Here is a 144,179-nt window from a genome sequence, read left to right on the forward strand (position 1 = left end):
ATTATTTACACTGCTCTATGTGTATGTATGGAGAGGAAAAACTAATCATGGTGTGTGCGTGGAACATTTCTTATCTTCTCTGCTGCCCTCCCCCAACAAGGCAAATATTTGGCCATCTGCTGCAGCTCTCTCTGTTGCTTCTGGTGTTCCAACCAATGTGTTTTCCAGGGTCAAAGGCAGGTGGTCTAACAAATATAATTTGGTGCAGGGAGATGGCCCAGATGAGTAATAGCTGGTGGTGCTTTCCAGCTGAACTAGTGAGATCAAGAGGAAAGAAATCCAGATGGGGTCTCATTATCTTTAGCACTATCCACCGCAGCAGCTCAGGCTTTGAGTTGCATATTTATATCCTAAGCCTCTTCCGTTGTCACTGAGAAGTGCATAGCAATTTTAACAAATAACTTACACAGGCTGTTGTACTGAATTAAAAGCTAAATTGTTTTTTTTTTAATCCATTTAAAATAAAACATCTCGCTTTTGTTTGTTTGTTTTTTTGACAAAAAAATTATTTTTTATCATCTCGCTTATGTTAATACTAAGCCACATAAAAGATTTTTTTTATGATTGTAAACCGCCCAGAGTTACCTTGTGATAAGAGGGATGGTCATTCAATTTTATAAATAAATAAATTTGTAGAATACACTGAAAGTAAACAGAAAACAGAATAACAAGAGTTGGAAGGGACCTTGGAGGTCTTCTAGTCCAACCCCCTGCTTAGGCAGGAAAGAGTTATTTACATGGAACTACAATTGTTTAAATGGTCATTATGAATGTACACATTTATATAACTACACAAGAACCTTGTTTGGAACCTTCTAGATTACAGAATTGAGGGGAGCTATGCAAGAAGGATCGTAAAATGGTGCAAAACTCAGTAACTGTCTTGTTGGCAATGGAAGTTTTGGGCTCAATTGTGGTCATAAGTTAAGGAGTACCTGTATGTTTAAGGAACAATATGTAATTAATTCCTATAACTCAGCTGGGTGGCAGGGCTAAACCAACCCTAGTTGATCTTAAGAAAACTAAACAATATATAAACTAGGAAAAATTTAGTAGGACTGGTAGGAAATCCTAGGCCAGTGATGGCGAACCTTTTCAGCACCGAGTGCCCAAGCCGGAATGCACGTGCATGAGCGTGCATGTGCGCGTGTGCTGGAGCACTACAAACCCGAAGAGCAGCTGACTGGCGCACACATGCCTGTTTTTTGGGCATTTTTTGGCCGTTTTCCAGACCATTTTCAGGCCGTTTTTCAGGTCCAAAAATGGCTGGAAAACAGCCCAGAAAACAGCCCAACGTTCCCAAAATGGGCGAAGAATAGCTTGAAAACAGCTGGAAAAGCAGCCTGTTTTTTGGCCATTTTTTTGGGCTGTTTTCAGGCTGTTTTCCAGTGCTCCAGTGTCTGTGAAGACCAACTGGCTTCGCACCAGAAACCAGAAGAGTAGCTGGCGACAGCGCAAATGCCCACAGAGAGGGCTCTGCGCAGGGGTGAAATGCTTCCGGTTCGGACCAGATCGACCGATCCGGTAGCAATGGAGGCGGGTGGTTCAGAGAACCGGTAGCAAAAATCCCTGCCCCTCCCCATGCCCAGCTGAGCCGCGCGATCATCAGAGGCTTTTTTTCTTTTAAATGCCTCTGACGATCCCAGCTGAGTTGCCTGATCAGCAGAGGGTTTTTAAAAAACCCTCTGACGATCAGGCAACTCAGCTGGGATTGTCAGAACCTTTTCAAAGCATTCTTTTACAACCTCTTCACCGAAGAGGTTGTAGAAAAAATGGGTTTAAAAGTAAAAAAGAAAAGTTGGCCATGCCCACCCAGTCACATTACCCCCCACCAAGCCACACCCACAGAACTGGTAGTAACAAATTTTAGATTTCACCACTGGCTCTGCGTGCTACCTCTGGCATGCGTGCCATAGGTTCGACATCATAGTCCTAGGCTATATAGGTTAGACTTAGAAATAAAATATATTTTAGAGTGGCAAGATAATTTTTATACTCTTGCAAAGAAAACTAATGAACATATCCACAAACTCCACATAGATTGAGCTTGACTTGTGGTGTATGGTACTTTGATCTTAAATATAGGTGACTACGAATCAGAAGTTTGATGGTGGGTTCCAGGTTTCTGTGTTTTTTAATGTTTTAATGTGTTTAGTTTCATAATTTTAATATATTTCATGGCTATTTTAACTTTTGATTGGGGGCTGCCTGGAGTTGGTAATAAAATAGGCAGTTATAGAAATGTTTAGAAAAATAAAAATAGTCCAAAATACATTAATTCAAAAGAAAGACTTCCTCATCTTAGTGAATCCAAAGGACAATATAGGTAATCTTTGACTTGCAACCATTTGCTTAGTGACTGTTTGAAGTTACAACGGTACTCAAAAAATTGACTTATGACCATTTTTCACGCTTAAGACCATGGCAGCATCCCCATGGTCACATCATCAAAATTTGGATGCTTGACAACTGGCTCATATTTATGATGGTTGCAGGGTCCCAGGATCATGTTCTGCCATCTGACAAGCAAGTCAATAAGGAAGCCATATTCACTTTCCAACTGTGTTGCTAACTTAAAAACTGCAGAGATTCATTTAACAACTGGGGCAAGAAAGGTCATAAAATGGGGCAAAACACACTTAACTCTTGCTTAGCAACAGACATTTTGGGATCAATTGTGGTCATTAGTCAACAACTAGCTGTAAAAGGTTATCAGAAGAATCCTATACTCTCAATCTATGAAATGACCAGATGAACAAAAACTAGTTCTCAATCCCAGCCAGAACTGCATAGTAAAGGACTAAATCCGTGCTTTCCAAATCTGGGTAAATTACCTAAAACTGGGTAAAAGTGGATAATGCAACATGAATCCATTACCCAATTACAAAAGGAACATTTAAATTGACTTCAAGTGTGAATTGGGTGAAAAGAATTTTCTGATAAGCAGCTTTGAGTAATAAAGTTTGGAAGTCTGTACTAAATAAAAGTATTTGTTGAATTGTTTTGGATATCACTACCTGGGTGATTAAGATGATGAAGTAGAAGTACGGGAAGATTCATAATACAAATGTGTATTCACTAGTAGCAAAATGGGATATAAAAATAGAATATGACGATATAGTTTACTATTTGTTAATTCCTCCTATGAATTAACTTTTTATCTGAACTTCAGATTCTTTCCTGAGAGCAGTCAAAGAAACTATAGTTGTGTTTCTTAACATGGTATCTTCCAGCTGCTGACTCAGAATTCTGACAGTTAAAATCCTATCATTTTGTGTAGTTATAATCACCTTGCAAAATGCTACAATACATGTTCCTGATTTTTTTTTCATTCCACCAATGATTACCATAAATGTTATATAACTGGATTGGGCTTGGAAAGGCATTGGCAGCCAACCTAATTTCAATGGGAAATGAAATGTTATTTGTTGCACATGCCACAGTATTCCAGATCAACTGCATGTAGTTCTTTGAGGGCTGCATATAAAGTGCCTATGGCAGTAATCTCTCCATGAGATTACAGTACTAGCAGATTCTATCAATGAAGGTACGTCTCTTATAAAATAGATCCACACAAGTTAAAGACTTGGCTTAACAACCACTTGTTCAGCAACCTTTCAAATTTACAAAGGTGCTGAACAAGTGGTACTTATGACCGGTTCTTCTACTTGCAGCTGTCCCAGATCCCCATTTTCTCGCATGAACAAGATTTGGGTACTTGGTGACCTGCTTGCACTTAAGACATTGTAGCATCCAACATTCATGTGATCACCGTTTGCAACCTTCACCGCTGGCTTTGGACAATCAGTGGGGAAGCCAGCAAGAGATCACAAATGGCACCGATGTGACATTGTGCTTAATGAAGTTGCAGTTCCCTTAACGATGGCAACGGAACTGCTGTTGCTAAGCAACTGCTGTATGATTGCATGGCTTAGTGATGGAAATTCCAGTTCCAATTACCCTCTTTAAGCAAGGGCTATTAGTTTGAAAGGTTGTACATCAGTTTAGAAACATTTTCGTCTATCAGCACAGCTCCTAGGGGCATATTCTGTGTCTGGCTAAGACACAAGTAGAAACATTAAGAAAACGTATTTAGGATGTCCTCCCGATTAAAGCTGACATTCAAGCCACCTAATCCAGAACACTACCATCACAACCAGTGATTAAATCTCAATGAAAATACTAGCAAAACCCCAATTGCAGGATTCAATTAATTGGCCTATCAAGAAACATGCGGGAAGGCTCCTGATTTTGCTTCCTTTTCTGATGTCAGATATTATTAAGATTGATGATATTAAATTGGGCAGGCTAAAAATGCCTTCCCCTTGTTCTTCAGAAAGAAAGATAACCCCAGGGTTTTGTGGTATCTTAAAGACTAAACATTTACCACAACAAAATTGTTTTTCCAGTCTAGTGCAGACATAAATACATAGTTTCTTGGCTCGGAAAGGCTCTGTTCTTACAGAGCGTTCAGGCAGGTGGGACCCCATCTCTCCTTCGTCCGGAGTTCACACACACCCCTTCCCCCCCCCTTTACACACATACACAATGCCCGGGTCTTAGCGAGGCCGGGAAAGTTGCTGGTTCTTGACGGTGCCTTACGAAGCCGAGCAGGAAGGCGAACAAAACCTCCCTCCCGGCCCCAACTCTGCCGCCGGGGCTGCAATCTGGTCCCTGGGCAGGCCAGGCACGTTCCCCCCCCCCCCGCGGCATCGCGCGTGCGCGCGCACTCTTCGACAGGTTCCAGACTGAAAAGCGCGTCGGCGTCGCTTGCTGCGAGGTGGTGGGGGTCGAAGGCATTGGGTGGGGGGGGGAGGCTCGGGTGCTCATTGCCTCAAGCCCCCCGCGAGCAGCGCTTTGGGGAGGCGCGGCGCTGGCCGCCTCCCCGCCGGCACCTCAAGGCGCGAGATGCAGCTGCTGGAAAGCAAGCACGCGGGGGAGAGGCTCCGTCTCCTCCATCTCCTAGGAGGGACGCTTTTGGTTTAGCGAGGCTCGGCGCCATAGCACCCAGTCCAGGGGCAGCGAAAGCTCGGCAGCCAGAGATGGATTCGGCGGGTGAGTGACGGGGGCGGGGGAGGGACCATCGCTTGCTGCTCTGAGGAGAGAGGCGAGAGGAGGAAGTGCTGATCTCCCAGCGTAGCAACATCTCCCTCCCCGACGGCAGAATGCGCTTCGCTTCTCTGTTTCGATGCTCCTTGGCGTGTTGTTTCGCATTTCCTTCTGCCTCCAATGAACTTTCCGTGCCAGACTTGCCGTTGGGACCGCCACAAACGGGATCAACGGGAAAGGTGGTCTATCTTTTCGCCAGCAATTGTTGGAATTGTTGGAACCGCTCTGGGATGGAAAATGCCAATGTGATTGGTTTCCTTTTAAAACTGCGACGATACAAAGTTGACTGGAGGTGGAAAAGGAAACCTCTAATCCAGTTTTCTCATTCTAAGCCTTGAAACCGATCTGGCGTGGCTGTTAATAAATTCAGTTGTGATTCCTGCTTATTCCTGTTCTGCCTTGAAGGAAACACCTTGCATACAAATGCTGAAGTTTCCAAGAAAAGGAATATATTCAGAATCTCGTTGCCTCCCAATGCTGAATTCTTGATATGATTAAGGCTTAAATACAGTGGTGGGATTCAGCCAGTTCGCACCTATTCGGGAGAACCAGTTGTTAACTTTCTAAGCAGTTCGGAGAACCAGTTGTTGGAAGAAATCTTTTTTTTTTCACTTTACAGGGCTAATCCTGTAAGGAAGGCAGAAAGGAAACATTCTGGTGGTGTTTCTAGCCTAATCTTGATTGCCCTGCTTACAGAAACTGCCTCCCTGGTTAACCCTTATTACATTGTAACAGCTAAGACAAGCGCCCACTGACCTGACGTTGATTTGGCCATGCCCACATGGTCACATGACCACCGAGCCACGCCTACCCACCTGGTCATTAGGGCAGAGAACTGGCTGTTAAATTATTTGAATCCCACCACTGCTTAAATGCCTACCCTGAGTTTAGTAGAGGTCAGAGTGTAAAGTATTTTGCCAAAGAAGAATGTTAGTGGAACTCTGTTCTGACTTTTATAGTTAAGAACTGATTTTCTTAATCTGAGCAAAAATATCCTAGCCTGTATTTCTGCTTCTAACAGTCGCCTACTGTATATAAGGTTAGGGACTCTCGTGGTTATGTTTTGTACCATTTGGTTCTGTATTGATTCTTCAAGCTTGGAGGTTCCATTAAGAGGAGTTTTCAATTAGCTTGTTAATTCCCTTTTCAAAATTGAATTTAGTGTCCAGCACAGCCTGTTGTATATTCATATGTAGGCTGCACTGTATGATTGACAGTTTCCTATTCTCTGCCCAAAATCTGCTGTCCATTCCTCAGTGACTTCAGCATTTACCACAGTAAGGTGCGGATTTCAAACTTAAATTGTCCAAGTAGTCCAGAATTGTTCATTAAACTGAGAGCTGCAACTTCTCATAAATTGATACAACTATCTCTGGAACCAATGAAGCTGTTAGGTCTGCATTCAAGACTCTGGTAGTGCAGTATCACTGAAACTCCAATCTTAATATGGTAGTTGTAGGAAGATGACCTTATTGAGAATACGCAGGAACTAGGCAAAAGTGTTAGGGTTAGGCTGAAATGTTTTAAGATCCAGAGCAAAGAAATAACATTTGGAAAAGGCTTAGGCAGATACAGTATCTCCCTGATTCACAGGGATATAAGATTGGAAAGAAGTATAGCACAGACTCTTTTACTTTTACTTTACTTTATTTTGGATTTATATACCGTCCTACTCCCGAAGGACTCAGGGCGGTGAACAGCCAAAAGATAAAACACACATAATACATAATAATACTCTAATTAAAAAATCTTAAAGAGAATGGATGAAGAGCCACTGCCAAGGGAATGGTCAGATAAGAGACAGCATAGCCCACAGATGGATAGAGCATGAAGTTCAGAAGACACCACCTGTCTTGGGCTGTAAGGGAGGCCTGTATTTCAGATTTTATATAATATAAGTTTACAATAAAGTGGAGTTAGTTCATCAGGTCCTGATTCTTACCTGGTTTATCTGGTGAGGCCAATTACAATCTTGCAAATCTGAGCAGATCATAGAGAGTTAAATATTGCTGATAGCTTAATAGATTCATTAAGTGGTGGATTTGGCTAACTGGAGCAGTTATTCAATTATTGGGCATTGGGAATGTATACCAAATATATTCGTATATACTAATTTCCATCTTTGAAACTAGAACCAGGTTCTAAAGATCATATCAGACAATGAACTTAAACTTTACCTTTAAAGGCTACTTTTAGTTCTCTAAGAAAGATATTCAAGTTCATATTGAACTTACAGTTTTACAGTTTCCATGTATGTAAGAGACTAAATTGTCCTCATGGGACCCAAATAACTATCCATATAAAAATAGATGATGAAGCTATCCATGTTCTTTGTTTTGTGCAGAAAGAAGCATGTGATATTGCTAAGAATAGGACATTTTACCTCAGTGTTGCTTTTTTGGCAGTTTTTCCATTTAAATCAAAATCGTGGAAAATTCTTTAATATGCTTAACACATGCTGAACCAGAATTTAATTTTTAGATGTGCACTCTGAATGGACTGTTTAGTCACTGATAAAATGGATGGGCTCAAGATGTTGGTCTTATCTCCTTGATGTCCAACGTGTCTTTGTTGAATGTTAAGGTCCCAAGGAGGATTCTGTTGATATTCTGTTGAATGTTAGCAGAACTCTCTGTGTGATCTGGAGGACTCTGCTTGATCTCAGTGGAGAGTTGTAATTATATGCAGGTGAACATGAGTCAAGAAGTAGGAAGGCATTCTCAGAGATATGGCTGATATAAACATGTGCACAACATCTGTCTTATGCTCATTTAAATATCTTGTTTGGTTTCGGCATCCAACCAGATTTTCTGTAACTTTGAAATGATCATGTCACACACATAAACAATATGAAGGACAAGAGAGTTACTATATGCAGCATACCTACAACATTGGATGCATTTCTTTCCAAGCTGTTCCTATAAAGAAACTTCTAGGATGCGAGAGGAAGAGAGTGACTTTGTACTTGGGAGCTCTAACTTCAAAATGCTGTCAGTAGTTTTATTGAAGTTCTCCAGTTAACATTATTTGGAAAAGGAAAGTTGAAGCCGTGAATTCCAATATTTTATTCTAGTTGGCAATGCTTTCTGCCTTAAAGATCAGGTAAGGGCTCCCTCAAGTTCAACATAGATTCTTACACATCACTTATAATTTTATTGGTAGTAGTAGTTTGCCATTGTTTTCTTCCAGAATTTCCTACCTACAGCTCTGAGATTTTTGTAGTCTTCCATCTGAGTATATCTTAGCTCCAAATTTGCCTAGCTTTTTTGAAATCATTCAGGGTATTTCTGCTGTGACCAGGAAATTCCAAAATTATAGACTAGACTGGGAGATAGATATGGATACACGTACACATACACACACTCATACACATACACACTCAGTAGAAATTTTACCTTCACCTCCTAGACAGTATGTGAAAATGGCTTTGTTGACACTTTTGTGACTGGAAGATGTTAGATGGTTACCTGGAAAGTTCCCTTGCCTGTTCCACTGTGCATTCCTCATTTGTCACCTATCTCATCCTCCTGCACTGTCAGCAACTTCAATGCTAGTGTAAACAAGCAAAACCAATAAAAGCAAAACACACAAGGTGAAACCATTTGTACTCCCAGTGTATGTAGTAATACATCTGGAAAAAAATCATACTTAAGCTACTTCTATGCTATATACAGGAAAGTATAATGTTTTAAAGTCATTTAATTAGTCTGTATCTACTTTCAAGGTTTATATGGAGAACAGATCACATTTTAGGTCATATTTATGCAGAAATATTGATAATTCAGACGGGTTCACAAGCTTTTAAGCACCACTGTATTATCTTCAAAACAACGGCTAACAAAAAATAAAGAAAAAAATTACACAGAGAAATGGGAGGATATGTATAGTAGGTGTATTATCTGCAGCAGAAACTTAATGTATTGATTTTGCTTGTTAGTTTTTATTTGAGATATACTGGAAAATCACAATCCTGGATTTTGGTAGTATGAAATTGAGAGGCTCTAAGCTGGATACTCAGAGTTCTTGGGTTGTTCAACCTTTTTATAATATTGCATTCATTCATTCGTTCGTTCATTCATTCATTTCCCCTCTTGTATCCAATGACTTTGGATCTCTTACAGCATTAAAACTTTAAAGTATTAAAAACATTAAAGTCAACAATCTGAACACAGTGGATAAAATAATTAACAAATACAAACCATTAACACCAGATGGGAAAGGAGGGAGCCAGACACATGATGGGGGGTGGGGAGGTGGAATTAAATTTTAGTTAGTCAGCCACCTCCAATATGAAGCTCCCCCATTAGGTCTCCAAGCCATCTGACAGAGCGAGGTCTTCAGGGTGTTATGAAACCCTCAGAGATGAGATGTTCTAGAGAGCATGAGCCCTTTTGCCTCATATCTTGTGTTTTTTGGACAATAAATTATTAGTAATATTTTCAGAGGAATAGTGGTCCGTATTGAAGGCTGCCACTTTGATGATCTTCCTATGAAAGCAGTAGTTGTGCACTTTGTGTTATATCAGAAACTGAGGAACTATCTATCATTCTGAGAAACAATTATAAGCCCATTATATGATCCACAATCTCTTGTTTTTGTTTTTTTTTCTGGATGGTTTGATACATCTTTGTATCCGACAACTTACTTTTCCTCACCAAAATATAAAAAAGTTTTTTTTTGAAACTGATGAAACTATGGTTCTGAAAGACCATAAACACGTACCTTACATTTTAAACCACAGTTGTATAACATTCCCTGCATACTTATGCTGACTCCAGATATATATTTGTGGTTTATATGTACAGTTAGTTGGAATAACTATTATTACTTCCCATGTACCATTTCTAAATAAAATACTAAATATGCTTGGAAATTCATCCTTGTGATATATTATTAAAAGACTGAATATAAATTTGCATTTACCTATCTGGTTCTTTTGGTGCAATTGAGTAAATGTTAAAATACTCTTGACATATGATCCATTCCTGATAGTTTGACTACAGATCGCAAATTGTACTTCTTTTCCATTTGATAGGCTTTCAGAAAAAGAGACAATAAACCCATTTGGGCAAAATAATTCCAGCAAGTTGTCTTAGCTGCAGAATAGGAGGATGGAAAGGAACCTCAGCTGTTTTTAATGTCCTATTAAGCCAGTCTAGATATTTTCCCCATGCTGCATCATTGAGCTACACTAAATATTGGGGTGTATTAATGAGGATTAAGAATCTTTAGTACTTTCTGTATCCTCAACACCTTCCTTATGTGGAAGCTGCTGGCACTCGGCTGCTGTAACATCTCTTTGGGAGTTTTCTGAAGTGGTTTTTGACCTCAGAAAGAACCTCTCATAGAGTTTCAGAGAGAAGCGCCAAGAATGATCTGATGTTGAATCCCTTCTTTAGTCAACTGCAGTCACAGAGGAGAAAGGAGATCAATCTGGTCCTAAGGCATGAAACTGTAACACAATTTTGTAAATCATTGATAAGTAATGATACTTGTATAGAAGTGAAATTTGGTGGGTCAAGCTCCTAAATTGATTTGAGTCGGGTTTCAAACTATTTTTATAATTGCTGAAGGACAGAACGGGCAGGTAATTTTTGCTTGTGTAGCTAATGGCACTAATTCCATGGGGGGATACAACATGCAGAAACTGGTTTCTTCAAATGCTTTATCATGATAAATTGGAAACTGCATGTACAGTTTACAGGTTGATGTACATCCTTTAATATGATCTGCATTCTTACCTGACATTTAGTCCATCCATCTTGTTTTACTGATGAGATCACATCTCAACAACATCTACCTCTTTTGAACACTAATGTTTTAGAGTTCACATGACTAAATTGGAATTGTTTTAAGGTTCCACAGTAAAAAATGTAGGCAAGTTGGAAGATACTTAAAGTCTCTTGGGTTTTTAAATACAAACATAAGAACTGTATGTTTGAGTGTTGCATGCAAGACTATATTATGTCTCAAGTAAGTAGACATATCTACAGTATAATGTACTATACCCAAATTGCAATACAATGAATAGTACTGCAAAATAAAAATAGAATTAACAATCTTATAAAAGTTTGTAACATGTTTTCCATAATTTTACATTAACTAAACTCAATAAACCTATTTTTATTTATTGAACTTGTGTTTTGATTACTTTCCACAGAAAAACTATATTAATGTTTCATTTGAAAGAATTATATTTTTTTACCTTATTAAACTCAAAGTATTTTCCATTATGAAAGTACTTAAACATTTTTAAGAAAATGTCACACAGAAGGGAAATAAATTTGAAATCCTCCTTTCTACACTTCTATTTCATAAATAAATATGAAATGAACATTGCTCATTTTTAGGATAATAGTTGAAGATGTGCTTAAAAGTACAGTATTGGATATTATTTTAGTTGATTTTTTTAAAAAACATTAATTCCCCAATGTTTTTAATCGCTACTTCTGCACCATTATCATTCATATTCTGAACAGTTCTTTCTTGTCTCACAGAAACTGTACATATATGTATTTATAACTATATATGTATACATATTTACAAGGGTTGAATGAAAAGTAATGTCTTTGCCTCTGTAATTTTAGTTTAAATACGGATGTTTTAGTACATGAAACAAAATCATCCTTGAATTGAGGCCTTTTGTTACATTTACTTACTTTTTTTACATGGTTACTCCCATTCATTGCACATTTCAGTCAACAATGGACAATGTTTAAATCCATCACAAAAGAACCCACCCTTTGTCTCTTGTGACAGGTCAAGACAGTCCTTTCCTCTTCATATGAATCAAACAGATGCCCACAGAGGTAATCCTTCAGTTTTGGGAAAAGGTGAAAATTGCCTAGTACCAAATCAAGACTATAGGCAAATGGATTAAAACCATGAGATCCAACTTTGAAATTGCCTCCTGGAGAGCTTGTGAAATATAAGGCCTAGCATGATGTTTCAATAACATTTCCTTCTCGTGCTTCTGAACACTGTGTTGCAGTATAATGTGCAGAACTTATCTTGGTACCAAGTTCAAGGAATGCTATGTAGATAACACCTCTTCAATTCCTGATGTTTTCATTTCTGCTGTCAACATGCCAGGAACCCATCTTCTAATATGAAATAACATCAATAATGTTAGCCCATATTCCTGTGAAATGCCAAGCCTTGCAGCAATTTTCCTTTAAGTGATCCCTCAACTATTCTTAATCAGTTCATCACATTTTCTCGTGTGCAACTTGTTGGTTGCTGTCACATACAGTTCATTCTTCATCACACAAATCAGCTCTCCCAGTTCATCACTTTAACATATTTTGGCCTAGCAATGAACAGGAGTCATGTCAAAAAAATCATCCCCACAAACAAAACTCATTTGGGGTGAATTTCAATTGAAACTACTTATTTGGTAGCTAAATTCCAATTATGGCATGTTGCTTAAAATTTAGTGATGAGTGACATAAAACATATTGATCCAAATGGTTCTAATAGCTGAAAGCAGTTAAGAAGCAATATCTGACAGTGATTAGGAAAGGAAGTATTTGAATCAGTGTCCCTTTAAAAGTACCAACCGTGGTTTGAGCAAGATGACTATTCCTTCATCTCCCAGAGCAATAACCTCACTTGGGACTGCTATCTTGCAATCTTCTCACAAGGAACAACTGTCTGGAGCACTTATGGGCAATTTCAACTCCTCTCCTTGTCCAGAGATGAGAGCTGGTCTACTTGCTATCTTTTCATTCTGCCATGATTGTCAGCTCTGCTTTCAGCCGAACTATCTTCAGTTCACGATTTCTTCCCTGGAAGTCCCAATGAATGTGTTATTTTCTAAAGCAGAGATTGGCAACATGCTGTCCCAGGACCAGACATAGTCCCCAACTCCTTCCCTATGGCCCATTGAGCACTTTTTATTTACAATTCTGAAATATTTTATGGCATAATTTCTAATCATTTTAAGTTAGGAATGAACAGAAACTGTAATGTAAGCTCTATAAGGGATTTAATATAATGTAAAAACAAAACCCACCAACCCCTCTCCCCAACGCCCCCCCCCCCAAATTTCAGCCTCATTCTCTTTTCATCCTTGCCTACCCAGTACAAATTACATGTTTTCCACATGTCAGCTAGCATTGAAAGAGAGTTAATAAATAAATTATTACAGAATCTTTACATAACTCTAGTGAACCACTATTAATAATAAAGAGTATTTTGTGATTCTGTGGAATACAGCATATTTGGGAACAAAAGATAACCAGGAATTGGTTTATTGTAAAAATTAGACTAGAGGATATGAAAACAACAGAACTTATAATATGATTTGTGTATTTGGGGGTGCTGTTTAATATTTTGTAGTATAACACTACAATCTCTGCATATTTACTTAGAAGAAAGTCCGGTCAATTTTTATGCGATTTTCTGCTAGGTTTGGAGAGCATAGTTTTTCCTGTCTCTTGCTATGGATTTGTATATATAGATGAAGAGGTAGATGGAAAAAAAAACATTTTGTCCAACTTGCATTTAGTTAGATGTATGAAAACATTTTTTATGGCATAATCTTCAAGATACCAGAAAGCTAGAACTAAAGATATCCAGGATAAAATGGATTGGAGCAAACTAATTATATAGAGTTTAGGGCATTGGGTATGTAATGTAAAAAATGAGAAACTTTCAGACTGCATGTTTAAAAGACTTCATTGCACAGTATTGAATACTGCTTTGATAGCTGTCTCTTATACCAATTACTATTCAGTGGCAGAAAAGTATATCTGTCTGACTTAATAAATCCCTTGTAATGTTGGTATCTCAGAGGGTTTCTTAAATAGGGCAGAGCTAAATCATCCCTGTTTTACAGTGACCCCTTGAACATGATGCAATTGAGGTTTCATGACCTCCTTTGAATCTCATTTGGTAAATTGGTGGTGTCTGATGCAGGAAAAACAGTTACACTTGTGTAATGTTTGGTTAATTGTTTATTTATCTTTCACATATTTGCTGAAAAAAGTCAGCAATGCTACCAGATGCCAAAGCAAAGAGGAAGGTCCTAGAAATGAAGGCACTTAACTACACTTGATGGTATTTATGTATAGAGAGGGGCTTGACATTGTGTCCTTTCTCCTTGAAGATTTGTATATTTTTATTTTTCTGGGATTTTTTGTTCAGTTATGAAACATATTTATCAGTTGTCAGAGGATGCTAGCATTTTTTCATCAAATTTTAGAAAAATCTAACCTTACAGACCGTTATTAGAAATGCACATGTGTTTCTTAAGGCATCCAGAGGAAAAATGGAATCTGCAGATTGACTTGTGCCAGATTTTTCCCCTATAAAAAAATACCTGATGGACTAAATTAAGTTCTGCATGGAACACTGCAAACAAGCATTTTATTAGGAAATTTTATTTTATTTTTATTGAATTATTGGTTGGTTCTTCTGAGGAAGGCCTTTTTTTCTTTTTACTTCTGCAATTGTGTGGACTGCAGTTTTCTTCACAACTTTTTTCAGAAGTGGCTTACCTTTACCTCATTCAGGCTGAGAGAGAGAGAGTGGTTAAATAGAATGAATGAACTGAATGAAATAAATGATTTGTTCAGATAACTGAATAATCCTGTCCTATTCTCCAATTTGACCTTTACTCTGCCATGTACTACAATCTAAAAGACTGGAATTATGTTAGCACAATTCAGATTACAGATTACAGAAGTATTTGTATTTGAAGACTATGGCGCTGCTTTGAAAATCAGGCCCTTGCTATTTGTGCTTAGCCATGTTCACAGTTGAGAATACTGGATTTTTACATGTGGTGGCCATATACCATGAAAAATGAATAATAAAATTCATCATATATAAGCAGCATTAACAGTACACAGATGTCTCGTACCCTAATCCGCTTATTTGGGGTTTCACAAATCAGTCACAGAACCTAACTAATATTTATTTATTTATTTGTTTATTTGATTTTATGCCTCTGATTCCAAATGACTCTGGGTGGCTCACCATACATTAGAAATGGTAAAAAAACAATATAATAGGAAACAACAAAACCAAACTAAAAAAAAAAAAATACATACAAAGCCAGTAAGGCTTTGATGATGATAATGCAGTTTGATTATGATGGACCAAGCCACCTGTTTCATCTGTTATCCAGAATAAGTGAGTAGGAAGGACTCGCCTTTATGCAATGTAACTAGCTAAATTATTTAAATTATAAGGGAATCATGCTGAAGAAGTGGCCTAATTCTTCTTAATAAACATGTGGCACACTGTTTTGATGATGATTTGTACTGGGATGGGGTTTCTTCAATACAGTGATATCTGGTTCTACATTATCCCCTAGGCCCATGATGGTGAACCTATGGCACACGTGCAGGAAGTGGAATGCAGAGCCATCTCTCCGGGCATGCAAGCCGTTGCCTGTTGCTCTTCTGGGTTCCGGCGCACCGGCCAGCTGGTCTTCATGTGCATGGAAGCACCAGAAACCAGAAGAGCAGCTGCCCGCTGCACATGCGTGCACCGAGAAGATGTACATGCATACGCATTGCCAGCTGGTCTTCATGTGTGCATGTGCGCCAGAAACCAGAAGACCAGGTGGCCAGGGTGCATGTGCATGCCAGAAACTGGAAGATCATCTTCCCAGTGCGCACATGTGCAGCGGGCGGCTGCTCTTCCAGTTTCTGGCGCTCCTATGCACGTGAAGACCAGTTGGTCGGCGCGCTGGAACCCAGAAGAGCAATTTTAACTCCAGAGGAGTTATGCATCCAGGAGGCTCCTTAAATTGGCCCTGGGATTTCAGAGGGAATGCGCAGATCGCTGATGACAACATCTGGGGCAGTGGGCAGGGCATCCAGCTGGTTTTACTACCAGTTCTTGCGAACCGGTCTGAACCAGGGGCAACCCACCACTGAAAGACACGCACACAAAAGCCAATAGGAGTCCTTGCCTAATTCCTAGGTCCCCAGTTAACAAACAGATTGGTGAGTGGATCAAGCGGAAGATGAAACCTGAGAAAATCATGTTTGGGAAGAGGTAATAAGATGCTTAAAAAGAGTAAGGCAAGAATTTTAAGGAACAAAAGGGAATATATGAATTTGAGGGCTAGTGTACTGAGGCAAGTTATCCATCGATTTTGTAAACCTTGCGTTATAGCTCAGTAAGTATTATGAATCCAGTCAATTATGTAACACTCTATCATTAAGCTAACGAAGATTGTACACAGTCATATGTACCAGGGGTGGGTTCTACTTACCTTTAATACTGGTTCGCAGTGGGACTGCGCATGCGCTCTTCTGCGCATGTGCAGAAGCGTTTTGGTGACGTTAGGGTCGGTGGGTGGAGCCTCCCGCTGGTTTTACTACCAGTTCTATAAAACCGGTGCAAACCGGGGGCAACTCACCACTGATATATATTATTATATTTTTTTTCAAGAGATCACAGTTTTGTTCTTAGATTTCTTCTTTTACAGGTTAACCACCATTTACAAGGACTAACAAAAGTTTAGAGGCCAGTCTAAAAATAGCCTTTACAGTTTAAGACGGGTGAAATGCTCCCATTTCGGACTGGATCGCCCAATCCAGTAGCGATGGCGGCGGGTGATTCGGAGAACCAGTAGCAAAAATCCCTGCCCCCCCCCATGCCCAGCTGAGCCGCGCGATCATCAGAGGCTTTTTTTAACTTTTAAAAGCATTTTTTCTACAACCTCTTCGGCCAAAGAAATTGTTAAAAAAATGCTTTTAAAAGAAAAAAAAAAGCCTCTGATGATCCCAGCTGAGCTGAGGCTTTTTTTTAACTTTTAAAAGCAATGCTTTTAAAAGTAAAAAAAAAAAAGATTGCGTGCCACAGCTGATCACCCCTCCTCGCTCTCTGTCCTACTTACCGCATGCCTCTATTTGGCGTGCACTGCTCACACACACCTCGCATTTGGTCATGGTGCGCACCGTGCATGCGCCGCCAGCGAACCGGTCGTAAACCGGTTCAGATTTCATCACTGGTTTAAGAGGTATCTGAAATTAAATCATTCTCAGATTAAATATTCCGTAGTGCTAGTTGCTATTACAATTTAACAGAATCTTGTAGCCTCTTAAAAAAGTAACAAATTTCTTCTATCATAAATCTATAGAAGTCTAGCATTTCCTCTTAAACATAAAGATACCATTCATACTGAAGATGTTTTTCTTCCATGTTGACATGTAAAGCTTGATATTTCCAGTGTGGTTTATATTTTAGTAATCATTTTCAGGAAAGCGATTTGCACTCCCATTTCTTTCACTGATAGATGAGGGAAAATGTTAAATGAGTTCTGTTTCTTCTTGGTCCTTTTACACTTGATGTCAAAACAACTTTCCTGGTGTATTACTGTTTCCTGGAATATTGCTATGATTCATTCAATCCTCCCTTCCTCCCAGCCATGCAAAATCTAGCTCAGCCTGGTCTGATGGTGCCAGACAGGGAGGAGAGGTCACACTTAAATAGATAAGCAGAGAACAGAGAGAGATAAATCCTATTTTGAACTATTGGGATAAACAGCAGTTTCCATGAAGTGTCTGCTGAGAAGCTGTTAAAAGTATTGAGATATTGTTGAAGGATGCACAATATGGTAGCATAAATCCTTTTTAAAAAATCTTTCTATTACAGTAATTCAACACCAGTTGCTAAAGCAGATTAGCTAGAATATAAATTGTACTTGTTGAAGAAGTATTTCTGATTTTAGGTAAGTATATCCAATTTTTAGCCAGCTAGGAAAAAGGCATACTTTATAAAAGGAATACATAGTTGAATCTTGGCAGGCTTTCTTAAACAGTAAAGCCGTACATGGCTTTGGACTGTGCTTTCTGTTAACCTGCCAATTGATTAGCATCTTTTTAAGAGGCCCATTTGGGGGAATCCTGTATGACATGGGAGGGCATGTAGCAATTGTGGAAAAAGACTGTTGTTTCTCAGGTAAGATACATAGAGTATCTTTATTATAAATCAGATATCAGTGTGAATCCATCTGGTGCAGGATGTCTAAAGGTTATAGATCGGATTGCTGCCTACCACATTGGTCCAGTGCAGATTAATGGACATATATTTTTAAATTTCCCACTCTAGGGCTGAATAACTGACCCCAAGTCACCCAGCCACCTCTGTGCCAAAAGAAGGAATAGAACATGTGTCTCCCTTCTCTGTCCAGCATCTTAACCAGAACATTAAACTAGCTGTGCAAATGAACTAATTTTTCAGTATTAAATATTCAGACTCACCTCTTCAAAGGGCTTTACAAATTGCATTATGGGAAAATTATTGCACTTATGTTCATTTTATTAAATTTAGTTTTTTGTCCTACCCATTTCTTTGTTCTGACCCTGCCCACTTTTGGAATGTTTCCTCTGGCCCATTGCTAAAATGCCAAATTGAAACTTTGATTCAAGAAGATTGGCAATTTGTTCATTTCCAGGTTTTGATTGTTTGAAGGAATCTTAAATGTAGTCTCTGGGAATATTGTTTTGCTATTTTTTTTTAAAAAAAATGTTACTATATTATTCTCTTAATATTGGTAGAATATCAATTAATAAGGAGTTTATAAAAGCAAAAAAGACATTTCTCCTCATATCATCAGTAGATCCATAGTGAAATATAGCTTTTTCTAAACCTGGAATGCAGACTGTAGAAGAAAACTGGAAAGATGCTGATGGCTATCAGTCTAGTCTGTGGAAGGAAGCAATCCGGTCTGGTTTGGAGATTAGCTCATCTGCCTTCCTCAAGCCACATTTATCAGTTGCAGCAACAAATAAAAATTAAAATTAAAATTGAACATAATTGATAACTGTGAAAAAATCACAGTTTATATATATATATATATATATATGTATAATATATATATATATATATATATATATATATATATATATATGTATATGTATAATATATATAAATCAAATAAAAGAAAAAAAAGAAAAGTAAAGCGTATTGTTCATTAATAAGAGCAAAACACGGGCATGCCATGGCAAGACATAGGATAAGCAGAAGTGAAAGAGAAACTACATCAGAATTGGGAAAAAGAAGCATCACTGCCCTTTTGTGATTTGGATCAGAATTTTTGTAGCCTTTTTCTATTCAAGAGAACTCTTTTTCTGTTTGGAAAGGTGATTATGCAGTTTGCTTTTGGGACCAAAACTTAAATGATGGCTACATAAATTGGGCCTGAATATTTCCCAGGTAGCAGTTTGGGATCAATTTACAGTTGTATGTAAAAGTTTAGGCACTCCTAATCCACTCTTATGTTTCAATGAAAATCTAAGTAAATAGAAGAAGCTTCTGCATGGCATAAACACAAACACAAGATCATTTTACAGATTTGAATCTGTACTTGTTGTTTACAGTTGTTCAGAATAAAACTACCATGAATATGGCAGATGTGAAAGTTGAATTCTCTTTCATTCAATACTTTGTAATAGCTTTTTTGGCAGAAATATAGCTTCCGAAAGTTTTTTGCAGCCAGCTAACAGCAAAATATTAAATATTATATTAAATTAAATAAAGAAACAATTATTTTTCCTACTTAAATGGTGTCAATTGAAAAAAAAGTTCAATTTCTTTTTCATATATTTTTTTCCCATTTACTCTTTAATTATAAATTTGTTCTGGATCTCAGTTTAGATGGTCAAGAGGGCTTTAACTCTATATGTGTACTTTTCAAACAGGAAATGATAATGATTTAACTGTCGAGTCAAGTTACACCCTTAATGTTCCACTTGGGGGAAAAAATGGTATTAGCTTCAAATTAAAATAAACTTTAATCTACATTGGAGGGGACGAACATTAGTTTGTTATTCCTAAGAGCTAAGTTAATAAGAGAAAGTAGTTTTGCTAATGAATAACAATGTTGAGTCTGATGTTCAGAGTCATAGAAATAAAAATCAGCTTTGGCTCCTAAGAGTCTGTGGATGGAGAACTGCAATTCTAACATGTATTTTCTTAGTCTGGGCTGCAGATACCATGTTTCCTCTTGTGACAGCTGATCTTGGACTGGTAAGAATATGGTAGAAAAAGAATGGGAGCAAAGTGATTCCGGCCAAGGGAATAAGCATGTTCCTGTTTCATTGTTATTTCTGTCATTTATTTTATTTACTAATGTTGCTATTAATCAGTTTCATTTTGAAACCGTAGAAACTCCTGCATTTGCTGTTTGCTGCAGTCTTTCGGGAAGTTCAGGTGGTTGTGAGATTTGTTTTGGCTCTTGCAATGGTTAGATCAGTATGTGAGATGAAAACCCTCTATATCATTTTTGATAATTAATAATCTTTTGCCAGCTGGTACTCTGCAGGAAATTCCTAATTGTTAATTTTGTTAGGGTTTTTTCCCCCTTCCTCACATTGACTATTTGGCTTAGGGCAAGCAAACATTGCCTTAAAACACTGTAACAACCAAGAAATCCTGTAACAAAGGACATCGCTGCACATAAACAAATAAGCAATAAAAAAATAAACATACTGAACAAAAGCCAGTTTCGCTTTAAAAGATGCCACAGAGATTTCATTTTATATTAATCATTTTTTTAAAAAAATCTAGATGATTATACATTTCTTATGTCAGTGGCAGAAAAGGTGCATTGACAAATGTCTAAATGTTTATACTGCTGTTATGTGTATTAATCTTTAGCATTATTTCTGAACTTTCTCATACAACAATAGCTTCTGTTTAGTCTTTCTTTGTTCTATGTTCAATAGAAGATGGTGACCTCAGAGACAGAATGTGCTCATTCTGAAAAAATAATCTTATCTGTAGTCAACAATTGAGAAATATCTTATTGTATTGGTTGTATTGTGCCAAATTGTTCACTAAATGGCCTTTTGTACTTTGAACATTAAAATCAAGAGCTTTCAAACTGCTTACTTGCTGTGTTAACTCTTGCACACAAGATAATACAATCTCAGACAAAGGTTTATTGAAACACACTATTGAAATAAGTCCATGGGATGCGGTGGCTCAGTGGCTAAAATGCTGAGCTTGTCGATCGAAAGGTCGGCAGTTCAGCGGTTCAAATCCCTAGTGCCGCATAACGGGGTGAGCTCCCGTTACTTGTCCCAGCTTCTGCCAACCTAGCAGTTCGAAAGCATGTTAAAAATGCAAGTAGAACCACCTTTGGTGGGAAGGTGATAGCGTTCCGTGCGCCTTTGGCATTTAGTCATGCCGTCTACATGACCACGGAGACGTCTTCGGACAGCGCTGGCTCTTCGGTTCTGAAACTGAGATGAGCACCGCCCCCTAGAGTTGGGAACGACTAGCATATATGTGCAAGGGGAAACTTTACTTTTATTGAAATAAGCAAATTTCATTGAAGATCAAACTAGGAAAAAAAAAAGATCAGAAGAAGAGAAGTCCTCTCTGGTGGCAGACCAAGAGAGATGAGATAATTCCACTTACTTAGTCTTCATATGAAGATATGATTATTAGCAGAAATACAGATGCTAATATTACCAGAGTGGAAACCTCCAATATATGAAAGCATAATGGTAGTTTTGATTTACCATTAAAGGCTTTAATGTAAAAAGCCCCAACAATCTAAGTCAAACTCAGAAACTATAAACTCTCATTTCCAAGGTTATCCAAGGTTGCAGTTGTAACTTTTAGGCTGAGCTGGCACAAGGATGTGACCAATAGAGAATAAAGAGAATTGTAAACTTACAAATAGGTCAGTTTGGTCAAGTAATATCTCCATATTTTTCGTGCATTTACACTAGTTCTGCAGTTAGAATGACTGTTTTTAGAATGGACTATGTTTAAGATGCATTACTTTTCATATTATCAATCTTTTTTCCCATTTTTTAATGGAGACCAGAAGATTTTCTAGGTCAGTGGTTCTCAACTTTATTTCACCACAGACCCTTTTAAAATACCTTTTGTGGCCATGGCCATGGACCCCCGAGACTTAACTCAAGATTTAAATCATAACATTTCTTCAAGCCTTCGTGCCCCCCCTCCCCCAATGACATGTTGAGGCCATGAAAGGGCGTTCTCTGAAACCGGTTCAAGAATGAAGGCCATGTGTGACCAGAGCTGTCTTGAGTAAGCTGCAGGGGCCTGCCAACAGAAAGGAAATGTGAGTGGCATGTGACAGAATCTGAGGATCACACATATGATTGGATTATATTTTAAAAAAATAAATGGATATGCAAAGACTTGTTTCTCTTTTGTTGGTGGAGAGGTGTGACATGCCAGCAAAGTTAGTCATTTTCCAAATTATTGACATGCTGAATCCAAAATTTTCACCACATTTTCTGAATTATTGGCACACTGAGTCCAAAAGGTTCACCATTACTGAACATGGCTTAGGCCCGGGGTACTTGCAGGACCATCTCCAGCCGCTCTCCCATCGTCCTGTGCGCTCTCACAGAGTCGGCCTCCTCAGGGTGCCGTCGGCCAAACAATGTCGGCTGACGGCCCCCAGGAGGAGAGCGTTCTCTGTGGGAGCCCCGACCCTCTGGAATGGATTGCCCACTGAGCTCAGGACAGCCCCCGACCTTCTTTCCTTCCATCGCGAGCTGAAGACGTGGCTCTTCCGTCAACTCAACTTATCTGTTTGGAGGTACACTGTCATAATTTTAAACTGTTTTAATAGGGTTGCTGATTTTAATTTTATTTCATTGTGATTTGTATTGTGTATTGGAATTTGTCATTTTGTAAGCCACCTTGAGTCCCTAGGGAGAAAGGCGGCACATAAATCGCAATAATAAATAAATAAATAAATAAACTAGGGTATCAGAAACAGCATATTTTAGCTCAGACTATTCTGAATCTGAACTGGCTATGAGTGACTGTCTAAAGGGCTTCTGACTCAGGATGAGCTCAAGATGTCAAACACACAAAGATATGCACATACACAGAGATTGTTAATGCCTCATTGCTGTTGTACAAAAAATTGTAAGATTTTCATTGTGTGGGATTATATAGTTAATACACAGAGTTTAATTCCACAAGTCAGATACAAGAAAATCCACATTTCTAGTTCATTGCAATGGCCTGAATTCTCATTAATCATGCATGGAAGAAATTAGTTGATTTCCTTAATATCTTATATTGAAGTCAAGAATGATGTCTTGCTTGCATAAAGAATTAAACTGCATGTAACTGGATAATCTCCACTGTATGCAAAAAAAAAAAACAAAAAAAACCCACAACCTAATAAAATGTACAATTCATATCAGGGTAATTTAAATTCTGCATCAATAAAAAATTAATTTCATAAACCCATATAAATTATTCACATTAAGAACATCCACATACATTCTCTAATTTATTCTAATCTTTCATTCATTTCTTTTGTTTTCTTAATGCTAGTAAGGGTCAAGAAGTTTCGCAAGGAAATTAAACTCAAAGGCCTAAAGGCATTATTTATAGGCTTCATTCTGCTGTGTTGCCCATCAAATATTTTGTTGGGAGTCAAAGATGGCATACTGTACAAATATAATAAATACAACTATTATTTAGCAGAAATAATATATTATCATACGGCAGCAAGGCTGCCAACTCATAAATGAGGCAAAGCTTCCAAATACAGTCAATGGTAATCCATCTCCTATTATTCAGCATAACAATGAGTTTTAGCAATGGCTGGCTACATCAATCTCTTGCTCCGTTCTGTTTAAATTAGTATTTCAAGCATCTGAAAGAAAGCCAGTTTGGTCTAATGGTTAAGGCACCAGTCTAGAGACCAGGAGACTGTGAGTTCTAGTTCCACCTTAACTATAAAAAACAGCTGGGTGATCTTGGGCCAGTCACTTTCTCTTAGTCCAACTCACCTGACAGGATTGTTTTGGTAGGGAAAATAAAGAGGAAAAAGAAATATTAGATATGCTTGCCACCTTGCGTTTAGAAAGAAATAGTAAAGTTGGGATATAAATAAAATAATAAATAAATCTGCAGCGTGTAAGAATTCATCACTAGGTCTGGGTGAATTACAGTAGTGTTGCTATCATTCCTGGAAATGAAAATTTGAATACTATGTAGGACTCCTGAGAAGTTTTTGTTGTATGCTTTTTACATTTTGTGACATGTTTTTATTGTAAGCCATCCAGTGATCACTTAAGTGAGATGGGCAGTGAAGAAGAAATGTGAAGAATGAAATGAAAATGAAAGAATTTTGATGGGAGAGTACTGGCAAACAGAAAAGAAGCTTAGGAGAATTTTTGTATAGCTTTTTACTTATAAAAAGCTGTGATTTTTTGGTGAGCATACATTGAACATGGATTGCAATTTCTATATTCTTCACTTAAAATAAATAGAGAAAAATAAATCTTTAACTGCAACCAAGCTTGGGAGAAGCCCCAGTAATTACTTTTTTTTCCTTTGCAGAACATTTTCCCATTTGACAATAATTAACAGTGTGTTGGTGGTGATTTTAAGTTTTAACAGGTTTTCAGATCATACTTGACCGACATCAAATAATTGTTAGGTTCCTGTGGATTTGGAAGAATCAGAATTATGTACGCATTCAGGACTAAAACCATGCTATAAGCATACTTTTTGCAAATGCAATTCTGCATAAATCCACCAGATGTCATTTGATGATTAAGTCTTCGTCATAAATTTCCATGGATAGTAATAGTTCTTCTCCCCATACATTTTCCATATTATCTTTTTATTCTAAACATCTGCACTATTCAAAGTGCAGATGTTTTACATTTTGATTTTTTTCTCTTCATGACAGTAATTTAAAGAGGAGAATCTGTTACATGTTTATTGCTATTTAATAAAAATGCTCAGTGGTCAAAGCTGAACAATGTCAAACTTTCTTTGTTATAATTGGTAGGATATGATTTGCATTTGGGAGAGTACAAAAAATTGCTAACATCATGTACCAAAGCAGATGTAGAAGACAAAGTTGTTTGCTCCTCTCTTCCTAAGTCATTCTTCCTTAGGACTCTGGTGAAAGATGCTGATTTGAAGTATGTTAAAATTGGTGAGATATAAACATTATTTTGAGATATGATGTATGTTGGTGGAGATAATGATTATAAGGCTGTATTAATATTATTATAAGCTATTTCCAGTTCTATTTGTAATATTCTATTTGATACAGCGAATAATTCTATGGATGGATGGTAATATTATTTTAGCTGATTTTGTCTTTCTCCTGTTTCCTCTAAACCTGCTCCAGTGGTACTGGGAGAGCCATATATGGGTTTGGAATGCAGGAAAAAGATTAATCTTAGAGAATAGATTTTGCTAGGACAAAGATCTTTTTTTTAAAAAAAACAACAACAGAAAGACAGGGCAATAGATTTCTCATGTTATTAAAATTCACATTTGTATTTGGACTGCTGAGGGAAAAGAGAACAATCCATAAAAGTACTAAGATTTCATTAATAATTAAAATGTAATGGAAGTTAGTTATTTTATACATTTGCTAATTTATTTCATGCATTTCTCAGACATGATTTTTTTAGAATAGAAAATTTAAATGATGGTCTTGGTGTATCTGTAGTATTAAAATGTGCCTTGAATTCCAGGACTTGTCACAGGGTTAGATCATCCAATTTTTAAAAGAATTTTTAGGGGGGGAAATTAGGAAAAAATGTAATTTTTAAAAAGATAGCTAGTCATTAATCTCTTGTTTGGATTGATCAAGCCTGGAGCTAGCAAACTGGAGAAGTTTGTTATGCAGAATAGTTTTTTATTCTCTATTAATATCAATTTCTATTAAGCCCAGAAATTGCTGGGCTTAATCATTTTGACTTTGTCTTTTCTTTTCTGAAGAAAGGATGAAAAAGTGGAAGTACTGAGTTTCTGTGAATTCAAACTAATTGCCATTTTGGCAAAACTATTGCATCACTGGAAACTGTGGGTCTAGGAATTACTTTCAAATATATTTGAATCTATTGTTTAAAAATACCCCTAAGCACAATTGGTACTGCTGTACTGTCATACAGATGGCATTCTTGTATTGCCCTATCCCGGGTGTCAGTAATGTGCGGCTCTGGAGCCGCATGCGGCTCTTTGGTCCCCCTGCTGTGGCTCCCTGCCGGCTGGCTGTCCCCACCCCTCATCCTCCCAGTCACTCCTCATGTGGCCTGAGAAGGTAAGGGCGACGGCAGGGATGGAGACTTGCTCCATATTCCAGAGTGGGAAGGAAGCACCCCTGTACTTGCCTCTCATTTCACGGGTCCTTCTTCCGGTGCTCCTTGGTGCTGCATGCACCTCGGTCCCTCTGGGAACCGCATGACTTTCTCTCCGCCCTGAGACACTGTGAAGTGCACTAAATTTAAATGTGCTGCGCAAGGTATTGTAAGAGCAGTGAGCAGGCCATGGAGGTGGTGAGAGAAAGTTGCTGGTCTAGAGCACTGGCCTGGCCCCACTGCTTTCACCACCTCCATGGCCTGTTCGCTGCTCTTGCAGCACCTTGCACAGCACACTTAAATCTAGCATGCTTCACAATGAGGGAGACGGTGTCCCCTCCTCCTCCTGGAGCCCATTACGATGCGGAGCATCAGCCGCAGCCAGGCCAGGCCAGTGTCTCTGGGTGGAGAGAAAGTCGGGCAGCTCCCCGAGCAACCAAGGTGGCACAGCACCAAGAAGGACTGGAAGAAACACCCGCAAGATGAGAGGCAAGTACAAGAGCGCTTCCCTCCCACTCTGGAATATGGAGCGAGTCTCCATCCCCACTGTTGCTGTTACCTTCTCAGGCCATGCGAGGTGTGACTGGGAGGACGAGGGGTGGGGACAGCCAGCTGGCAGGGAGCCACAGCAGGGGGACGAAAGAGCTTCATTTATCTGGGGACCTGAAATGACTCTTGATTTAAATCATATGGTAAAAAGCACTCAAAGAAAAAGAAAAGCAAAAAAACCCCCATCCCTCGCCTGTTTTTGGAAATGGTTCAAGAGGGAACACACGAGAGGGGGAAAGGGAGAGGGGGGGAAGAGAGGGGGAAGAAAGAGAGGGAGGGAAAGAGAGATAAAGATGAAAGAGAAAAGGAGAAAAAAAGAGAAATGAGAAAATGATGGAGGGAGAGAATGAGAGAGAGGAAAAAGAGAAATGTGAGAGAGAGAAGGAAGAGAGAGGGGAGGACACAGAAATGAGAGAGCTGGAAAGAGAGAATGAGAGGGAAACAAGGGAAACGAGAGAGAAGGGGAGAGAAAGAAAGAAAAGAAAGAGAGGAAGGGAGGGAGGAACCGAGGAGAGGAAAAAGAGAAAAATGAGAGAGGGAGAAAGAAAGAGAGAGACCCATTTCCCACAGAAAACACCTGGAGCCACAAAACCCGGGTAGGTGTGGCTGGGGGGAGTGTCGTGACTGGGTGGGAGTGATGTTGAGTTGGCCATGCCCACCCAGGTTTTGTGACTCCCAGTATTTTCTTTTCTGTGGGGTCCAAATGGCTCTAAGTATTTAAGATTTAAGACCCCTGCCCTGTTCAGAGGTGGGCTGCTGCTGGTTAGGACCGGTTCGGACAAACTGGTAGTTCCAACCAGAGGCTGGGCCCACCCACCTGCCTTGGTGCTATCCCGTCCTATATAATCACCATGTGTTTGATGCCGTGCATGCTCACCTTTTCGGTTCTGGGTGAACCGGTTGTTACATTATGTGACGCTCACCTCTGGCCCTGTTATAGTACTCCTATTTCTATTGCATGTTTTTTATTTTCTTTTTGTTATTATTTTCAACAATATATATCAATATATTGTTGAAAATATTTTCAGAAATATATCCTGGAAGAAACAGTGGCAAACTATTACAGTACTATTTTCAAGAAAACTGCCAAGGTGTGTCCATGACATCACCCAGAGTCAAGCTTCTTTAGCTATGGTATAGTATAGCCTTTATTGTCATTGTATATCATGTATACAGCGAAATTGGTTTTAGCCTCACTGGTGCAATCCATGACAAAAAATACGAACAACATAAATAGTATAAAGAATAATAATCCCTATGCAAGTAATTAGGAGGAAAAAAGAAAAAGAAAGAAAAAGAAAAACTAGTCATACGTTTCCGCGTGTGCATGGAGTGATTGTGGTTGTGTTTAAGAGTCTGACAGCCCATTGATAGAAACTATTTTTAAACCTATTTGTTCAGCTGGCTGTGCTTCAATGTCTTCTGCCCAATGGTAGAAGTGCAAAGAGACACTGACCAGGGTGTGAATCATCTCCAAATATCTTTTTTAGTCTGCTAAAGCAGCGAGACCTGACGATGTCATCCAGTGGTGTTAGAGGGCAACCAATGGTTTCTTGTGCCGAATTGATCACTCTCTGTAGTGCCTTCCTATCTGCAGTAGTTAAACCAGTGCACCCTACTGTAATGCAGTATGTGAGGACACTTTCTACAGTGGACCGACAGAAAGAGGTCATCAGCCGTTGTTCCACCTGATTTTTTTCGCAGGACTCTAAGGAAATGAAGTCTATATAAAGCTATGTTTTACATACTATTTTATATGTTGCAATTCCAATCTTTTTAGTGTCAGCTGCCACTTCAACATATAAGGAGGAGCATTTGCAGGGTGTGGTCAGAAAAGGCACCACATACACAAACTCCAAATAGAGTTTCTGGAGTACAGGTAGTCCTCAACTTACAACAGTTTGTTTAGTGACCATTTGAAATTACAAAGGCACTGAAAAAAAGGGACATGACTGTTTTTCACACGACCGTTGCAGCATCCCCATGGTCATGTGATCAAAATTTGGATGCTTGGGAACTGACTCATATTTATGATGGTTGCAGTGTCCCAGTGTTGTGTGATCGTCTTTTACAATCTTCTGACAAGCAAAGTCAATGAGAAAACTGGGTTTACTCAATGACCGTGTTACTAATTTAACAACAGCTGTGATTCACTTAACAAATGTGGCAAAAAGTTGTAAAATGGGGCAAAACTCACTTAACAAATTTCTCACTTAGCAACATAAATTTTGGGCTCAATTGTGGTCATAAATTGAGGACTACCTGTATTATCGTGGCTACCATTTTGACTTTTTAATCATACAATGCAGGCAGTCCAGTATTTACTGGGCAGTGAAGCTAGTTATGTGCTGAAAGACATTTTACAGATGCTGTTTATTCACAACTTATTTCCACTAATTTACTGCTAATACTGTAATATTATTTTCCATTAAACTAAAGTACCATAGTTCTTTCAAGTAATTTTATGGTTTACATATTGTAGCAAATAAATATTTAAGCTGTTGCAATGCCAAATTATAGGCACATAAAAACATGATACCCCTAGCAGTGTACTGTATTCACCAGAGATACATTGCTAAGCATAGTATTTATAACTAAATATTTATTAACTGGGGAATGAAATGTAAAATGTAGAATTATTTCTTGCTGTGGAATTTCTACCATAATTTATTTATATGCAGCACTATGCATATTTAGTTGGACACTAGGCCTTGTCAAGAAAAAATACATTCTTCTTAACTTTTTTTTTTTTTTTAGGGAATGGTAGTATGAATGCCATTATATACATAGTTCAAAGTCTTCTTTCTTTTCCTGAGGATTGTTTGAGTTGTATTGTAATATTTGTGACTGGAATGTAAATAGTAGGTAAAAGGAGACAGCTTGGGGTGGGCAAACAGCTCTGTACTCGTGCAAAACCAATCTTTGAATTTGGTTTGTACTAACACCATATGTTGTCAGAAGTCAGGAGTTTTTAACAATGTTAGTCTAATACTGCATCAGCTGGAGCCTCCTGATAAATTAGATTATTTGCTAATGTGGCAAAAAACTGAAGAAACTGGATATAAAGGTTGAACTGTATTATACGGCAATAAAGAGAGTGAGTTTCCAATTGTTCCTGCAGGCTGTGGTGCTGGTTGTGGTGATGGGGTAACAAAAATGTTTAAATCATTCCAGTTGGAAAAGGAATCTGATAATTAGAAGTTGCAGTTGTTATTTGAGAAATTTGAAAATTACTGTGCATCAAAAAACATAAAATGGTGTTTTTTTTAACAAAGAAAGAAAAGGGGAAAGCATCGATACCTGTATAATAGAGTTCAATAATAGATTGCCATTGCTAAGTGATGTGGTGATAAAGAGTGATGTCAGATCGCAGCATTCCTGGCAATCCCCACTGCTGTCATAACCCCAAGATACATGGGTCATTTAAGCAAGAAGAGGTGAGAGTCCCAGGTAAGGAGTATGGGAGTGCTGTGGAAGAAGCTGGGGGAGGGCCTGTTTAGGCCATGTGAGAATCAGGGGAGTGTTAGCACAGGCTGTGCATGAAGGTCACAATGGCAATCACATGACCTCAGCTCCCTGCAACATCGTAATTGTGAACTGAACACCGAAGCATCTGGACTGCAGTCACATAATCGCAGAAGTGCTGCGATAGCTGGAACTTTGAGGACTTTTTTTCAGCACCACCATAACTTTCAAGAATGGAATGCAACAAATGGATGAACAAATGGATGTAAGCCAAGAACTTCCTGTGGTGATATCTCAATTACAGAGACTCTTGGAGAAAACAAATTATCTCAATTCCCGCTAGTCAGAATCCAGACTCAAACATAGAACAGTGGCTGCTTTAGGTCAGTGTTTCTCAAACTTTTCTTCACTACAGACCCCTTTTAAATATCTTTTGTGGCCGTGGACTCCTAAGACTTAATATTTAAATCATAACATTTCTTCAAGCCTTTGTGGACCTCCTGTGATGACATTGTGGCACCCCTGTTTTACATTTTTGAGGGAGAACAGCAGTCCGCTAGTCTAATTAGACAAGAATGATGCAGGATCCTTTTTCATTTTTAAATTTCTTGTCACTTTCAGTATCATGCATGATACTCTATTGCATTTCAATATGAATTGGGATCTATCTATCTATCTATCTATCTATCTATCTATCTATCTATCTATCTATCTATCTATCTATCTATCATCTCCCACCTTTTAACAAATAATTCAAGGCAGCAAAGGTGTCCAACATACCTTTCTTCTCCTATTGTCCCTACAACAACAACAATCATCACCCTGTGAGATCAGTTGGCTGACAGAGAGTAACTGGCCCAAGATCACCCATCTAGCTTCCATGGCTAAGGTAGAACTTGAACCCACAGTTTCTTGCTTCCTAGCTTAGTGTTTAACCACTAGACCACAGGTGTCAAACTTGCGGCATCACTTTGCTGTCGTGTGACATTTCTCAATGTTTTTCCTCTTCACAGAGTTGGGGTGGGCGTGGCCTGTGTGTGATGCAATCAGCTCGCAAGCCGCCAGTTTGACAACCCTGTACTAGACCAAAGTGGCTCTCTTTCTGCGCCAACTCAGAAAGCTCAAACTGCCCAAGGAGCTGTTGATACAGTTCTACAGAGGAATTATTGAGTCTGTCACCTGCACCTCTATAACTGTCTGGTTTGGTTCTACAACCCAACAAGACAGACACAGACTTCAGAGGATAGTTAGAACTGCAGAAAAAACAATTGCTACCAACCTGCCTTCCATTGAGGACCTGTATACTGCACAAGTCAAAAAGAGGGCTGTGAAAATATTTACAGACCCCTCACATCCTGGACACAAATTATTTCAACTTCTACCCTCAAAACGAAGCTATAGTGCTCTGCACACCAGAACAAGACACAAGGACAGTTTTTCCCCGAATGCCATCACTCTGCTAAACAACTAATTCCCACAACACTGTCAAATTAACTACTAAGACTGTATTACTATTCTTCTTCTCATCCTTACTAGTACCTATCTCCATGTTGCTTGTATCTTTACAACTTATATTGTTTTTATTGTTTCCTAGTATGATTTGATTGCTTATTATTATCCTATGAGTATCACTAAGTGTTGTATCTTATGATTCTTGACGAATATATTTTATTTTTTTCTTTATGTACACTGAGAGCATATGCACCAAAGACAAATTCCTTGTGTGTCCAATCATACTTGGCCAATAAAGAAGAAAGAAAGAAAGAAAGAAAGAAAGAAAGAAAGAAAGAAAGAAAGAAAGAAAGAAAGAAAGAAAGAAAGAAAGAAAGAAAGAAAGAAAGAAAGAAAGAAGTAATGATGCTGATTTTCAGGAGTTCTGCTTCTACCTGAATCAATGTATGTAGTCATTGGCAGGGGCAGGGTTATGTTTGAGGCCATGGATACTATTCTGTGAGGCATCAAAAAGCTCGGTGCTCTCACCCACAGTATTTAACATCTATACAAACCGGCTAGGAAGTAATGTTCTATTATAGGATGAGATGTTATCAGTCTTCTGATGGCACTAAGATCAATCAAGGATCTCCTTCCGTCGGGACTTGAAGACTTGGCTTTTCAAACAAATAGGCTGAGACTGATTCCGGGCTTTATTATTTACTACTAATTAATTATTTGGATTAAATTATGATTTTATTGTACTTGTTTCTTAACTTGTGTTCAGTGCCCTGAGTCCTTCGGGAGAATGGCGGCATATAAATACATGTAAAAATAAATAAATAAATAAATTTGGGGATGCTATCAAAGGTATTCTGGAGGCTGTTAGGAGCTTGGATGGATCAATAAACTCTCAGATTAAATCTTTCAAAAAATGAGTTGTATATCACTAAACAGCCAAGAACATTGGCCCTTTTGGTTACTTTGGATGGAGCTGCATTCTAAATTATGGGAGGTTATTATCCCACTATATTTTGTTTGATCCAAACACCATATTAAGAGGGAGTAAAAGCTTAGATATTTGGGACATAATGTGAGTTATTAGAAAATATTCAAATACTTGCAGAATGAAGCTTTTGAAAAAGAGGCTGACAGAAGACTAGGTGGTTAAATATTATCATTAATATAAGCCTTAACTTACATGAATTCGAAGACCAGAAGAAAAAAAGATTGATCAATCCTCAGAGAGCCAGATATAGGAGCAGCTGCATACTGGAATTGCTTGTGCTACATCCTCAGTGCTTCCAGCTCAGCTGCACCTCCCCCGAGACGTGCATGGAGATTATTTAAGATAAAAATGGAATTGGGGGAAGGATTATGATCATGCCACATTACATTTAATGGCTCATGCTTTGCACATTTTTTTTAAAGGATTTGGAAAAATTTTGTTGTAAAAAAAAAGAAAAGTGCTGGGAAGCTGACTGAGGAGAAAATCAGGCAGTCTAGTTGAACATATAGGTTACTATCTTTGGGTAACTCTCTTATCCAGGTTTAGCCTAAAACGTGAATGAATTTGTGGAAATATGCAGTTAGTGTTCTTGTAAAAAAAATTCTTTTTAATGCCCCCTGTTTACTACTGTAAGAGCAAAAGTTATTTAACTAGTGGAATAAATGGAAAAGGTCATGATTCTTTCAAGGAAAAAGATGCACAGAATTAAAATTAATTTGTTCTAAATTTTCCATTGAATTGAGACAGTTTAATTAACTTGGACTAGATCTCTTGGTTTGGGATACATTGGGTATATTTAATTCTCTTTTTCAGGTCATACTATCAATTTAAAGCATGACGTAGGAGTAAGAAGCATAGTGGTGATGATTATGTGCCATCAATTCATTTTTGACTCCTAGGGACCACACGGACAGATTTTCTTCAAGATGATCTATCCCTAACCTGTTCTTTCATGTCTCCTAATGGTACACTCATCGCTTCTGTAACTAAGTCTTTCTTCCTTTCCTTTCCCTTTCCCTTTCCCTTTCCCTTTCCCTTTCCCTTTTTCTTCTTTCCCTGCATTAGAACCTTCTCTAGAGAGCGGGGTCTTCACATGTGTCCAATGTAAGATAATTAGAGCCTGGTCATTTGAATGAGAACTTTGGCTTATGCATTGTAGTATAACTTTCTGGAATATAGGTAAATGTATAGGAACAGATAGTCTTCGACTTATGAGCACAATTGAGCCCAAAATTTCTGTGGATAAGTGAAACATTTGTTAGGTGAATTTTGCCCCGTTTTACAACCTTTCTTGTCACAGTTGTTAAGTGAATCTGGCTTCCCCATTGACTTTGCTTGCAGAAGGTCGCAAAAGGTGATCACATGACCTGCATAAACTATGATAGTTTATGCAACTGGTATAAATATGAGTCAGCTACAAATTTTGATCAGGTGACCATAGGGATGCTGCAATGGTCGTAAGTGTGAAAAATGGTCATATGTCACTTTTTTCGATGGCATTATAACTTTGAATGATCACTAAATGACTGTTGTAAGTCAAGAACTACATATATATATATATATATATATATATATATATATATATATATATATATAAAAGAAAATGTTATGTTTTCCCTGACTTCATGTTACTTTTAATATTAGTTAAATATTCATTAGGTTTCTGAACTGATGCAATCATTTAACTTTCTGTGGTATACATGAATAAATTACACATCTAAGCATAAAATATCCATGATATAATTGCAATGAAATAAAAAATTAAAACCAGTAATCTAATCAGAGCAATCTAAACACTCCTGTGGTGGTCTCTCAGTTAATTAAAAAAAAGATCTACAAAAGAGTGTTTCACCTTGCTTCTGGAATATCAATATTAGAACTAATTTGGCTTCCTGGAGATTGGTTAAGAGGGGGATTTTTAGGCTCAAACAGCAAAGCACAGCCCAGAATTATCTCCTTGAAAAGCAATACAGAGGTTTTCCTTGTAATGTTTTAAAGATATAAAAGGTTTATTTTCTCTTTACGTTGTGCTGACTAAATATGTAAGTAGCATTTCACTAAAGCAGGGGTCTGCAACCTTAAACATTCAAAGAGCCATTTGGACCCGTTTCCCACAGAAAAGAAAACACCGGGAGCCACAAAACCCTTCCGTGCCTGACTATTTTTTGAGCGGCCACAAAACTAGCATATGTAGTTGAATTAAACATTCTGTTTTCTTCTGAAATTTTTCTTTTCTTGGATTTATCCATGGTTGGCCTACTGGGGGTTGAAAAGCTCAATAAATCGCATGCTGGTGGGTGTCGTACATTGGCGGTTGTGACACATATTTTGAGTGACAGGGAGCCGCAGCAGAGGGGTGAAAGAGCCACATGTGGCTCCAGAGCCGCAGGTTGCTGACCCCTGGCATACAAACTGATCTTCCTCCCTTCTTGCTTCTGACTTTTAATGTAGGAAGTTGATGTATGGCCTAATGGCTGTACCTTTCAGAGATTACCTGTCTCCCTGCTTGCAATAATAACACTTCTGCCGCTATATCAGTGTGCCAGTCTTAAGCTATGGTTAAGATTATACTTATTACACATTTCTGAGTTCTCAAACCCTATTACTCAAGGTTTTCCTTGAAACCTGCCTACAAACAGAACTTCAAACTTACTCATGAGTCTTCATTTTCATCTATCATCTTCTTCTTTCTTCTCTGGGGAATCTGTGTTGGTTAAATTGATCCCATGTTGCAGTGTCTTTTTTCCGTGCATAGCAACTTCTATACTGACCCATCTTCAGTGACCTGGAGTCATCCAAGAACCTCCATTTTTCCAGCAGTATGAAACAGGTTTTTGTTTTGTTTTTTTGCTTTTGCTTACTAACCATTTTTTCCCTCCTCTTTCTCTGAGTCCAGCAACAATTACTACTGTCTTGTTGCCTTCTTAGCCTACTTTTTCTCCCCCCTGTAAGAAATTCTGATGGTTGCAAAAAAACACTTCCAGCTCTTTCCTGTCTTCAATTTATCAGCTGCAAGTATGGTCTGTATGTCTCGGGGATCATGTAGCAGGAGGGCAGATGGTGTTTATTCTCTTACAAGTCTATTCTATAATATTGGGGGCATTGTGATAAAATATCGCCTCCTGACCATACTCCCCATAATTTCATGATAATGAGTGGCTATAAGTAAAGTTTCCCAATATGTTCTTGTTGGGAAATCGATTCTAATTGAACCAGGTGAGCTACTTGGTACGTTAGCATTAAATGATGTCATTTTTCCAAAATATTGCTAAGTCAAGAGAAAGCTAATTAAGATAAACTTCACCTCCAGATACAGAAAAAATTGACCTTAAAAAACCCTTGGGAAGCACTTTTTCTGCATGTAATACAAGTAGCTTCTTAATGGTATATACCTGCATTTTTCAGAATTGGAGTAATTAATCACTGATTCCTGCAAACAACCAAAAAAGGATATCATCCTCTCTGTTGAATTTATATTGTAAGGTTTTTAATTTATGATCCACAGCAGGGGTGGTATTTGCTTACTTTTACTACCGGTTCGCAAATGTGAGCGTGCTTGCATGCTACTCTCTTGCGCACCTTCTCCACACATGTGTAGAGCCTTCTGTGCATGCACAGAGGGTCAAAAACAGGACTTGATGACGTCCGGGTGGGTGGGCAGAGCTTCCCACCGCCAGCGCTACCGGATTGCACGATCCGGATAGAGTCATCTGAATTTCACTACTGATCCACAGCTTCTTTGGGGTCTGTGGATAATTTTCAGGGGTTCATGACTCTTCCAAGTCATGATACTTCCAAGCAAATTTCTTTATTGCTCCTCACCTATAGACAGAATCTTCCAAAGAAAAGCAGGTTAACACCCCCATAAAGCATATACTCTGAGAACTATTAGAGAGGAGCTGTTTTAATCCTCTTTTTGTCACACAAACTATCTGAACTGAGTTGTCGTTTTGCTCCTCTGGAATGCCCTCCCGTCCTTCTGGGAATCCAGACTACATTCTATCGCAATTACTGTATTACATTTTTATAATATTTTATAATTGAATTTGAGCATACTTATAATTTATAATACATTCTACATGTGCTTATTTTAGGCATTAAAAGACATTTTTCCAAGAAGAGATCTCTAGACTCTCAAATGGATCCATGACACAGAAATGTTATGAATCCCTGATGTACTGATAAACAACCTACACAAGCATGAGGCTCTGCTGGGTCAAAATGGGACAACTTGCTACAGCCAACTCGCCGCAGTCAACTCAACACAGCCAACTCACCACGGGACAACTTGTCACAGCCAACTTGCCATGAGACACCTTGCTGTGGAACAATTTAACAATTCTATTTAATTATTTAAAATAAATAAAAAATATTTTAATTTTTGCCATTCACATTTCATTCTTCCCCTCCTTTTGCATCCTTTCTTTAATGATTCTATTCCATCATTCCTTTGATATTAGTGTAACTCTTGTCCTGCAGTGAGTTGGCTGTGGCAAGTTGGCTGTGGTGAGTTGGCCATGGCAAAGTGGCCATGGTGAATTGTCATAGACCCCTTGTCAGATTAGAAAGCCATATTAATCCCAGAAGCTTCCACACTGCCACCTTCTTGCGCTTGGAAAAATAGGAGTGGGGGATCTAATAGAGGGTTTGTAGTTAGACATAATAGCATTCTTCCCTTCGGTCAAGGTCATGGTGCTCCTGCATCTGGAGGAGGAGTGGTTGCAGTGATGGCTAAGGTTGGGACGGATGATGATTGGGCCATGTGATGGACTGATGGGTGCAGGCAGCTGGATTTGGGATTTTGATTTACTGAGGGAAAACCCAGAACTATCAGATTCGGGTTTTCCCAGAGATGCCAGTATACCTACTCTAATAAACGGGAACTTTGAGAAAATGCCTGTTTTGGAGTTTTTAATTGGAGTTGGGTTGTTCTGGAACACTGACACCCTTGCTGGAATGCCATATTCCTTCCAACTAGCAAACCTTTTTACTTTGTAGAACTTATTCCAAATACAGTGTTTCTTGGGTATCTAGATTTATCCTGGAACTCCATAGAAAAATAAAACAGGGAAATAGAAGTTATATGATTTACAGATAGTGCCCAATTTACAATCACAATTGGGAGCAGAACTTCTGTTGCCAAGCTAGGCAGTTGTTTTATTATCTTTTTATCACTGTTGTTAATCTACGCTCTCTAAATCTAGTGCTTTTAAGTGACAGAGATAGTTTTAAAGACAAGTTATGGTTATTCTTCACAGTTTTTAATACTGCCAAAACATTGTTAACACTGTAACTGTGATACACCGTGACTCTGAAAATTTGCAGGAAGAAAAAGTTAGAGAGTTTTGTAAATGCAGAATGAAAATCCGTAGACCAATAGAAATGGATCAAATATGCTTAAATTGTAGTTTAACATGTCAATCTTGGTTGGGTTTCAGAATAGTTCCTTATAAAGGTATAGTAGGTACTTACAATGCTTTATAATTCCTGAGCTCCAGTCCTCGCTTTCCTTGATTATGTTTGAATTCACAATTTTCCTTGATTATGTTTGAATATAATATTTAATATAAAACAAGTCAGAAACATTCAAATCACTTTCATAATAATCTGGGCATTTTGGGGTTGGGGACAGAAGTGGAAAGTGTCATCATGAGATAATTCTGCTATGCTGCTTCTGGAAGCTACTTGCACTGCTCAAGATTGCAAAATTCTACAAGATTAACACATTAAAATTCAAAGTATATTCTGTAAGCAACAACAGTTCTTTACTGAACAGTGCCACCTGCAACTCTAAAAAGCTGTAGCTGATTCTTAGTGTTATAATGACAGTTTTAAGGAACAATGATACTGTCACTATTATCCTTTTACTGAAATAATCAATAATCAGTTCAGTCCTGTAGGGCGATACTGATATAACCAGCTTGTCTATGGTATGTCAAAGAATATGAGAAAAACTTCCCCTCAGGGGAATGTTTAGGACCCTACGTCTGAGATATATTTCCACCACACAGTTGACTTTTAGCTCTGCCTGGCAGACTTCTGCTTTTCTATTTAATAAAAATCCTAAATGGATCAATGTTTTGTATCATGTTCATCATAACTTAATTACCTTCAGTGAAGATTATGAGAATTAAGTGTTGTATGGTGCTGGATAAGCTTTAGAGTAATATCAAATACTTTGTTTATTGGCAAGTATTTTAATGAAAGGACACACACATATTGTTGTTAGCAATGATTTTTTTTCTAAAATTGCTATAACACAAATGTTTTATTCTAGCTTTCTCCCACCTCCCTTTCCAGTACTAAAAGTGCAGTTTCTTTCATTCTTGTGAATAGATTTAAAATGATATATATTTAATCCAAACCATCCAAAGTCTTAAATTGTATGTATTTCCCCTCTCTTAACACTCCTAAATTTAATCCATGACTCCCTCCTCCCCCATAATGTGATTCAGAGAGACAGAGGGAAGGTTTGAATACAAAGTTTCAATGGGACATGAATGGTTTCAGCTGGCTTTTAATGAAACCAGAAGGAGGTCCAGTTTGGGCTCAAAATGTTGACTATACGGAGCAAAACTCCTGTGCAATGAATGAGTTGCTGTGTATTCCTAAAGTGATGTTTTTAGTTTCTTCCACCCTCCCTGCTAACTGAGCAGTATTTATTGATCTTCATTTAGAAAAAAAAAAAAGATGTTGCATCTGCAATGCCTATAAAAACAACCACCCATAGCATTAAGTACTAGAACATGTTCTTCCTTACGCCTCAGTTTAAGTTTTTAATTATTTTTACCAAATCCTGCAGTTTGTTTTCTCCAGTGCTCTTATTTCCAGTTGTAAAAATCAGCATAAAGACACTCATCCCTTTGTCAATGCAAATAAAGCCATTTCGGGTGTCCTAGTTTTTGAGAAGTTGGGGAAACTGCCTTAAGCATTTTCCTCCTATTCTTCTGTGGTAAATCTAGGTGCGTTTTAAAATATGACTTTAGTACAATTTCAGAGTAAAAGAACAGAAATCTTGAACCAGTGGCCGCCTCAGCCTGGTAGTAATAGTAAATTTTCTTCTTCTTCCACAGCTTCCATTCAGCCTCCCTTCAAGGCTTCTCCCTATTTAGAAGCAGCATTTGTCATCAGAGAAGCCCCCCTCCCCTTTCCACATTTATTTCCATGGTAACCGTTTTAAGGCATTCTGCAGACTGAAAACTACTTTTGCTTTTTTCATCATGCAGGCTGCCATTGTGAAGAGTTCACTGTATATCTACAGCTTCTGAGTTAATATAAAAGAATATGCAAGCAGTATGCATGGACAATTTGTTTTTAAGACGAGTTACTTATAAAGGAACTGCGGGGCAGCCTACATGCAACCCACTGTTATGTTGTTTACTAAAGGAACCACAATCTAAATTGATTAATTAATTGATTAACTTTGGGATAGATTTGATCAGAATGGATGTTGCATCCAGTCAGCTGGGCAATTTCCTGAATTTAGTTCAAGGAAAATCTGGCCAGATGGCTGGTTGTGTTTAAGCTGATAAATTGCTGGTAAGTGCTCATGCTGTGATGTATTGCAAATCTCTCTCTCTTTTTTTAATTGTACATTTGTTTATGTCTATCTAAGAATCATTTGAAAACTATGGTGTCTTAATGTCAGATTCTTTCGTGTTTAGAAATTTCTTTTTAATGTTAACAAAGGTGCAATCTGCTGTATTTGCTCTTTCAGATCTTGTGTGCACAAAATAACCTTTGAGTGCTATATGTTTCTTGCTGCTTTTCTTTAATGGCATGTTTCACTTTATTGTTCTGTTTTTTAAAAAATGTCACATAGATATTGATACTTTTCTTCAAAATTATAATTGGTTTAAGCTTATATTTTCAGAAGATGCAAAAATGGTAGACTGACATTTTTATTAGCTGTGTATTACTAATACAGACATACATACACATTACTGCTTATTGACGTTCATTGATTACATTTTTTTTCAAAATCCAAGTAGATGTGTTAATAACTGAAAAAAAATAATTTACCTTTATTTGAATGTAAAAGCTGATATTGATTCTGTCCCTGGGATTTTATATCCTTTTCATTTTTTTGTTTGTTTATAAAACTGGAAGAATGTGTGGTTAGCTTGAATTATGGCAATATAAATCTACTGCTTTTCTAAAATTCAGAAGCAAATCATAATTGGTGAATCACCATGACAACATATTTTGTATTTCACCATATATTTTTTTTACAATTCCATGAAACCCTTGATGTTCTCGCATTCATTTTATAATGAAAAATAATAGAAGTGAATCATTTCATTATGGTCTCACTATCATTGATTCTTAAAGTACTACCGGTATATGTTGTTTCGTATACAATCTATCTTCTCAATTCTCTTTTGATAAGTGAATAGCACATTCGTTGGCAAATGTGAAAATAGTATGTATATGTGTGATTTATACAAAGGGCAGTTCTAAATTTTTGTGATTTTAAGAATCAAGGTGTTTTCATTAGATATGTAAATAAACATACATAATGTGCAATAACTTTATGAACCAGGGTTCCTGCCGATTTAAGTGGTGTTGATGAAATGCTGAGGTGGCTGGATTTCCTGTTTTCTGCATCCCAGTGCCCTGAGGATATCTTATACCTCTCTGGAATTGATGAAAATCATAGTAATTATAAAATAAAATGCTGCTGCTTCTCCTTGGAGCATTATCTCGCCTCTGCCTCATCATCTTCTGTTTAGCATGGATCTAGGGAATGGAATGAGACAATATTTTAAAATGTGCCTGTACATTCAGTTTTGCTTTTATGTAAAGTATTCAGTAACATGCACTTGTTCCTCTAGAAATCTTATGTGGCACTTATTCAAGTATGTTTAAAAAAAAAGATAGGGCTTGTGAAAATAACAAAGGTGCTAGGGATAAAGATGTTGCAACAGCTGCACTAATGACAATATATTAAAAAGCATCAGGCCTACTGGTATTATACCAGAGTTGATACAGTGGCTTGGAAGACTGTTTAAATTAGGATGATCAGAAATATTTTCAGAGGTGAAGTTTTTGTAACTGAATATTGTATGCATTTGTGTCATTTGTATTAGTATCACAATAAAAATTAGGATCCAGAAATTGTATCAGCTTGAAAAGAATTCTAAGATCTACAGTTCCAGGGACTGAAATTTGGGGAAGGCTTCAGTAAGAGCTGAAAATTTAATTTTTCTTTGAGTTTTTAGGCAGGAACTTGTGTTACTTTTGTTATTAGAAAGCAGAGGTGACCAACTATAGCTTATATATATCATGCAAATCTTAAGAAATTTCTAATACAACCTTCCATAAGTGCTTATATTTCCTTTCTAGGTCATAGTTAATAGGTAGAACAGTAGTATACCTCCAGCAGGGACATCCAGGGTTTGTTTCTCCACTTAACCAGAGACTTCACAGGTGGTTTAGGTAAGACTCCATTGAAGGTATTTCACAGGATTGGGTGGATTATAATTTGGTGAGATGATCATGCCTTAATTTATCAAAATAAATGGATAAATAAATCCCTGTATACTCTTTTTCACAAGATTGTCCCACTCTTGAGTCCATAAAACATGGATATACTGGGAAAAAAGTGCACAAGGTTAGCATTACTAGGTAAGACAAAGGTAAACTCAAGAGTTGTAGTCAGGATCACAAAGAGATTTTTAGCCTATCTTCTACAGATTTTCCCTGAATTTATACCACTGCTTCTTAGTTCCCTTGAGCAATTGGGGAAACTAAAGCATAGATCAGGATCGCTGAAGAAGAGAAGATACACCTGCTCACTGTACGGGGATTGCTGAATGGTTACATTGGTCTCCCCATCTCCAGCAATCTTGTATATTTCTGTACCATATGTTAACAAGCACATTATGTCATGACCCTCTAAGCAGCTTCACCCTCTTTTAAATGAACTGAAAGTGATTGAAAGAGGTGATTGTCATGGTCCAGCTTAAAAAGAGAAAATAATTCAATACCATTATAAAGGTTGTGAATTACAGGTCATATTTGGAACTGGTCAGAGTCCTAGGCATAGTATATTAGCTAGAGACACCAAATCTAATTCAGACACTGCCTTCCATGCAAAAATTCTATCTTGACAAATTCTCAGAAACTTGGATCCTGTTCATGTCTGATTATGCAGACAGCAGCCATCAACAATTTTACATGGCAATACAGCATGCCAGCAAGGAGTAACATCTATATCTAGGCTGGGCCACAAAAATTTGCCAAGAAGAGCAGTAGTCTGGCAGTGGCCTTGCCTGACCCACTGTGTCTTTCAGCTATGGTGTTTCTAGCCAGTGTCTGCAGTTGCCTCTTCATCCTCACACCCCATTGTGTTGAACAAGACAACAGGACTACAGGACTCACCATCTCCAGCTCTTGTGGAAGGATGCTGATTTAGAGACACCAAATCAGCAGTTGAGATAAGCCATAGCAAAGGAAGACAGGTTGGAAGGCGGAGCTGCATGAGAAGAACGGGATCTGGCTGCCCTGCCCTGAAGGTTTCCCTGCCAGGTAAGGAGTGGGAAAAACAGCGAGTGAGCAAGCAAAATTCCGTGCTTGGTGAAGAGGGAAAGAAGGATTCTACTAGCAAAGAGAATAGAGGAAAGAAATGAGAAAATGACTAAAAAAGTTGTTTCTGCTCGACAAGGAGAAAGAACAAAAAGAAAGGTAGGATCTGAGCAGTTTTTATTGAGATGACCTTCCTAGATTATATTATCCTAAATATGGTCTTGAAAAAAATATATCAGTTCGGTAATCTAATCTTGGAGTTCTAGTTCTTTAAAGAGCTGCTGTCTGAATGGCTACAGTGAAATGACCTATTTTGCAAATAACTGTGTTTCAGGTATTTTTTTCACTTAGCAAGTTTAAATTTAACAGCATACTCTTCATTTTTGAATGACTAGAGATTTTTGCAAAAGGTTTCCTCTTGTACCTTTCAGGCAAACAATTTAGTGTTCAGGCAGCACTCGCAGCAATGTTGATCTACATTAAATGGTTGGCTGAATTTCTTCTGCTACTCTGAGAATTATTTTTCACATTGGTATAATTCCAATGATTGTGGCCCTGTACTTTGGGATTGAAGAACCAATTTGTTCTGTTGATTTTATTAAATTAATCCACTGATTGCTTTGTAGATTGCCTGGACATTTTTGAGGATAGCTACGTCTATATATTTTAGGGATGTGGTGGCTCAGTGGCTAAGATGCTGAGCTTGTTGATCGAAAGGTCAGCAGTTCAATGGTTCGAATCCCTAGTGCCACATAATGGGGGTGAGCTCCCGTTACTTGTCCCAACTTCTGCTAACCTAGCAGTTCGAAAGCACGTAAAAAATGCAAGTAGAAAAATAGGGGCCACCTTTGGTGGGAAGGTAACAGTGTTCCGTGCGCCTTTGGTGTTTAGTCATGCCAGCCACATGACCACGGAGACATCTTCGGACAGCACTGGCTCTTTGGCTTTGAAACGGAGATGAGCACCGCCCCCTAGAGTCAGGAACGACTAGCACATATGTGTGAGGGGAGTTTATGTCTATATTTGGATACTTGATCTTGCATAATTTATGGAGTACTTCTTCTCAGTACTTTAATGTTTATTCAGAGTTGTTTTAATGACAGTGTCTATTAAATGGTTGCTCAAATAGTTAAAAAAAACACTATTTTTTAAAAAAGTAAAAACAGTTACCCTGGTTAAATTAGGACATGGATGGCTAACTAGCAATATAAATGTCATTGTTGGCTAGGATAGGTGTTTTTTTATGGACTGGAAAGCCATTGATGGCCTGACTGCATCTTACTTCTTTATTCCTTTTATGTAACCATTGTTCAGTAAATGAGGGGAAAAACAATTTCAAGGCTGAAGAATTAAATATACAATGGTGTACGTTCAAGGTATTCTTTAGAGTTTATTGTGCTATATACTTGCTAAGGGGTTGGACCATGGGTACGGTATTGCTAGGGTGGAAGAAGCTGACATATGCATTATTAAGTAAAAGTTAAAGATACCCAGGGGTTTTAGTACTATAAATTATTATTTGTTGTTTTAATCATTCAGTCATTGTCCAACTGTTGGCAACTTTATAGGCAAGTGCTTCCATGCTACCCTGTCAAGCACAGCTTCTTTCAGTTCTTGGATGTTCATCTTTGTATCAGTTTTGATATTATCAAGCTAGCATGTTCTTTGCTTGCCCCTTCTTCTTGTTCCATTAACCAGTCTAGCATCATTGACTTCTCTAATGAATTTACACACATGACATGGCCAAAGTAAATCAGATATTTTCTTGTGATTTTTGGCTTCTAGTGATATGTTTGGTTTGATACAATTCTGCACCTCTCTCTTGGTTACTTAGGATGTCCGTGGTATATGCAATAATTTACACCAGAACCACAATTCAGAAGGATCAGTTTTTCAATCAACTCTTCTTAGTGTACAACTTTCACATCCATACATTATCATAGGGAAGACTATTGATACTGCTTTTTGTATTTATATCAATGTCTCTGCTTTTCCAGATCTTATTCATGTTAACCATTGCAGTGCGGCCTAAGTCTCTCCTACATTTAATTTTGGGATTAGAACTGCCATCATGAACAATTTTTGATCCAAGGAAGATCAATTCTCAGACTAATTCAATTTCTTCCTTGTTGATTATAAACATCTCATGTTGATATGCAGCTTGTTATTATCTTTGTTTTCCTGATGTTAAGCCTCAATCCTACTTTTTCACCTTCGTCCTTAATTTTCCAGAACATTTTTCCAGGTCTTCCTAATTTCCACTCGCTTACTTCAGCATACAGATTGGACAAAAATGGTGATAAAATACATCCTTAACTCCCTTACCGATCCTCTGTTACCATAGAGTGTTCTCACTGTTGCCTCCTGATCGGTGTATAGTGATCTGATAAGTCTAATCAGGTTTATGATCTTGGGATAGATACCAAGATCAGGCAAAGCTGACCATAGTTTATTGTTTTCTACCATGTCAAAAACTTTTCTGTAATTGATAAAACTCATATGTAGATCCTTTTGATATTCACTTGCCTTTTCCATAATCCATCTATTATTGGCAATGTGATCTCAAGTTCCATGCCTCCTTCTAAAGCCAGCTTATACATCAGGTAACTCTTGACTTATGACGTTATACTATTATTTATTCATGCATTCATTGGATTTGGAAGGCTGCTTAACTCCAGAATGATTCTGGGAAGCTTACACAATTATAAAGGAAGAGAAAAACAGTCTGAATCAAACAATATCTAAAATTCTTATAAAAACTGTCATGGGCTCCCTAAGGGCCCAAACCAGAGGTGGGTTTCAGCAGGTTCTGACCAGTTCTGGAGAACTGGTAATGGAAATTTTGAGTAGTTCGGAGAACCGGTAGTAAAAATTCTGACTGGCCCCGCCCCCATCTATTCTCTGCCTCCGAAGTCCCAGCTGATCAGGAGGAATGGGGATTTTGCAGTAACCTTCCCCTGGATTGGGGAGGGAATGGAGATTTTACAGTATCCTTCCCCTGGAGTGGGTTGTGAATAGAGATTTTACAGTATCCTTCCCCTGCCACGCCCACCAAGCCACACCCACCAAGCCATGCCATGCCTACCAAGCCACGCCCACAGAACCGGTAGTAAAAAAGTTTGAAACCCACCACTGGCCCAAACCCAAGCTGGGAGCAAAGCTATGTTTTTAAAGACTTGTAGAAGCCTTGCAGGATGGGACCCATGTGCGTTTCTGGGTGGGAGGCTGTTGTAGAGGAGAGTTGCCACAATGGAGGAAACCTATTTCATCAGGTTTATAAAACTCAAATGACATTTACTATAAGGGACCTATCAGGTGTTTGGATTGTGGTTACATTTCCTTGTATTCCAGTAGTATAAAACTTACTATGTAAGCAGGTGCACTTTTGTGCCAACGAGCATGCATTTTAGATAGAAAGGAGTGGAAATGTGGAACCATATTAATTCTGAGCCAGATTTAGAACTTTATTCTGAGAAGAGTCAAGAGCGAGCCAACAAGGAAAATTATGGGATTTGTTTTATGAACGGGTTGTAGAGACTGTGATTCTAAACTGCAAAACTCACATTTGAAGTGGATTTACTTTTGAAATTATTGCTGAACAGTTCAATTGTTTAAACTTTTGTGAAAAAGTAACATCTTGGATATTTTACAGCCAAAAACCATTTTCTTGAAATGAGTGTGGTTTTCAAGAAGGACTTATTTGTGCCTATTCATTCGTGTCTTTTGGGGCTCAGTTTATTTAGGACTGTATGCAATTCTGCTTCTTGCTCTCCCCTTCCCTTCCCCTCAAAAATTGTCTAGAGTCCCTTTGCTTGCCTTTATCTAGTTTCTCCAGCACAATTCCTTTTCCTTTTTGTGTTTCCAGAATATGCATATCAGTCTTTGACAGGCACTTTTTGAAAAGGCTTTGCAAAAAGAGACAGCTATTTTGCTTCTGGCATATTAATTTCCGTAACATCAAGTACAAGGTAATTGCAAATGTTAGAATTTTATGAGGAATTTCATAACAAATAGCACTTGGTGGCTTCTGAGATGCTTTTAAAATTGAACTTCACTGCATTATATAGCATTGAAACGTCTTCCAATGTAAAAATTATCTTGAAAATCTGCCGTTATTAATTCAGTGCTTATTTGAAGCAAATAATAATCTCTGTAGTTATGTTATGCTGAGAGAATGTATGGTGTTTGCTCACTGTTTTATGGCATCAAGTTAACTGTTTGATAATTTTTATTCATTTTATTGTAAGTTTTCTGAAAGGCAGCATACATGTTTAGTAATGGACATTAGATAGCATGAATTTGGCATGGACCTGAGTTATTTGAGGGACCATCTTTCTCCAATCACATCCATATCAGAGGTGGGTTTCAGCAGGTTCTGACCAGTTCTGGAGAACCGGTAGCGGAAATTTTGAGTAGTTTGGAGAACTGGTAGTAAAAATTCTGACTGTCCCTGCCCCCATCTATTCTCTGCCTCCCAAGTCCCAGCTGATCGGGAGGAAATGGGGATTTTGCAGTAACTTTCCCCTGGATTGGGGAGGGAATGGAGATTTTACAGTATCCTTCCCCTGCCACGCCAACCAAGCCACGCCCACCAAGTCATGCCATGTCCACCAAGCCACACCCACAGAACCGGTAGTAAAAAAAATTTGAAACCCACCACTGATCCATACCATCATTTCTGACTTGCTCTGGGCCCTGCTGGCTAGGAGTGTTGCCTGGTGGAACCAGTGGTGGGCTCTGCATGGTCGCAAGGGTTTGAGCGAACCCTTAGCTCTGATTGCTGGCTGGGCCCTCCTACCTGCCCCTGTTCTATGCTAACCATTTATAACCATTTATTTACTTTCTGGCTTGTTGGCTGGCCCAGCTGCGTTCCGGGCTGCCCCTGCTGTTCTCACTGGAGCTGCCTGAGCTGATTAGTAGCCTGTTTGAAGCTCCGTTTTTCTCCCAAAGGGGCGCGTGCATTCACAACCAGCAAACCCTTTGTTAACGAAAGTGCAGCCCACCTCTGGGTGGAGCCCATAAAGAGAGCCTTTTCTGCTTTGGCAGTGGCAATTTGGAACATCATCGCTTGGGAGATCAGATTGGCCCTCACCCAGCTGCCTTTTTGAAAGGCCCTGAAATCATTATGTTGCCAATGGGCATGGGGAACCAGGAATGTGGTAGAGCCTGTACAATGACTGTACAGGTAATATTCAGCCTATAACTGGGGGAGGGTGTGCAGATGGAGAATATTTACTCAGCAATTTGCAACCTTTTTCTGCTGCTTTTCCCATTGACTTTAACATCAGCACAAAAATGTTTTTTAAAGTAATGGATAGAAACTTCTGATATAGACACAACCCCTTTTCTTTTTGGCAGGAAAGATTTGCTTATGACTTGCCATTTGAGTTTGTAGCCATCTTTTATTTATTGTAGTATGTGTATGGGGTCATGGGTGTAACTTTCCATTTGCCTACTTATCTACCTACCTACCTACAGTACCTACCTACCTATCTACCTACCTACCTCTTGCTTACATCTTCTAGTTTGTGATGTTTGTTAATGGTTTACAGAGAGCCAGTGTCATGTAAAGGATGTCCCTTTGCTACGCAGTTTTAGCTTGCTGAGTAATTTGTGCACTTTAACAGAATTCTTGTAGCTCTTGAAGCAGATCATCTCATTTTCAGTCTTGCATGGAACCCTGAAAAATAGCAGGCTGCTTTAGTGAACAGAGGTGCTTTGCTCATGTGACACCTGAAGTACTTCTGAATCATTTTCAAAGCATGCATTGTCCTAAGACTTAGAGTAGGCTTATTAAATGCAGTACTTGACTAATTACATGGGACCATATTTATAGTCCAAAACATATCCCCCAAAAACCCTCCCCACAAATTTTATACTTGCTGAAAGCCATTAAGGAATTTCTTTTACACGAAAGAATGAATTTAAAGCTGTCTTCTGGGTGGATTTACTTGCCTTCTTTCTTGTTCCCTAATCTTGTTCCCCATATTAGTGATTGTGGCAAGGAATTTTGCATGTCAGGATTAAGGCAACAGTCTTATACAGCTTCGCTTCACTTGTCCTTAAATACTTGCCATAACCAATTTCATCAAAACAGTGTTGCTTTAACTTGGGGCTGTAAAGATAAGAGCAACCTCATAGTCAAAGCAATACTGCTACAATAGATTGTGCTGCTGGTTGGTTGGTCTGCAGAGGACACGAAAGCGAAGTCTCAAGGAAAGAGTATAGAAATTATCCCTGGCTTCAACACAGTGAGGAGGAATTGTGGGACGTAAACTGCAACACATCTCAGAGACACCAGGCTCTGACCCAGATTCATTTGATAGAAACAAGTATGTATCGCTGTAGCAAATCCTTTGTGTAAAATGGTTTATTTTAAAGGAAATAAATCTGTTATCTGTTGTGAGATTCCTAAGGCTAATACTTATTTGAAACATGTTATTTGATTATAACAAAACAACGTGAATCCTAGCTTAACTAGTATGCCAGTGGCTAAAATCTGCAAATGTTTTCTTCTATTTATTGCCTGAACGTGGCCATTTGTATGAAGCTAGTCTTTCTGTTGCAGTGAATGTTTATTGAATTTTGTAGCAAGGTCTCGTGCTGTTCGGTCTTGTGCTCCTCCTCCTACATTTCACGGCTTGGTGCCTCCCCTTTAACAATCTCCTTCAGCACAGAATCATCTGGATACAGGCAGGTGTCTGTTAAGAAGGCGTCGCGTCTGTCAGATTGTGTAAAGTCTAATTTATGAATAGCATACTTAATACTGTGATGATTTTTAACTGATTTTTAATACCACATTAGGGTTTTTGTTATATTATAACAAAAATACTAGAACGAACCAATTGCTTTACAAGTGCTACTGATTTATGATTATGTGAGTATCTGTTACTATGGTGACTTTAGGAGCTTCTTAATTTATTTCAAGATATTTGTTTTGAAGTTTGGGTATCTTCTATGTGAATATATACAGACCAAGAATAGGGCAGATAGTTGTGCCTCTGAATTACATGGTATTCTAGCTGGCTGATACTATACTGTACTGTACTTTATTCATCAAGTTCAGTTGTAAATTTCTTGGTATTCTTTTTAAATTGATTCTGAATGAAAGTTGTGTATCTTTGTGTATATAGTCTTTTTTTTTCCTAGTAAAAGCTGCATTACAGGTAGATCTCCCTTAATGACTACCATGTTTAGCAACCACTCGAAGTTATGACAGCATTGAAAAAGTGACTTTACAACCAGTCCTCCCACTTACGACTTTCAAAGCATCTCCACAATCACTGATCAAGCTTTGGGTGCTTCACAACCAGCAGGAGTTTAAAACCATCACAACATCCCACAGTCACATGATTGCCATTTGCACACTTCACAGTCTGCTTCTGAACATCAGACTCAGTGGTGAAGCTGGCGGTAAAATTGCAAGTCACAGTCATGTGATGTTAACTACTATGTTGCTTAGTGATAGAGTTGCTGATCCCAATTGTCATTAAGTGAGAACTACCTGTATTTAAAGAAGCATAATCAACCTAGATCATTTTTCTCAAGGGGATATATGTTCTGCTAATCTTTTCCTTTTGTTACTGAAGGCTACAAAAGTACAATTTTTTGCAAACTTACAATGGGATACTATCCACTAAATAAATCTAAATCTAAAATAATTTATTTATGCATTGTTTAAATTTAGAAGACTGCTGAACACATAGCAACTCTGGGAGGCACACAAATGAAAAACAAAACTCAAATATATTAATAACTAAAATACATAAATTAAAAATTGCTATGATAAGGTGGGGAGGGGGGGGACAAATAAACCACAAGTGTACTAAACATCTCATGCCATGGCAGTTACACTCTGTCTAGCCCAGAGCCTGGGGAAAAGGCAAATGTTCAGGGCTGTTCAAACTTCTGGGGTGATTTAGTATTTTTAATTTCAGTTGCTTTCCAAATATTGTGATGAATATGCTGTGTTTTACTGTATTGACATTAAAGATTTTGATAAATTTTACTTTGGTTTCATAATCACATCATTCTTGAGGTTTTAATTCAGCAGTGCATTCAGCAGTGAATTCTGACTGAACTCCTTCAGCAGGTAAAAATGCAATCACATTGTGTTGTTCAAAGTGTACGGATGAATATTCACTGCAGGCTTCCAGTTCATTAATAGTAGCAACATCAACAATAACAACCTTTTCTTTCTGCCAACTGAAGTGAAATAACAAATGTTAGAGAACACACCAGAACTTCTGAAGAACATCAGTCTTGCCCTTATAATGCTGGAGGCATTACTTTTCTTTCAACCTTCTTAAGCCAGAACGATTAATGATGATGCTTACAAGATTGGAAAATGAGAGCCAGTGCTATTAATATACTCATATAAGGAAATTATTATGGAGAATCTACAAAGGTGGATATTTATGAACTCTGTATCTAAATGGATAACATGGGAGCAAGGAAAATACTGTTTAGATCCTGAAGACTGTTATAAAAATACATACTGATAGACAATCTTCTCTTAGTTATCATAAGATATGGAGTAATAGTGTGCCCAGAGCATGATTCTGCTTTAAGAGCAAGTTTGTCTCTTCAGATTTTTAATCTTTTGAACACCTGTCTAATCAGTTTCATGTACAAAAAATGCATCTACATACTACTTTTCCAAGCTCAGAATTCCACTATGACATTAAGTATGTAGCCTACAACATAAACAACATCCAAAAATACTTTGAAATCAGCTCCATAGCTAATTGAACGTTTAGAAAACTCTTGTGTATCTCTTTAGATGTCTCCATTTTTTTTCTTCTAGTAAGAACTATTGGCAATGACACCTTCAGTGTACCTTTTTTACGGATTTCTCATCCTTCATGGACATTTTTCACATTCAGGTGACCTACTTTCTATTTGAACATGCAGTCCACTTTTCTGAAATTAGTATACAGCTCTTACTAATTACTAATTAGTAATATTAGTAATTAGGAACTAATTACTAATATTATGATTTATATTATTAATATAAATATCCTGCATATTATAAACAGAATGATAACATGGTTGCTTTCTCCCAAGATTCAGGATTTGGGATTTCAGACCCTCTTGTTCCTTCACCCATCTTCTAACCAATGGTGTCAGCAAAAGAGGGCAGGAGGGCACCTCGGGAGGTGACACGAGGCTGGTTCCAGGGGATTATAAATGCTTCATTGGGTGTGGGTGTCTTTCCTGCCGCCTTGAAAGAGGCGGTGGTGAGGCCTCTCCTCAAGAAGCCTTCCCTGGACCCGGCAATGTTGGTAAATTATCGTCCGCTCTCCAACCTTCGTTTTGTGGCGAAGGTTGTTGAGAGTATGGTCGCGCAACAGCTCCCCCAGCACCTGGATGAAACGACGTATCTGGATCCGTTCCAGTCGGGCTTCAGGCCTGGGTACAGCATGGAAACGGCATTGGTCGCGTTGGTTGATGATCTCTGGAGGGCTCGGGACAGGGGGTGCACCTCTGTCCTGGTCCTGTTAGATCTCTCAGCGGCTTTTGATACCATCGACCATGGTATCATGCTGCACCTGTTAGAAGAATTAGGGGTGGGAGGCGCTGTGTTGCGGTGGTTCTCCTCCTTTCTCTCTGACCGGTCGCAGTCTGTGTTGACAGGTCGACCCCGAGGCCCCTCATATGTGGGATGCCGCAGGGGTCGGTCCTCTCGCCTCTCCTGTTCAACATTTATGTGAAGCCGCTGGGCAAGATCATCCGTGGTTTCGGGGTGGAGTACCATCAGTACGCTGACGACACCCAGCTGTACATCTCCAACCCGGATCACCCCAACGATGCCCTTGAAGTGATGTCCCGGTGCCTGGAGGCCATACGGATCTGGATGGGGAGGAACAGGCTCAGCTCAACCCATCCAAGACCGAGTGGCTGTGGTTTCTGACATCCCGATATAGTCAGTTGACGCCATCACTGACTATTGGGGGCGAATCATTGGCCCCCACGGAGAGGGCTCGCAACTTGGGCGTCCTCCTGGATTCACAGCTGTCTTTAGAAGAGCACCTGACGGCCGTGACCAGGAGGATTTTTTATCAGGTTCGCCTGATTCGCCAGTTGCGTCCCTTTCTGGATCGGGACTCGTTACGCACGGTCACTCATGCCCTCGTCACCTCCCGCCTGGACTATTGTAATGCTCTCTACATGGAGCTCTCCTTAAGGAGCACCCGGAGGCTCCAACTGGCGCAGAGTGCGGCCGCGCAGGTGGTAATGGGAGCGTCATGGCGCTCCCATGTGACACCTCTCCGTGAGCTGCACTGGCTCCCGGTGGTCTTCCAGGTGCGCTTCAAGGTTTTGGTTACCACCTTTAAAGCGCTCCATGGCTTAGGACCTGGTTATCTACGGGACCGCCTACTACCACCAATAGCCTCCCACCGGCCAGTACGCTCTCATAGAGAGGGACTCCTCCGGGTGCCGTCAGCCAAATAGTGTCGGCTGGCGGCCCCTAGGGGGAGAGCCTTCTCTATGGGGGCACCTACCGTCTGGAATGAGCTCCCCCCAGAGATACGAAGGATCCCGGATCTCGCTGTGAAGACCTTTTTATTCCATCAAGCGGGCTTGGCCTAATCTCCTCCCTCTTTTAATATGTAAATTTTAATCTTTTTTAAATTATTGGGGTGTTTTAATCTGTCTGGGCCAAAATGATTTAATTTGATTTTATCTGGTTTTTAAATTTTGTGTATTTATGTATTTTATTGCTTGGCTGTTCACCACCCTGAGTCCTTCGGGAGTAGGGCGGTATACAAATCAAATAAACTAAACTAAATAAACTAAACATTTTATAATATGTTCAAATGGTAATAACATTCCTTAAAATATGATAATATATTTTTCCAAAGATAGTGAAATTAAAGAAATGATGCCACTATTAAATATAATTTAATTGATGTATATAAAAATATTTCTGGTTTACTCTAAATTTTCCTAATGGTACACTACAACAACAATTCTTGGCCTATTTCTTTATCCTGCCAATTTAGAAAGCTATGTTGATTTTTGTAAAAAAAAAAAAAAAAAAAAAAAACCTGCTTGAGCATGTCTTATGAGTTTTTAAATAGCTTTTATTTTTCTTTAAAACTAAAATAACATCATTTTCTTTATAAAGAAAATATGGCTAAGTGGTAGCACTTAGTAGACTTTGTATGCCAATCAGGGTTAGACCTGGTTAGTATTTGGATAGGAGAGTACTAGAAAATACAAGGTCTGTAGGATGGATTGGAAAGTTGAGAAAACAACCTGGAAAAAAGACCATGGCAAATCCCAAAATGCTTTTTTTTTCAAGAAGCAACTGGACTTCCTTGTTTTTCTTTGAAGACATTTTGCTTCTCATCTAAGAAGTTTCTTCATCTGGATGACTGAGAATCTCCATAGACATTGACCATGGCAAATATTTTCTAACTATTGCTAAGAAAACCTCACTGGCATGCTCATAAAATTCATAGGAGTTAAGCTCAACTCAACTTGAATATTGCAGAGAAGGAAACTCACAATTCTAGCATTCAAATAATCTCTGATGCTCAATGTGACTTGGGCAGAATAGAGTTCAGGTAAGATGACCAATGCTCTTTCCTATTCCTTGGAGTTCTAGTCTAGAAGACCCAGAGGGGAAGGGGGATTATCTCTGAAATCCAAGCAAAGGAACTTTTCAGGAGGTTTTGTCAGGAGAGGCTCTTTCAACCTCTGTGATTCTAATATTCCAGTCTAATATTGGACCTGATTTTATATATCTGTGTACATTTACAGTTTTAATGGGCTAATTTTAACCTAAGGTATTATAAAACATTTATTCATAATAATAGCTAATTTGGTATAAAATGACAAACTTCATTACACAGTATTTGAAAGCAAAGAACTAAGTTATTGCCAACATCTCCCGTTGTCTATAGTTAGTCCTATACAATACACAACTTTACAATACATTTAGTTTCAAATAGTGATGTGATTGATGACTCTGGGTTATCAAAGGAGATCTAGAGTCATTACTTGGCTGGAAAACTACCTATCCTTATCATATGTGCTAGAAGACTCTGAACCAGAGGTGGTATTCCGCAGGTTCTAACCAGTTCTGGAGAACTGGTAGCAGAAATGTTGAGTAGTTCGGAGAACCGGTAAATATCACTTCTGACTGGCCCCACCCCCATCTATTCTCTGCCTCCCGAGTCCCAGCTGATCGGGAGGAAATGGGGATTTTGCAGTAATCTTCCCCTGGAGTGCGGAGGGAATAAAGATTATACAGTATCCTTCCCTTGGAGTGGGATGGGAATGGAGATTTTACAGTATCCTTCCCCTGTCACACCCACCAAGCCATGCCCACAGAACTGGTAGTAAAATTTTTTGAATCCCACCACTGCTCTGAACCATTTAAAAAGTGATCCTAATTATTTTCACAGTCAACAGGAACAACAAATTAGACAAAATGTTTGAAAATGGTATTATAGAAGAAGTACAGTAAAGTACATATTGGTATCCCAAACGCTAATTATACCAAAAGAACTTATTGATAAAATCAGTTTGAATATGAATATGAAGGCAATACAAAAGGCTGTGGTATGGGATCAATGTCCTGTACTATGCTATGTGAGATGCAAGGATTTTTGCCAACTTAGATGGGCATCTAAGAATTGGCAACAGAATCACAACTGATTAATCTTTATAACATGCCAGGGTTGTTATGGGTTCTGAAAATTTTCATTTGGACTCCAATTTTTCTAAGGCTTATCAAAAGCTGTGATTTTTTTTTTTTTTTTTTGCAGTTTTCTGATGTTATCTGGAATACGGATGGTGTCATTCTCAATGCAGAAATTGTTAAAAGGCTCTGTGATTTTGAGTTTTGTTGTACTATGGCACATTGTCTCAGTTTAAGGAATTAAACATGATTCAAAGAAAATAAAAGATATTTTAGAAGCACAAAGTCCTGAAAAATCTAGATTTTCTGCATTCTCTTCTAATTACTCAAGACTATCTTATGAAATGTATTCCTAGCTATGTAGATATTTCAGAATAACTACAATTGCTGACTAACAAGCAGACCCTTGGCATTTTTCTGAAGCAGCTGAATCTGCATTTTTATAACCTAAATATGCTTTAACTAAGGAACTTAATCTCTCCCTTATTATAATGTGCATGTGCCAATTTTTGTGGTGAGTGATGCTTCATGCCTATCCTGCGGGACATGGTGCCATCTTGCTACAGTCTTTGGAAGAAAGAGCACAGAAGCCTGTTGAATATTGTATGTCAGCCATTCACTTTCTTCTCTGGAGCAGAATTCTGCCTAGCAAGATTCTTTGCTCATAAAACTTTGACATGCTGTCCAATCCAATAAATGACCAGAAATAATTGTTCCCCGTGGCTGCTTAATCATGCAGCTGCCAAATTTTCTGTCCATGATGATTAGGATGAATGAATTGTTTTACCTGAACACAAAGTATGGCCGTTGTTAGAATTAACACATAAGAAGTTTAAAGAAATAGTGTGAATCAAAGAGATTCTGCTTGCTAAGTTTTACTTACCTAATATGGATACAGATGTAGAATATTTTCTCAATAATTTATATGCTGCTTATATGCAAACTCAGAGTTTCTATGACGGTTAGTTACAATGTTCTGTCTCACTCATTCGGCCAACTTGTTGGCCCTCTGAGGGACTCTGGATAATGAAGCACTAGAAGAAAATCCTAGAGCCACATTGGAAAAAGACAAAGAATGAACCTGACTGAGCACAAATGAAAGCTCATTTTAGGGATTATATTGTGGTGATAAGAGTGGCAAAATGTAATTATTTTTCCACTCTTTATCACATCCATAGATAATCATCCAGCAACCCTGCTAATATGATTTAGATCTTATTGGAAATGGACAAGCTACAGGGCTGCTGTAACAAATATTCTGGCTATCTGGTGGATAAAGTGGCTTGGATCATCTCAGAATTGGGCTGTGATAGGCAAGTCCCATCAAGGTGACTGAGGCAACATCTTATGAGTTTAGCTAGGATGAGAGTTAACCTGCTACTCCTAAGGAAATTGCCTTTGTGACTGTGAGCTTAATCACCCATCTATTAAATCAGTGGTTTTTCTGGCTGATGCTGCCTAGGAACATGTAGTAATGGTAACCTCCTTAAGGAAGTGGTGATTCTCCTTGCCTTGAAAGTGGCAGTGCTGCACACTTCAAGAAGTTGAACCCAACAGTCTAGATAATTTTTGACTGGTACTTTAAACTTCCCCTTTTTAGGAGTGTTATCGAGAAAGTCTTGAGCTGCACTTAACAGAGACCCAGAGGAAACTTTATTTAGATCCTTTTCAGTTTGGTTTCAGAATAGGTCACAATGTTGAGACTATAGTTAATGTGTTTGTTAATAATCTCTAGTGAAATTGTGACTGGGATGATGCAAGTGTCCTAGTTTTTAGTTGCTCAATAGCTTCTGATACCACTGATCATTGCATCAAGTGGCTCCACTATTCTCTGCTTTGCATTTATTTTTCTTTCAGTTTTTCACTATTATCTCACTGCTTTTTTTTGCTTTTTTTGCTTTTTGTTCTATGCTGGTCATTTACTTAAATAAAGGATTTCATCAATGTATCCTACCAAACTGTCTATGAAGATTAGAATATAGAAGTACTTTTGGGGGTGGTTCTCTGCTTTTCTGTGTGTATGGCTCTAGGAATATTGATGGGAGATCCAGCCAGAAGCATTTGTCATCTGGGATAACTGAAGGCTCTTGTCTTTCTATTTAACATCTAAATGAGACTGCTAGGTGATATAATTCATCAATCTGGGATCCAGTATCATCACGATGGTGATGATACCCAGACTTGCCAAGTGATGGAGTCAAGGCCTTGACCTAGTGTCTGGTTAGTAAAGACTGAATAGGGAGAGATAGAGTCAGAGTCAACCATATGAAGACCACATTTCTGTTGCTATTTTGGTTACTTTGAAGAATTTTCACTTTGAGTCTTGGGATAGCACTTCCCCATTCAGTACTGCATGATCTGAAGGTGTTCTTAAATTTGTAAGTCCTGCTCAAAAGAGCAAGTAATAACTGTAGCTATAAAATCCTTTGCATAGGTCCATCTTGTGCACCAGAAATACCCATTCCTGAACTGGGATGCTTTCCTGATATCAGTTATGACTTGAGTTATGACTACATGTAAACAATTACAATACTGTCTATATGCAGCTACCACTGAAGACATTTGGAAGTTGGAGCTGGTTCACAATACAGTGCCATGAGAAGTAATGGGCATGCCATGTTATGCCCATGCAACATGTCTGCTTTGTGAGCTACACTGCTTGCCAGTTAGTTTCCTGGTGCAATTCAAGGTGCTGATTACCACCTATAAAACCATTCATGGCATAAGGCCTGCTACCTGACGGACTGGCATTGTTTGCATAATCAGAGAAGACCAGAATCTCATGGTCTCATTGATTAAACAATGGCACCTGATGGGGCCCAGAAAATGTGCTTTCTCTGTTGTTGCATCTGCCCTCTGGAATAGCTTCCTGCCAGAGATCCATATGGTTCCCATACTGACCTCATTTAAAAGGTCATTAAAACATGGCCTTGGATTAGAGTGTGTAGTGAGCCTCTTATAGGATAATGTATATTAAGCTGGACATTTATTCTCTTCTGGATGTGCATCTCCTTTGTTATATGGTTTCTGTACAGTTTTACAGTTTTCTGGACAGTGTAGTATTCTAAACTGCTCTGAGTCAAAATTGGAGTCAGCTCAGAATTATAATCTGAGTTTGGCAGTCTTATATATTTTAGGTAGACAGGCAGATAGACTGACTCACAGACAGACATTGTAGGATTTTTTTGATCAATTTGGAATTCTTACTAAATGGTTGCTGATCTTACTTCCCAGTTTGTTGGTCACCTTAAATTTTTTTCCTGATTCTGTGACTTTAAATTGCACCATTAATTCTGGCTGTTTTAGTCTGGACTGCCTGTTTGTGCATATTTAATTGTTTTCTGGATTTTAAATGTCAACCAGTATCTCATGTAGTGGGCAACTACAACAAATGTCATGAATTAAATATATCATTTTATTTATTTATTAAGTTTTTATGGTGCCCATCTCCCTACAAGTTGACTCTGAGTGACATAAAAACATATAATCTGTAGTTACTCCGTAGAGTAACAGGAAGATAGAGGATTTTCATTGTTATTTAAAAATAAAAACCGGGTTGCATCCTGTGAAAGAAGGATTTGGAAAAAAAATTACCTGAAACAGGGCTGTCAAACTCGTGTCATTACAGCGGCATCACGTGACAGATCGGGAGTTTTTTCCCCTTTGCTAAACGGGGCGTGGGCATGACGCATCTGGCCCATGGGCCACAAGTTTGACAACCTGATCTAAATAATATTGTTCTACTCCAAACAGAATTCCTGTTCTGTCCCCGTCCCCACACACACACAAACAGCCAGCCAGGGGTTAAAGAAGTACTCAGCACACACAAGGTTCGTGATCAGGAACTTGGCAACAATACGATAACCGTCTGCCAAGTGCTTTACTACAAGAAGAGCCTTGGTAGTACAGTGGTTTAATGCACCCTGTTATTAACACAGCTGCCTGCAATTTCTGCAGGTTCGAATCTTACCAGGCTCAAGGTCGACTCAGCCTTCCATCCTTTCTAAGGTAGGTTAAATGAGGACCCAGTTTGTGGGGGCAATAAGCTGACTTTGTATAAATATACAAAAGTATGAAGGCTATTGCTTAACGCATTGTAAGTCACCCTGAGTCTCCGGAGAAGGGCAGCATATAAATCAAATTTAAAAAAAAAAGAAAAAAAGAAGAGGGAGTGTTCCTCCACCAGATAACACCAACGAATACACACAGTTTTCAAAACAGTCCAGCTCAAACATGAAACCTTCAGCAGATTTGGCGTTATACAAAGTGACTAGCCAGAAGTTAGCTTTGTCCATCACAGAGTCTAAATGGCCACCACACTCTCTTATATAGCCTGTGGGGTGTGGTCCAGTGACTCAGCTTAATCCCTGGCACGCCTCCTCATCTGCTGCAAACGTTTATCTCGCCTTCGTTGGCGTGGATCCAGGAACGACTTATCACCCTCATCGCTGTCATCGGAGACACCTGGCTCCTGGTCAATCTCCTCTCCCTCGGCAGACACCTGAGGCATTGCCAGAGAGGAGGGGCCTGGAGAGGGAGGCCTGGCCGGCTCCTCTCCTTCATGTTCGGAGCCTTCTTCCTCCGATAAGATAGGCTCGGAGGACGGAGCCACAACAATTCCAAAGGAAACACTTGCCAGGTTGCTTGGGTCTTTGGTTATCTGAGCTAAGCTGTCTGGTGTCTGTTTTGAACTGAAGGTGGGTGATAGCATCAGAAACACCACAATCAAATGAAAGATTATATTAATATCATAAGAGTTAAGTGATACAGTTTAAAAATTGGGAATAGTTTATATTGCTAACAATCTGACTAGCAATAAAATTCAGCCAACATATAAAAGTATCCATTATGTTGTTATTTGTGTGTAGGGGAATATTTCTGATTCTTCTGTTGGTTAGCTAACCCAAAGATGGTACTGTTTTAATTAGAAATTTCAAGGATCTTGGAATGTTCCAACTCAACTGGAATTCAGTAAGGGGGCTGCCCTTTTAAATTGTTACAGTGTGACTGAAAGTTTAGAGGGAAAAATTCTTAATAGTAAAATTAATTTGAAAGTAGAACCTGTTACACCACATTTCAAACAAGGGCTAGACAGCCAAGTCTCAAGAATGCCTTACCTTGGTTGCCTGGCAGAGTTGAGATTTAGTGGTTTTAAAGGTTTTTTTTTTTCTAAATCTGTGATCCTGTTAGTAATCCAAACCAATATTGTGGGGTATTTCTGATTTAAATTACCATAATTTAATAAGTAACTATTGTATAGTTTCTGGTTGAAGTATATTGCTGTTTTAACTGACATTTGAATTGCTTTTTTATGTTGTGTTGCTGTCAACTCTGTCTTTTATTATTAAGATTGCAAACCTAGGGCAGAGATTTTCCTTATTTCTGTACTAAAACTTGTATGCTTTAAATACGATATCTTTGTAAATAAGTAACAAGTAGCAATGTGTATGCAGAGAGTGTACAAAAATAGGTATAAGAGGAGGTTAATTTTTTAAAATATAATGTTGCTTGCTTTTAGTTTTCACTTAAGATGTAGGTGGTGACTCTTGAAAAGGAAGTGGTTTAATATAAATAACTGGAACTTCAGTGAATTCTGCCTTACACTTTTTAAAGCAACATTTAAGCTGCTCATGAATAGACAAATTCAGTTTAATGTAACAAAACCTCTTCTCTGTGTTATTAAAAAGCGTCATAAGAAAGCCTCAAGGTGACCTATGATTAGTGGTGGAAAACAGGATCTTTGCATCTCTCTAATGGCAACTATGAAAAGTGTACGCTTGTGATTTGGAATGTAAAAGACATAAATAATAGTGTACATTAACTAACATACAAGATGAAATGAAGAACAATAGCTATGTTGTCTGTAAAGCTAAGAGAGAGGGAAAGTATAATAGACCTGAATGAAGGTGGATTGATCTTATATACTTAAGTTTACACAAAAACTGATCTTGAAAATCAATAAAATATAACCCTGCCCTGACCTGACATCCATATTAAGTGCCTAACTCAGTACTTAAAGTATCATTAACTAACAGCTGTGTGAAAAAGCATTGTTGTGATTGCCTTCTAAAATACCATTAAGGAAGGTATTTCTGAAAGTAAATTCTTTCTCCAGGTTGGAACTTGAGCTGAAAAGCAATGTGCCCATCTTTCCTTCTCAGATCCTATGTGCGGTACCTACTCTCAATATCATCATTCATGATGAAAACATCATATATGTTAGTTTTGCCTGAAGTAGGCAATCTTTGAACAATCAGGTCTTTGAATTGTATTCAGAAACCTATTCACTGCCTACAAACCAGTGTTAAATGATAGTGGAGCTTCTTACCTGCCATAGAATGGCTCTGCATTGTACAAAAAAAATGTAGCTTCCATGCAATCTTTGAAGGAATCTTATATAGAGATAGAGGAAGATGGAAAAGAAGGTACAGGTGTAAGTATGAATGGAAGAGCTGAATTATACATGAGAAAGTATGAATTGGTGTCACATGAATTGGCGTCATCTGTTGTCTGGTGATAGCAATTCATAAGTTAGTGAAAGTTACATATTACCTTTCAGTGAATGGTGAAATATTGAGCTTCCTAATAGAGTGAAAAAAAATTACGTTAAAGGGTGACTCAGAAGTATGTGGCGCTACAGTGATCGGAAACATGAAGAAAGATGCTAGGGGTGGAATGATGAAGTGGCAAAGTTTGTGACTTGAGGGAAAAAAGGAGGAGAATGATAGAAATACATTGTGAATAGAATACATAGAATAGCAAATGTAAAGGAATTTTATCATTCTGGGAATGAAAACAAAGTTTCTAAAATGCTACAGAATATGAAGAAATGGACATTTGTATGTTATCAAATAAATGATTACTATCTTACATTACTAAAGAGCCATAGTGGCGCAATGGTTAGAATGCAGTATTGCAGGCAACCTCTGCCCACAGCCGGAGTTCGATCCTGACCGGCTCAAGATTGACTCAGCCTTCCATCCTTTGAGGACCCAAATTGTTGGGGGCAATATGTTGACTCTGTAAATCACCCAGAGAGTGCTGTAAAGCACTATGGGATGGTGTCTAAATGCTATTGATATCTTCCCCATGAAACTAAGACTCGAAAAGAGAAGTAATGGCAATAATAAGACTCCTTTCACGGTAGTCAATGATAAATGAGACCCCCTTTGAAGAAATGGTAAAAGCAAACAAGTAAATGAGGGTTCATATACCCAGTTTCCAAGATTCTGTAACCTAACCCATGCAATAAAGCAAACAGTAGGACTGTCCAATACATGCCATGCAGCAGAAGTCAATTACTCCTTAAAAAAATAGCACATTTTCCGAATGACATGCAACTGCTATCATGAAGCCCTGGGAAAGGAATATTTGGCTTAAGAAATTACAGCAGTACATGACCATGCATGTATGGAAAAAAACATTCAGTTTTTTTCAGTTTTTCCATTCAAAACTGAAATGTTGGACAGCTTTAATCTATAGCCCTATCAATTATTATTTTAGTATCACTCTTAATATTGGCTCAACTGTTGAATCAAAATATCAAAATAAAATGAAGAAAAAATTAAACCATAGTTCTTTATTTTATTCCAGGTTGTCCTTCTGCTTTTCAAATCAATGGTCACATTAAGTCAAGAACAGTGCTGAAAACACGTGGTGAGTTGCAACACAGTGAAAGAAAATCCCAGTTGGCTGAGAAATATCTGTTAAGACCCCAAGGTTTGTATCTCTGTCCTTCTTTATGAATGTGGTTTTTATGTCATGTTTTAAAATATATACACAGTTACAGTCATCTATCAGGTGGTTTTATGTAGTTGCATGAACAAGATAATATAGATGTATCAAATGATTGCAACTAAAGTTCATTATGATATTATAATTATGTAGGGACATTAGGTTTTGTTGGGGTTTTTGGCTTCTTTTAGGAAGTTAATTATGATTACTTTACTGTTAATTTAACTATGTAGGAGAAATTAATTCTGATTCATTAAAATCTGTAACTTCTAGGCATTTGCAAATGTATGTGAGCAATACGTTTTCTGAATCTCAGGTAATCAGTAAATAAAATAGAATAAATGATGTTAGACATGGAAATCCTGTCCTTGTATAAATTTACTTATTTAATTAATTTATGTTAGTGTCCAGATAAAAATGACTCTGTGCAGCCTGAAGAAGAGAAAAATCAACTACCACAAAACAAAACAAATAATAACCAAGGATTGGCATTTCTTTCTATAAAACTTCGAAAAAGAATATCTTACAGTGAGAATCACTTAACCTCTGGCCCAACCTGAGTGAAAACAGTTATGTCTTCAGTACATTATAGAAGGCCAAAAGGATCTGGGGTGTTTGGATTAGCCATTGCTTTGATAGATCTGATGTGGCAAGTAGAAGATATGCAAATAACACAGCTCTAGCACCATGAAGGACTTCACAGATAACATCCAGCACCTTGAATTTCACTTGGAAACCTATTAGCAACAAATACAGCTTGCAAAGTAGTGGTGTACCCTATTTCTAAAACAAGCCAAAAACTACCCATGCTGCTGTATTCTGGACCAGTGGTAACTTCTGAGGGGACTTCAAGGGCAGACCCACATAAATCTTATTACAATAATCCAAACAGGAGATGAATATATTTATTTTGTCTGGAAGCTGGATGAAACACAAAATTTTATGTATAGAGAAATACAAACAATCTGTTGTAAGTAAATAACACCTTTGAACTCTAGGGAATGTGAACTGGGGAACTCTTGGTGCTTGCTGAGAATAGAAGTTTACTGTATTTGTAACAGTGCTGGAAAATATTGTTTCAGGAAGTGATTGAAGGACTAATTAACCTAAGGAGGTAACCCAACTTACAGTAAAACCTCTATTTAATGGACCTTGACTTCAATTGTGGAAGACAAAATATGCTTATACAAGTAGTGCTCAGTTAACAACCACTTGTTCAGGGATTGTTCAAAGTTATAACAGTGCTGAATGAGTGATACTTACAACTTGAAGTATCGAACAATACCAGTACTCCTGTGGTAATTTGAAGGTTGCAAGCCACTCTGGTAAGCAATTTGCACTCTCAGCACTTTTTTCTCCACCAGCTACAGGGCTCACTGTGGTCATTTGCATACCCTCTGCCACCCAGCAGCAACCATCTCCTGGTCCGTCGCATTTCCATTGTGCCCTAAGGGCCACCCATACAGCCTCATGCACTCTTCCTCTCCCAATAGCAGCCATCCCTCTCCATTGTACTTGTGCCAGCCACTTGTGCATCATCCTCCACCCAGCACCAGCTACTTACCTGAGCACCAGCCTGTTTAAGAGCTGCCAGGAACTTGCAAACTCCTACCAACCCCATTGACTTTGTTTATTGGAAGCTGGCAGGAAGATGTGAGAAGGTTCTCACTTAACAACCTTCAATTGTTGCTTAATAATAACAGCGGGAAGTGCTGGGATTGCCATTGTTAAGCAATCTGATCATGTGATATTGTACTTTATAACTACAACATTTAGAAAGTCTTCCAGAAAAGTAGAATCTATTCCCCAAACAACATGGCTTCCCAAATTAAGTTAAAATTAGCAAAATCTCATGAGATTTTGAATTATTTCCTGGGACAGGGAAGTCAGCCATTGGGCGAGAAGCTTCTTTAAATCTGTGCGTCTCTATTTTGGTGCAAAAATGCCCTGCAAACCATATTTAGATCAAACATTTTCAGAATTGTTTCAGTAAATGGCTAAATCAAATAAAATTTAGCAAGAAAAACAGGCTGCTAATCCTTTAGCAATATGCATTTAGGTAAGGAGACAGAGCAAGACTCCTCACAGATTATATTTGTCACTGTTTCTCTAAATACTTACTGTACTTTCATTCTTAGTTACTTTTGCCTTATGAAATTATGACTCTCTATGAATAACTCTGTGTTCTGAGCAGTGATAGGACACAAAAATTCATAACAATGTGTCAACAGTGCATTTTAATGATATCATTTGAGTTCCAATGAAATCTCTGTATCTGACCTAATGATCAGTCCAGCTCAGCTCAGCCTTGGGACCCATCAGCCCATCAATTTGATTTTCAGTCCAAGCAACTTCTCTCATTAGTGAGGGGCTGAGAACTTGTTTAGTTTCTCCACACTGCTGGGAATTCAAACTGTTGATCCTAGTACAGTTTGGTTCTCATGTTTAGGCATCAACTCTAATTATCCAGTACATGCTTCTTGCTTTTAGCCTTATTGAATTCTTAATAACCTGTTGCATTTCAAACTCTGACCTCAGAGAGATTCTGACAGTAATTTCTATTGACAGAGATTGCCATTTTCAACCATATGTATTGTGAAGACCTTAGTACTATGGGTGATGATTAATGAGAAGTATTTCTCATTCTAATATTCTAAATTTGCTTTCTCACTAGCTTTTGTTGTTATTTTGAATTTTTCTAAAAAATCCAATTGTCATTTGTTCTTGTCCCTCCTTTTGTGTAAATGTCTTCTTTAAATTCAAACCAAGTCTGCTGTTTTCCAAATTTAAATTCTGAATCCCTGTTCAGTTCACTTATGTTGCCCTTGTGAAGTGAAATATACTTTGACCAGATTACATAAAAGCAGGACATTATGTTTTTTAATGTCTCATTTGCACACCATACAGCATTCTAAAATTTTGAATGCTTAGCATTTTTCCCCCATTAAGCAGGTCAAACCTGAATGAAACACAGGTATTGCAGAGACAAATAATTGCCATTAAGTCTCCTAAGTCACTTTTTCTGTTTCTAGTTGAAGGCTTGGTTAAAGTTGCTTTCAGCTGTAAGAAACAATGAAAACACATGACCTCGTTGCTAGGGGTTACTGCTTGGAGGCTTTTAAAAAGCACTACTTACTTGCAGGCAGGGTGAGAATTTCACATGGATTGCTGTGTTTTGAAAAAAAGACCAACACAGTGGGACTGAAGTGCATATGTGCTTCATTGTTCTCTTCTCCCCGTCACAGACAAGCAGCAGTACATGGCAAGTGCTTTTGTCACAGTAATGTGTTCAAGACTGCAACAAAAGAGGAAGGATATTTAGCATATTGTACTATAAAGAGTTGGGGGGAAGGGAAAACGAGAAATGATGGGCTGTTTTTAATTTGCCTTTTGAGGTTCCAGAAGAATGAGCATGGGAGGATAAAAAAAAAAAATCTTTGAAATATTCCATGGCTTTAATGTAATCATATTCAAAATGTTGGGTCACCACTTCTTCAAATGTTCAGCCCTGCATTAACGAGTATGCTAGAAGTTTTGCTAATGGCAATGTCTTTGCACACTGTATATCCTGTTTAGCAACCAGGAAGTGGTCACACTTGTTCTGTCAGAGTTGGAAGATACTAGCTTAACGTGAACTCGTACCACTTCACTTAAAACCAATGTGCTTATACTTGAAAACAACCTAATGTTACATGGCTTCAACTGTTAAAAACGAACAATGTTTCCAGGAGCACTCGACTTTTGTTCTATATTAGCTTTAAAGATGAAAAAGACTTTACTTTTGATTTTGAATTTTTAGTACCTCCAAAACCTGTTCATCTTCAGCCTGCTGGACAGGAGAAGATTCCTCCAGCACCATCTAGGCCTTTACCAGCAGATCCAAAGTCTTCAAGAACTCAAGTGCCTGAAGGAGAAGCCACACATGCCTCAGCAGATATAAGCAGGCTTATTGAAAAATTTGAAGAGATAAGGTAAGAGTGTTTGGTTAATTTTCCTGTCAGAATCTCTTCATTTAAAAAATTTTGTTAAAAAAAAAAAGCTACAATGAAAGTGGAATAGATGAGGCATACAGTCCTTAAATACAGAAAATGGTAGTGATTTGATTATAATAATGACGGTTATTATAATATTTACTAAACTGGGTCATTTTAAATCACCTGGTGGGGTGATTTAAACCTATCTCACAATCAATGGAGGCTTTTAAAAAAATGTGGAATACTTGTTTTCATATAAGTAAAAGTGATTGACTTAACACTTTTTAAAATTCTTAATTTATAATGGGTTGTAATATTGATGAGTGGCCAGCCAAGAGTTCATGATAATATATTTCTGTACCCTAAAAGTATGTTCCTGTTTGATCTTTTATTGATATAGTTTGCTTGAACTACATGGTTAGGCATTCTTTTTATCCTATAAAGAATACTTATTTAAAAATTTGCAGACTTGTCAGAAAACTGAGAAGTTATGAATATGTTTATATTATAAATGCCTAGGAAGTGGAGGTTTGTCATGATAGCATAATCTATAGATGCTGGGTTTTGTTTTTATTTTTGGAAGCTAAAAATACATACTCTAACAGCTAATTCCACTGAATGTATTGACTTCCTCAATATAGCTCTTAAGATTCTAAAAAGCCAAATTTGTGGCTTTTATTTGTTCCTTATAAAAACTGTAAACTATGAGTTTAAATATATTTTTATGAATATTCATTGCAAGTTTATATGATTATCCATTCAGATATTCTTAAAAAAAAGTATAATGCTTTTTAGCTATATTAATTCAAGGCGAAGAATGAGGCTTAGAAAGACAACCGAATATGTTTTGGTGCTGATGTAAAAAATTCAGATTCTGTCATTACATTGGTTTAATCAAACCACTGAAAATTTGCTTTAGTAATACTTTAGTAATAAACCACTTTTCCCAATCCAAAATTAGAGGTGGTCCTGGAAACTTAAAAACTTGGTACCATAATCTGTGATAGATTAAAGATTACTTCAATTATTGTTTCTTCACAGTCTATGACTGTGAGGTCCTAAAATCTGTCATATCAATAACCTTGAAACTTTTTCATTTGCAGGCAACCCACACATGTTGGTCAAAGAAATCAGATTAATTTAGTTTTTAAGATGGAACAAGAACCAGATTCTCCTGAACAGCATTGCCCAATTGTCTACGATTTGGTGGCTCCCAGCACTTCAACAAATGAAAATAAAGAGCTGGATGAGAGTGGGCCTAACATCTTGTGTAGTCCTGAAGTGTCTAATACAGACCTAATGAAAATCAAAGAACTAAACATAGATGACACCACAAACACTGAAGATTCTACTAGTGTGCCCGTCAGCAAAGCATCTGTGGCAGTGCACAGCCATAAGGACACATCGGTTGAGTTGAATAGGAATGGCAAAATCCCTAACAGAGATAGTGGAATAGACAGTCCTTCTTGTAATGTAGCAGGAGATAATTTTCCAAACGAGGAAGCTACAGAACAGAAAAAAACAACAGGAACTGGGGATCTAGCTGAAATGGACAATGACAAAAAACCTGTCCTGTTTTCTGCCGGGGAACAGAAGAGAGACTCTGCTCAGGATGAAGACAGCGATATAGACGAGGGAAGCAGTGAAGAGCCAGAAATAGCAGAAATCTCCAAGCTGGAATGTGTAGATGTTAACAAGGTATTTTTTTTTAACTTCTGCATTGCTGTTATTTTACTTTCAGCACATTCTAGCATACATAAAGTTGCATTATACTGTCATGCATAGTGTATAGACTTAGCTCAGTATTTCTTACTACTTGGCTACTTATGAGTTTGTCCTTTTTTTTTTTTATTCAAAGCATAGTTCTGATACCATGTTATTAGCTTCCCTTCTCATTCTTTACTAATTCCAGTCAGTATTTTTTGCATATTCTGTGTCTAAGTGACTTTTAGAAATAAAATATATAAATATTATTGACCAGTACATTTAAGAAACATACATATAAGTAGACTGTTAATAAAATTCTTGTGTATGCCCTGATGGTAGTAGTAGTAGTAGTAGTAGTAGTAGTAGTAGTAGTAGTAATAATAATAATAATAATAATAATAATAATAATAATAATAATAATAAACTCAAGATCTTGTGGGACTTTAGGATTCAGACTGACAGGCACTTGGTCCACAACACACCTGACATAACAATAGTTGAAAAGAAAAAAGTATGGTTGCATTGCAATACCTGGTGATGCACGAATTGAAGATCAGCAGCAAGAAAAAATCACAAAGTACCGGGACTTACAAATTGAAGTTGAGCGACTGTGGAAAAAGAAATCGTGTGTTGTCCCGATTGTAATTGGGGCCCTCGGAGCAATACCCAAAGGGCTACCCTGCTATTTAGAAATTCTAAATTTGCCGGACTTGAACATTTTGACTCTACAAAAAACCACCTTACTCGGAACAGCTTACATCCTCCGACGATACCTTAACAGTTCCTAGGTCCTTGGTTAGGACTCGAGCTGCTGAGCTATTAACCAGCCTCAAAGGCTGTGAATCTCACTAAAGATTAACCAATAAATAATAATAATAATACATTTCAAAATTTAAGAAAAAAAGACTTTAGCAAATTATTTGCTGGATATCTTTTGTTTTCTCTGCTATTTAATCTTTCTTTCATACCTAAATGATGGTAGGTCAATTTCCCCTTTTTTTTCTAAATAGTTCCAACTTCCTTTTCGGTGTTCGGGTTGTTTTCTGACTGGTGTTTTAGGTGTCTTAAAGCTCCTCTAAAGGGTAAGAACTAAGTTGTTCAGAAATTGACTACAAAGAATGCTTGATAATCATTAGAACATCCAAATATCTAATAGAAAGGGCAAAATCACATGGATGAAAATTGTACCGGATCTGAATATTTACAAAATAGTCCAGACAAATGGATGCATGTACTATAATTTTAGCATAGCTATTAATTTAAAGACATGACATATTTTTCCATCAGAGATAGTATAAGTAATTCATGAGCATTGGTTTAGGAGGTAAGTGTTTCTGTATTCATATACACCAACTTTTACACCAATCAGCTTATGAATATGACTCAGAAGGCCTATAAACATTTATTTTGATGTTATGGTAACCAAGGCAGTATAAGAGTGGTAATTAAAGCAAAACGTGGAAACTATTCTAAACATTACAAGCTCAGAATGTGTGTTCTTGCTTTGAAGCTCTTAATGCATGAATAGAATAATTTATAATATAATGAAAGTTATGGTGGCAAATCCTTAATTTGCAGTTACAACATCAGTCATATCTTTTTTGTAATTGCTTGTATTGCATTAACTGAATTATTCTTAAGGCAATATTGCCCTTAGCATCGGAGGCGATTGTTTATTGTTATTTAACTATAAATATATGTGGCAATGCACATAAAATGCTGACTGGTTTTATTTATTTCAATATATATGGCTACCCATTTCAAATTCATGACTGGGTAGCTAACAATAATTGAAAACACCAAACAATAAAAGTTAGCAAAACTCATGTAACCTGTAGCTGAGGTAAAACCCAAGACAGGTCAGTACAGCTATTGTAATAAGGTTAGGCACACCCCTTGATCTTAAAGTCTGCTGAAAAAAAAAAACATGGCTTTAAGCTTATGGAACTCCAATAGAGTCAGGACCAATCTAATTTCTAGGGCAGGTTCTCAACCTCAGCAAAATTAAGATATATGGACTTCAACTTCCAGAATTCCCTCAGCTGGTGCCCCCTAATAGTTGAGACCCAGAGCATATCTTTTTTGCTGTGTCTAATGGAACAGGGAGCGATAGGCCATCAATAATAATAATAATAATAATAATAATAATAATAATAATAATAATAATAATAATAATAACTTTATTGTCATTGTATATGTGTACACAGTATACCCATACAACGAAATTTACTTAACACCCAAAGACCAGTTCCATTCATGAAGCACTACTACTTAGTAGTAGTAGACTACTACTAGACTACTACTACTCACAGCTGTATACCAGCTCATCTTCTCTGGAAAAGATTTTATGTTGCAATGATAGGAATAGGAAAAAAAATCTAACTCTTACTTTTAGTACCTTTATGTGGAAAATTAAAGTTTCTCCAATTTTTTTGTTTTACTCATTTGTTTCCTTCATTTGCCAATGAAGATTCTCAGTAATCCAAGTATGGTTATCCCAAAGGTGCTTTTTCAAGAAGCAACAAGATTTTGTTCTTCCTTGAAGATGTTTCGCTTCTCATCCAAGAAGTTTCTTCTGTTCACTGAGAACTGAAGAAGCTTCTTAGATGAGAAGCAAAACATCTTCAAAGAAGAACAAAGTTTAGTTGCCTCTTGAAATAGCACCTTTTGGATTTCACCTTCATTATTTTCTGCTTAGAATCCATCTGACCCTAAAGCCTTGACAGAGACCCCTATACATCTGATTTTATAACTACTAGTTTTATATCCAATAGTTGGAATGTCCAGATGATTCATTTTTTTTTGACAATTAAATTTTTGGCACTGGCCCAAAATAAAAAAATATTCTGCTCTTGCTGCTATTTGACAACACTGCTGGATGCTCTCTGTTCTTTTCGCTTCAGTTAAAAACTGATTTGATGCTAGAATAGGAACGGGCAAATTGATCCATTTCTAGTTCAGTTTTGCAGTTCTATATTGATTGATTGAATATTGTTAACTCTTAGTGTTAACTCTTTGTTAACTTTTAGTGATCGCATAGATAGATTTTCTCCAAGAGTATCTCTCATTAAACTGGTCTTTCAGGTTTTACCCATAACTGCTACAGCTGAGTTTATCTATCTTTCTCCTAGTAGGCCTCGTCTCTTTTCTTCCACCTTTTTCAGCATTAGAGCCTTCTCCAAAGAGCCTTCAGAACACAATGTATCTGAAGTAGACTATGTTGAACCTCTTAATTTGTGCCTCAAGTGAGAACTGTGGGTTGATTTTTTTTTTCATTGATTTAGTTGTTTTCTTGGATGTCTAGAGTGTTTTCAGGAGTTTTCTCCAACTTGCAGTTGTATAGCTGTAAGTGTACAGTACTTGGTGCTCTCTGTTTGTGTGCTTGTAGGCATTTCTGCAACTTTATTTCATTCTATTATTGTGAGAATGCATATGTGTGTATGTGAGTGATCTAGACATCAGAGGATACTTCCAGGGAGGGAAGAGCAAAGAAAAACCATCACCTTTTCTTGAGTTTATTAGAAAATTTTCCTGAAATATGTCACTGTACTTGCTGTTTATATTATTTTTTTCATTTATATGTACTAAAAGGAGAGGAAACATTCTAAGAATTTAAATGATCTACTGTAGAACCAGTCGTGGTATTCAGCTGGTTTGTACCAGTTCAGCCAAACCAGTAGCTAACTTTTTGTGCAGTTTGGCGAACCGGCTGATCCCACCACTGGCAGGCCTGGCCCCTCCCCTCCCAGCCCTTCTTTGCTTGGTCTGAGAAGGTAAGGCTGACAGCGGGGGAGGGAGACCCGCTCTGGGCACACCATGCTCAGCTGAATGGCTGCTTCGGGGGCGGGGGGAGGGGAGAAGGCGAGGCTCAGATGCCTTTTGGACCCAGCTCTCAGCTTCTGTGGAGTTTCTGGGTGGGAGGCCTGAGAGAAAGGTCCAGGCACACAGCCCTCCACGATTGAGCCCTTCCCGGGGAGCAAAGCCTTGGATGACTCTGTCCCGAAGGCCTCAAGGGACTCCAGAGTTTCCATGTGTCTCTGCCAACCCAAAATCCCTGCCCTTCAGATCCCAATGGGGCCAGTGCCCAGCGGCAGTGCTCTTGGGCACTCTTGGGCGGGCGGATGTCCCAGGGCTACATGTGCACACGGTGCACCACAGCAGATTCGGTCCCAGCATGGTGCTCTCCCCCGAGGACTGCTCACTTGCCCACCCACCGGAAGCAGTGTGTCCCCCTGTTGCAGGCTGGATGTGGGACCCAAAGCAGAGAGGAGGTGAATGGGCAGCAGACCCACGGAAGCCAACAGATGGGCCTGAAAGGAGGTTGAGTCTCACTTTGTCCCCCTGAGGCAGCCCGCACCCTTCAGCGGCCCAGAGTAGGTCTCCCTCCCTCACCATTGGCCTCACCATCAGTGGCATTGCAAGCAGCGGGGGAAGGAGACCTGCTCCAGGTCAGCCGCACTCGGGAGTCAGCATGTTGGTTGCAGTTGCTTGCAGGGGTTTGGGCTGGAACTGTGTGTGTGAGGGGTCAGGGGGAACGTTCCCCTTCATTGGTCTTTGTCTGAATGGGTTATTCTCCCCCTCCCCTCATCTAGAACCATTGCATTGCAAACCATCCAAGGATTATACAGTAGCCCCCCTCCTAAGGTGGCTCCTACGGTTACCATGGAAAGAGTGGTGGATATAACTTCTCGCACACACCGAGAAAAGAGGCAGCTGCAAAAATTCCGTTCCTGGGAGCTCCTTTGCTCAAGAGACCGCGCAATTTGCACCACGCTTCCAGTGAAAACCAGCTGCGAGTGTAGTTGCTTCTGTTATCAAACTTGCATAGTTGGAGATGCAAAACAAGAGATTGCAGCGGGCTGTCTGCCCAGGCTCTGACAGGGAGCTGTCCCCATGTGTTCACACCCCTGCAACTCACTGGATTGGGCTGCACTCTCGGAAGGCCCTTGACGGGGTGGGGGACTCCCTTCTACCCCGGGGTTCACTTCTTTTAGGCATGGGTGGTGTCACCACCATGCTGCCAGAGCAGTGGAGCTCTGCAGTGGCTCAACTCAATTTCTGCCACATCACATATGTTGTCCTGTAGTAGCTGCTCGGCATTTTCCTTTCCGCCCTAGACTCCTGCAGGAGTCTGCAAAAACGGCATCGGACGGAGGGCGACACTCCCGCCACCACCATTTCTTACCTGGCCGAGAAAAGTTGAGGCCTGAGAAGGGAGCCTCCCCAGCTGCAGCCAGGTGAACTTCCTGCATGCCTGCAGTTTTGTGCAAGGACAGACTAGGCTTCTTGCTGGGTTTTCAAAGCTCATGTACTTCCTCTTGGTGTCCCAGGAGAGAGCTTGAAGGAGACCCCTTTGTGCCTCGGGGGTGAAGGGGAGAAGAAGCACGTCAAGTTGGCCATGCCCACCCAGTCACGTGACCACCCAGCCACACCTACCCAGCCAGTCATTAGGGCAGAGAACCAGTTGTTAAATTATTTGAATCCCACCACTGTGTAGAACCAAGGTAAAACTCAAGCTATAAGCAACTAGTTAGAAATGGGAAGGTTGTCCTTTCTCAGGTAAACTTTTACAAAGAGGAAAAGGGCAGCTCCATTTTGCCTTTGTTCCTTTGTCTTCCATCACAGGAGATGACACCTCTTCCCAATCTACCTCCCTCCAGATGAAAGACACATCCTAACCTGGAGAAAGGTTTGAGGATTCAGAAGTAAATAACCATCGAAAAAAATGCAGTTAGATACAAATTAGGAATTTTTAGAATTTATATTATGGACTGATCTAATCTGTTTATTTGAATGCTTAGTCCTATTTCATTCTACCTGTGTATGTGTGCATGTTTCTTGATATATATTCATGCCTAGAGTTGTCAGTAAAAGCCTGAAAGATTCATGAGATCTTCCTTTTCCTTTTCACCATTATTTTCAATCCTCAATTAGCCCTTGTCTTAATTACCTAATCTACTTAATAAACCTAGTTTTCTGGGACTAGCAGGCTCATTCTGACAGGGAATGTAGCCTATTATGATTCCATATCAGTCTGCCACTTGGAGAAGTCAAGAGCAGAGGAAACTTCCCACATTCCTTCTCCTGCGACCAGGTACAAAGAGGAATTTTCTTGGTAACGAGTGGAAATTGTAAGCAATTGAAAAGACTCTCCAAGAATTGTGAGAGAAGGGTATAGGGGCCGTTGTCTGAGAGAGCCAATGTAGCCAATTTACCACATACCTGTGTGTCCACATACTGAACAAATCTGTATTAAGTTACACCTTGCTGGTTTAAATCACCTTTCATTGATTTTGTTTCATGAGAGTACAGTTGTATAGTTCTTACAAATGGTTTAACTTTAACAGTAAGTCTAAAATAACTCTGAGTTCAGATATTTTCTCAGTGCACTTTATGAAAAGTAGAGATAAGTTGGTCTTTGCAAACATTTGGGGGAATAGTAATCATTAATATTTTCCATCTTACCACTATCTTGGATCACACCGTTGCCACTGTGAAAATGGAGAGATCTTGGTTTTTTTTCAGTGAAAATAGGGGATTGATTCCTTCCTTCCTTCCTCCTCCTTCCCTCCCTTTAAAGCAAGATCAGGAGCACTGCTTAAACCTCTTGGGATGAATCATTGATTGCTTTTGGTTAATCAGTCAGGCCAGGGGAACTATATTTGATTCAGGGAGGGAAATTCCGCACTGAAATAAGTAACAAATGGGAGGAATTGATATAATCTGCTAACATTAAAGATAATAAATACCTTACATGGTTCTTTATTTGTTATAGAAATTTTTGCTGTACTAATTTGATATTGGAATAACAGTGAAATGTGCTCCTTTAATAATCATATGCATGATTATTGTATCTAATTGTATATCAGCTAATTGTATACTTGATCAATGCAACAGAAAATAAGAGATTTCCTCACAGAGGAATACTTCAACAATTGGAACAAACAGTACAAAAAGATTCTTGATTTCTCTTGTAGTTGGAATATGTATTTAAAGTGGATTTTGCATTTTTCATATTGTTACAGTATTCAGAGCCACAAAAGCTGTTTAATATTGCAAATGAACTTCTGCATACAGAAGAAGCTTATGTTAACAGGCTTTACCTTCTTGATCAGGTAAATTTATTTTAACCAAATTTTATTTTTTGAGATGCATTGTTGCTCTGTATTTCTACTTATTCCAAATATTGAACACATTCAAGTATTTTTGTGAGCAATGTGCCTGGTCATTTTCCACTCAACCAGATCTGAGCAGTAGATACCGAGATGACCCATAGGTGGCAGCAAAGAGTGAAAACTTGTTATATCTGTGCTGCCATCTAGCTGTCACCTTGATTTCTGCAGCCTGGTTTCTCTTCTAGTTAAGATTAAACACATCTGACTAGTAACCCCCGTGTTATATGCATGGATCACATCCTAAAAATCCCTTGCTTTCTGGCAGACCATTGCTGTATGCCAGTGTTTCCCAAACTTGGCTATTTTAAGATGCATGGACTTCAATTCCCAGAATTCCCCAACCAGTATGCCTGGTTGAGGAATTCTGGGAGTTGAAGTCCATACATCTTCAAAGGGTCAAGTTTGGGAAGTTTGTATGCAATACCATCTTAGATATCTGCACCTTAATTTCCAAATGGCTTCTTTTCCCTGGGTAGACTGCTGCAATCCATAAGAATGGAATGAGTGAGTTTATACAAACCAAACCAACTGAATGGTGTGTTTTTTTCCTGCTTCTAAATGGTTTAATGTTTCAGCTTCATAAAGACTGCTTCAAGAATGCTGACAAGAATCACTTGTCCCATTCTGATGAAATGTTTATGCTCTCTAATTTCATTGAGAGGATACATTATCAACCAAGCACTCTCCATCTAACCTTCCTTATTATGTTACTGTACTTCCCTTTTATGATAGTATAATATATACAGTACAATAAACTATCTATCTATCTATCTATCTATCTATCTATCTATCTATCTATCTATCTATCCTATCTGTCTATCATCTATCTGTCTGTCTGTCTATCTATCTATCCATCCATCCATCCATCCATCCATCCATCCATCCATCCATCCATCCATCTATCCATCTCCACATGGAAGATAATTTTTCAGATAGATAGATAGATAGATAGATAGATAGATAGATAGATAGATAGGACATAATATACAGTAATATAGCAAACATTTATTCAGAAAAGATATCTGAAAATATCCGTAAATTGTATTTGACTCAGCTTTATATTTGAGACTTTATTTTTGTTAAGCAAAGCTAAAAAGAAACAAATTATTAATCACCTTACATGCTGAGTGACCTTGAAGGTGGGATATATCTGCTTAAAAGGAACCATCTTAACAAATTCAACATCTCTTGAATATATAATGGGAAGATTCCTTTAAAAAATAGAACTATCTTTCAAAATCCAGCTACATCAATATAAGTTATATATTATTTGGAAGTGATTTTGTGGAGGTTTTGTGTTCTTTTTTTGTGCAGGTTTTTTGCACTAAATTGTATGAGTCGGGAATTCCACCTGATGTGGTAACAGGAATATTTTCAAATATTTCTTCCATTTATCGCTTCCATGAACAGTTTCTCCTTCCTGAACTCAAAACAAGGATTACAGATGAGTGGTGGGTAAATGAAAAGTTACAAGCAAATATTTCCATATTAAGAGCTTCCTCATAAGTAAAAATGTTTTTTTCTGCAATACACTATTGATATTAGTATAATATATTTACATACACATAATATATACTTTACAATAGAAACAAATTTCACATCGCTTTATTGGTACTAATAAAATAAAGGATGACAGAAATATTCTCGTAAGACTATTCAATAGTCTCCCACCATTTCCCTAACCTTAAGAGTTATTAGTCAGACCTAGTACAGAAGCATTAACCTTTCCCACTGTGTTCAGAGTTAGTAACTGCTACATGCTTGTATTTTCACTGTGTTAATTAAGCTTGCATCAGTGAAGCCTATCTTTACAAATTCTAGCACAAACAGAGCACTGGGCCAGATATAGAATTGGGTCCATAAAGAGACAGTTGGGTGGATTCTAAAGTAATAATCTGTAGGAAGAATGTAGACAATCAATTTAGTGATGCGTAATATCAGATTGCAGAAATTAAGATAGTTTAAGCAGCATAAGGCCACATTTTGCTTTTTCTTTAAATGATAACTTGATTTGGTCAGTTAGACATTATGTAAATACATCCTGAAAAGTATATAATTCAGTAATCACAAAATGTATCTCCAAAGTGGTTAATAAAGGATGTAACTAATGGCTATAAATGATCTTTTAAATGCCCAGAATTCTGATTTATTGGGATGGTAAATAGATAAATTTTGCTGATGTTTTATGATATTTCAAAATATTTTGAATATCATAAAAAAAACTTTCAGTATTTCCACGTCTACCAGACATGGACATTCACAATAAAAATTGTTTTCAATGTTGAACTTAATTTTATATAATACATTACAGAAACAAGTAGAATTGACTTTATGCAACTATAGGTGAATAGATAGAAACTATCTATACTTGATAGAAAAAGATATAGACATTTGGTGATTTTCATTCATTGAAAATCTTTTGCCTCTTCAAAAATTTATCCAGGATTTGTGAGTATAGTGCTACTGTGTGGTGGGAGACAATAAAAAGTTGTTTTTATTTCTGGCTCCCATCATTTGCATATGAATCAAATCAGGGTATGCCTATTTATGAATCCAAGTTTATTTCTATCTACCTCTTTAAATGTGTGCTTTTAGGGATACAAATCCAAGATTAGGAGATATCCTTCAAAAGCTTGCTCCATTTCTGAAGATGTATGGAGAATATGTAAAGAATTTTGACAGAGCAATGGATATGGTAAACACATGGATGCAGAGATCATCTCCCTTTAAGGATGTCATTCAAAACATACAGGTATGTTTCTAAGTTGCCATTTGGAATGTAAAGTGTATGTATTCACTTTTTTTCTTTGTTATATGCCAACATATTTTCATACTGTTTTAGCCTTAATTACAGACCAGGGGTGGGCTTCAAAAATTTTAGTGAGGGGTTCTCTGCCCAGTTGCTGTGTGGGCGTGGCCTAGTTGGGCTCCTGCACCACGGCGGGGGGGGGGTTGCCTTCCCTGGGCTCTGAAGGCTTTCCTTGAGCCTCTGGGAGGGTGAAAACGGCCTCCCCAGGCTCCAGAGGTCCTCTGGAGACCAGAAATGGGCCTGTTTCCAGCCTTCCCGAACTTCTGGTAGGCCCATTTTTCACCTTCCCCGAGCCTCCGTGCGCGCCTTGGACTTCCCTGCATCCAAAACAGGCCACGTGGGGATTCCTGGGAGGGGCAGGATGGCCGGGGTCAGCCAGGAGTGGGATTTGGGGGTTCTCCAAACTGCACAGAATCTTAGCTAAAGGTTCTCCCGAACCCCTGCGAATCCCCAGCAGCCACCCCTGCTACAGACTATAAAACAGAATAATAACATAAAAACGTAGAATTAAAACTGATCTAAAGTAAAGAGAGCAGATTTAAAACATTCAGTCTCAAAGAAACAATAAAAACCTGTTGGAACAAAATATTTCTTTAGCTAATCTAAAACTAATTGGATATGAGATTAATCTGAAATTGGGACTGAATTCTGCAACAGTGGTGCCTCAGGTGACCTGGCCTTATGCTCCCCTTACACCAACCAGACATCAGAAGACAATGCAGTACAATTGCTTATGTCTTGAAAGTCTATAACAAATGGAGTACAACCAGGGAATAAAATATTTTCCAGTCCACTTGAAGTCACGGCATTAGACATTTGTGAAGAGTTCCTCATATGTAAAAACTTAGAGAAGGAGATTCTTCGATATTTGCGGCTGATACAGTATACATAGCTGAAGACATTTTGTACTGATGCCCCTCTTTTTTTCATAACTTACAAAAAGCATCATAGAGTAATTATGCAAATATGAAATATGTTTATTATTGCTTTTTTCTTACTATGAAATGTAATACTTGCTTATAACATTTTTCAGTACATGCTGTCATCTCGTATACCACAAATTTATCAAGATGAACTTAAATTTCTGGATAAGCACACCAATGACCTTAATTGATGACTTTCATTTTAATTTGTTTGATAGATTTGTAGAGGTTGTGTGTGTAACAGAGGTGATACTAAAATATTGAAAAAGTATTTCAGTAAAGAAATATGAACAGGGTAGAAAAGGGAGAGAAGAGCTTCTGTGATTTATGATGAGTAGACTGAAATTTGACTATTAAACAGGATCTTCTCTCGCTCTGACATACTTTCCTTCTTTCCCTCTTTATTTCTGGTGATTTATCCATATGAAAACAGCTTTGTATAATGTTTATTTTCTTTTGCCTGCAATATTTGCCATGATCTTCATATGAATAATACTACAGTCTGTGACCCTTTGTATAATTTTTATAGAATGACATAGAAAAATATTGCCAAAATCTTATGATAACTGCTGATATAGAAACACGTTGATATTCTGAATTTGATTTCTCATTAAATTTGCTTTCTTATTAAACTATTTTTTAAAATGGATAACAATGGATACTATCAAATGGTGTTGCGTAGAAATGAGACTGACTGACTAACTGACTGTGTGTGTGTGTGTGTGTAGGTGTGCATACATACATAAAGATTGATAGATTTTTAAAAATATTGTCAATCATTCTGTCCTTATGGAGCAAGCATTGGGTTTGAAAAAGAAAGTGTGTTTGTGTTTGAGTGGGTCTCCCCTGTCTCTGTAATTGGAGCCAATTAGTGTTGGCTGGGGTTGGGTGGGTGGAGGGAATTGATTGAGCCCCTTCTGTGCTTGGACCACCTCATATTTGGACTACTGCAATATGATCTAAATTGATGCAAAACCACACAGAAGCTATAGTTGATCAAGAACGCAGGACAAGCTGTTATGGGATTAGTATGGTATGCACATGAAACACTTTGCTTAGTGAACTGCTGCATGGTTACCAATAGGTTTCTAGGTGTAATAGAAGCTTCTGATTATCATCTATAAATCCCTTTATAGCATAAGACTTGGTTATTTGAGATACTACCTGCCTTCTCTAATTTCTACCCATTCTGTATGAACTAGCAGAGTCTGCATGCACTTGGTCCCCTCAATGAAATAGAATCACCTGATGGGACCTAAGAAGCAGGCTTTCTCTGTTATGACACTTATCCTCTGGAATAACTTTCTCCTAGAGAACTGTTAGGCCTCCATCCTGCCCTTGTTCATAATCATGTTTATACTTTTATCTATAATCTTATATATGCTTAAAATGAAGGAAGGAAGGAAGGGAGGGAGGGAGGGAGGGAGGGAGGGAGGGAGGGAGGGAGAGAGAGAGAGAGAGAGAGAAAGAAAGAAAGAAAGAAAGAAAGAAAGAAAGAAAGAAAGAAAGAAAGAAAGAAAGAAAGAAAGAAATCAAGCAAAGGATCTATATCAATAAAGCTGGTGTATATCTCTCTGTGTGTTTTCTGCATGCTCCTTTTTAGATTATTTGTACTTGCAGGGCCAGTGCAATGTGTAACATATTCACACTGGTGTAATAGGACTGGGTGTTTGTTAATATGATTTATTGGGTTAGGGATCTTCTGTTTCCATTGTGAGTTGCATTGTGTTTGGGAGGGGGTCACTGAGGGAGCTCCACCAATCTCATTGTACATATGTTGTGCAGTGACAATAAAGGTGGTTATTTATTTGTTTGTTTGTTTGTTTGTTTTATATTGCTTTAATTTTTACTCTACCCAGCATGAAGTGAAACTGAATAGCCTATCAATTTAATAAATAAGTCATCACAATGCATTCTGCTTATTCAAAGTAGCATCTGTGTCATAATTATTTATTCTGGCCTTACTTTGGGCAAGTGACAAAGAATAACAAAAACAAAATACAAAAAATAACCAATAATTTAAATACATGGCTTTTTTTTTTTTTTTTGCAAAATATCAGTGAAATACATCTTTTTGCATTTCAGAAACAAGAAATATGTGGAAACCTGACGTTGCAACATCACATGCTAGAACCTGTTCAGAGAATTCCACGCTATGAGCTTCTCCTGAAGGATTATCTTAAAAAACTTCCTGGGGATTCACCAGATAGGAAAGATGCTGAAAGTAAGTGCAGTTTTCATCCATGCCATTGTAAATAAATTGCTGAACAGTAAAGATACATTTCAAGGATTAATGTTGATTATCCATAAAATACTTTCTATGTATTATAACAATTAAAGCTTATTCCCGTTGTTTCAATTTAACCATGCACTGGTTACTTTGAGCTATCTATATACTACTAAAACTCTCATCATGACCTTTACCTAGGAAAAATGGTGCATCATAAGGCAACAATTTTTGAATCAAGGTACCTCAAAAGGGCTAATTTATAGAATGTGTTCATGATTCTCAAGAAAATGAAATTTGGGGAAGTTGTGGTTGCTTCAGTGCTACTGGATGCTGGTGTGCTGCTACACTGCTGCTACAGTTACATGATATTCATTTTCAATGTTCTGTGACAGTTTCCCAGCCATTCTCACAATCCCTTGTCCCCTCTCCACCTACCTGCCTGCTGAGAAAGGAAGGGAAGGGAAGTTGTGATGGATTGTGTCTATGATCGACTACAATGAAGCAGCACTTTCTCAAGAAAAGTAAAATTTCCCAGGGTATATCAGAGTTAAGAGTGGTATAGGTTTGTCTGGCAAGATTTTGTTTTATGCTGTGAACAAATAAAGAGCTAAGTTTTGGCTGGATTGTTCTGCACCATTCTTGGGCTAGGCCAGAAGGGAAAGGAGGAAGGAAGATTACTGATGCTCCTATTCAGCTTCCCACAAAAAAACTCAATAGGGAACCACCATGAAGCCAGACTCCTGCTCCCACTGCTTTTTTGCCTGCCCTTCATCATTCTGTTTCTCTGTTTAGATAAGGAAATGTCTCTGAAACAATAATCAAAACCATAAAATCAGGAATTCAAACTTTTAATTTGTTTTATATACAGTATATAACATACATCTAGTAAGCACAGAAGTCTGTTTCTGTCACTATATTCCATTATGTTTAAAAGAGTGGAGCCTCTAGTATGTATTAATTCAAAAGGGTTATTGGCAAATAATATATCCTGATATTTTAACAGCTGAAAAAGCAAAATAGTCCAGTAGCCAACTTAAAAAAAAATGAAAGGTGAAAGAAGAAAAAAAATTCTGCTGGGATAGAATTATGCCTGTGTGGTATGATAGGCCGATTGAAGGTGACTGGTTCAAAGACACCTAGTGAGATATTATATCTGAGGGAGGAATTAAAGTCAGAGTCCCATGGCCTACAACAGCATTCTATCTGCTACACCAGTGGTCCCCAACCCCCGGTCCGCGGACCTGTGCCGGGCCGTGGAGTACCTGGCACCGGGCCGCGCAGCGGCCGGGGGACATGAACGCTGCAGCGCAAAGGCTCCTGGGCCGTGCACAATGGGCCGTGCGCAAAAGCTCCTGGGCCGTGCCCCCACCCCTGCGCGCGCTCAGTGGGCCGCGGCGATAAAAAGGTTGGGGACCACTGTGCTACACTACATGGACCCTATATAATGAACCCAGGTCTCCATGATTCAATACCGCCTATTAAATCTGGACAATTTCATTTAGGTTACTAAAATAACTGAAATGCTTGCTTACAATTTTTTCTCCACCAGAAAGAGAAGGCAGTGCCTTCTGCTTATTGAAGAAAAGATTCATATATCTGCACAGAATGCTAAATCATGGTTCAGGGTCACTTCAATAAGCTCAACTAAAGTGTCAGGTTATGCCCTCAAACATAAAGGTTACTTTTTATTAAATAGAAATAAACTCAGTTAAACAATCCATGGGTCAAAATGGACGTTTTAAGGGAACTGATAAATTTCCTTTAAATCACATTTTCTGTTCCAGTATATAGGATCATATGCAATAGAATCCAGTAAGTATGTATCAATGAGGTATGATTTTTTTTAGTGAGGTAGAAGAGAATGAAGTTATGTTTGCATACTGAAACAGCCCATTTTAATCCAAATTACCAATTAAGAGACAAATGCTGTCCATTCAATACAATTTACTGTGTTTTGACATTTGAGTAAATAAAATTTTCTTTTGCTTAATAATATTGTGCACTATAGTACTTTTTTTAAATCAGTGATGCTAACACTAAAAGACTTAAATTCATATTGACCCTAAAAGGTGTAGACATAGTGCAGATAGAAGTGAGTTCATTAGCTTTGGACTCAGATTATACCAGGAAAATAAAAACTGCATTATTAGCCAATAATAATATTCAGAATAGAATGTACAATTGTATATTACAGAATCGCTGGAGCTCATTTCTACTGCAGCAAACCATTCAAATGCAGCCATCCGAAAGATGGTGAGTAGAAAATATGTAAAACAAATGTCATCTGAGCCATTAACTGAGATGCTTGCTTGAAACACTGGGGTTTTTTTCATTAATGCTGAATATTGATGTTCATACTCATTGAACTCTCTATAATTTATCAGACTAATATATAACTACAGTCGTTTTATATTTAATATTATGTGTATGCTTTGTGGGACTTTTTTTCCTCACTACTTGTTATAGCAACAGCAGTTAGACTTATATATGCTTCACAGTGCTTTACAGCCCTCTCTAAATGGTTTAGAGAGTTAGCATGTTGCCCCCAACAATCTGGGTCCTCATTTTACTGATCTTGGAAAGATGCAAGGTTGAATCAACCTTGAGCCGTCGAGAATTGAAGTGCTGAACAGCTGGCAGCTGGCAGTCAGCAGAAGTAACCTGCAGTACTGCATTCTAACCACTATGCCACCATGGCTCTGCGCCACTTGTTCTACATTATTTACAGTATATGGTTAATCTCAGAACAGGTCTTTCCTCCGTATATATTAATAAGCAAATAATGGTTTTCCAGGCTCACCTTTACCTGACTCATATCCCAACCACCTCTCCAGTGGCTGGCCAGCTAGCTCTTCTTCTTCCTCTCTGAAAAATCCCTGTTTTATCTTTATTCCTTTTCCCCATGGCCTCACCTCCTCTTCTTCCTTCTCCTCCCCAGCATTACTAAAACACTGGCCAGGGTGTTGAGTTTTGCTTTGCTATGTACTAGCATCCTTGGCAGGCTGAGCAGCATTCTGAAGGGGAAAGGAAGGAGAAAGAGAGTTTTATCTAAGAAAATTAATCAAATGGCCTAGTTTTTTCAGGTGCTAATGCTCAGGAGGTTATCACAGAAGTTGAATTGCAGGTTTAGGTTTTTATATAGAAAACCACAATAACATTTGAAAAGTAGTCCTGCAGAGTTAAATTTTTATATATACCCTTAAAATCAAATCTAATGTATAAGACTGAAATTTTATTACTGGAAAATCTTCTATTAAATAATCTAGACAATTATATCTTTATATTTGTAATTATTAGAAATTGACTCCATCTATGTACATGCAAAACATTCTGCTTCCTAAAAAAATAGTATATTTATTTATTATTTATTTATTTATTAGTTCAATTTATATGCCGTCCTTCTCCAGAAACTCAGGGCGGTTTACAATGCTTTTAAGCAATAGCCTTCATACTTTTGTATATACCTGCTTAGTAGGGCTTTTGGCCTCCCCTAAGCGGTGTTCTATTTTATACAAAATCAGCTTATTGCCCCCACAAACCAGGTCCTCATTTTACCTACCTCGGAAGGATGGAAGGCTGAGTCAACTTTGAGCCTGGTGAGAATTGAACCCGCAGTAATTACAGGCAGCTGGCAGCTAAATACTACTTTAACAGTAATTTAGTCCACTGCACCACCAGGCTCAACTAAAACCATTTTAGTTGAGACTTGTTCCTATTGCTTGGTACACAGGCAGATTTTGCAATAATTCTAAATATTAGTTATGCGGTGACCCACTATAACAGAATTGTATTAAGCTGATATTGTTATGTTTATTTTATGTTGCTACAAGGTAAATAGGAACCGATTTAAAAAATACAGTTATTCTGACTTTATCTGATAATTATTAATGTGTGAACATTGTCATCTGCGGCTGCAAAATGAAGATAAATGAAAAAAAGAGATAAAGAGAAATGTGTTGAGAACATGGAATCCATAAAAACTCACAAAGACAGATAGTAGAAATTATTCTTATTCACTATATAAAGTGGTTGAGACAGCTTTTATCTCTCTTTATTGAATGTAGAATGTAAAATGTCCCATGTGTCTATATTATTGTAGGTATTTTACTGCTGCAGATGGCATACATCTTTGCAAGGCATGTGGGTTTAATTGTGGATTTCTTAGAAGACATTGTGTGACATTAAAAGAAAATGTGTCCCAGTGCTATGGTTGCGTGTGAAGTTTTTCTATTATTAGAAAAGCTGTTCTGATTACTTATTTTGTACAAGAGTATAAACTGAAGGATGACAATAATTACTTCATGTCTAACATATTACTCTGTTAAATGATGGAATTGCCTTCTCTTATAGGGTGTTTATAATAAATTCACAAATACTAGAAATACCAGGATTGTGTTTTTCTTTTGTTCTTGTAGGAAAAGATGCACAAGTTGTTAGAAGTGTACGAACGCCTTGGTGGAGAAGAAGATATTGTTAATCCTGCCAATGAATTGATTAAAGAGGGCCATATTCAAAAACTGTCAGCAAAGAATGGCACAGCACAGGATAGGTATTTATTTCTGGTGAGTCACTTGGTTTCTTTGGTATAAAATCTTTTACTCTGTCCACATAAGCTCCTTTGACTAAGTCAACCAATCCTTGGCACACCTGTCCACACTCAGCAAATTCTATCAGTAGCTTTTAAACAGTATTTCTACCCTTCTTAGCTGGCTTGTGTTATCGGTATTCAAAGGGTATTCTAAATATTTTAGGAATAGTTGATGTTTGGCTTTTTTTCTTCTAGTCTTAGCAAAGGGTTTTGTGTGCCTATGTATGAATAAATTGTTGGGGCTTTTTGCTGGTGTGTTTACTGGTGTTTAAGTGTTTGAATGTGAATACTGCTATTAAAGAGAATCTGGGTAGAACAAACAATGTTTTTTAGCAAATGTTGTTTAGCATGCAAAGCTGTGCCTTCCTAGTTATGTTTACCTTACCTTTGATCAATTGGTAAGAATCTTGATAAGGGGACAAAAACACACCAGGAATAAGCCAGAATTCTGAGTTCAAACATAACCATGGATAAAACAGGGTGTATTTGTAAAACAACTTCAATCCACATTATTAAGTTTCTAATTGATTGCCATAATATAAACTGTGGTTTGTGGTCTAATATGTTTATAGGCAAAATCAATCCTTCTGCAACTTTAGCACAAAACTATAATTAGGAATCTACAAATAATCTGCATGCCTTACCTCTCTTTATATCTAAAAACTCATTTCATGTGCAATTTTTGTAGTGTTATATATGATACAGCCATATACTTTATTGTCCCTGAATCCTCTATTGTGAGGTTACATATATGTTCACAATAATATAAAACTTAAATTTGGGTTTATTAAATATAATAAAGAGCATATGTAAACAGAAGATGTTGTCAATGAGAGATAAGGAAGCATAAATGAATAATTCTGGAGTTTGCTATCTTGCAATCCTATCTAAATAGAGGTAGTCCTCAATTTACGACTACAATTGAGTCCAGAATTTATGTTGCTAAGTGAAATTGTTAACTGAATCACTGCAGTTGTTAATTTAATTACAGGGTTGTTAAGTGAATCTGGCTTCCTCATTGATTTTGCTTGTCAGAAGGTTGCAAAAGGAAATCACGTGACTCTGGGACACTACAATGGTCATAAATATGAACCACTTGCAAAGCATCTGAATTTTGATCATGTGGCTATGGGGATGCTGCAAAGTGTGAAAAACAGTCATAAGTCACTTTTTTCAGTGCCGTTGTAACTTTAAATGGTCACTAAATGAACTGTTGTAAGTCGAGGACTACTTATATATCAAATTTCCAATATGGATAAAGATGGAACAGAACAATGTTGGCATAGTTATCTGCTGTTACATCAAATGAATTGTGCTAAGAATTTACCTGGAATACTTTTAAGGAGCCGTTTAGTGTAGAGTTACAGTTTGGATCATATTCATGTCCCCATTCAACCATGGCGCCCACTGGGTGACTCTGGGCTGATCACTGTATCTAGTAAGATTGCTGTAATTATCAAAGCAAATTAGGAAGACTCATGTATGTGGCCTTGAATTCCTTGAGAATACTGTAATAGAAATACAATAAATAAAATACAAAACAATAACTCAGTTCATGTGCCGACATGCCCTAAAGGGAATGTGCACAGATTATTTGTGGTAGTGAGGAAGGGTAAAATTAGGGTACTTCTCCTAAAAGTATACCATGTAGTACATCTAAATCTCCTGATTCTAGAATCTTCTGATAAATAGAAAAATATACAAATGTGTGTTTAATAAAGCTATGTTTTATCATTCATTAAAAAGCTACATAAAATATTTTTGGTTTTTTTATATGCATATAAATGTGTGTGTGTTATTCTTATGAAATAATTATGTAAGAACAACGACAAAACAAATATCTTTTTTTGTTATTTACAGTTTAACAGCATGGTATTATACTGTGTTCCAAAACTGAGATTGATAGGCCAGAAATTCAGTGTTCGTGAAAAGATTGATATTGCAGGATTGCAGGTTTGTATCTCATTCTTTTGGTTTTGCTTTCTGGTATATGTATTTCTAGTCTTTGTTAAGATAAATACTTACTGTTTTATTTGTAATAAGGAATTCATTTCTGAATGATCTTCTCCTATTGAGAGAAACACATTGGTTTGTCTGATTGTGATTAGAATTAAATACTAAAAAATGCCAAAATGTTGATTTGGTTTTCTAGGTCCAGGAAATAGTCAAGCAAAATGTGACCCATACTTTTTCAATAACAGGAAAGAAAAGATCCTTGGAGCTACAAGCCAGGTACAGATTATTTTTCTTCTCCTAAATATATTTATTGATTTTGAATTGGACCTTTCCCATCCTAAACTTCTAATGTAACATTTAATAAATATTAAATGGAAAAAAGTTGATGCATCTTATTTGTTTTATATTGCTTAGGCAATTAACTGTCCTATGTTCAATCCCAGCAAAGAATGATTGCTCTTCACTTATAGCAAAACTGGAGCATAGTGTTGAGTCAGGATTAAATCCTTCTCGCTGAGAATGTGTAGCTCCTGTGGAGATCCCACTGCAAGGAATAAGAAATATTTGAGGCATCAACTCTCAAGGAGATGGCTTTGCCTTCCATCTTTCATACACGTTCATGAGAGAGGAAGGGGAAGAGAGCACTGGAGAACGACCCTTACCCACCCTTTTCCTATTGGAAAGTGCCAAGAAAATGCTTCAAGGGAGCCCTTTGAAACAGTGTCTTGAGCCTCTTTTGCAGTTTCAACAAGACAGACAAAGATCCAATGAAGCAACTAGCTGCTTCCAAATGCTTCTGCCTTGAAGGCTGGCCTCCCATGGAGCTTGGTTTGTTTAGCTCATTGGAAAAGATGAAAAGTGCAAGAAAACTGAGGAGGTGACAGTATAGTGTGCACAGAGCATTCTGAGGTGGAGGCTACCTGGGGGGTAGCATTATTTCTGAGTGAAAAAGCACAGTGGGACAAAAAGCCTCTGGAATTCCTTGTTTCATGGTTCTCCAGAGCCTTGCAACAGAAGTACAAGAGCAGAAACAAATGGAGACATTAGTTTAGCTGGCTAGAATATGAGGTCTAGCAAGATGTGAAGTTTTGCTCCCTAGTTTATCCCTTTCATATACTAAAACAATTCCAGATATTAAATTCTTTATCTCTGGTTATCAAAGAACTGATACTATAAAAAGAAAGGCAAACACCCTTTGTTCTAATTTTATAGGACTGAAGAAGAAAAGAAAGATTGGATTCAGGTAATATCTATTTTATCAAGGTTTTCCATTGCTTTCCTCTGTGCTGCTGGAGCAACTGGGTCTTCCCAGGGCACTGTGCATTTGCAGTGCACAGCTCAGGCAGTTGTGGCTTCCAAGGATAGCTGTGGGTTCCCACTGCATTAGGCAGGCGGGAAGAGCTGGAGGCAGTCCCTTGCCTTACTGAATCTAAGGGCTGGCAAGGAACAAGCCTGTAATGGCATGGATTGGGGTGGGTCCTCGGCTAACAACTGGTGGAATGATATGATGTGATATGACATGCCAGGATGTGATATGACATGACATGACATATGTATTATAATAATTTATAATATCTGTGTACGTATATGTATATATTAAATCTATTATATACATACATATACATATATATATATATATATATATATATATATATATATATATATATATGCATATTCTTTCTAGCCAGGTTTTACCTATGTAAACTTAGTTGTTCTTCAGCCCTAGGTTCTGTGAAATCTCATTCACAAGTTCTTGGGCCCTTTTTCTGCTGCCAAACTGCAACTCTGTGTTGCTTCCTGGGAGACCCATTCTGCTGCCAAACTGCAACTCTGTGTTGCTTCCTGGGAGACCCAGATAGCTATTTCTACCTCTTAAGGCGTCATCAGTGGGCCACACCCACTTCCCAATTATCCTCCCTGTAAAAGGCATAATGTATCTTTTTTCTTTTTTCATAGGCTTTTATGTGCATATTCTTTCTAGCCAGGTTTTACCTATGTAAACTTAGTTGTTCTTCAGCCCTAGGTTCTGTGAAATCTCATTCACAAGTTCTTGGGCCCTTTTTCTGCTGCCAAACTGCAACTCTGTGTTGCTTCCTGGGAGACCCATTCTGCTGCCAAACTGCAACTCTGTGTTGCTTCCTGGGAGACCCAGATAGCTATTTCTACCTCTTAAGGCGTCATCAGTGGGCCACACCCACTTCCCAATTATCCTCCCTGTAAAAGGCATAATGTATCTTTTTTCTTTTTTCATAGGCTTTTATGTGCATATTCTTTCTAGCCAGGTTTTACCTATGTAAACTTAGTTGTTCTTCAGCCCTAGGTTCTGTGAAATCTCATTCACAAGTTCTTGGGCCCTTTTTCTGCTGCCAAACTGCAACTCTGTGTTGCTTCCGGGGAGACCCATTCTGCTGCCAAACTGCAAAAAAAAAAAAAAAAAAAAAGATATATATATATATATATATATATATATCCAGTTTCTACACTCTCACCTAAGATTGGATTGAATTATAATTAAGGCAGAATTTTTCCCTTTTTCATGCTCACCACTATTTTGAGCTGTGTCTCTTTTATAACAATACCTTTTCTTTCTTCAGCTTACTGGAGTCTTTTAGACATTCCATATCAATTGAAGTCCACAGTCTGGAAATTGAGAATCGGTCAAAAACCACTGTGGTTTTCTTTCAGAGCAGAAAAGATTCATTCACAATACTTGCTTTGGATTAAAACTTCATGAGATCATAATTTGCACTAACTCCATTTTCATTGGCAGCCTGATATATACTCTATTTCAATATTGCAACTTAACTTTTTAGATACAATCTCATCTGCTTCCTTCTTCAAGATCCATTATCTCTCTCATTCTTCTCACTAAACAATTGAGATAAACCTTGAATTCAATTAGCAAAAAATCCTAGCCCCTCATTATCTGCAAGACACTTTGTTTTCTGAATAATTTGAATCTGCAATTTTTAGACTTGAAAAGGTAAAATTGTTAAACAGTTGAATTCTATTAATGATAATTTAAGAAAAAATATTGTGTGTTTTACTGGTCTAAGACTTTGCTGAACATTGTTTTTACTTATTACTTTTCTTTGAAACTACCACAGGTTATTCAAGCAACAATTGAAAAACATAAGCAGAACAGTGAAACGTTTAGGGCTTTTAATAACTCTTTTTCTCAAGAAGATGAGCACTTCCCGGATTCATCAGTAAGTAATCTAAGCATTTAAAATATATTGTATGGCAGATACACATTTTCACACTGTTAACAATAGTGTCTGAAGAGTTTGGTTGTGATGCCTATTTGGTGGTATCATATTCATATTTAGTGGGATCTTTTGAGAGGTCTGGATTTCATCTGTGGGGCAGAAATAAAAGGCTGAAATGTAAGAAATGGGAATTCTAAATTAAATTTTGTTTAATTAATTGATTTGATTTAGCAGTTGCCTGATTCCGAGTGACTTTAGAGAAAACTACACCTTAAAAAGTAAAAACAATAAAATAGAAGAAAAGTACAAATTTATAATGTACCAAAGAAAAACTGCTTGGGTTTAACAAATACTCTAACCAAAGTACTTGGAAATATTGGGGGTACTGGGGAATACAAGCCTGGAAAAACAGCTAAGTTTTCAAAATTTTTGAAATATCAGGGGAGAACCATACAGATCTCTGGTGAGATGCTGTTCCAAACTTATTTTAGGTTATTCTTAATATATGCATACTGTGGTGCTTGGAAGTTGGTGAACTCTTTTTGAATTTTCAACATTTCTGCATAAGTATGACCTAAAATGTAATCAGTTCTCCATACAAATTCTAAAACTAGATAAAGAATACCCAGTTAAACAAATGCATCAAAAAACATTATATTTGTTCATTTATTTAGTTGCATTTTTTGCTGCCCAAGAGTTACTGAAAGCAAAGGTTGACATACTTTTGTCATACCCAAATATCTAGCTTTGAATCATTTTTCTCAATAAATAAACGTGAAAAGCAACAAAATTCTACAGTAGCTAAAATGCTTTTCACGTCTTTTTATATCAATCATTTATACAAATTTTAGGTATCCTCAAATACCTTTCTAGCATACTGTTGTGTGGTCCTAATAATGCCAGTTCTTCATTCTAGGTCAATTGCAAATGTCAGGATAATACCAAAAAGTACAATGATGTGCTGACATAGTAATTCTAATCTTTCTCAATGTAGGGTTTATTGGCCGACTTGTGATGGATTATTTTATTTATTTGTTTTATTTGTGAATAAATTATTCACAAATAATTATTATTTTTACAAATAACTGAAGGCAACAAACATATCCACCCCATCTTCCACCTCCCACTTTCCCTACAACACAACCGTGTCAGGTGAGTTGGGTTGAGAGAGAGTGATTGCCCCAGAATCACCCAGCTTAGCTTTCATGGCTAAGGAGGGACTTGAACTCACAGTCTTCTGCTTTCTAGCCTGGTGCCTGAACCACTAGATCAAATATTTTTATTAAAAAAAAATTATATTTATTTTGAATAAATAAAATACTTAGAATATTTTATTTAGAATTATCTTTCTATTAATTTCTTAAAGCCTTCGAGTCTAATTTCAAGATTGATTTGTTTTTGTTTGTTTTTGGCTTTCTCTTATCAGATAGTGAGCACCAGTTCCATGGAATCTATGCCAGGAACAGACAGTAGCAGCAGCACATCTGCAGGGGTAAGCAGTTGTGAAACCGATGCCTCATTAAAGCAGATGTCAGAATGCTTTGTTTAAGGGGGCGCTCTCTGTGTGAGTGCATGTGTGTGCATTTGTGCACACGCTTGTGTAGGAAACAAACTGGTTTAGATAAGTCTTATTTCCTCCTTCCATTTTACTTACTACAAAAGCATTTTTGCAATGAGTAAAGGTTATGCTTTACCTTTTCTAATATAAAGCTTTAACACATATCTGATTTATAAAACCTATAAGCCCTAATTTCCTGTACTTTCTTTAAATGCAGTTTGCTGCACTTTCAAGCAGATGCTATAAACTATAGCAATGTACATAGTATATGACAGATGACTCACGGACTGCTCCAAATTTCCAGTTGCTCAGATACCAGACTGTATTTTTCATATGAAAATCCCCATTTAACTCTAGGCTAAACTGCTCTGCCTAATTCAGCTGCACCAGACTTCCTTATAATTAGGGTTGCCATCTGATAATAGAAATTGTTGCTAGTTAATCAGTTGTGTTTCCGCCTAGTAACTGATCGCCTTATTAAGTCTGTGTAAATCTACATATGAATAGACCAGTGTTACTAGAGAGGAAAATGCATCCTTCCCTTTATATTTGCACATGAATGTTGCAGCAGGTGCCACCAGAAAATAGAAGAGGCGTTTCCTGGAGATAGAAGAATGTCCATCCTACAATCAGGGCTGGCTGAAGATGCTATGCTGCCTGGGGTGAAGATAGCTCAACTTAGAATGATATTTTTGGCTTTTGTGGTGTACAAGCATTGCTGTCTTATAAATGTAGTCTCTGGGACTGTTTCATCCACAATGCTCTGACAACCCTTCTGAGAAAGAGAGGGAGGGAGAGAGAGAGGGAGGGAAAAAGCGAACGCTGTTCCCCTCTCCAGCTGAACAAATATAGATAATACCAGCAGTAGAGGGCCAAATCATAGATATTCCCTACCCACCTGGATTACAATGGTTTTACCACAACCCCATATGAGGGAAAGCCTTGGTGGCGCAGCAAGCTAAAGTGCTGTTAAGTAGCACCAGTTGCCTGCAATTACTGCAAGTTCAAATCTCACCAGGCTCAAGGTTGACTCAGCCTTCCATCCTTTCGAGGTAGGTAAAATGAGGACCCGGATTGTGGAGGCAATAAGCTGACTTTGTATAAAAAGAACACTGTTTAGGGGGGGCTGAAAGCCCTACTAAGCAGGTATATACAAAAGTATGAAGGCTATTGCTTAACACATTGTAAGCCGCCCTGAGTCTCCGGAGAACGGCGGCATATAAATCGAATAAATAAATAAATAAATAAATAAATAAATAAATAAATAAATAAATAAATAAGCATTTCTCCTTTCTAAGGCACACACGTTCTTCTTGCATTTAAATCATTTAAAAGAAAATAAAAATATAACTAATACCTTTATTTAACCAAAGCAAACAAAGATTCAAGCAGTCCTCACCTTACAAGCATTTTGTTAGCAACTGTTCGAAGTTACAGTGGCCCTGAAAAAAAAAGTCACATATAACTGGTCCTCACTCTTAGTAACTTTTGTAGCATACTACAACATCATCATCAAAATTTGGTGCTTGGCAATCAGCATGTATTTATAACAGGTGCTGCATCTTGGGGTCATGTGATCACTATTTGTGAATTTCCCAGTTGGCTTCTGACAAAGTCAATGGAAGAAGCAGATTCACTTAATGACTGTGTGATTCAGTTAACAACCATGGCAAAAAAAAAAGGTTATAAAATTGATATGACTCATGTAAAGCGCTCCATGGCATAGGACCCGGGTACCTTCGAGACCGTCTTCTGCCACTAATAGCCTCCCACCGACCAGTCCGCTCCCACAGAGAGGGTCTCCTCAGGGTGCCATCGGCCAAGTCATGTCGGCTGGCAACACCCAGGGGGAGGGCCTTCTCTGTAGGAGCCCCAGCCCTGTGGAATGAACTGCCCCCAGAAATACGTAAGATCTCCGACCTCCGGGTGTTTCGCTGCGCATTGAAGACCCTGTTGTTCCGCCAGGCCGGGCTATCAACATAATAATTTTAAATTGGGGTATTTTAAATTTTTGGGGTTTTAAATCGGCCAAATCTATTTAATTATTTTAATTTTTAATCATTGTTGTGTCTTGTGTTTTTAAATTGGCTGTACACCGCCCTGAGTCCTTCAGGAGAAGGGCGGTATAAAAATAAAATTATTACTATTATTATTATTATTATTATTATTATTATTATTATTATTATTATTAATAGCCATTTGCTTAGCAGTGAAAATTGTGCTCTTAGATCAAGCAGGAAACCTTTTACTATCTCAGAGAAATGGGTCTTTTTAAAAGCCTCCAGTGTTGGAGCATTCACAATTGCTGGAGGCAAGTTGTTCCACTGATTAATTGTTCTAACCGTCAGGAAGTTTCTTCTTAGTTCTAGGTTGATTCTCTCCTTGATTAGTTTCCATCCATTGCTTCATGTCTTGCTTTCTGGTGCTTTGGAGAATAGATTGAACTCCCCTCTTCTTTGTGGCAACCCTTGAGATATTGGAACACTTCTATCATGTCACCCTCCCTCCCAGTCTTTCTTTTCACTAGACTAGACATATCCAATTCCTGCAACTATTCTTCGTATGTTTTTATGATTTGAATAATGATTTTAATGAATTATTATAAAATCATTTATATTTATTCATATGAGTTAACTAAATATGTGGCTAAGAGAAGTTACTGAAATCCTCTGGCTCTACTTTAAGAAACTTTGGCTTGAACTGTAGGAGCAAAGCCCATTTTTATCTAACCATGCAGGAGTTGTTGGTTTGCAGCTCTCTATTCCAGGCGTCACCAACCTTTTGGACCTCAGGGACCACTAAATTCATAATTTTAAATCCCACGGACCACTAATATGATCTGCCTAATGACCAGCTGGATGGGCATGGCTAGGTGTGACTGGGTGGGCGTGGCCAACTCAATGTCACTCATATGGAGCGGCGCCTCACTGGCCTCTACTCACCCCTCCCCTCCCAGCCACTCCTCGCCTGCCTGCCCGGGCTCCTTAGGGCCACAACAGGAAGCAGTTGTTGGAGCTAAGCAGCCACCACGAGAAAGAGTTGGCAAAACAGCTCAGTTCAGATTGGATCTGACCGAGAAGGAGGCTCAGCAGAAGCACCTCACTGAGGACTATGAGCATAGGCTTTCCAAGCAGAGGGAAGACCTGTGGGAGTGCAAGGCCAGGTACCGGCGCCTGGAGGCTCAGCAGGCTGAGATGGTCAGCCAGTTCTAGGCCGTGATGCAGCAGTCCCACTGGAACAAGGCCCTCCGGCTCTTTTCCACCAGCGGCGCTTCCCTCCAGCCTTCACCCAAAGCCCTGCACCAGGATGAAGCAGACCCCAAGTTGGATTTTCTGCCCTTCTCTGACCCGCACAAAAAGACCACAAAGGGGGAGACTCTCTGCAGTAACACAAACATTCATTGCATGTATCTGTCCCAGGGGATGTAGTTTGAGGATCCCTGATTTAGTGCAATATAAAAATTGCAAATAATTTTTCTGTGGACCACCAAAACTTTCTTGCGGACCACCAGTGGTCCACGGACCACCAGTTGGTGACCACTGCTCTATTCAATGTATGCCTCATCTCAGTTGCTTAGGCTCATTTGTGCTAGGAATGGCAGATAGATACAAAATATGTTAGTGCTTTTCAGATGTGGTCAAAGGTAAGAAGAAGCATAAATACCTTGAGTTATTTGAGCCACACAAATATTAACTTGCTACGCTTATAATGGGGGAGCAGCATGCTGTCTATCACTAACACATACATAAACTTGCTAGATCCTTCCTAGGATTTGCACATGTCCATCTCATCTGCAATGTCTGAGTGTGGCTATGAAGTCCAGCCAGGCAGGAAGTTATGCTGCCTTCATTTGTCCTTGAAATGGTAGATGTCCCTCCCTCATCCAGAGGTTAGATGGTCCATACAGAAGCCCCAGTTCCCAAAGACTAAGCTTTTAAATAAGTGGCTCCAGTTTCCCCTTTTTATCAAAATGACCAAGATCACACAGTTCTAAAGAGCCTAATAGTAGTATAGAATCAACACTGGATTAAAAAGAACCACTATGAAGGGTTTTTATTTAATAAAGGCAACAAAGTAAGATTTGAGAAAATAATCTATTTGTGTGCATCAAGTTACTTGAGGCTGAACTCTATAAAATCATTAGCTTTAAAACAAGTTAGGACATGGGAGAATGGAAGCTAATAGAAGAAATCACACACACACACAAATCCTTCCTCATTCATCTACTGTATTTTTTGCAGCCCAATTTCTCTTATTGGTTCCAGTTCTTCAGGACTCTTTGAGTATTGGGTTCAATCCCAGCCCGATCAGGAAAATGTACTTTTACAGTGTTTTTGGAAGTACCAGTACACTGGACTGACTCCCTGGGGGAAAAGAAATGTCTATCTTTTTCTCCGTCTAAATCCCACCCATCTGCCACTCATTAAAGGGCTTTAATTACAGATTACTTAAGAGTTGTCAGCTAGTCATCAGCCTTCTGGATCTACTGCAATTTTAGTAGTGTTTCTCTTTAGAATGTCACTTGTGTCAGTTACTTAATAATACTGTCTTTTGAATAGACTATGTATGACTTTTGTTTTTAATAGAAAAGGAAATAATCCTGTTAAAATGCACAGGAGGGGTACGATGTTAAATTGAAACATCGTACTTTCACATGGTGATGTGAATGTAGTAATTCTCTTTTACTTGATCTTGTGCTTGATAAGAGATAATTAACCAGTACAGCAGAGGCAAAGTCTGCCACTTGGTGGTGATAATAGTTAGCAGACCAGAAGCCGCCTACTTTGTACTGTTCAGCATGCTAAAAAAAAAAAAAAATACTTGCACATTGAGATATGACCACAATTTAGTTTAGAAAACTAAAGTGGTAAAGTTCAGGGGGAAAAAATAGATGGGGTTATATATGTTAGTAAATGATCCTAGATAGTTTTTTATTTTTTAATTCCAAAGCAATAGAGATTGTTATTATTGCTGCTGCTACTTTAAATTTGCAGGCTGCCCCTGCCTTAGTGGGAAATAGCCTTCTATTCGTTGTTGTGATGAATTTGTTGACATATCTAAAATGAAAACTCCCAGTATGTTCAAAAGCCTGAAACAGTGTGTAGAATCAAATATATGAGACTTAATTATACTTTTCCTGTAATTTCATCAGCCATTTGGAATAGCTTTATTTTCTTTCTTTCTTTTTTAATGTTGCAAGCTTTGTTGAAGAGACAAGGGGATTCAAAGTGGGTAATAACATGACATCAACCAGGACAAGAAGCAAGCTTAATTTCCCATAAGTATACATGTAATTAACAATTAATTAAATGCAATTAAATTCATAATGTATTTAATATTTTTTAATATCTTTCCCATTAGAACTTCCAATTTGGAACTTCCAAGTTCCAGTGGCAGTCTTTATAAAGGCTCTGACAGACCATACCCAAGAAATGATTTGAATTTGCATCCAGCATTAAAATATACTGTTGCAAACAGACAGAGAAAACATGGGGATGACCTTTTCACTTATGACAATGGACTTATGACAATATCAAAAATTATCCCTGATGGGACAGCATGTATATTTTTCTCTTGCTTCCCCCAGCAGGTGTTGTCTGCTAACTGAGCTGTAAAGTGGACAAGTGTCCAGGCTTGCCCATGGATTTCACATCAGGATATTTGTACAACAATACACTTGGTCATGATCGGATTCACACAGAATACTACAACCACCTCTTGCTCTGCCCTGGTGTTGAGGTTGATATACTACCCAAATCCCTGTTAGGCTGATCGTGCAGTCAAGTTTTGTTGATGTATGACAGGTCTGCCTGTTTCTCCAGCCTTGGATCATTGTTTGTTGTCCATGAAGCAGAGATTTTCAAAATATATATTAATACAACAAGCTTTAATTCAGGAAAAATATTTATAGTGCTGGATCTTATGGAATACTAAAGATTCAGAAGAACATTTGTGCTTCTTTTAAGTGTCTGGTGCTATCTAGGTAGCTCTGCATTAATTTGAGCATCCGTGCATAAAGAAGTGACACATCAACTAAAGATGCTAAGAATTTTCCCAATTTTTCTGCATCATTTTTTTCTCTACGGTATAAGGTCTAGATTCTGAAAGATGAAGTGGACTATTATGATAGTCTACCAATATATAAATAGACTTCACCGAAAATCTGTAATTGTTACTAGGTGTGCTTTAGAAACTTTAGCCTTTGTCAGAAGTTATTTAATATTTTGTTTTAAAAGTGATCAGACTAACAAACTTTGAATCTGGGCAATTTTAATGCACGTTTACTCTTTGCATAGTTTAAATATGTACCTTACTGATATTAGATAATACAATATCAGCATTTTATTGATTTTTAGTTATCTTTCTAAATTTCATTTTTCATTCCAGCCTGAGTGCTGCAGAAAATCTTCAAAATCAAAAAGAGATAAAGAGAAACAAGCTTGCAAAAGTTGCAGTGAAAGCTTTAACTCCATTACAAAAAGACGACACCATTGCAAGCAGTGTGGGGCAGTGAGTATTAGAATAAAACCTGCATTATTTCTGTTAATTTTGATCATACGTAATAAATATCCTGTAATGTCAGAAGGTATGATTCAATAAATTGCAACAATAGAACTAAATACTGACTACAAAAATATCAATCCGAGGTGCTTCCTGTTTCATACTCTACTTTTTGTTCTATTTGATATTTATAAAAATTATGAAAAAGAACTTGCTAATTAGCCATCTGTTACTGGATGTAAATACTTTTGTGTGCAGTTTATCACATTGTTCCCTCTTTTTATTTGTTTGTGTCCTCAAATAAAAGAAGTTGTTATTGGCAACTGCTAGATTGATTCTGAAAATGTTCAGTAAATAAATAATAATACATTTAATAGGACAAGTTCAGTTTGCAAAAAATTAAATTGGGGCTCCTGATTATTTTCTCTGTCTATCCTGTCTCGGGCTGAGCATGCAGGCAGAGTTGATCAAGTGGCTTACCTTGATGTTCAACCACTTACAGGCAATGGTTTACAGACCACAGGTGCATGTATGTGCATGTGTGTACTAGCACCGCTTACAAAAAGGAAGATTCTGAGAGAGACCAAAGCAGAATCAGGAGGTGGAAGCATAGTCAAGAAACAGAAGTAGTTCAGGTGTCACTCAAGGATCCAAGGTGAAATTGCCGAGCTTCAGATGGCACATGGGATCCAGAGACTCAAAAGCATGGATCCAAGGTTGAAGCAGTTGTTTCCAACAGACAGCTAAGAACAACTCTGATAAATCCAGTTGTCCGACATGGCCTAATTAAGACCATTGTTGCCTTTGTTTTTCAAGGATATGATCACTTCAGCCCTCTGAAGTTTGTGGTAGTTGTCAAGCTGGGTGGCTACTCAAAGTAGAGAATTGCACCATGTGATTTGTCCCACCCTGTTCCTAATGGTTGCTGGTGAAGTCAGCCTTAGATTCTTGGCTGTTCCCCGAATCCTGAGGCTGACATTCATTCGGAGTAGGTTCCTCAGCATTGGAGACCATGACAATTTGAAATATTGAAATGAAGAGATTGCAGAGTGAATGTCAGATTTACAAAGCACCAATCAATACCCTTTCATAAATGAAAATTTATGAAAATTTTCTTTAAAATTTTCTCTTTAAAATTTTTATTCCAATAAGCTTTCAGAAAACCTTTTAGAAATATCAAAAATAGCCAAATAGTTCTGTAAAACATCGAATAAAAAAGGAAAATCTATATATGTTTGCTTTTGTAGAGAAAATAACATAGAGTGTTATTATTCCCTAATGTTCTTCAAGTAGATTAAGCAAGCAGGAGGTAACTATATCTTGGATATTGGTACTGAAAATCTTAGTGCTACAATTCAGTTTAATTGTTTTTAGGAACAGAAATCAATGCTGTTATCAGGATACTTTTTCCTAATACTGGTGTTGTTGTTTAATCCAGGTTATCTGTGCCAAATGTTCTGAATTTAAGACTCTTGCTGATAATAGTCGCCAAAACCGGGTATGCAAAGATTGCTTTCAACTGCCATCAGCAAACCTGTTCATCTCAGGGACTGAAGGTGCAGGAGAACAAAGGAAAAAAATAACCATGGAGGTATATTTATCATGTTTAATTGACTATAAACCAGCTGATTGCCTCGACAAAAGCAGTTTTCATTGCTTTTTCCTAGTTTTATTGTTTATTAATTGGAAAAAACAACAACAAAAATGCAAAATGAAGACAAGGGAAAAGAATATGTATACATCGATAAAATAAATGTTATGCTAAAGCAAAGGGTGAAACAAAAATTAAATTATAAAAAGTTTTTAAAAAACATAACAAACAGCAAAAAAGAAAAAAATAGGAAAAAGCATTCTAGTAGCATCTCTCGCCCCCTCGTCTACCTGCTACTTGAATATTTTTATACTTTATTTTATTATTACTCATTTCTCTTTGAATAATTTGAATGAGGTTGATGATTTTTAAAGCTGTTTCACTTTTTCTTCAAAAACCATATTCTGAGTGTCTTAGCTTGCCTTGCTTTGTGATATGTACTGTATAAAGGGAACCATTCCTGCTTGAACTTGCTTAGATTTTTGCTAAGAATATATACAGTCATTTTTTTTCCTTTGCTGCATTTCCCCCCATTTTTAGTCTTCCAGTCCTATATCCCAACGTTTCTGTTTCCCAATGTTGTGCTAAATTGATTCTTGTTGCTGTCAGCACATATTTTAACAATGTGAGATGCTTTTCATTTAGATTCTGTGAGGTCATAGCTAATAAATAGGCATGATTTTAATTTGAAATTATTTTCAGAATTTTTTTAGAAGTTTCAGTATACTTATTTCCAGGAGTTTTGAGTCTATTGGCAAAAACAATATGTAATAGTAAAATATTAATTCTTTGTTGGGATATTTCCAAGGTTTATCATTATTTATTTATTTATTTGTTTGTTTGTTTGTTTGTTTGTTTGTTTGTTTGTTTAAATTTCTATACCGCCCTTCTCCAATATAGGACTCAGGGCGGTGAACAGCCAAAGTAAAAACAAGACATACAAAATCTAAAAACTGTTTAAAATAATTAAATATTTTGGCCATAATTAAAACAATTCCAATTTAAAATCAGTTTAAAATTTAACTCAAGCCAAAATTTAACTCAAACTTATGTCCTTGGAATTAATTGATGGAGTTTTGCAACCATCTATAGAACATTTTGTACTAATTTTCCCTCAAATTGTGGCTTGGTGGAAATTGTATTAATGTTTTTCTGTAGTTCTTCCCATTGTCCTATTGTTATTTCTCCTTTCACATTTTGCATCCATTGTATCATACAATTTTAATTATATTTGAGTACCAATTTGTAATTCTATCTTAATAAATCAACTTGATTCTGTGTCTTTACAATTTTGTCTTTTTTCTCACTGTCCCTCTTTCCTCTGAGATTGCTTTTTAGTTTTCCAGATTCCTTCCTTTATTAAGCAATTCTTATTGTGTCTTTTCTTAATAAATTCAGATGTATCCTATTGGCATATGTGATCAGATCTTTGTTACTATTCTCCTTGAAATAAAGAGCATTGGTCAGTGATGTTAGAAGTAAAATTGTCGGACTTAGCCTTGCTTTTAAGGAATTCTAAGTTTTTGACAGACTTTCTCTTATAATATGTCTCTTCATATCCTTGCCTTCTTTTGTTTATACCATAGATATTTAGAAAGTTCATTGACTAAGTTTCCTCTTCAATAATTGGTATTCTGCTGTTAGGAAATTTTATAGCAGATTTTCTGTTTATGTTACAATTTAAGGAACTTGGATGGAGAAGTTTATGGTTGGGAGAAGAAGTCTATTTCTATAAAATCTTCAATTCTTCATATTTAGTGATTATAACAAAAATGCACAGTCCATAGGTATAAGAGGGAAAACAGATTTGTTGGCATGTAAAGGAAGGAAAAGTAGGAAGAAAAAAATGGATAATCACAGAATCAATGGAAAAAAACAATGCTCTATCTTTGCTTTGTTGAAACAATCTTGGTGGTAAGGTTTTGTTTTTTCGTGTGTGTGTTTGTGTGTGTGTATGTGTGTATTTCAGATAATTTCATTATTCCTTTCTCTTCTTATACCCATAGTTCTTAATCTATGGTGTTACACTCCATTCACAAATTAATTTTCAATCTCCCCCAAGCTACTTTAAGCCTGAAAATACTTCTCATGTGCTAATAATTGTTCTTAGTTTGTATTGTGCAAGTGAAGTTTGCACCAATAATCTAATTCAGATTATATGAAAAGTTATCTAAACTTCTGTATATTTAAAGTTTGGTTTATTGCTAAATCATTCTTCCGTGCACATTTGCTATGTGTGAACCAATAGTTAAACCAGGATGTATTAGCATCTATAATGAATGATAAATGCATGAGAATATAAATATATATTTTATTATTTTTACCAGAAACAAAGCATATTGGGCTCAGAAAACAGTCTCTTCAGTAGCCATCTCCTGTTTCATGAGAAAGGAAAGACTTGGTGTAAAGTGTGGGTCACCATTCCTAAAACAGAGCCTCTTGTCTTATATCTCCAAGGAGAAAACCAGGTAAATACCTCAGAATTTTACAACTACTGAAAAATAAGTTAGACTGGTAATTCTAAGTTCTCGGCTGGAATGTTCTTGTCTGCTGTTAGGAAACTGCTGGCATGCTGAGGTACGCACCAAAAATATATTTACACTTTGTAAGCCTACCTGTTTATCTCTGCATGATCTACTATATAGAATTTCCCTTTTTCCAATCATCCTTCTTTGTTAGGCTTTCCTGTATTTACATTGAGCCACAGTGGTGCAGTGGTTAGAGTGCAGTACTGCAGTCTACTTCTGCTAACTGCCGGCTACCTGCAATTTGGCAGTTCAAATCTCACCTGGGTCAAGGATGACTCAGCCTTCCATCCTCGGTGGGTAAAATGAGGACCCCAGATTGTTGGGGGCAATATGCTGACCCTGTAAACAACTTAAAGAGGGCTGTAAAGCACTTTGAAGCGGTATATAAGTCTAAGTGCTATTGCTATGTCCAATATGATCAGTGTCTTGTGGATCCACTGTTGTGGATGATCTACCCTCAAAGAAGATGCCCAATTCTCCTTGTACATTTTGCCTCTCTGGTTTTTTTTTTTTCAGGAATGTCAGAGATGCCTTGAGCAGAGACTCACCCAGAAACTTGAAGTAGGCTAGATTACCCTGAGGATAGTACTGTATAGTAGATCTGTCCTACAATTTTCAGGAGTTTACTGCCTCCAGCTTTAACTCGGACAAAAAGTGCCAAAGGTTGGGGAATCCTAGGTGGAAGCATTTAGCTTAGTTGCTTTCAATCATAAAAGCACTTTACTGAATTTAGTAAAAGTTCCTGGAGTCTTTTTTCTTCTTTCATACCTTCTTATTTTCTCAACAAAGGAACACAATAATTATTTGTTTTGCCTTAGTCTCAAGAAAAGTATTTTTTTCCTAAATAAATACTTCAGAGGATTTTTTTTTTAATCTTGAAAAACATTTATCCTCTCCAAGATTAAGAGGGGGGGAAAAATGAAACGGCATTTTAAGACAGCATGACTTTAAATCTTGACCGGATTTGTAAAGTTCAATATTGGATCCATGCAATTGTGGAATTGCTGAGAATGTGTTTTGATCATGCATGAAAGAAGTAAATTTCTTCAGCTCAGGCATACTTAAAAATTAAATCACATTTACTAGAAATACATGGGATTTATATAGCAGTAATAGCTACCCTTAGATCATTCTCTGGTGTCTACACTAGAATGATAAAGCGAAATATGTTGATTCACAAAATATGCAGAAAAATGCTTTCCTTTCCCAGCAGACCAGAAACCTATGGGTAGAAGGCCAACTCATCACAATCTTAGGTACCATAGGGGAATAGCATCACCCACCTCTTCTGTGTAACAGTTTTAATGGAAACCAACTTGTACAACTATTCTTGCAAAATGCTTTTATTTCCTCAAGTGTGAAAAACCAATTCATAAACGGCTTCCTTTCCAAATTACTGGCCCTCTGTTGCATGCCTGTCCTCAACCTTTTTCTAGTTTTCACACCTTTCTTTATTTCTGGATTGCACGTAGGATGGACACATTCCACGCAGCATACCCCTGCTGGGATACGAAGTTGACTTTCCACATTCTGGTGAAAAGTTTGAATCAAAATACGTCTTCAAACTTTGCCAGTCCCAGCAGACAATATATTTCAGTGCTGAAGATGAAGACTTACAAATGAAATGGATGGATATTCTCACCAAAGCAGCTAAAGGGGACGTTCATGATCTGAGTGAGGAAACCAGCAATCCCTAAAGTCATTTGATGTGATCTTAATCATAATAGGGGACGGGGAAAAAAAACACCTGAACTCTGAATATTCATGGCACTTTGAATACATACATGGCTTTATATTTTGGTATGACTATATAGAAACTGCAGTCATTTCTCCCCGCCCCCCCCCATCTTTTTCTTATTCATCACATTTGGTACCAATTGTCCAACATCTATGTTGTTAGTGTGTATAAATTGATGTAATTGCTCTGAGTGTTTATATTGCTATTAATGGTGAAGGGCGAAAGTGGGGGGAAGCGTCCACTTTATCTAAGATAATTAGGAAGACAATGGTTTCCTGTTCCCCTTGACTATTTACTTTATTCCTTTCAATTGCTGTTTCAGTGAAGGATGTGTATAGTCTGTTACAAACGTTCTGCCTCTAAGTAAAATGTTGTACAAGGGCTTGTGGCTGGCCACTGATGTGCTATTATTCTCTGTTTTCTCTTGGATCTTTTTAAATAGTCTCTTCTCTGCCATATATGATCAAATGTAAGGGGGCTATTTCTTTTGTTAACACTGACTTTTCTTGACAGGGTTTTTTTCACAAGACAAATACTGTTTTTAAAGCTATTGCAGAAGGCATCTTGAAAGCTGAAATATCAAGCATTTCTATATATTTATATATAAATATTTTTCCATTTTTTCTTTTTTTAAAAACTTTTACACATACTTTTCTTATTTCTTTATATCGCCTCTTTTTTAATGGATGCAAGCAAATGTTTTTATACTGCAACCTGGGATGTTGCTCATCAATAAACATTTTTGGTACACCCAGGAAGGTAAACAATTAGCTTTTTTTGAATAAGGATTTATTTATATAATTTGTAAATACCATCTTAAACATCTTTTTAAAAATATGTTCATATTACACTTGTATAAATTGAGTTTGCTTCCTGTGTCTTTTTTGTTGGCAAATGTATTTATGTATGCAAATAAAGCCCAATTTCACTGATTCTTGTCCCAGCTACTCAAAATACAGGAAGACTTAAGAAAAACTTGAGTAAGTTTGCGGTGCCTTAATTTTTTTTTAAGTGGGGAGATGAAGAGTGCATTTGATGATGGTAATGATGATGATGACAATCATCAAAATTGTAGAGAAGGTCCACATAGGATAAACTGAAACCTCTGAATTTACAGTATTATTCATTTTATAGTGTTTGTTGTGCTACAATTTTTATGTGTTTCCTACCTCAAAGTGACAGAAAACCCTACTGCATATAAAAATATTTTAAAGGGCTTCTGTGGACCATGGGTCTACAAAAGTCTATAGGCTACTCAGCTCCAATGGTTACAACCATCTCTTACTATTAAAAGCCAGGGTTACAGAATTTGCAAATAGCCTTCTGTTGCAACAAAAGTTAAAATCTGATTGACTTCTCGATGCAGGTATTATTACCTGAAACAAGAACTGAAGAATAATCATCAATTTCTTTATATAAAACCATTAAAATGAAAGAAAAGGAAGAATATAGGATTATAGGAAAGTATAGGGTAATGTAACAGAGAAGCTGTTATATTGCAGATTACTGCTAGAATTATATTTTAGTATTAATGTAGGATATAATCTTTAATAATTCAGTATTAATATCAGTATTCAGATATTTTCTTCCCCAGTTTTCCCCAAGCTGTATATTGTGGAATCCTGGCCAAGTTCATTGGGAATTCTGGCCTACTTATCAGTGGCGTAAAATATTGTATGAGAGGCTCACCTTGAAAAGTATCCGGACATTGCAGACAAAATATGCTAAATGGTGTGAAATAAATGATTGCCAGTTGATCACAATTTAACGTTAAAATGGAACAATATTGACATTTACAATCCTAATTCACTTATGGCCTAACTATATATGGGATCATCTTTCCTGTTACAAATTTGTACAACTGTTAATATTTGCAGGATTATCTGTGCACAAACAAAATCTGTCACCACACTATGTATAGACTTCTGAGTACTATAATAACCAGCACTTTGAATTGGGTCTCAAAACCTATTGGTAATCAGTACATCAACTTCAAAATGGCTGTGATGCTCCATTTGCAGGTTTTCTATCCCAGCCATCCAGTAGTGGGATGCAAACCCTGGCACTACCGGTTCACTATTGGTAGCACGCAGGCTCGCTTTGCGAGCGCACGGCGCTCCTGCATATGCGCAGTGTGTTTTTGATGACATCTGGGCAGGTGGATGGAGCCTCCCATCGCCGTCACTACCAGTTCGCCTGAACCAGGGCGAATCAGGAGCAACCCACCACTGCAGCCATCTTTACCCAGTGCACATCATCTTTGACATCTGCAGATGGAATATGGGGAGAGATCACTAGACATTTTATCACCTTCGTTGTCATCAAATAATTAAATTATGAGAATTCCCCTGTAGTTAGCCATATTTACCACTGGTTTTATTCCCTCATTGCTCAAGACATCTTATCACTTGTTACATCTCCTGAAGCCTCTCAGAAAACTAGAAAGATGCCAGTAGAGGAGATGGCAAATTTTGTTAATCCTAATTACTGAGGCAGTTAATAAGCATTGTTACTATGGAAAAGATAAGCAGCTTTACTGAAATCCTATTTCAGAGTATTTACAAGAGTGTCTAATCTCTTTGATCATGGCACAGAAATGCTTCAGTTAGATTGATTAATAATTATTCTTGCAGTATCCAAAAACTGTGACATGGTAATGGAGAAAAGGGTAATGGGAAAAATTGATTTAGAGATTAGATCACCTTCCTGTGAAGTTAACGTTCTTTATTTCTCTAAAACCAAAGAATGCTTCCAGTTATTAGCATCTAATATCCATTAAGTCATAGTCGTTCCTTCTGCTCTCATCTACTCCTACGTGGAATCTTTGCATTCATAATTGGATTGGTTCTTCAAACCAGAGAAATTCATGGGAAAGAAAACATATTTGTTATCTAACTGGTAGCAGGAAATCTTTGACAAAATGTTTAACAGCTCTGTCCATGCTTTAGACTGAAATCTAAGTTGAAACGAGATTCTATATTTAGGTGATGGGGAATGGTCTTATAATTGAAAGGTGAAGAAGATATTGCTAATAGCTTGTAAATGGACCAGGATAAAACAGTAGACATCGCTATCATACTCTGTCTTGTAGAATTAGTGTACAAAGGCAGCAACAGAATCATAAACTAAATGTATGCACTACACAAAAACTGAATTCAAAGAAACCGCATCATTCTGATTCACAGTCTAGATGAAAGTCATAATATGAATTAAAGTGCAATTTAATCAAGTTTGGCCAACATTCAATTCACTTAAACTGATGGAACATAGGAAGCTGCCTTACGCCATGTCAGCCCATTGTTCTGTTTCAGTATTATTTACCTGGTAAGGGTTCTCCAGGGATTTTGTAAAATCTGAAAATACAGATTGAAAAAGCATGCATTTCTGACTGACTGCCATCCTTTACCATTTTTGGTTCAAATCAGTGGTGGGTTCCTCCCGATTCGGCCCGGTTCGACCAAGCAGGTAACGGTGACGATATGACGTCACCGAACTGGTTCTCTTTGTTCAGGAGCTGGGCTCTCCTGCCCCCCCCCCCCGTGTTATTCTTACTTTTTATTTGGCCCCGCCCCCAATCTATTCGCTGCCTCCCGAGTTGATCGACTAGAAGGAAAAAAACTGTTTAAACTCTTGCCGCGGGGCTTCAAAGGGATGCCCTACAGCTGATCAGTGTTAAAAGGCAGGGTGGTGGTAGACCTGTGTGCTGGAAAAACAAATGGGTAGACCGGTGCACTCCAAAAACAAATAGGTAGACCAGTGCCTCCAAAAACAAATGGGTAGTCCGGAATGCTCCAAGAATAAATGGGTAGACTGGTACAGCTCTGCAAGCAGTTAAAAGCCTGGTAGACCAGTACCTCTGCTAAATCCTAAAGAATTGTCACATGACCATCAAACCACGCCCACAAAATAAGCCACACCCACAGAACCAGTAGTAAAACATTTTGGAACCCACCCCTGGTTCACATGATTATATATTGTGATTTCATCAACAAAGATCACTGGAAGAAGCTACATCCAATGATAAACTATAGCATAACTACTTCTTTAGGATGAATGGAATAATTTCAGAGGACTCCTGCTTTTACTCCTGTAAAGAAATGATTGCATCTCTTTTTGCAGAGGGGTTGGGACAAAATAACTGGAGAAAAGCATTTTGAGCTGTCTTTAAATTATCATTCCTTTTCACAACACTGTCTGATATATGCTAGACATCTGATGTCTAGAACTATTATCTTTTCTCAGCTCTGAAGCTTAGTGATTAGCCCTGGGCAATTTGCAGCTTCTTCTGAGTTGCTGTAAGGCTAAAACACTCTTCCAAAAGCCTTAAAGGAGGAGAAAGGTTCCTGGGCAGGAGAGTCTAATAAACATTCACGATGGGATTGCTGTCTGTATGTGAATTACATACTCTTAAACAATCTGATAAAATGGCTTACAGATAGAGTGGCAGTGAATCATCATTATTTTAGAATAAGCATCTCTTCCACAATCAAAAAGAGAAAAGAAGAGAAAAGAAAATATATGAGTAAATGCTGATATATGTCCTGATGGTTACAACCAAGAATTGAAAATTGGGTGGAAAAGTCAAAGGCTGGCATGAAATACATTTTTAAGGGCAATGCACACGATATAACTGATACCTGAGAAAGGCTAAACTGATAAATATGTTAGAAATTTGATTTAAATAGATTTTATATCAGTTGGAAAAAATCCATTTCAAGAGATAAGTATGCATTATGTTACTGATCAGATGCAAATGTGCAAATGAAAAACTTGAAGATTACTTAGCCTATCTATATTTTTCAATATTTATGTCAATATTTAAAATTTTTAAAAAAAATTTAAATTTTAAATTTGTCTTATAAATTTGGGGTGTTTTAAATTTTGTTCTCTGGGCCAAATTATTTAATTGTATTTTAATAGTTTTTTAATATTTATATTATATGTATTTTATCTTTTGGCTGTTCACCGCCCTGAGTCCTTCGGGAGTAGGGCGGTATACAAATTCAATAAATAAATAAATAAATAAATAAATAAATAAATAAATAAAAATAATAATAATAATAATAATAATAATAATAATAATAATAATAATAATAATAATAATAATAATAATAATAATAATAGTAATAGTAATAATAATAATAATATTACGCAATAAAAACCTAGGTGGTTAACAACAGTCAAACTATACCATAGATGTATAACCAGTGGTGGGTTGCTCTTGGTTCGCATAGAACTGGTAGTAAAACCAGTGGGAGGCTCTGCCCACTGACCTGATGTCATCAAAACACTTCTGCACATGCGCAAATGCTTCTGCGCTTGCGCAGAAGAGTGCACACGTGCGCTTGCTTCGCTCACGTGCGTGCACAGCCCCATTGCGAACTAATAGTAAAGGTATGTAGAACACACCCCTGTGTACAACCCTATCTATAGATATACAAGCAATGACCAGCTTTAAGTTAAAACTCCTTTCTTGTTCTCTAGAGCTATCTTTCCTTATAATACTACAACAATGCAGCAGTTGTAATATTTCCCTAGTGAACAGAAATCTACTAAGCGGACTAAGTTTTAATTACTGTTTCCCCCCCCCCCCAAGTTACCATCTCATCCAGAGTATTTTTTTAAATGTCCACCAGTTTATTGTTTCATAATTTCTCCAGTTATTTGAGGCAAAAGGATTTCAGCAGATTAAAACCCTTCACCTCAAGTGACTAGAAAATGACATAACCTTGGGCTTGCTTACCCAGGGACTAGGGTTGCTCAAGGAAAGAAAAACAGTAATGAAAAAAACATCGAATCAAACAATAACAACAAAAAATCCCAAAAATCTACAAAATCTACAAAAATGATAGCTGTGGGTGATTTTTTTTCTTTGGCATACCCCCTGGCTGTGTTCAAGAGTGTGTGTGTGTGTGTGTGTGCATGCATGCATGTGTGTGCAGATATAGATACATAGAGATGTTATATGTACTGTAGAGAGAGACAGAACTCCAACAAATTATCATGGAGCCCTAGAATTTCCCACAATGCAGTTCTTTAATAGCTGAAGGGGATCTCATTTCTAATGCTGTAGATGAGGAAAACTAACAATTGCTTGTCTTCATCCTAAGGAAGAAATGGATTAGTTTATTGAGGAAATGCTCTTGTTGTAGCCACGGGACACTTGCCATCTTGTAAACATTTACCTGGAATAAAATCCCATTGAACTCATTGGGGCTTCTTCCTGAACAGCTCTGTGTAAGATCACAGCACGGTGTTCATCCACAGCATAGATATCAACAACCTAATTGAGTGTGATATATATATTTTCCTTCCTTTTGAAGTTGTAGACATTAACATTTGCTACTGTACAACATTGAATACATTATGTCACTTGATTTTCTTCCTGTTAACTATGGATGTAATATTTTTAAGAATTATTTCATATATTCCTCAATCAGACAGGTGCCATCTTGTTTGCTAGGTTGATAATAAATACAAGTAAAATTCCTAAGAACTGCCTTGGAAATAAGTTTCACTAACTTCAGTCTATGAAATCTACCTCAAAGGAGGAGGAATGAACAGGTAGCAAAGGGAGTACTTCAAAATGACCATAGAATCATATTTAAAAGGCTCACTGCCTTTTAAATATGCTGTACAAAATAACATAAGCAGGAAATCTTAAATAATCAAAACAAAGCTCCTAACAACTGTGTACCATGTTAAGATTTTGTTATCTGCTCATCAAGCAGTTTAAAGAATTGTTTGCACATGAGTTCAAAACAAGCAAGAAGAGAAAACCACAATGATAGGGCTAATCCAAACATTGGCTTTGGTTTCGCCTTATATTTTGCTATTAGAACTCCATGTAGGGCACTAACCAGTGTGCTTATTTTCAAGAATGTTCACAAGGTAAATTGGACTGAATTAAATAAAGTATTTGTATTCCACAATGCAAAGCCATCCAGACTCTAATTGCAGCACTTTTACGAATTTTTGGAGTTTTAGTGCATCCTACAGATAGTTCTCATCAATGTGGGTTGCCCCTGGTTCGGACCGGTTCTATAGAACTGGTAGTAAAACCGGAGGGAGGCTCCGCCCACCGACCCTGACATCATCAGAATGCTTCTGCGCATGCGCAAAAGCTTCTGTGCATGCACAGAAGATTGTGCGCATGTGAGCAAAGCAAACGCATGTGCGCGGCCCCATTGCGAACCGGTAGTAAAGGTGAGTAGAATCCACCCCTAGTTCTCATACTTAAGTTTGGGGTTTTTTTTGCTCTGCTCACTGAATTGCAAAAGCCCAGAAGAGGAAAAAGATCTAATTAAATGCAACTAAAAATCACAATATTTTAGTTCCAAATGGTTTCATGTTAAAAAATAGTGTAGCTACGGGCTTTGTTTTTTGTAAATTTTACACAGTTCACTGTCACATTACAAAAGGGGTAGTAAAACACACTTAGAACCACACTGAGGTCTTTTGACAAAAATTCACTCTTTGCAACAGACCTCGTATCACCCACTACTTTTCTACCAGCAATTGCACATCCTAAATATTCTCTTTTCATTCCCCCATCTTTAGTAAACATTCTACCAAGGTAGCTTATGCTGTCAAAGATAAGATAGCATAAGCGATTCTTGCTACCTAAAGGAAGAACAAAGTATATTTTACCTGCAGGGTTGTTTTAATTAATTAAAAACTATGTAACCTCAGTTGTGAAAGAATTTGAAAGTCTGGAATTGTTTCACTGTTCCCAAAGATGCATATCCTGGAATATACCTTCAGATGCTGTCCCAGATGCTTCTTCCATGCATGAGAATTACATCAAATATACTTTTTGCAGTCAGGATTCCAGCCTGGTTATAGCACTGAGACATCATTGATTGCATGTATCAATGATCTATAGGGGGCTCAGGATGTGGATGGTGCATCTATCCTGATTTTCCTTGATATTTTAGTGGTTTTTGATCATATCTGGGCTAGCTTAGATATGGGTGCCTCCAATCTTTTGCAAGACATTGAAGACCTGACGGTTTCCCCGAATATTTGGATCAGATGGGTGGATGAGCTCTGTTGTTATTGGTATGGGTTTTTGAATAAGTGGGGTTATTGGTTATTTTGAATAAGTGGGATTATTGGTTATCCCCGGATGCTGTGGCTTGTATGTGGTGGGTTTTCTGTATTTTAGTCCAAAGTCATTTGTGAGAGATAGGCAGCTGTATAAATTATGAAATAAAAAGAAGATTCTTGCAGTTTCAGAATTCCTACCAGCTGGATGGTCAAGTTCATTGGCCAGGTGATGGGACCAAAAGCAGGTCCACGTCTATCATTTTTCCATATCTACATCTGTTTGTAAATACAATCACTTTGCACAGCCACCAATTTTTCAGCTCACATAGCTGTTTTGTATATATAACCCATGTGGTGTTTTCACTTCCTGCCACCTGGGAAGAACATCTGCAGGTATATACCTCTAACTTCTAAGCAAAGCATTTTTATTTGCAGAAATACATCTACAAAGTCACATGCTGTTTGACAAGCTTAGTGGAAACTTTGATGCATATCTTTTCATCCTGAAAGGTTGGCAGACTCAGGAAACAAGAATCAGTTGGATTTCTGAAAAGAACTTTATTGCTTTGTAGGGGAATGTAACAAAATACTGAGGGCTACCAAAATAATTGTTCCCTGCAATTCATATTTTGTGAAATTAAAGTGTGGTTATCTCTTTCATGAGTTTCTCCTCCCTTAGACTTTTAAATCTCTTCCTTAACAGCCCTCTTTCCTTCCTTAAATGTCTGGCTGCCTCCTTTGGGTTCTCAAAACCTGTTAGGCGTTCTATGCCAACATATCAGAAATAGGGATATATTATTATCATATGTCTTCAAACAGCATCTGGGTCTGTCCTTACTGGAAGGATAGATATGAGGAGTTAATGGACAGAACTTTCTTTATATTTCATAATCCAGATAATATTGTCCTGAGATATAGAGATAGCCATCTCTAAAATGGATTTGGAATTTCACTGAGGACAAATTAAGGACAAGTTATTTTGGTTATGATGGCCCCCCCAAAAAAAAGTCTATAAAGGAAATTGCAATGACTGCTTATTATTGCATGGAATGGGGTTTCCATAAAGATATGGTAATGGGTCCCATCCTGTTGATGTTTAGAAAGGTCTTGAAGATCTGGTTGTTTATTCAGCACTTTGGCTAGGGTGATTGAAGCCCTAATTCATGTGGGTATGTCTCTTCTTGTTGCCTGGTTTAGTCAAATTTTGTTCCTTTTGTTTTTATTGTTGTATTGTTATTTTTCTGTGTCTTTATTTTGTAAACCACCAGGAGCTACTGGGAGCTGGACAATGTACAAATTTACAAATTAAATCAAACTAACAATAAGGCAGCCTTTTCACCCTGGTATTCTCCAGAAAAGTTGGACTACAACTCTTAGAAAGCCCAGCCGGCATCGACATTTTGAACCTTAATAGAAATATCTTATCAATTTTACAGAGTGTCCTGGTTTCTCTGGGAAAGCCTGAAACAAAGAACAAGTTGGCACTTCCATTTCCTTACTTCATCTATAGGAATAATCTGGATTGGCAATGGAATCTTATTTTAGCTTCTGTATCTTCAAGGCATGTAGCATGCCCAGATAGATCTCCCATCAACCTGGCAACATTGCCCTGACATCTCTGCCTCAGACAGCTGACTCACTCACCTAATGGACCCCAGTTGGCTGGTGGAGGAAGCAGAATGGATTAGACAGAATAATGTAGCAAAGCAAATTTTACAACTCTGCCATCTCCTAGCTTTAGCCAGAATCAATGTTGATGCAAAGCTGGAAAATAATTTTTCTTGATTTGATTTGTGAAACTGTGAAGTGGAAACAATGTTATTTGTTATTTTGGAGGAAAAATAAACATGTGAAATGTGGATGGGTCATGGAGCTCAATTAAGCAGAAAGCTCTATTACAGTATGGGTTGATCACTAGAGCTGATCCCTTCTGTCAACTTTTAAAGAAACACTGTAGTCAAGAAAGGTCTCTTCTGAAAGTTTCCTCAGACCTTAGCTTTGCCAACAGTTGCAAGAAGAAGGGCAAAGACTTCCCTGAGGAAATTGTGGTGTTGTTCTCTGGGCAATATTGCAGAAGTAGGTTGTCATTTCTTCTAGGAGATTTTTATTCAACTTCCCCACCTAGCATGCAGCCCTAGAACTTATCAACCCATTCCAGCCCTGATTCACTTCTAGGGATCAGCTGTGATTGGCTAAATGCCGAAATGTGGAAAGTTATAGATGCAGTTTAGCTGAAGGGCACAGCAGCTGCTTTGCATCCTCTTCCTTGTTATATAATAATCACTATTAAAATTTACCAATACAAAGATAAAAATACAGAGAACTAAAAATACAGAGAAAAAAATATAAAAGAAAAATAGTAAAGAAAAAAAAAAGAAAAGAGATATGTGAAGAAATGACTTTTCCCTTCATCAAATCAAGTACAATTTCAGTGACTTATCATCATCTCTGATGCTACAAGAAAAAGATCTCTTCTTCTCATATCTCATCTCTTAGCTATAAACAAATTTTAAAGCCTTGTCTTTGTATCTGCTTCTGTATTCTAGTTTCTTAAGCCATTCCTCCACCTTGGCAGTGCCCCTTTCTGTGAGCAGAATGGAACACATCACCCAAACCCAAAGTTCATTTAGTTGGAAAATGGGCATCAAAGTTACTGAGTTCTATCCCCTGCTTGCCCCAGGAAACCAAATTAAACCTTAATTTGGGTGGCTACCCAACCACTGCTGAAGGGCATCCAAACACAGAAAGTTCCCAGTGCTTCTAAATAGCTGGTTCCACTATTGATTTATTATTATTATTATTCACATCCAACTAGAAGCTGCCTTCCTGTCATTTATGTCCCTTGTTCCATGTTCTGCTTGCTATAGTGGTGTAAGCTTTCAGACCACAAAGGTCACTTTGTCAGATGAATGAAGCTGGAGGTGGGGAAGTCTTTTCCCCCACTGAAGAATAGATTCTTTCTGAAGCATTTATTCAAAGCCACAGTTAAACAAGGATTAGGTTACCTTTTCATATCTTTCAGCTACCTGCTTTCCTCTCCCTTCTCTCCTTTCCCCCCCCCCCACCATGTAGGCAGGGAAACCTGATGCCAACTGCATGCACACAGAGAATTTTTGAAGTTAGACTCCCTGCAAACTTTGTCCCTGCAAAGTTCTCACCAAATTTGGATGAAATTCTAAACTCAAAGTTAAGCTTAGAGGATTGAAAGGTCTGTGTAGTAGCAGGCATGTATTTGACTTTGTAAATGCAAACAGATACAAACCTAATCGAGAAGGCAAGTGGTAATTGGCAATCAGTACAATTAAATTCGTTTCTACTTTTCTGCTTGTTTGTGGAGGTGACCACTTCACAAGGACAAAAAAAACCTCTTGTTTAGGAATAGAATTGTTTAAGGTGCCATGAGAGTTTTGTTATTTGAAAAAGAATCATCTTGTGTCTAGGCTGAGCAATCTACTGTCAGCTCAGAAGTTCAGTAGGTCAGGCCTGATCCACGGATGGAAAACCAGGAAACTCTTGTAGGCTAGGCTAGAAAATTATACAAAAGGAAAGGAGGCAATGACAAAGCCCTCTTAATTAAATGCCAGGAAAATTGCATAGATGTAGCCATGTGGTCATTAGAAAAAGATGGATTCAATGGCATTTTCACCTTTAAACTTAACTAGAATAGCAATAGCACTTAGGCTTATATACTGTTTCACAGTGCTCTACAACCCTCTCTAAGCGGTTTACAGAGTCAGCATAATATTGCTGCCAACAATCTGGGTCCTCATTTTACCGACCTCAGAAGGATGAAAGGCTGAGTCAACCTTGAGCCGAGGAGATTTGAACTGCTGGTAGCTGGCAGTCAGCAGAATTAGCCTGCAATACTGCATCCTAACCACTGCACCACCAGAGCTCATACTAGATCCATGCTTTTCACTAGCACTGTGTTTTGGATTTTAAAAATGATGCCATAGTGGGAATAGGCTCCATATTGCACATCAGTGCTTCAGACTATGACTAACAAAAAAGTTCTTTCAATCCTTCCTGTTGTGTCTTCATCCTAATGAAAATTGTTACTGCCTGCATCTATTTGCTCAGTGGGTTCTGTTTATTTGTTCATTTGTTGTTTTATTTTGACAGTAAGACACAGGCAAAGAAAATCTTTATAAGGAAGAGATAGGTGTCGAGTGCAAAAAAGCTGCAAGGAAAACTGCTGCTATCCTTGTCACCGTTTTTTTTTAACTCTCTTGTCCCTGTACTTTCTTTTGCAAGCAATAAGACACAGATGTTCACGAGCGTTCAAAAGAATGCTACAACTGCAGTCTGATTAAAGGCATATTCCTTATAAACCACTTGTAAAAAAAAGCAGAAACGGAACCAATCCATTATTTGATGTGAAAATAACTACTAAGAAAATATATTCAGTTCAAGGTTGAACTGTGGAAACCTTGGTACTATCGGAGCTTGGTTGCTGTTTGCTTGCAGGCATTTTATTATTTATTTAAAATATTTACATAGCCACTATTAGCCAACTTTGGGCAGCTCCCAATCAAAGATATAAAAACATATAAAATCATGTTAAAAGTATAAAATACAACTAATTAAAACATAAGATTAAAAACATTACAAAAACATTACCCAACTAGGTAACATGATCGGTGCTAGGAGGGAGTGGGGTTTGTTCTCTGCTTATATATAGTATCTTGCTTACATTTGATAAATAATTATCATATCATTTGACTTAATTTATACAATTGTCTTTAGAATAAAGCTGAATGCTCAATTTGGTATTATAAATCACATTAAGAACAGAGATATGTGTGTTGCATATCATTATGATTTTCTAGGCATTATAATAATGTGATACAGAATAACTTAGAAAATGTATGAGTTCTACATATTACAAATTCGGCCAATATTCTGCCATTAAAGACGTTCCAATTTCTGAATTTTTCTCTGATAGCTCATAGTAGCAAAGAATTGACTACTAGATCTGGAAGACTGGGCAGCTGGCTTATAGTCCCCAGTGTCATTAGAGCATAATGGCTACAAAAATCAATATATCCATTACAACTAAGATTGATACCATAATGCAAAATAATGCATTTATTCAATAGAACTTGCCAATACAGCTGAAAAGACTCACTAATTGTCCTGCATGGAGTGACTGAAGTTAACCTCTGTCAATAAAAGTGTACTTTGGATCACTATGAATAAGATTTCTAAGTAAGATTTACAGTATAAGCTACTTCTGATTTAAGATCAAGCCTTTGGGAGACTTTCTTTTTTTAAAAAAGAAACTATTTGAGCTAATTTGCTCCCTCCTCCTAAAATGCCATTAGTCTATAGCTGCACTGACACACCAGCAAATGGATTTACCCTGTTTTTCTTAACAATAATTTTTGCTTGGATGATCTATTCTTGGAAAAGCATCAGTAGAAATATGTCAAGTACATCAGGAAATGCTGCAGGAGGCTTGGCTCTCATTTGCTGCAACTTTATTAATCTGTCATTGCATGACTTGCTAAATCAAGAGAAATGTCACTAATCAAAAATAATGTTGGAGCAAACTGGATGGCATTGGGGAAAGGCATCCAAAGTCTCTTTAACTTTCTTCTGTTCCTATAATGAGACATGGAATCCGTTCACGCTTAGTTGAGCTATGGCTAGGAATGTTGCACAAAAATGTGCAAGAATAGCTGCCAGGCACACACATTCTCATTGAAATAGCAGCCCCCCCCTTCCCGTGTGTGTGTGTGTGTGTGTGTGTGTGTGTGTGTGTGTGTGTGAAAGAGAGAGGGAGGGACAGAGGGAAGGACAGAGACATACACACATGGAAGGCGAGTGACAAGATCTGCATCATGATGCGAATACCACAACTTACAGACTTGTATTAACTTTAACTTTTTAAAGCTTTTTTTTTTTAAAGCATGGGTCTAAATGTGATTTTGACCCAAATGGGCCTTTTTCTCCCCCTCTCATAATATAACGGTTGGATTAGTCCATGCACAGCATCGATCCAGTTCCTGTAATTCTTCAAGACAGTCGGGACAATTCTGCACAGTAGCCTTAAGCTGCTTGTCTCCTGTGCTGACACTGATTGGAAATAACACCATCTTAGGAAATTGCTGTCAAGATTTCAAGCTTTGGCAATAATGTTGGCTTGGTGTTCTTACTGGACAATGATTATGCCACCCTCCCAAGTGCTGAGTTTTTTTTTTTTATCCTTTCCACCTGGCCAGGAAAAATAAGTGCCAATAGCTTACCTTCTTTAAGTAGGCAGAAGAAATGCACAGTTTCCATTTGTGAGTACAAACTATAACTATTCATGGATCAATCCCTCTGGAAGAGACTTTAGAGACAATCTAGTCTGATTCTTCTGCTCCATTACTTGCTCTCAATGAGTGCAATACAGGTGGTCCTCAATTTATGACCACAATTGGGAGCAAAACATCTGTTACTAAGCAAGGCAGTTCTTAAGTGAGTTGTGAGTTTTTGCTGCCGTGGTTGTTAAGTGAGTCTCACAGTCATTAAGCAAATCTGGCTTCCCCTATTAATGTGGCTTATCGGAAGCCAGGTGGAAAGGTCACCAATGGTAATTACATGACCCCAGGTTGCTGCAACAATTGTAAATACATGCTGGTTGCCAAGCACCTAAATTTTGATCATGTAACTATGGGAATGCTGGGGAAGGTCCTAACTGATCATAAGTAACATTTTTCAATACCATTATAACTTCAAATTGTCACTAAATGTGTCAGATGTAAATGCCTTATTCTCTATTGTGTAAATAATGTATATATGGGACATCAGGGGTTAACTTATTCTTTGGATTTTAATGTATTCATAATTTACCACTCCCATTCCTGGCTCCACCCCTTGTATATATAAGGAGCCACCCTCACCATTTTCTTTGCTTCTATCTTGAATATTCAGCGAATATAGAATGCCTATTATTATTAAAGAGAAATATATTTAAATCTCTAATTCTTATTATCTTTATTGAGTCTGATCCTGAAAATATTGCAACAAGCTGGTAGCAGAGGATGGTTAATTGACTCAATAAATAATTAAAAATGTCTAAGAAAGATAGGCCCAACACCAGGGCCTACAGCAAGGAAATAGAAACTGAACAAGAGATGATCAACGAATCCACTAACGCGATTTCGAGAGAATCCGAAGAATACACCACTGAAGAAGAAGAACTGATAAATGAAAATAATGACCAGGAAGAAACCGAAATAGAAAATAACGAACTCAGGTCAGAGATATTGAAGATACTAAAAAGCCAGAAGAACGATGAAAGCCTCATCGCGAACCTCCAAGAAATGCTGAAGAACAACGGAGCAGCGAGAGAGAAAAACGTCGTTAAAGAAAAACCCAAAGATCAAAAAACTGTGAGTGAAATGAATACTGAGAAAGTCGTTGTAAAAAAGAAAAGATGTGATCCCGCGCGAAATTTTGAATGGCAGCCATCTTGGTTTCAACGAACTTCAAAAGAGAATGGAGCAGAGCCAATCAAAACGCTCAGTTCAAAATTTCTGGCGCGAAAAACGCTATCAGACGACGAAAGTAAAAAAGAAGACTCAAACTCTTCAGAAGAACCAGAATCAGAAAGTGAAGACGATTTAACAAAGTCTCAAGTAAAGTCAGCAATGAAAACGCTTTTTGCTGCTTTTGGGCCAAGATTGAAAATTTCCAAGGCACCAACGAAGAAGCAAGAGATCAAACCGACAACTCGAGACCTGCACGCTCCCATCCTGACTTCGAAGGCGACGACACCTGAGCCCAGAGAGCCATGCCGATTCCGTCCTACACCGCAGACCGGATCAAGTGCCAACGCACACGAAAGAAAGAGAAGAGCTGTCGCCACCACCAGAACCCCTAAAACCGAACCAGAGACCGACTCATCTGAAGAGGAGCGGAACGAGAGAGCTGAAATGGAGAGAACCTTCCACGACGACGCCAAGGAAGAAATGAGCAACGCGCATGTGCAAAGCTACGTAGACGGCCCCGAAAGACTTGAACTGGCCAGAGAACCGCGCAGACTCGTTGCGAGCATCCCCATGCCGTTCTGTAATTTCCTGCACTTGCGAGACCACGGACTGCCTCAGGTTGTAAGTAATGGACAAAATAATGTGGGGAACTTACCCAGTGACTTCCCAAAACTTAGAATTGATGGCATTAATTTACAAGAGTGGTATCAACAGCTTCAGGTTGTCTTTATGAAAGAAAATTTACTATTCTTTATAACTAATCCTCCAAGAAGACCTTGGACTTTAAAAATAGATTGTTTACATCATAGAGCATTTTTCATAATAATATCTAGCGTATCTCCTGCAATGTATCATAGCATCAAATCAAACCTAACTGTGTCAGAAATAATTCAATGCATGTTTAATCTATTTCACAGCGATAGCGTAGCTACAACTACAAGAATGTCTAAGGATTTCTTTTCTTCTAGAGTGAAACCAGGGGTTTCTATAAGTGAGCATTTGATATCTCTAAACAAAATAAGAGCTGAGCTGCAATTGAGGGGGGAAGTGATTTCAGATCAAACAATGAAAAGTGTTATTATCAATTCACTTGATCCATCATGGGATAGCTTTATGTCACACTTAGATACTATTAATTTAGGATATTTAACCATAGAAAGTCTATCTAACAAATTGATAGCAGAAGACAATTCAAGAAAAAATCATTCCAGTAATCAAACAGAACACAAATCTTTTAGGAAAGTAGCTTTCCAAGAAAAATATAATGAAGCCTTTAGATGCCACAATTGTGGGTCCAGGGAACACAGTAGAAGAGACTGTCCCAAAGTCTCAAGGGAGAGACATAGGCCAGAATATAGGAGCAAATACAATTATAGACAGTCTTCCACAGATAGACACAAATTTAGAAGCCCACCAAATTACAGAGAAAGTAGAGGGGGTAGAGAAAATTCAAAAGAGAGAAAATCTGGGTCACTAAATGGACTAAACAAACAAGAAAACACCAAAACACAACAAAATGAGAACAATAATTGGCTTATTGATTCTGGTGCAACCAATCACACCACTAACAACAAAAGTATATTATCTTCATTTACAGAAGATAAGTTTGTGATAAAGGTAGCTAATCAAGAAAAGGTTCAAGTATTAGGCAGAGGAAATGTGACCTTGCCTGGTTTAGGTAAAATAGAGGGGGTATTATTAATCCCAGAAATACCTCATAACATACTAAGTGCTATAAAACTAAGCAGAGATTCTGACATCAATATAGTTTTCTCAAAGGGGAAAGCAACTTTAGAGAAGGACAAAACAAATATAGGCACTGTGATGATAAAAGGAAGTCTACCCTATCTGATAACGAAAGAAAGATGGTTACATAACATTGATTCAAATATGGAAGATTGTATTGAAGCAGATGATGAAAATGTTAGTAACAGTGACAATGATGAATGTAAAATACCTCATGATCACAAAAATACACACAATGAGAAGAAACCAAAAATAGGTAAACCAATTCATGATGAGTGTGCTCACATCTTACATAGGAAGTTAGGACATGCAAGCTTTCCTGTAGTTCAAAAAATGACTGAACACGCAGAAGGTGTCAAAATAAAAAATTGTGAAAATTATTTGGAATGCTCAGTATGTAAATCCACCAAACTAAAAACCAGTCCCAGACCAAAAAAATCTAACAGATCAACTAACAATATTTTTGACTTAGTACATATGGATTTAGTTGGTCCATTAACTCCATCAATTACCTATAGAAAACGTTACTTTCTAACAATAGTGGATGATTATAGTCGCTATGGTTTTGTTTACACATTAAAGCACAAGGATGAAACCTTTCAGAAATTTAAGGAATTCTACAAACGCATAGAAACACAACATAATATCAGAATAAAACAAATTATGACAGACAGGGGATGTGAATTCATGTCTAAAGAATTCTCCCAATGGTTAAAGGATAGGGGAATGCTACATTTCACGTCCAATCCATTTTCTGCGTTTCAAAACGGGATTGTAGAGAGAAAGAATTCCACACTACAAACCATGATTAGATGCACATTAGAGGATGCTGGTTTAGGCAAACAATTCTGGTCAGAAGCCCTACATTATTCAAATTACACTCAAAATAGAACCTGGTCCAGTATTGTGAATAAGACACCGTATGAGGTGATGTACAATAGGAAACCTAAATTAGCACACATGCACATATTTGGAGTCACTGCAGATGTGCACATACCTAAGCAGTTGAGGAGAAAGGGAGAAAACGTATCCAGAAGATTAAGATTTATGGGATATGAAACTGGAACCAAAGGGTACAGATTCATTGATAATAATAACAAATTTATAGTCTCCAGAACAGCTGTGTTTCATGAGCAGGCCAATTGGTCTAAACTGCACCTTAATGAAATATTTCCAAATAAATGCAAAGATGCGATATCTTGCGAGGAAGGGACAATAGAAAATCAAAACATTAACAAAAATAAGAACAAAACCAAAACTTGGACAAATAGTCAGCATAAGATAAAGACAGACACATTAACAAAAAAGGAAGCTAGATATTTGCACGACAACCATAGCAAACCTGAAAGAGCTATTAGAAACAATAGAAATCAAATACCAAGTAAATACAAAGATTACATAATGCATATGAATGGAGAACAAATAACACCTAATACATATGAGGAAGTATTAAAACTCCCTCGTGAAGAAAGAGAAAAATGGGAACTAGCTATGAAAAAAGAGATGGAAAGTTTGCAAGGATTAAATGTATTCACTCCTACGATCGCACCTAAGGATAAAACAATTATAGGTACCAGGTGGATTTATAAAATTAAGAACCTAGAAGGAGGCAATACTTTATACAAGGCTAGACTAGTTGCACAAGGTTATGCACAAAAATATCCAGAAGATTATACTGACACATACTCCCCCACGGTGAGGACAGAGAGTGTTAAAACAGCTCTAGTAGTAGCATCTGCACTCAATCTGGACGTATTTCAATATGACATACAGACTGCGTATTTACACGCAAAACTAGATAAGGAAATATATGTAAGAGCACCACATAGTCAATACACTAATAAGAATGAAATTTGGTTATTAAACAAGAGTCTATACGGATTAAAGCAATCTGGCAAGAGATGGTACGATTGCTTGGTAAAAGTACTAAAGACCATGGATTTCAACGCTACCACTGCTGATAACTGTTTCTTTGTAAAAAAGAGTGATGATCACGTTGAATTTGTATTAATTTATGTGGATGATATTTTATATATAGGAAAACACAAAGAGAGCAGAGAAATCTTTGTAAATAAGTTAAACGAACATTTCTCGTTGAAATCTCTAGGTAAAGTGAATAAATACCTTGGTGTACAAATTAACAAAACTAGAAGGGGATTTAAACTTACTCAGAAAGATAAGATCATTGAACTTCTAAACAAATGTAATTTAAACAATGCCAAAACCTGTGACACTCCTATGCAAACTGATTTCCTTAGAAACACTGATGAGTCTTCCCCTGAATTTAAAGATAATACATTTTACAGATCAGTTATAGGCTCACTCCTTTATATATCTAATTGGACCAGACCAGATATTGCATTACCTCTCAATTTATTGTCAAGATATGTTAGCAAACCAACCATGTATCATTGGGAAGCTGTCAAAAGAATTCTAAGATATTTGAAAAGTACATTAGATTTTTGTTTAGTATTAGAACCTAATAATGACAAAGAACCAAAAATTACCTGTTATGCGGATGCAGATTGGGCTGGTGATACATCATGCAGAAAGAGTACTTCTGGTTATATTTTTCTATTGAATGATTGTCCAGTTTACTGGTACACTGGTAAACAAGAACTGGTAGCCACTTCAACCACAGAAGCGGAATATGTTTGTTTATCCAAAGCTGCAAATAACCTTGTATGGTTCAATGACTTGATCTCAGATGTTTGGAAAAAACCTACATTACCTTTTGTTGTGCATGAAGATAATAAAGCAGCCATTGAAATATCCAGATCCGATGCCATTGGACAAAGGTCCAGGCATATTGATATAAAATTTAAGCACGTGAGACAATTATCTCAAGATGGATTCATCAAAGCAATACATTGTGATACTTCTGAACAATTAGCTGACATATTAACGAAGCCTTTACCTTCTAAACAGCACAAATATTTAACTTCTAAATTGTATGTATTATATTGTCCTGAATCTGAATGTAATTGGTGTTGTATAGCGAACCGGCATTTAGAGGGGGATTTGTCAGATGTAAATGCCTTATTCTCTATTGTGTAAATAATGTATATATGGGACATCAGGGGTTAACTTATTCTTTGGATTTTAATGTATTCATAATTTACCACTCCCATTCCTGGCTCCACCCCTTGTATATATAAGGAGCCACCCTCACCATTTTCTTTGCTTCTATCTTGAATATTCAGCGAATATAGAATGCCTATTATTATTAAAGAGAAATATATTTAAATCTCTAATTCTTATTATCTTTATTGAGTCTGATCCTGAAAATATTGCAACAAAATGAATGGCTGTAAGCAGAGGTGGGTTTCAGCAGGTTCTAACCAGTTCTGGAGAACCGGTAGTGGAAATTTTGAATAGTTCGGAGAACCGGTAGTAAAAATTCTGACTGATCCCACCCCTATCTATTTTCTGCCTCCCAAGAAGAAATGGAGGGAAGAAATGGAGATTTTACAGTATCCTTCCCCCTGCCACACCCACCAAGCCATGCCACGCCCACCAAGCCACTCCCACAGAACCGGTAGTAAAAAAATTTGAAACCCACCACTGGCTGTAATCCAAGGACTACTTATGTAAGCCCATTGATCAGCGAAGGGAAAAAATCCATACAATTTCAAGAGAAACCTGGCAAACTCTGTTTCATCCCCAGCCCTTTAATTCAGTCCAAAGAGAGATTTCTTTCAGCAAGCCCTCTTTGCACAATTTCAACCAGTCAGAATTATGAATGGATTCAGGGAAACAGAGAAGTAAATACATACTGTTTTTTTTTTTCTCGTTCCTTTATTGTCAGAAATAAGTTTGGGGGTTGCTTGCTTCTTGTTGTACACACTTGTGCAACCACTTTTTCTCACATCAGACACACATAGAAAATATTTTTTTAAAAATGATGGCAGAAAAAGACCCAATGGTCCATAAAGTCTCCCCCCCTTGAGTTTTTTGTTGGTTGGTTTTGTTTTGTTTTTTAGTTTGCTTATTTAGTCATTATTTTTAAGTATTAATTGTTATTGTATTATTATATACTTTATTAATTAAACATGAAACTCAGTCAACTGAACATTCAAAAATGCATCAAAAATACCATTGACTGGTGCTAATGGTTGATACAGGTTGCTGCCAGTGTCCTAGGTATCAACCAAGTACCTTCTTAAGATGTACAATGTTCCAAGTAGCACAGTTTTTTGTAGTTCCGCCGGTGTTATTGCAGAAAGCTGCAATTTCTTGATGTAGTTTATAAAATTCTTGGACATTATTATCATTATTATTTTATTATTATTATTTAGTTAGTTAGTTTTCTATGCACAGGATTGCTTCCCCTTGTGTTCCTCTCCACTAGCTGCCCCTACCTCTGGTCTCGTGACCAGTTCTCTGCTTTGGGATATTTCCAGATCTAAAAAGAAAAAAAAATGAAAGAGTAGAAAAGAAAACTCTGCTGTTTTGACTGCTTCCAGATAGGCTGGTTAAAACACGAAAGGCCAGCAGATCCATTGGTTCACCTGTGGCCTGATTAAAATGAAACCAGAAGTTTCCAGGAGGCCAGGACCAAATGATCACGGAGGAGGGGAGGGCCGTGGCCTGCTCCAGCACCAAGAGCCAATAGGAGTGGAGGCATTGCCTACAATGAAAGGGGGAAACAGATTGTTGGCTAGTGCTGCTTTTGATGCACAGGAAGAAAGGCAGATGTTTCCTTTTGTTAGAAGAAATATCCTTCTGGGTTCAGCTCCAAGTGGAGAAAAAGACACTGGAAACATGGAGACTGCTTGGAAAGATGGTTTAATGGTGGACAGGATCACATGGTTTGAGTTCCTGAACAGAAAAAGGGGCAAGATGCAGCGAGTCCCCGAGTTTTATGCCCTCTCTGGCTTTGAACTTCCTAGGGCCCTGAAAGAGTATCCTGATTGGTTGTCAGACTCCCAGAGGCTGGGGGTTTTAGCTAGCCTTGCTGGCTGATGTAATCTTCCCAGGTGCCATGTGGTGAGTTTCTGTTGCTAGATGGGTCCTATTGTGTTGCAGATGATGGTCCATTGACAAAGATTGAGTTTCTGCCTCTGGCCCATTGACAAAGGGTGGGAAGATGGGAGCTGCTTCGTCTTTAAAACATGCTTCTCCATTTCTCATCCAAGGAAATATAATATTCTGCCTTTTTAATATTTCCTAAAATATTTCATTCTTCTAGGAAAGGGATGGGTGCTAACTTCCTACACTTTTTTAAAATGAAAATAATGTCACCCTATGGGCTGATTTACATGCTTTCTGGAATGGCATGGTGACCACTGCTTTTATGTTATTCCCCTCACATGCTGCCAAGTTTATCCCTGAAGTCTTACATAATGGAGCCATTAAACTGCCCATCTCCAGAGAATAAGCATCATAGATCTAAGTGTTGTTTTTAACAATATAGAAGACAATAATGTGAACTCTTTACATGTGAAGTTATAAAACTTTATATTAGTAAAAAAAAAAAAACAGAGACTATTTAAAGCATAGGGTTGTTTTTTCTTATTAATCTAGAGTAGAAATGCTTCCTGCAGTGTTGTGAACCAGGTTCCCAGGAAGGTGGGAGGGTGCACTCCAGAGGAGGCAATTCAGTTCAGATAGTTTATGTGACACAAGGACACTTGTGAAGTCCTTCCTGATATGCTGGATACTCCCCCCCATGTCTTAGCACTGTTTGTTTTTAAAAATATTTTGATACAAAGGAACCTTGTGGCCAGGGTGCATGGCCAGGAAATGCATAGAGAGGGGATTGGTTGCCTCTGTAGAAATGAAAGGAGAAGAGAGGCCCTGCCAGGAACATAGCTTCATCATAGCTAAGGGATACTGGGTGGGGGGAGTGCTGGAGGAAGACCAGAAGGTGAGTGGGCGCATGTGCTGCACTTGGTAGCATTCATTGCTCACTTCTAATCTCCAGAGAGGTTCTCAGCAAGGAGACAATGAGAGAAATGGGATACCTATGAAAACTTGATGTCGGTGACTAGACAACCCCGTGTGAAATGAGTTGGCGTCATGACCATTATGCTATCACAAAAACAAAACTGCAGATTACGTAGGGAGATAAAAATGCCTTTGTAGAGAAGAAGAGGAGGAAAAGACAGGTGATAAGAGTGCAGCTCTATGCCCACTTGTTTGGAATGAGGTTGAGGAGAGCTGAAGAGTTTATACCCAGGTAAGTGGATCTCAATTTAAAACTCAGGCTGAAGAGATAGGTGAAGCTGGGCACATGCAAGGTCAGGGAGAGTGAAAGGATAATTATAATGTCAGAAGGAAATAAAAGGAAATAAGAGATGGAGCCATATGGGAAAGTTTGTAGTCTGATGCTCAAATTAGGGGCGAATGTTTGATTTCTTCTCCCAACAATGGTTTCAAAGTTCCTGCAAAAGATAAGACCCGGAGGTTGTGCATGGACTTTTTTTTACTCATTGCCTAGACCCCTGATGGCGAACCTATGGCACGTGTGCCATAGATGCCATGCATACCCATATCAGAGGGCATGTGAGCTCAGCTCCAGTGAGCATGCGCACACCGGCCAGCTGATTTTCAGGCCTTTGGGGCCCACTGGAAGTCAGCAAATGGGCTGTTTCCAGCCTCTGGAGGGCCTCCGGGGCGGGGGGGAGGCTGTTTTTGTCTCCCCAGGCTCCTAGAAAGCCTCTGGAGCCTGGGGAGAGAGAAAAATGGGCCTACCAGGCCCATCGGGCCATCGTGTGTCAAAAGCAGGGAGAGCAGGAGGCAGTCACGTGCGCATGTGTGGGGGCGGGGCACATAGAATTATAGGTGTGGGTACATGCACGTGCGCCCCCCCCTGCCGCCCCGGTTTTGGCATGCAATGGCAAAAAGTTTAGCCATCACTGGTCTAGACATTGATATTGAACATACCACCTTGTAGATCTTTTTAACTTTCATATTTTATTATGTTTTATGAAATGATGAAATGTTAATATATATTGCAAGTTCATGTATGATATGCCATACTCTAAATAAATAAATAAACTGTTGATATATGGCAGGTTACAATTTTTCATCACAATCATCTTCCATTTCTTGGTTAATCACTGCCAACTCATATTCCAAAGGCACTACCTCTTTTTGGCCCTGGCCCTCTACTTTCATGACATTCTTTCTTCTCTGTGAAGAAGATGCTATTAATATTGCATGATTGGGTTTATTTCTTTTGCAGGAATTGGAAGAATTTCAAATACGTGTCCCCTGAGTGTGGTGGAGAGGCGTGTTGTACTTACTTTCCAAAGCTTGCAAGGTGATCAAAAGCTTCACACTGAAAATGTCCCATGTATACTGGTCCAGAAGGATCTTGTGGTTGACAGTATTGAAAGCCACTGAGAGATCAAGCAGTACTAGGATGAATGTACCACCCCCTACCCACCAAAAGTCATAAACAAGTGGGACCCATGCTGTTTCCGTAATGTACCCTGACTGAAACTGGACTGAAACAGGTCCTGATAATCTATTGCCTCCAAGATTCTCTGTAGACCTTGTTCAATCATCTTTTCTACAGCCTGCTGCCCCAGAAGAAGAACCTGGCCAATAAATATCCAGCAGGGAAGGGTCTAATGATGACGTCTTGAGAGAATGTATCACTGTCTCTTTCAAGGTTGGTGGGACCATTCCCCTCTGTCAAAGAGGCTGAAACCTTTGCATGAATCTATCTGTGATCCAGTGGTGGATTGTTCCCGGTTCGGTCCGATTCTTGCGAACTGGTAGTAATGGCGGCGGGAGGCTCCGCCCACCTGCCTGGATGTCATCATGGATGATCTGCACATGCGCAGAAGCTTCCTGTTGCGAACCGGTAGTAAAGGTAAGTGGAACCCACCCCTGCTGTAGCCACCATCTGGACTGCCTTAATAACTAAGAAGGGCCAGAATCTAATGAACAGGTGGCCAAGCTAACTGGTATAATAGAATTAACTCAATCCAGAAAAATATCATAAGATTGTGCCTTGGGCAACTTACTTGGGCTTACCCAATCAGAATTCCACTCCAAGCAAATTTAACAACATTGTCTGGCAGATAGCTTGAATATTTCTCAGTGTGGCTCTGAAGATGACCCTGTGGCCTAGCCCACCCAACAGAGAGCAGGTCACCCTAAATAGGGCTGCTAGGTGGCTATTGCCAGACATATTGGTGCTATCCATATAGATATTGTTTTCCATCCATTCATTCACTGGGAAAGATGTGTTGCAAGATATATACTGTTCAGAGGCACTTAGGTTTAAAAATGGTTTAATAAATAACATGGCTATTTAACAAGTTATTGCTTACAACATACTCATTCCATTCTGGGTCTTTTATTCACTGAACTAAGCTCCAGTTCATTGGAGCTTATATTGTAATAAATCTAGTGGCCTTTAAAGTGTCCCTAGACTCTGCTCTTTTTGATGTTTTAGATTAGCAATGAACTTGTTGTAAAACAATCGTTCTGAATTATTTTTTCCCCTCTCTTTTGCCTTGTCCTCTTCATTTGTAGCTCATCAGTGTCTGGCCTACTCTACTCTACTCTACTCTACTCTACTCTACTCTACTCTACTCTACTCTATTCTGTTCCTCTGATGCACTTTGCTTTTTGTATTTGTTGGTTTTGATTTTCTTCTTAACTTTTTTTGTACACTGCCCAGTCTTTGGACAGCCAAATAAATGCTTTAAGTAAATAAATCCATCAGTGCAGAAACACAGCACCATCCTCTGTTATCTTGGCCAGCATGACTTATTTTCCCAAAATAATATTACTCTGAGAAGAGTTTGTTCATTTGCCAGACATGTCCTAAATATTTCAGGGCATCTGTTTTAGAATTTACAGGTTATGAAAATCTGCCTATTCCCCACCTCTGATCTTTCTCCCCCTGTAGAGCACTTGAATCGCTTGAACAACTGAAATCAATCAGATGACTGTATGACTGTCTAACATAGACAAATTTACTTGGAAAGTAATCATGGAGCAGACTGGATAATTATTCTTCTAAAACATGAACCTAATGTAGCATGCAAGACAGATATCCTTGCATAGGATTGTTTTGATCACTATGAGATGTAGTTTGCAATCCTGGCTCAGACTCAAGCAAGATCCATTTCAGGCATTCTACAGGACCATGGCAGGACCACAAAGCCATTGAGGAAAATTAGTAGAAGTCTAATGGGACAGAATGTGAAGAAATTTCATGATGGAGCTGGAAAGGTAAGACGCGCTTCCCACTTCTTGCCCACCCCACCTGCCACCCCCAAATTGCATCCCTAAAGGGGGTGGGTGGCTAAGCGAGGGGCAGGAGCCCTCCCATGCCTGGCAAGGGGGGGGGAGAAGAGACGGCAAGGGGAGCCATGTGTCTAGCTTCTCCCCGCCCCACCTGCCACCCCTCTCAATAACGAGACGATGGGGAAGGGAAGTAACCAGGCTGCTGTTGCCATTGGAGTGGGGTGGGACATGTTGGGCTGTGAGACATGCATCTTACCTTTCCAGCTCCATCGTGTTCCTTGCCATTGTGTCCAGGGAAACACATTGTAAAAGAAAACTTCTTGCAAGTTTGAGAAGTTTGATTGAACTCACGAGAAGGGTTTTTTTTTTACAATGTGTTTCCCTGGACACAACGGCGAGGAACATGATGGAGCTGGAAAGGTAAGATGTGTGTCCCGCTTCTTGTCCGCCCCAGCTGCCATCCCCAAATTGCATCCCTAAAAGGGGCAGGTGGCTAAGCAAGGGGCAGGAGAGGGGCGCGAGGTGTGTCGCTGGCCTGCTGCTCTTTTTGCAGCGGCCATCAGCATTACTGGTAGGTATATTAAGAGTGTGTAGGGTGCGTGGGGCATGTTTCCCCCTCTTTCTCCCCCCCCCCCGGCCTCACCTCCTCACCTCATGTTGTTTGTGTGGCAAGCAACCAGAGGAAATGGCGGGACCGGCTGCACATGCATGTACGTAGTTGGTGGGGCGGGCTTATTTTATGGGAGGGGGCTTATTTATCGCATGTGCTGAAAAGCTTGATTGGGCTTATTATCTGGAGAGGTCTTAGTTTCAGGGAAACACAGTAAATAAATAAAGGCCAGGTATAGTCCCATGCTTTATTTAAAGGTTTATTTATTTTTTGGAGGGCTGTAGTTGGTTGTGTGCTATGGTGATGCCATGCTATTATAATAGTCTATTGGTTAGGACTATAATAGCAATAGCACTTAGACTTATACACTGCTTCACAGTGTTTTACAGTCCTTTCTAAGCATTTTACAGCATCAGTATATTGCCCCCACAATCTGGGTCCTCATTTTACCAACCTCAGAAGGATGGAAGCCTAGGTCACTAAGTAGGACAGACAGGCAGAATACCAGCAGTCAAGAACGTGATGAAAACTCCTTAATAAAAAAAGACAGGGACAGGCTCAATCATAGTTTCTACTGGGAAACTGGGAACATCCTAGACCAAGCTAAATCCAAAAACACTAGGAAATTCCTGGGTGTTTGACATTCAGACAAATCAGCCATCAATAGACACCTTGAGATAGATCACATATGTACACAATTCAAAAGAAACAATAAAAAAGCTTAGAAGGGAACAAAAAAGTAGAACACTTACACTTCAGCATCCTGCATGCAGATAAACAGGGATTAACACCAAACAATCCAGCTGTCAGGGTTCCACGTAACACCTCCAACAGTAATAAGACTCCAAGACAGGCATTTTTCTCAAAGTTCCAGTTTATTAGAGATGTCATATTGGCACATCTGGGAATACCTGAATCTGAAAGGCCCCTGGGTTTTCCCCACCCAAATCAAAATCAAAGTCCCTTTCCCTGCACCTAGAGGTGGGATTAATTTACCTTCCCTATCAGTTCATAAATGTGAGTCCATGCGCCACCTCGGCGCATATACATGGCCTTTGTGCATGCGCAGTAGTCATGCATTACATCTAGGCAGGTTAATGGAACCTGCCACAGTCGCCGTTACCGGTTCACGCAATCTGGAGAGAACCAGCTGAATCCCACCACTGCCTGCACCCACATGTCCATCACATGGTCCATTCACATCAGAAGTGGGTTTCAGCAGGTTCTGGAGAACCAGTAGCAGAAATTTTGAGTAGTTTGGAGAACTGGTAGTAAAAATTCTGACTGGCCCTGCCCCCATCTATTCTCTGCCTCCCAAGTCCCTGCTGATCAGAAGGAAGTGGGGATTTTGCAGTAACCTTCTCCTGGATTGGGGATGGAATGGAGATTTTACAGTATCCTTTCCCTACCATGCCCACCAAGCCATGCCCACCAAGCCATGCCACGCCCACCAAGCCACACCCACAGAACCGGTAGTAAAAAAAATTGAAATCCACCACTGAATCACATCCCCGTTACAACTGGAGTTGCTTCCTAGTCACGCCTTTCCAGGTGCAGGCTGAACGTCCTTGACTCCCAGGGAAAAATCTTATTTAGGATGTTAGGAAATAATAGAATAGAATAGAATAGAATAGAATAGAATAGAATAGAATAGAATAGAATAGAATAGAATAGAATAGAATAGAATAGAATAGAATAGAATAGAATAGAATAGAGAGATGGAATTTTTAAAAAATGAGACAATTACAGGAAAGAAGTCCTATCAACAAGAAGAACATAGGACAGCAAAATGGAAACTCAGTGAAGAAAGGCAGTCCATGATTGTAGATCAGATATCTGACATGGGGAAAAAAAGAGGAGAAATATGTAACAGCTACCATATTGGAAAGAGGCACTGATGAAAAAAGAACAGCCCTTGACTTTTCTAAAGATCCAATATTTAAATTATACTACACTTGACATCATTCAATGAACGTTCTTAGAGGGCAAATATGATGTGAATCCTGCAACTGGATTTTCTGAAAGTTGCAGCACCTGGTACAGTGATTGCATGCTGGGATGATATTGATTAGGCCAGGGGTACGCTTGGCGGTAGTAAAAAAAAAAAAAAAAAAGTAAAAATGGAGATCATGAGTAGGCACAGCACATGTGAAAAAAAAATGTGGCTTGGCTTTTTGCTCTCCTGCCCATCCCCACCCACATGGAGACCCTATATTGAACTCTTCCAATATTAGCATCTTTATAAAGAAAGGAAGTCAGCGATGGTAGTAGAAGGAGGACAATTTAAGAAGGCAGCAGTGAGTACCATAGACAAATGCTAAGGTCAATAGCTTAACGCTCTTAGAAGTTTCCTATTTTATCTTGGCATTAGTAAGCAGGCAGTTAATTGAAATAAGTGTTTTTAAAAGAAAGAAAGAAAAGAAAGAAAAGGAAGGAAGGAAGGAAGGAAAGAAGGAAGGAAGGAAGGAAGGAAGGAAGGAAGGAAGGAAGGAAGGAAGGAGAACTCCATTGCCAAGTCATCTCTTAGATGCATTTTTCCTAAAATTCTACAATAATGAATGTCACTGTGGAATACTACTGTATACGTTGGACTTAAATTTGTCAGATCGCTTCCCATCAAATTCCCTTTCTTCACATCCATCCCCAAACTAATCATCTCCTGAAATGAAATTTTAGTATGCATGGCTGCCTTGCTATTTTACTACTTTTTATTGATTTATTTTCTGAATCTATCACTGGATTATTTTTGGTGAGACATATGTTATCATAAAGTATAATATATCATCATCCAGTGATAACAGTGAAAGATAGCAGAAAATGCAATAAATAAGACTCAAGGAACCTTGTATAGTAAAATACATGATCCTTATCTATTTACAGGAGATACCTGAACTTCTTGGGAAGGTGGATAGAGAAAAAGTTGAAAGCTACAGATTTGCACTGTCTCTCTGGCATCTGAAAATTCTCCTCTTGTCTACCAACCACCACCCTGAAGGTGCAGAAAGAAGATTTCCCAGAGGCAGTTTAGAAGAACTTGATATTCTGCAGCATTCTCCAACACTCAACAGTGTTTAGGATTTTCCAAATCTCAGCATTGAAAAACATGTGAAAAACTGTCCTTCCTCTGCTCTCCCCAGCCAGTGTGAGCTTAGTAGTGAACCTTTGACATGCGTGTCAAAGTTGACATGTCATGGCATTTTGGTGAAACACCAGGATTCACCAACACCAGACAGCCACCACCCTCCTGGACTGAATTAACAAAGAAACTGAACAAGCAAAAGTACAAGAACTTTGCAACTACTCAGAGCTTAAAATGGATTCTCACCATCTGTATCAGCACGTAATCTTCAGAACTGTGATTGGTGGTGACATGAAAAAGAGACAACTTGCAAAATGTGGTAGAAATACAGCAGCCACACAGTTCAGTTGTCCTCAAACCACTGTACAGGGTGGATGTCTGTGTATCGAAGCTTATTTTCAAGGTGCAAGCCCAGAGGATATCTATGAATGTAGTCTCCAAAATCAGCATTTTTGTCCCAGAGGTGCTCTTCCAAAAGGCAACTGGACTTTCTTGGGGGTTTTTTTCCCCTTGAAAATGTTTCACTTCCTATCCACGAAGCTTCTTGGAGGAGAAGCAAAATGTTTTCAAGGAAAAGAACAAGAAAATCCAGTTGCCTTTTGGAAAAGAATCTTTGGGATAACAATGACCTGGATGATTGAGAATCTCCATAGACATATCAGCGTTTGTCTGAAATCAGCTTTTGTGTTTGTTGTTATCAATAAGCACTTGGTTAACCTTGAAAAAATTTGCAACAAGTTGTTGTTAAGACAGGTCAAATCAAAATCAATAGTTGTGAATTTATGAGGCACTTTGCTCATAAACAAGCAAATGGACTACATGACAAGTGAGCTTAAGCTATTTGGCAATGCACCTGTGGAGGAAAAATGTTATTTTAACATTCATCCTCCACATGTTAAAGCAAAAACAACCGTCTTTGGCCATATAATCTACAGCCTTAACTTAATGAAATTAAAATAATAAACTGTACCAGTTTTTGAATGTAAATGTGACACTGTTTGCATATAAGAATCATAGTGTTTGTTGAGTAATTTGTAATTCGTCTGAAAATGTCATGAATCTCAAAACCTTAGGAGAAATAGATTCTGAAATTGTGAGAACTTTTGGAAAATTATAGCAGCTATAAATTAAACTTATGAAATGTAAATTATCCATCGGTTTCAATTTGACCTGTCTTAGCAGCTAGTTATTACAATAAATAATAATCATATATTCATTTGAAGTTATTATGTAATTATTACTTACATTAAATATTTCTCATTTTTCATGAAATTGATAATTTATAGAAATTAACATTCCTTTGGTGTTCTAGCTCTGTTATGCAGGAAACTCAAATTTAAAAATCCTGACTGAATGGTAAAGGAAGTGGTCAAGAATTCCATGATGCATGGACTGAGAAGTATGGCATTATTGATTAATCATTGTGCCTATTATGCAATGAAACAGAAGCAGAACTGGAATATATAAAGACATTTTGAAACAAATCATCACTGGCCTTTGGGAAACAAGTAAAGAAGAAAGAAAGGATTATGTTTCTCAACAACTGCACCATGAAGGTAACTAATAACTTCCTTAAATTCTTAAAAAGTTCTACAGATTTAATATCAGCATTGCTCATTCCATTGTTCAGGGAAGGAGATTTTATTAAAGAAAACCTTCTAAAATGTGCTCCTTTTTGTTTCAAGATATTTAAAATAAATATGCTATTATTAAGCATATTTCTGATTTACCAATCAGGAGGAATACCATTAAAGTTCTCTGACACACAACATTCAATTAAAAAGATTATTAAATAATAATAATTAAATAATTGTAAATGTTTTTCAAATTATCTTGACAAAATTATTGATATCACCTCATGAGCTTGGTTGGCCTTCATTGCTAGATTTTCTGATGGTCAGACAATGAGAGAGCAATTGGTAAAGCTAGCAACAGTGCCAATATAGTTCATGACATATTGATAGGTCAAAAATTGTTTCTTTGACCACAGATGTGGGTACCTAATAGAGTGTAAAAAATGGGTTGGATTTGTGAAAACATTTATGGAAGCTATTGGACATCCAGTTGTGCCATTTCATTGCATAATCTACCAAGAGGTATTGTGTGTCAAGGCAGGATTCACAGAACCCAGGGTGAAATCTAAAATTTGTTACTACCGGTTCTGTGGGCATGGCTTGGTGGTGGTGGTGGGTAATGTGATGGATGGGCGTGGCCAACTTTTTTTACTTTTAAAAGCATTTTTTTCTACAACCTTAAGAGGTTGCAGAAAAAAATGCTTTTAGAAGCCTCTGACAATCAGGCAAGTCAGCTGGGATCACCAGAGGCTTTTAAAGGCATTTTTTTTTTCAGCTGAAGAGGTTGCAGAAAAAAATGCTTTTAGAAGCTTCTGACGATCAGGCAAGTCAGCTTGGATCGCCAGAGGCTTTTAAAGGCATTTTTTTTCCTACAACCTCTTTGGCCAAAGAGGTTTTTTTACTTTTAAAAGTATTTTTTTGGCCGAAGAGGTTGTAGAAAAAATGCTTTTAAAAGTAAAAAAAACAGCCTCTGAGGATCGCGCGGCTCAGCTGGGCAGGGGGAGGGCACAGGGATTTTTGCTACCGGTTCTCCGAACCACCTGCCGCCATCACTACCAGATCGGGCGATCCGGTCCAAACCGGGAGCATTTCACCCCTGACAGAACCCCATTATGTAATGACAGTTGCAACAAAAATAGTGAATTTAATAGCTTCTTGACCCACTTACAACTAAGAATTCTCTGCAGCATTGCAGGAAGTTGAATCAATGTACAGTGGACTGCTGATGCACAACAATGTGAGGAAGTTGAGCTGAGGAAAAGTCCTCAAAAGATTTGTGGAGTGTTACAAAGAAATTAAGTTATTACCGTATGCCGAGAATAAAAATTTGGAACAGTTTCCTCAGCTCAGTGATTATACATGAGTCAGCACACTGACCTGTTTTACAGACCTCTTGGTTCACATAAATGACTGGAACTTAAAAGTTACAAGGTTTTGGCAAAGTATTGACATTATGTTGGGATACAAAAAGCTTTTGAAACTAAATTTTCAAACAAGTTACAGAGACTAGAACATATATTTTTCTTCACTAAAGAAGTATTTTGAGGAGGTCAGCTGGGATTTGCAAAATGAAATGAAGCCTTGCATATAAAGTACCAGCACATTTTAAACTCAATAATTGATCAGTTTTCTGGAAGGTTTAATCAATTCAGAAATTTAGAGCAGACAATTAAAACAATTAAGTATCCAGATGTACTAGTTGACATGACTATGGAATTAAATGATTTCCAATGGCTACAAATTAGCCATTGGATTAGAGCTGTAGTTAGCAAGAGTTCCAGGTTTGTTTGTTTGTTTGTTTACTATGTTGTGTCATGCATTTATGAATACAACACAGAAGAACAAACCCATCAGGCCAAGATTCAGCAGTCCATCTGCATTTAAAAGATGATGGCCATTCTTTTAAAGATAGCAAGGTCCACATTTTGGACAGAGAGGACTGCTGGTTTAAAAGAGAGGTCAAAGAGGCCATCTATGTCAAAATTGAACAGCCCTCTCTCAACAGAGGGGAAAGGATATGGCATCATCTATCTTCAGTCTACAACACAGTCCTTTCAACAGTTCCAAGAAGGCTCCACACCCATTTGCACTATTCAGCTGACCCTGAGGACACAGACAAACCTCCCAGTGGCTTCAATGACTCTCTAAAAAGAATACAAATAACCAGCTGTCTGCAAGGAATATAAATCCTTCTATTCCCCATCATCCAAGAAGCTTCTTGGATGAGAAGCGAAATGTCTTCAAATAAAAACAATAAAATCCAGTTGCCTCTTGAAAAAGCACATTTGCAACAACCATGATCTGGATAACTGAAAATCTTCATAGACAATGTGTTCCATGCTCTTTTTAGTTCAGTTCAAAATTTCTATTAAAAGTAGGGTATTATAATGCATTATTTTAAGCCTAATTATCAGTGAGCATATTGTTATTTGTATTGAAGTCACTGAATTTTCTTTTACATTTTCTCTCTGTATACGTTTGCATAATTGTAATTTTCTCCTGCTTGATTAGCATGCTGTATGAAGCTGATTTTAATAATGAAACTGGTTTAATAATGAATCTATTTTTTCATTGTTATTATTTTACATGCGTCTGAATTTGTTTTTCATTTTTGTAATTATTTGACATTTCTGTACATAATACATAACACTACACATGGTTATATTGTATTTTTTAAAAAAATATTGACTATGTAAAGAATTGTTTCTCTTTTATTTGGTTGTGTGTATGACATGTTCACAGAGTCTAGTTGGGCATTTTCCACATTTTTGACATCCAAGTTCAAAAGGATTGTCATCACTGGCTTAGCAGGACTCTGGATATGTCAGTGACTTTGTACTCCAGAGATGCTCTAGAAAAAAAGGAAGGGAGGGAGGGAAAGAAAAAAAAGAAAGAAAAAGACAGAAAAAAGAAAAAGAAGGAAAGGAAAGGAAAGGAAAGGAAAAGAAAGAAAAGGAAAGGAGAGGAGAGGAGAGGAGAGGAGAGGAGAGGAAAGGAAAGGAAAGGAAAGGAAAGGAAAGGAAAGGAAAGGAAAGGAAAGGAAAGGAAAAAGAAAAGAGTCAGTAAAACCAATATTGTAAAGTCTTTTCATGAAGCTTGAGGTCAAGGGTTTCCGGCCTCTTCTTTCAAGTAACTGGCTGTGTCTGCACGAAACAATAGCATAAACTATGGATTAGTGTATACTATGGGTTAACTCATAGGGAGGGATAGCTCCTGAATTGTCTCCCTGTGGTAAGTCTACACTGTTGTTAAATCCCAAGAGACTTTATAATCATAAAGAAATCTTCAGCAAACCAAGCTATTTGTTTCTGTAGCTGAATCCAGACAAAACAAGTATGAATCTTGCATTCTGAGACAGACCACATGGTTGGAGGGTTCAGGAGTTGCATCACACTTCCATGTCCCAGGGCCCTGGCTGTTATAGCAAGTTGCAGCTCCAATAACAATAATAATGTATTACTGATGGCAAATCAATATAGAATGCTTCAAAGTTCATTTGTATTCTTTCTTAGGACTCACGTTTTGAAATAGCGGCAAATGGGAAGATGTGTTGTTGGCATTATTAGTATCAGCCTCAACCCAAATGCTATTTTATTCAGTCCCTTAATCATTATGAAGACACTGGGGCCAAGCTAGAAGTAGTTGCTTTCCACAAGGCAAAATATCTATAATTACTGGCACAACTGATAAGGTAATGAGGTTTTGAAAGATTACCAAACTCCTCAGTTGAGTGCCTTAATGTCCAATATAAATCAGGCCCTTGCTGAGAAGAGTCAGCCATCCTTAAAGGGGAGAGAATGAACAGCTGTGGGCTTCATTGGGGATTTAGAGGAACCTGGAAAGGTTGAAGTCTTACATTGAGCTAATTGTCTCTGATCTCTTTCTTCTTCACCTGGACCCTGGAAATCTCAGCTGCTTTGGAATACAAACTGCTTTCTAAAAATATTTTAGATGATATTCCCACCACAATGCAGATTGTGTTCCGTATGCTGGCTGCACTTCTAAGCTATTTCTTTAAAATGTAATATGAGTAAAATTATTATATTTCTGCATTTTATTCTGCAGTACTTCCCATGGTGTGGGATGGCATTTTGTTTTCCCCTCAAGTAGTCAAAAAGGAGAGAGGAGGGAGAAGAAAAAGACAAAAAGGGGAACCCAGAGTTGGAAGGAAGAAATAAGACTAAAAAGACATAGAAGGGCAGGAGAGAGAAAGATGACAAATGGATGAGAGATAAAAAGTTGGGCTCCGCCCTTGACTCCATTCTTATGTAGTTTGGGGATGTGCTCCTCTGGGTGACCATTCCTTAAGAAACGTAATTTAGGCTTAAGAGTCCCCTTTCCTGAAAAGATTTGTGAAAGTGATGGGATGGATGACCAAAAAAGCTTTGAAGAGTCAAGTGCTGGGGAGGGCAAAAAAGCAAATATAATTTTTTTTTTAAAGAAGAAAAAGGGGTGAGGTTGTATGTTGAAGTCCCAAGGGTGCTTTTTTCAAGAGGCAACTGGATTTTCTGGTTTTTCGTTGAAGACGTTTTGCTTCTCATCCAAGAAGCTTCTTCAGCTCTGATTGGATGGTGGGGAATGGAAGGAACTATACTGCTTGCAGACAGCTGGTCATTTGCATTCTTTTAGTGGGTTGTTAAGGTCACCTGGAGGTTAATCTGTGTCATCAGGGTCACCTGAGTGGTGCAAATTGGTGGAGCCTTCTTGGAACTGTTGAAAGAGTTGGAAGTCTTGGAACTGTGGAAACTTTCAACAGTTCCAAGAAGGCTCCACACCAATTTGCACCACTCAGGTGACCCTGATGACACAGATTAACCTCCAGGTGACCTTAACAACCCACTAAAAGAATGCAAATGACCAGCTGTCTGCAAGCAGTATAGTTCCTTCCATTCCCCACCATCCAATCAGAGCTGAAGAAGCTTTTTGGATGAGAAGCAAAACGTCTTCAACGAAAAACCAGAAAATCCAGTTGCCTCTTGAAAAAAGCACCCTTGGGACTTCAACATACAACCTCGCCCCTTTCTCTTCTTTAAAAAAATATATATATATTTGCCTTTTTGCCCTCCCCAGCACTTGAGTCTTCAAAGCTTTTTTGGTCATCCATCCCATCACTTTCACAAATCTTTTCAGGAAAGGGGACTCTTAAGCCTAAATTACGTTTCTTAAGGAATGGTCACCCAGAGGAGCACATCCCCAAACTACTTGAAAAAAGCACCCTTGTGACAACCATGACCTGGATGACCAAGAATCTCCATAGACATTTGTATGTTGAAGCACCAAAGCAAAAGACAGAATAGAATGGAACAGAACAGAACAGAATAGAATAGAATAGAATAGAATAGAATAGAATAGAATAGAATAGAATAGAATAGAATAGAATAGAATAGAATAGAATAGAATACACAATACAAAATAACAGAATTGGAAGGGACCTTGGAAGTCTTCTATTCTAAGCCTCTGCCCAAGAAGAAGACCCCATACCATTCTGGTCAAATGACTGTCCAATCTCTTTTTGGAAATCTCCAGTAATGGAGCGCCCACAGCTTCTAAAGGCAAGCCTTTCCACTGATTAATTGTTCTCTGTGTTGGGAAATTTCTCCTTAACTCCATATCCACTGCTGCTGAACTGGGAAAAAAGAAATGTAATAGCAAGAAGTATCATGTATAGAAAAAAAAATGGGAGGAAATTTTATGTTTGGCTTGACTTTATTTCATTGGGATGACAGCAAAAGGGGGATTTTTCACATTTATGTTTTCTTTCAATTAACTTAAGAGGTTGGTGAGATAAGTTGAACATTGTCCCCGTATTTAGTTCTCATCAAAAACCACCTTTTTCAAAGCTTTTCTTTGCATTTTAAAGAAACATTCACTGTTTTTTCCTCTTCCCAATTTAGCATTTGGCTCTGGGCAGTGTTTCTCTACCTTGCCAACTTTAAGATGTGTGGACTTCAACTCCCAGAATTTCCCAGTCAGCGTGCTGACTGGGTAATTCTGGGACTTGAAATCCACATGTCTTAAAGTTGCCAAGGTAGAGAAACACTGCTCTGGGCCCTCAGGTGATTTCTTATCTGAATAATACCAGGCCTTTTCTCCACTTATCTTTGGAGCTGACAAGGTCAACCATCTGCCAATATGGCAATCATTGAAATGTGGGCAGTATTTTTATTCTTTCCATTAACATTATCTGTAGCTTGGTCCTTGATAAGCAATTTGAGGAAGGTCTTTGACCGAAATCTCTTTCCCCCCCCTCTCTGGAAACATTCCCTTTACTTCAGGCCAATATTTCAACATATTTTCTATTCCCAGGCCTATTTTATCTGCCAATTACACTTTATGGCTGTAATTTGGAAACAAGTCCCTTAATATTTCATGTTCTATACAGTGCAATGC

At 38.0% G+C, this 144,179-nt stretch overlaps 1 protein-coding gene across 1 annotated transcript; it reads left to right on the forward strand.

The window, feature by feature from the left end:
- Positions 1–4,981: 4,981 nt before the first annotated feature.
- On the forward strand, positions 4,982–106,141 carry FGD3 (FYVE, RhoGEF and PH domain containing 3). The gene is made up of 19 exons (XM_070933650.1): positions 4,982–5,055; positions 63,413–63,538; positions 67,353–67,524; positions 68,631–69,225; positions 76,260–76,349; positions 77,724–77,860; positions 79,005–79,161; positions 82,227–82,365; positions 84,566–84,624; positions 86,787–86,933; positions 88,820–88,912; positions 89,112–89,191; positions 90,128–90,158; positions 92,023–92,124; positions 93,551–93,616; positions 100,070–100,192; positions 101,622–101,774; positions 104,102–104,242; positions 105,775–106,141. Exons 1-19 carry the CDS (start codon positions 5,043–5,045, stop codon positions 105,997–105,999), a joined length of 2,649 nt encoding a protein of 882 aa, XP_070789751.1. The 5' UTR covers positions 4,982–5,042; the 3' UTR covers positions 106,000–106,141.
- Positions 106,142–144,179: the final 38,038 nt, after the last annotated feature.

The sequence above is a fragment of the Pituophis catenifer genome, unplaced genomic scaffold (assembly GCF_029215685.1).
Source record: "Pituophis catenifer annectens isolate HBS135680 unplaced genomic scaffold, rPitCat1.0.hap2 SCAF_2, whole genome shotgun sequence".
NCBI lineage: Eukaryota > Metazoa > Chordata > Lepidosauria > Squamata > Colubridae > Pituophis > Pituophis catenifer.

Coding starts and splice junctions, on each gene's coding strand:
- FGD3 (XM_070933650.1), top strand. Junction 100,193..101,621: donor ATTGCAAGCAGTGTGGGGCA/GTGAGTATTAGA, acceptor TGTTTAATCCAG/GTTATCTGTGCCAAATGTTC. Junction 101,775..104,101: donor GGAAAAAAATAACCATGGAG/GTATATTTATCA, acceptor TATTTTTACCAG/AAACAAAGCATATTGGGCTC.